Below are 118,752 nucleotides of genomic sequence, written 5' to 3'. Positions count from 1 at the left end.
CTGCCGTCCCCTTCTCCTGCCTTCAACCTTTCCTGGCATCAGAGTCTTTTCCAATTAAATATGTGGAAATGTTGAAACTATAGTACACTGATCAGTTGTAAATTCACCACTGCACTTGATGTGACAACTGTTATCATTTATACGTACATGCGTGTGCATGCTCATTCGCTTTAGTCGTGTCCGACCCTTTGCAGCCCTATGGACTGTAGCCTGCCAGGCTCTTCTGTCCAAGGGATTCTCCAGGAAAGAATACTGGAGTGGGTTACCAGGCCCTCCTCCAGGGGATCTTCCCAACCCAGGGACTGAATCCGAGTCTCCGGTGTCTCCTGCAATGCAGGCAGATTCTTTACCGAATATTCTTTACAGAACATACTCAGTATACTTTAGTACATTCTTTATAGAATATACTAAAAAAAAAAAACCAACCCAAATTTCTTTTATATATGTCTTTTTCAAATCAAGATCCGATCAAGGTACACATGCTGTAAATGTGAGAGTGAGGCTGAATGATGTACCAGGAACAGTCAGAGGAGGAGGAGATGAGGCGGAGGAGGGTTTGGCTTTGGGGGTTTTATTTTGGGAGGGAGAGGGTGAGGATTCAGGAGGGGGAGTGGGGTTAACCAGGAAGATGAGGGATGGTCACAGGGAGAACTGGCTTTGAGGAGGAGGCCAATGCCTCTGCTCCAGGGGTTCTCAAAGTGGGGTCCCCAGCCAGTAGCGTCGAGCATCACGTGGAAACTAGTCACAAATGAAAATTCTAGCCCCACCCACCCAGCACTGAATAGGAAACGTGGGTTTTTTCCTTTCTTTTTTCTTTTCTAAATTATGAAAGTATGATAACACATTTACAGGAGACCTGGAAAATACAGAACAAAGTCACATATGGTTCCAATATATATTGCCATTATTTTTTAGGTAGATAAATTAAGAATTTTTAGTTGGCATTTCAATATTAAACTCTCAAAAATTAATAGAATGAATAGACAGAGAAGCAGAAGGACACAGTAGACCTGAAAAGCACTAAGAACCAATTCAACATACTGAAGATGTATACGATTTTCACACAACAGCAGGATACATATTCTATTCAAGTTTCCATAGGCTGTAAAACAGGAGACACTGGAATATGTCCAGGGACATAAAGCAAGGTGCAAAATTTCGTGGTCCAAAGATATTGAAATCATACAGAGTCTGTTCTCTTAACACTGTGGAATTATGTTAGAAATCAATATCAAAAGATATTTGAAAGTAACCCACATATTTTCAAGTGCAATCCAAGAGAGATCTTTGACATAGCCATCAAAAGACTAAATAAAGTTAAAAGACAGAAAAACACAAAAGGTGACTACAGAGAAGAAATCATTTAAGTGAAAAATTAATATCAAAATGAGAAATTAATATCAAAGATACTTTAAAAATCCTGTATGTTTGGAAATTAAATGTTTACTTTTAAATAATGGGTGTATCTAAGAAGCCATAACAGGGAAAATTAGAAAATATTCATAACAGAATAAAAATGAGAACACAATTTCACAGAATTTGCTTCATGGAGTTGAAGCTGCTCAATGCAATTAATACAATGTGGAATCTTGACTAGGGCCTGAAAACAAATTGTGGAAACCAGTGTAAAATTTTGTGAAATTTGAACAAAATCTGTACTGTACTTAATAATACATGTTCATTTACTGGTTTTTTTTAAAATTGTAAACAACATCATTGTTGTTGTTCAGTTGCTCAGTCGTATCTGACTCTGTGACCCCATGGACTGCAGCATGCCAGGTTTCTCTGTCCTTCACTATCTCCTGGAGTTTACTCAGATTCACGTCCATTGAATCAGTGATGCTATCTAACCATCACATCCTCTGCCACCCTCCTCCTCTTGCCTTAAATCTTCCCCAGCATCAGGCTCTTTTCCAATGAGTTGGCTCTTTGCATCAGGTGGCCAAAGTATTGGAGCTTCCCAATTAGTCCTTCCAATGAAAATTCAGGGTTGATTTCCTTTAGGATTGACTGGTTTGATCTCCTTGCAGTCCGAGGGACTCTCGGGAGTCTTCCCCAGCACTACAATTCAAAAGCATCAATTCTTCAGTGCTCAGCCTTCGTTATGGTCCAGCTCTCACATCTGTGTGTGACCACTGGAAAAACCACAGCTTTGACTATACAGACTTTTGTTGGTAAAGAGATGTCTCTGCTTTTTAATATGCTGTCCAGGTTTGTCATAGCTTTTTTCCCAAGGAGCAAGAATCCTTTAATTACATGGTGGCATTCCCATCCACAGTGATTTTGGAGCCCGAGAAAATAAAATCTGTAACTGCTTCCACTTTTTCCCCTTCTATTTGCCATGAAGTGACGGGACCGGATACCATGATCTCAGTTGTTCCCACACTGAGTTTTAAGTCAGCTCTTTCACTCTCCTTTTTCACCGTCATCTCTTGACTTTTTAGTTCCTCTTCACTTTCTGCCATTACAGTGGTATCATGAGGTTGTTGATATTTCTCTCCCAGCAATCTTGATTCTGGTTTGTGTCTTATCCAGCTGGGCATTTCACATGATATACTCTGGATATAAGTCAAATAAACAGAGTGACAATATACAGCTTTGTCTTTTTCCTTTCCCAATTTTGAATCAGTCAGTTGTTCCATTTAAGGTTCTAATTATTGTTTCTTGAACTGTATACGGGTTTTTCAGGAGACATGTAAGGTGATCTGGTATTCCCATCTCTTTAAGAATTTTCCATAGTTTGTTGTGATCCACACAGTCAAAGGCTTTCGTGTAGTCAATAAAACAGAAGTAGATGTCTTTCTAAAATTCCCTTGCTTCCTCTCTGATCCAGCAAATGTTGACAATTTGATCTCTGGTTCCTCTGCCTTTTCTCAACCCTGCTTATATATCTGGAAGTTCTCTGTTCACGTACTGCTGAAGCCTAGCTTGAAGAATTTTGAGCATAAACTTACTAGCACACAAAATGAGTGCAACTGTATGGTAGCTTGAACATTCTTTGGTATGGCCCTTCTTTGGGATTTGAATGAAAAGTGACCTTCTCCAGTCCTGTGGCCACTGCTGAGTTTTCCAAATTTGCTGACGTATTTAGTTCAGCACTTTAACAGCATCATCCTTTAGGATTTTAAAAAGCTCAACTGGAATTCTCTCACCTTCACTAGCTTTGTCTGTAGTAATGCTTCCTAAGGCCCACTTGACTTCACACTTCAGGGTGACTGGCTGTAGGTGAGTGATCACAAACATCACAGTTATCTGGGTCATTAAGATCTTTTCTATACAGTTCTTCTGTGTTTTCTTGTCACCTTTTCTTAATCTCTTCTGCTTCTGTTAGGTCCTTACTATTTCTGTCCTTTATTGTGCCCACGCTTGCTTGAAATGTTCCCTTGATATCTCCAAGTTTCTTGAAGAGATCTCTCATCTTTCCCATTCTATTATTTTCCTCTACTTATTTGCATTGTTCATGTAAGAAAGACTTCTTATCTCTTCTTGCTATTCTCTGAAACTCTGCATCCAGTTGGGTATATCTTTCCCTTTCTCCTTTGCTTTTCACTTCTCCTCTTTCCTCAGCTATTTGTAAAGCCTCCTCAGATAACCACTTGCCTTCTAGCATTTCTTTTTAGCAGTAATACTAGATGCCAGAATAAATGGAACTATATCAAAATTTGAGTGAATATAAATTAGAAATCTAGCATTCTATTCATACTTAGTCAAACAAGTGGAACCAAAATGTCATTGATTTTTTAGCTAAGAAAAAATTGTGTTTTCTAAAATACATAAATTATATTCTATACTATTTATCAATATATATGCATACAAAAGCTTTTCTACTACACTTCATAAAGGTTTAAGAACAAAAAAAAAGAGAGATGAAAAAACTGGAAAACATAAACTAAGAGAAATGGAAACACTGAATATGAAATAGAAAAAGGGAATCAAACTAGATAAAAGTAAAAGATCGTCATATAGTATGGTTGTTTTTAAACATGGCTGCTCATTAGACTCACATCTGGAGCTCTGGAGAAAAAAACAATATCTGGACATTAGTATTTTTCAAAAAATTCCAAAATACTTAATATGCATCTGGATTTTAAAAAGTGATTTCAGGTTTTTATATTAAAGGGTAGTTTTAGTGATACAGAATTCTATTATTTTCTGAGCAATCATGATATGATGGTATGAAAATGAATAATAGTTACATAGTTCAGTCACTTAGTCATGTCTGAGTCTTTCTGACCCCATGGACTGCAGCATGCCAGGCCTTCCTGTCCATCACCAACTGCTGGAGTTTACCCAAACTCATGTCCATTGAGTCAGTGATGCCATCTAACCATTTCATCCTCTGTTGTCCCATTCTCCTCCTGCCTTCAATCTTTCCCAGCATCAGGGTCTTTTCAAATGAGTCAGCTCTTCACATCAGGTGGTCAAAGTATTGGAGTTTCAGCTTCAACATCAGTCCCTCCAATGAACACTCAGGACTGATCTCCTTTAGGATGGACTGATTGGATTCCCTTGCAGTCCAAGGGACTCTCAAGAGTCTTCTCCAACACCACACTTCAAAAGCATCAATTCTTCAGCAGGCAGCTTTCTTTATAGTCCAACTCTCACATCCATACACGACTATTGGAAAAACCATACCCTTGAATAGATGGACCTTTGTTGACTAATAGCTCTGCTTTTTAATATGCTATCTAGGTTGGTCATAACTTTCCTTCCAAGAAGTAAGCATCTTTTAATTTCATGGCTGCAATCACCATCTGCAGTGATTTGGGAGCCCCCCAAAATAAAGTCTGACACTGTTTCCACTGTTTCCCCATCTATTTGCCATGAAATGATGGGACCAAATGCCATGATCTTAGTTTTCTGAATGTTGAGCTTTAAGCCAACTTTTCACTCTCCTCTTTCACTTTCATCAAGAGGCTTTTGAGTTCCTCTTCACTTTCTGCCATAAGGGTGGTGTCATCTGCATATCTGAGGTTATTGATATTTCTCCCAGCAATCTTGATTCCAGCTTGTGCTTCCTCCAGACCAGCGTTTCTCATGATGTACTCTGCATGTAAGTTAATTTAAGCAGGGTGACGATATACAGCCTTGACGTACTCCTTTTCCTATTTGGAACCAGTCTGTTGTTCCATGTCCAATTCTAACCGTTGCTTCCTGACCTGCACACAGGTTTCTCAAGAGGCAGGTCAGGTGGTCTGGTATTCCCATCTCTTTCAGAATTTTCCACAGTTTATTGTGATCCACACAGTCAAAGGCTTTGGCATAGTCAATAACGCAGAAATAGATGTTTTTCTAGAACTCTCTTGCTTTTTCGATGATCCAGCAGATGTTGGCAATTTGATCTGTGGTTCCTCTGCCTTTTCTAAAGCCAGCTTGAACATCAGGAAGTTCATGGTTCACATATTGCTGAAGCCTGGCTTGGAGAATTTTGAGCATTACTTTACTAGCATGTGAGACGAGTGCAATTGTGTGGTAGTTTGAACATTCTTTGGCATTGCCTTTCTTTGGGATTGGAATGAAAACTGACCTTCTCCAGTCCTGTGGCCACTGCTGAGTTTTCCAAATTTGCTGACATATTGAATGCAGCACTTTCACAGCATCATCTTTTAGGATTTGAAATAGCTCTACTGGAATTCCATCACCTCCACTAGCTTTGTTCATAGCGATGCTTCCTAAGGCCCACTTGACTTTGACATTCCAGGATGTCCGACTCTAGGTGAGTGATCACACCATTGTGATTATCTGGGTCGTGAAGACCTTTTTTGTACAGTTCTTCTGTGTATTCTTGCCACCTCTTCTTAATATCTTCTGCTTCTGTTAGGTCCATACCATTTCTGTCCTTTATCCAGCCCATCTTTGCATGAAATGTTCCCTTGATATCTCTAATTTTCTTGAAGACATCTCTAGTCTTTCCCATTTTACTGTTTTCCTCTATTTATTTGCATTGATCACTCAGGAAGGCTTTCTTATCTCTCCTTGCTATTCTTTGGAACTCTGCATTCAAATGGGTATATCTTTTCCTTTCTCCTTTGCTTTCACTTCTTTTCACAGCCATTTGTAAGTACTCTGCAGACAGCCATTTTGCTTTTGTGCATTTCTTTTTCTTGGAGGTGGTCTTGATCCCTGTCTCCTGTACAATGTCACAAACCTCATTCCATAGTTCATCAGGCACTCTGTCTATCAGATCTAGGCCCTTAAATTTATTTCTCACTTCTACTGTATACTCATAAGGGATTTGATTTAGGTCATACCTGAATGGTCTAGTGGTTTTCCCCACTTTCTTCAGTTTAGGTCTGAATTTGACAATAAGGAGTTCATGATTTGAGCCACAGTCAGCTCCCAGTCTTGGTTTTGCTGACTGTATGGTGCTTCTCCATCTTTGGCTGCAAAGAATATAATCAATCTGATTTCGGTGTTGGCCATCTGGTGATGTCCATGTGTAGAGTCTTCTCTTGTGTTTTTGGAAGAGGGTGTTTGCTATGACCAGTGTATTCTCTTGGCCTTTGCCCTGCTTCATTCCATACTCTAAGGCCAAATTTGCCTGTTACTCCAGGTATTTCTTGACTTCCTACTTTTGCATTTCAGTCCCCTATAATGAAAAGGACATCTTTTTTGGGTGTTAGTTATAAAAGGTTTTGTAGGTCTTCATAGAACTGTTCAACTTCAGCTTCTTCAGTGTTACTGGTTGGGGCATAGGCTTGGATTACTGTGATATTGAATGGTTTGCCTTGGAAATGAACAGAGATCATACTGTCATTTTTGAGATTCCATCCAAGTACTGCATTTCAGACTCTTTTGTTAACTATGATGGCTACTCCATTTCTTCTAAGGGGTTCCTGCCCACAGTAGCAGGTATAATGGTCATCTGAGTAAAAGTCACCCATTTCAGTCCATTTTAGTTTGCTGATTTCTAGAATGTCGATGTTCACTCTTGCCGTCTCGTTTGACCACTTCCAATTTGCCTTGATTCATGGACCTGACATTCCAGGTTCCTATGCAATATTGCTCTTTACAGCATAGGACCTTGCTTCTATCACCAGTCACATCCACAGCTGGGTATTGTTTTTGCTTTGGCTCTATCCCTTCATTCTTTCTGGAGTTATTTCTCTGCTGATCTCCAGTAGCATATTGGACACCTACCGACCTGGGGAGTTCCTCTTTCAGTATCCTATCGTTTTGCCTTTTCATACTGTTCATGGGGTTCTCAGGCAAGAATACTGAAGTGGTTTGCCATTCCCTTCTCCAGTGGACCACATTCTGTCAGACCTCTCCACCAAGACCCGTCTGTCTTGGGTGGCCCCACAGGGCATAGCTTAGTTTCACTGAGTTAGACAAGGCTGTGGTCCATGTGGTCCATATTATTACAATGATAAAAGATGCTTATCAATTTTCACAATCAATAGCCAGACAAAAAAATGATAGTTACGACTATCAGGTTGTAACTTGTAACTATCAAGTTGATAGTTGTAACTAGTTTATATTTATAGCTATCAAGTTAATGGGAAGATGATTAACCTAACAATGTAAAATAATTATGTACAGTTTGGGAGATTAAGTAATTTGTTAAGTAGAAGTGCATACATGCACATGTTTTCATCCACTTAGCCAGTCTAGGTCTTTTGGTTGGTGCATTTAATCCATTTACATTTAAGGTAGTTGTTGATATGTATGATTCTATTACCATTTTCCTAATTCTTTTGGGTTTATTTTTTGTTGGTCTTTTTCATCTCTTGTTCATGCAAAGATGGGCTCGATAAAGGACAGAAATGGTATGGACCTAACAGAAGCAGAAGATATTAAGAAGAGGTGGCAAGAATACACAGAATAACTGTACAAAAAAGATCTTCATGACCCGGATAATCCCGATGGTGTGATCACTCATCTAGAACCAGACATCCTGAAATGTGAAGTCAAGTGGGCCTTAGAAAGCATCACTAGGAATGAAGCTAGTGGAGGTGATGGAATTCCAGTAGAGCTATTTCAAATCCTAAAAGATGATGCTGTGAAAGTGCTGCATTCAATATGCCAACAAATCTGGAAAACTCAGCAGTGGCCACAGGACTGGAGAAGGTCAGTTTTCATTCCAATCCCAAAGAAAGGCAATGCCAAAGAATGCTCAAACTACCGCACAATTGCACTCATCTCACATGCTAGTAAAGTAATGCTCAAAATTCTCCAAGCCAGGCTTCAGCAATATGTGAACCATGAACTTCCTGATGTTCAAGCTGGCTTTAGAAAAGGCAGAGGAACCACAGATCAAATTGCCAACATCTGCTGGATCATCGAAAAAGCAAGAGAGTTCTAGAAAAACATCTATTTCTGCGTTATTGACTATGCCAAAGCCTTTGACTGTGTGGATCACAATAAACTGTGGAAAATTCTGAAAGAGATGGGAATACCAGACCACCTGACCTGCCTCTTGAGAAACCTGTGTGCAGGTCAGGAAGCAACAGTTAGAATTGGACATGGAACAACAGACTGGTTCCAAATAGGAAAAGGAGTACGTCAAGGCTGTATATCGTCACCCTGCTTAAATTAACTTACATGCAGAGTACATCATGAGAAACGCTGGTCTGGAGGAAGCACAAGCTGGAATCAAGATTGCTGGGAGAAATATCAATAACCTCAGATATGCAGATGACACCACCCTTATGGCAGAAAGTGAAGAGGAACTCAAAAGCCTCTTGATGAAAGTGAAAGAGGAGAGTGAAAAAGTTGGCTTAAAGCTCAACATTCAGAAAACGAAGATCATGGGATCCAGTCCCATCACTTCATAGGAAATAGATGGGGAAACAGTGGAAACAGTGTCAGCCTTTATTTTGGGGGGCTCCCAAATCACTACAGATGGTGATTGCAGCCATGAAATTAAAAGACGCTTATTCCTTGGAAGAAAAGTTATGAGCAACCTAGATAGCATATTCAAAAGCAGAGACATTTCTTTGCTGACTAAGGTCCATCTAGTCAAGGCTATAGTTTTTCCAGTAGTCATGTATGGATGTGAGAGTTGGACTGTGAAGAAGGCTGAGTGCCGAAGAATTAATGCTTTTGAAGTGTGGTGTTGGAGAAGACTCTTGAGAGTTCCTTGCACTGCAAGGAGATCCAACCAGTCCATTCTGAAGGAGATCAACCCTGGGATTTCTTTGGAAGGGATGATGCTAAAGCTGAAACTCCAATACTTTGGCCACCTCGTGCGAAGAGTTGACTCATTGGAAAAGACTTTGATGCTGGGAGGGATTGGAGGCAGGAGGAGAAGGGGACGACAGAGGATGAGATGGCTGAATGGCATCACCGACTCGATGGACGCGAGTCTGAGTGAACTCCGGGAGTTGGTGATGGACAGGGAGGCCTGGCGTGCTGCGATTCATGGGGTCTCAAAGAGTTGGACACGACTGAACGACTGAACTGAACTGAACTGAACTGAACTTCCTGCCTAGAGAAATTCCTTTAGCATTTGTTGGAAAGCTGGTTCGGTGATGCTGAATTCTCTTAACTTTTTCTTGTCTGTGTAGCTTTTGATTTCTCTGCCAAATTCAACAAGAGTCTTGCTGGGTAAAGTATTCTTGGTTGTAGATTTTTCTTTTTCGTCACTTTAAATATGTCATGTCATTCACTTCTGGCTGGTAGAGTATCTGTTGAGAAATCAGCTGACAACCTTAAAGGAGTTCCCGTGTATGTTATTTGTCATTTTCCCTTGTTGTTTTTAATATTTTGCCTGTGTCTTTAATTTTTGTCGGTTTGATTCCTGTCTGTCCCAGTGTGTTCCTCCTCAGGTTTATCCTGCCTGGGACTCTGTGCTTTCTGGACTTGGCTGACTATTTCCTTTCCCATGTTAGGGAAGTTTTCAGCTCTTATCTCTTTAAATATTTTCTCAGGTCCTTTCTCTCTTCTCCTTCTGGGATGCCTATAAGTGAATGTTGGTGCATTTAATGTTGTCTCAGTGGTCTCTTAAGCTGTTTTCATTTTTTTTTCATTCTTTTTTCTATATTCTGTTTTGCAGCAGTGATTTCTCCCATTCTGTCTTGCAGGTAACTTATCCATTCTTCTGCTTTAGTTATTCTGTGATTGATTCCTTCTAGCGTATTGTCCATCTCTGTTTCTTTGCTCTTTAGTTCTTCTGGGTCTTTGAAAAGTGAAAAAGTTGTTCAGTAAGTATCTGACTCTTTGCGACCCCATGGACTGTGAAGTCCCTGGAATTCTCCAGGCCAGAATACTGGAGTGAGTAGCCTTTCCCTTTTCCAGGGGATCTTCCCAACCCAGGGATCGAATCCAGGTCTCCCTCAATGCAGGCAGATTCTTTACCAGCTGAGCCACAAGGGAAGCCCAAGAATACTGGAATGGGTAGCCCATCCCTTCTCCAGCAGATCTTCCCCACCCAGGAATCGAACGAGGGTCTCCTGCATTGCAGGCGGATTATTTACCAACTGAGCCATCAGGGAAGCCCATTTCTGGGTCTTCGGTCAACGTTTATTGCATCTTCTCCATTCTTTTTCCAAGATCCTGGATCACCTTCACTGTCATTATTCTGAATTCTTTTTCGGGAAGGTTGCTTATCTCCACCTCATTTCGTTATTTTTCTTGGATTTTATCTTACCCCTTCATAATCCTCTACCCTTTCATTTTGATTAACTTTCTATGGTGGTGGTTTTCTTTTTGGCTGCTGCAGGATTGTAGCTCTTGCTTCTTCTGTCTGCCCTCTGGTGGAGGAGGCTAAGAGGCTTGTGTAAGCTTCCTGAGGGGAGAGACTGCAGCGGGAAAAACTGGGTCTTGTTCTGGCAGGCAGGGCTGTGCTCAGTAAAACTTAAAAATTTTACTCAGTAAAACAATAAAATCTGATTTTCTGCGAATGGGTGGGGCTGCATTCGCTCCCTCGTCAGTTGTTGGGCCTGAGGTAACCCAGCCCTGGAGGCTACAGGCTCTACAGCAGGGCTAATGGTGGCCTCCAAGAGGGCTCATGCCAAAGGACGCCCCCTGGGACTCCCGCTGCCAGTGCCCGCATCCCTGCAGCAGGCCCCTGCAGGCCCGCACTGCCGCAGGAGCCCCTCAGCACAGGCGGGGGGCCAGCTTCAGTCCCCTGTGGGGTCGCTGCTCTTCTCCCCTGGGTCCTGGAGCACATGACATTGTGTTTGTGCCTTCCAAGAGCAGAGCCTCTGTTTCCTCCAGTCCTGTGGAAGTCCTGCAGTTAACCCCCTCTGGCCTTCAGTCAGATTCCCTGGGGATCCCTAATCCCTTTGCTGGATCCCTCGGCTGGGAAGCTTGACATGGGGTTCAGAACCTCTACAACAGTGGGAGAACTTCTTCGGTATTACTGTTCTCCAGTTTGTGGGTCACCGACCCAGCAGGCATGGGATTTGATTTCATCTTGATTGTGCCCCGCCTCCCATCTCCTCATGGCTTCGCCTTTGCCTTTGGATGTGGGGGCATCTTTTTAGGGGGGTTCCAGGCTCCTCCTGGTGATAGTTGTCCAACAGCTAGTTGCAACTGTGGTGCTCTCACAAGAGGTAATGAGCACATGTCCTTCCTCGCCACCGTCTCGACCCAGTCTCAAAACATGCTTTTTGTACTTATTGACTTTTTAAATATCTATATGAATGCACCTTATGTAGCATTGTAGGTGTGTGTGTATGTATATATGTATACTTGTTAGAGGGACCAGAGTGTAGTTTTAGGATAATAACAGAAGCAATGCCAACTTTAAGAGAAAATCATTTAAATCTGCAAACACTCCATATCTACTAAAAATTCTCTGACTTTTAAAGGTCAGAAGCCCAGAATCCGCATTTAATGATATTTTCTAAAGGGATTGTTATCATTTTCTGTTGCTATAATTTTATCGGTATTTCTGCTTGCTAATCATTTTGTTCTGCTCATAGGACCATGAATTCCATGTGTTCTCTCATTTTTTCCAGCATTTGAAGTGGTGTCTCTCGAACCACGTCCTTGATTGGATGGCCATGTTCCTCCTCAGGGATCCTGAAATTCCCTCCTGTAATGGTTAGCACTCTGGATTCCGAATCCAGGAAACATGTTTTAACATGCCCTCCAGGCAATTCTGATGCACCAGGTTGGAGAACCCTCACTCTTTTCTGAAGGAAGAGGGAAAGATGAGCACAGGTCATTGTGAATTTGGTGACAGGTGGTCGAAGAAGTCCACCTCTAATGGCTCCAGCTTTCTCTGTGATGTAAAAGCAAGATCAGCACATGAATATGAGGTGAGAGACAGACAGGCACCTCCTAGGCTCCAGGTTCAGGGAGTTTAAAGAGGTCAGTGACCAGCCTGGTGCGGCTGGGTCACTAGGCAATGCCTCGTAGGGACCACGAATGAGGAGTGGTGACCGTTTCCTGGCTGGAGACTTCCTCCGTTTCTTGACTTGCAGAGTAAAATCTTGGAGAAAGGAGATCATTAGGCTCTCCCAGGGTTGAGATTTTTGCCTGAGAAGTATGAAAGATGAAAATACAGTAGCGCGAGGGAGTTCAGGATCCTGGCAAGGGAGCTGATGAAATGAAGACCCACAGAGGCAAAGCTGCATGAGGCAGGGCTGATGGAAGAAGGCACGCTCCGTTGACCTGGAGGTCCTAGGAGACTGGAAAATGGTCATGAGAGGAGCAGAGACGGATGGGAGGAAGGATGGATGGGAGCTGAGTGATTCTGGAAGAGCTGCTTCAGATCACAAGGGCCAGGGTGTGACAGTGTGAAGCGGTGGCTGAGCTGAAGTGGAGACGGTCCAGGTCACGAAGTCACCAACGTGCTGAGGAGCTAGGTGGGGAATGGGTCCTCTCCTCGGATGATGAGACAGAAAGAGGCAGTCTGCCGAGTGCCAATGGCCCACTGAGTGAGGCAGTGAGGCAGACGGTAGTCAAAAGGAAGGAAAATGGCAATTTAGCCCAACAGTTGGGCCTCAGAGGCAGTGAGTTATTTTATACTAGAAACTGGGGGTGGAAGATGAGGGTCCGGAGGCAGCCATCTGGGGGAAAGAAAGGACCCTCACGTATGAGAAAACAAACATCTCTCATTTTAGAAGCCTGCAGAGGGGGTGGTACCCTTCAGGGAGAGTTCAATTTCAGTGGAAGTCAGGAAGTAAAGGAGCACTCCAAGAAGTGAGGGGTAGGAGAAGGCTCCCAGATAATTAGAGCGCGTGTCAGGGGGGCAGGGGGTGGATCGGAGCCAAAAAGCACAGAGTCTTGTGGAAACAGTAACGCTGTAGAGTAGGTGGGTCAGGGAACGCACAGGCAGGCTGGGTATCATCTCATCAGTCTCCGGGAAACTGTGAGAAGTGGTGATTCAGGATGCGGAGCAGACCTCCTAATTCAAATCCCAGCCTTGCCATGCAAGACTTTGGTCAAGGTCTCTGGACCCTCATTTTCGCATCTGTAAAATGGGGATAACAATAGTTCCAATCTCACAGGGTTGCTGTGAGCCAACCTGTGATTCAGTGACTTAGTGCGTTAAACACTGAGAACAGTGTCTGAACAGTTGCCTCAGATAACTTGGTTGTGGCTCCCAAGCCTGGTGGAGCAGGCTCTTAGCTGTCCTGGCCCCTGCCCTGTGCTAGGTAGGATAGCGACCCTTGGATGGAAACAAGGAGTTTGATGAGCAGCTGCAAATGCAAAAATGACTTAAAGATCAAAGACACCCAAGAAAATTCCAGTAGAAAAAATGGTCTCTTTGGGGCCAGCAGCCTGGGGACACTGCCCACACAGGGTCTGGATGGAAGACTTGGTTCCTCACGACCACAGAAGGTTTCACTGCTGCGTATCAGGCCAGTTATGGCTTCTCTAAAGATACTGTGTCTAGCTGTACCGCAAATGGCACCCCACTCCAGTACTCTTGCCTGGAAAATCCCCTGGATGGAGGAGCCTGGTGGGCTGCAGTCCATGGGGTCGCTGAGGGTCAGACACGACTGAGCGACTTCACTTTCACTTTTCACTTTCATGCATTGGAGAAGGACATGGCAACCCTCTCCAGTGTTCTTGCCTGGAGAATCCCAGGGACGGGGGAGCCTGGTGGGCTGCCGTCTATGGGGTCACACAGAGTTAGAAGTGACTGAAGCGACTTAGCAGCAGCAGCAGCAGCTACCGCAAAAATACAAGACGTCAATGCTGGAGATGTAGAGGAACTTCTGCCAAAAAAAAAAAAAAAAACCTCAAACCCACTGATCCTCAAAAGAGGGGAGATAAAAGAAAGAATCGAGATGGTTTCATGTTGATAAAGATAGCAATACAAATGCATGATATATCTGACTTGCCTCCAGACGTTATAGTGTGTGCATTTACACAGCTGACATCCAAATTTTGCATTATTTTGAAAGATCCTCAGAAAAATTTAAGGTCAAGTTTGTTTTTTTTTTTTTTTTTACAAAGATAACCAAAGAAATCTTAAAGGAGACGGGCTATGCTGTTATGTGAAGAAGGAAATCTTTGGATCTTGCATTAAAGCTCTTTGATGAAGATAAAATTAGAAGCTACAGGGAGGGACGGACTGGGAGCTTGGGGTTAGCAGATGCAACCTGGTATATGTAGAATGTATAAACAAGGTCCCACTGTATAGCACAGGGGACTACACTCCATATCCTGTGATAAACCATGACGGAAAAGGATATGAGAAAGAATGTATATGTATGCGTGTAACTGAATCACCTTGCTGCAAGCAACATGGTAAACCAACTATGCTGCTGCTAAGTCACTTCAGTCGTGTCCGACTCTGTGCGACCCCATCGACGGCAGCCCACCAGGCTCCCCCGTCCCTGGGATTCTCCAGGCAAGAACACCGGAGTGGGTTGCCGTTTCCTTCTCCAATGTATGAAAGTGAAAAGTGAAAGTGAAGTCACTTAGTCGTGTCCGACTCTTTGCGACCCCAGGGACTGCAGCCCACCAGACTCCTCCATCCATGGGATTTTCTAGGCGAGAGTACTGGAGTGGGGTACCATTGACTATCTCGATAAAAATCACAAAGTGGCAAAGTTTCAGCTGAAACTATAAGTTACAAAGTGGCAAAGTTCCAGCCGAAGGAGTGATAGGGTGCTTCAAAAAAGAAGTACAAAATCTACCAGTAGAAACTGTCTGCGACAGAAGCAATTAGACTGGAGACCTGAGAGGTGATGGGCCATCCTGCGACAGAAGCAATTAGACTGGAGACCTGAGAGGTGATGGGCCATCCGGAATGTACCAGGAGTGAGTTGTCAGCATCAAAAATATATATCATCCAATGGATCTGGAGGGTGTTCCACTGGTGCTGAAGGAGATCAGGGAACACCTTTGAATAGAGTGTTCAAAGGTCGGACAAGGTAGGAAGCTCCTTTTCTTTACTAGGCACGCAGCTGGCATGGACTTCCTGTCCTTGAGGAATGCAGAGGAAGCCGGCTGTTGTATTCAAACCCCTGATGGAAGGGGGTTGGATGGCCATCAGAGCACTGCAGCAGGCGGGATTACAGACCATGAGGTTGGGGAGACCTCAGGAGAGAGGGGGAGTTGAGGGTAAAGGCAACTCTCCACAGACTGTGTGTGTTTATGTGACTGCAGGTGGTTCATTCCCCTGTGTGTGGCGATATACCAAGCCAGGTGGAGTGGGAGGGGGCTGCACCATGGGGAGGAATGTTTTGTTACTATCGTTGCATTATTGCTGGTGTGTGGTAACCATAAAAGTCTATTTTAGTATTATTTTAAAATTTTCTACAGACAGCTGCCTTGGAAGAAATAGTGAATTTCGCTGCGAGGTTGGTGGAAATAAAATATACTCTTCCCCATCCTCATTCACAGATTCTTTGGGATGCTGGCTAAGAGCCTTGTCTTAGAGCCAGGAATGTCTTGGAGTGGAAAGGAAGTCAGGTCAGGAGAGCATATTACTTCCTGCCCACCAGCCTTCTTCCCCTAGGTCCCTAAATCCTGGAACTGTCATGGCTTCAGTCCTTCCCAAATCCTGCCTGTTCAGCTTTCCTCTGGAAGGTCCTTCAATAATTTCTTCTTACTTCTTAGAGTTAGGGCTTCCCTGATAGCTCAGTTAGTAAAGAATCTGCCTGCAATGCAGGAGACCTGGGTTTCATCCCTGTGTTGGGAAGATTCTCTGGAGAAGGGAACGGCTACCCATTCCAGTATTCTGGCCTGGAGAATTCCATGGACTGTATAGCCCATGGGGATGCAAAGAGTCAGACACGACTGAACGACTTTCAGTCACGCTTAGAGTTAATGCGATATTTCTCTCCTGACAGCTGCTTCTTCAGCTCCAGGACTCCCAGCCTGGAGTCATGACACAAGAGGGAATCTGGGGTACAGAAGGTTCAAACCACTGAGAGGCTGTGTGTGTTGGGTTCATTACTTAGTCCAGCACAGAACACAGGAAGAACACTTTCGGGGGCAGGGGTGAGAATTCAGTGAGACGGCACGTCTGCTCTGTGATTTCAGGGAACTTGACTTATTGTCGGCTGAATCCATGGTAGCTGGCAGAGAACACAGGAAGCAAGATGAATGGATAAAGAAGATACGGTACCTATCCTCAGCCATTAAAAGCAACAAAATTGGGTAATTCCTAAAGATGTGGATGGACCTAGAGACTGTCATACAGAATGAAGTAAGTCAGAAAGAGAAAAATAAACAGTGTGTATTAATGCAAAACGAAGATCACGGCATCTGGTCCCATCACTTCATGGGAAATAGATGGGGAAACAGTGGAAACAGTGTCAGACTTTATTTTGGGGGGCTCCAAAATCACTGCAGATGGTGACTGTAGCCGTGAAATTAAAAGACACTTACTCCTTGGAAGGAAAGTTATGACCAACCTAAACAGCATAATCGAAAGCAGAGACATTACTTTGCCAACAAAGGTCCGTCTAGTCAAGGCTATGGTTTTTTCCAGTGGTCATGTATGGATGTGAGAGTTGGACTGTGAAGAAAGCTGAGCGCCAAAGAATTGATGCTTTTGAACTGTGCTGTTGGAGAAAACTCTTGAGAGTCCCTTGGACTGCAAGGAGGTCCAACCAGTCCATCCTAAAGGAGATCAGTCCTGGGTGTTCATTGGAAGGACTGATGCTAAAGCTGAAACTCCAGTACTTTGGCCACCTCATGCGAAGAGTTGACTCATTGGAAAAGACTCTGATGCTGGGAGGGATTGGAGGCAGGAGGAGAAGGGGACGACAGAGGATGAGATGGCTGGATGGCATCACTGACTCGATGGATGTGAGTCTGAGTGAACTCCGGGAGATGGTGATGGACAGGGAGGCCTGGCATGCTACGATCCATGGGGTCGCAAAGAGTCGGACACGACTGAGCAACTGAACTGAACTGAACTGAATGCATATATGTGGAATCTAGAAAAAATGGTACAGATGAACCTATTTGCAGGGCAGGAATAGAAACACAGACACAGAGAGTGGGCATGTGGACACGGGGGCAAAGGGGAGGGTGGGACAAATTGGGAGACTGGGATTGACGTATGTTCACTGCCATGTGTAGCTAGCTAGTGGAGACCTGCCATGTAGCGCAGGGAGCTCAGCTCGGTGCCCTGAGATGACCTGGCGGGGTGGGATAGTGGGCAGGGAGGTCCAAGAGGGAGGGGATATATGTACACATATGGCTGATTCACTTCGTCGTATAGCAAAAACCAACACATTATTGTAAAGCAACTATTCCCCAGTTTTAAAAATACATATGCCTTGGTTTCATGAACACTGTTTCCAAAACTCCCTGCCAACTGAAATGCAACATGAATGGCAGTATCCATTTTCTCCAGGGTGGAGAGAACTGATTTCAAAGTTGTCTCAATCTTGCTTTCTCCTTCTTTCCTTGGATCTTTACCCTAAATCTGTGTTGGAATCCAGCGAATTTGCCTGCTTCCCCTCATGCCTGATTTCTGAAAGTCAGAGAAGCCACCTTTCTTAAATGCAAGGTGGGTGGGTCCATATTAATAGGTTGGGAAGAGAGGAGGAACTTCATTCCTTTTGTCCTCAGGGTACATGTCCACATTCAATAGCTCTGGAATTGATGCTGAGATGTGGCCCTTCTGTTTTGTGCACAGACAGAGCTGTTGAACACAGAATAAATGTTTCCCAGAGAGTCCAGTTGAAAAAAACTCAGGGACTTCCCCAGTGGTTCAGTGGTTAAGAATCCACCTCCCAATGCCAGGGACATAGGTTCAGTCTCTGGTCTGGGAGGATTCCACCTGCCTGCTGCTGCTGCTGCTAAGTCAATTCAGTCGTGTCCGACTCTGTGCGACCCCGTAGACAGCAGCCCACCAGGCTCCCCTGTCCCTGGGATTCTCCAGGCAAGAACACTGGAGTGGCATTATTAGAGAAATGCAAATCAAAACCACAATGAGGTACCACTTCACACCAGTCAGAATGGCTGCGATCCAAAAATCTGCAAGCAATAAATGCTGGAGAGGGTGTGGAGAAAAGGGAACCCTCCTACACTGTTGGTGGGAATGCAAACTAGTACAGCCACTATGGAGAACAGTGTGGAGATTCCTTAAAAAATTGCATATAGAACTACCTTATGACCCAGCAATCCCACTTCTGGGCATACACACCGAGGAAACCAGAATTGAAAGAGACACATGTACCCCAATGTTCATCGCAGCACTGTCTATAATAGCCAGGACATGGAAACAACCTAGATGTCCGTCAGCAGATGAATGGATAAGAAAGCTGTGGTACATATACACAATGGAGTATTACTCAGCCGTTAAAAAGAATTCATTTGAATCAGTTCTGATGAGATGGATGAAACTGGAGCCGATTATACAGAGTGAAGTAAGCCAGAAAGAAAAACACCAATACAGTATACTAACACATAAATATGGAATTTAGAAAGATGGCAATGACCACCCTGTATGCAAGACAGCAAAAAAGACATAGATGTGTATAATGGACTTTTGGACTCAGAGGGAGAGGGAGAGGGTGAGATGATTTGGGAGAATGGCATTCTAACATGTATACTATCATGTAAGAATTGAATCGCCAGTCTATGTCTGACGCAGGATACAGCATGCTTGGGGCTGATGCATGGGGATAACCCAGAGAGATGTTATGGGGAGGGAGGTGGGAGGGGGGTTCATGTTTGGGAACGCATGTAAGAATTAAAGATTTTAAAATTTAAAAAATAAAAAACTAAAAAAAAAAAAAAAAAGAACACTGGAGTGGGGTGCCATTGCCTTCTCTGTCCACATGCCGAGGGGCAACTAAGTCCATGAGCCACAACCACTGACCCCCAGCCCTCCAGCCTTCACTCAGGAACAAGGGAAGTCACTGCATCGAGAAGCTCCCTCAGAGACCCAGTGCAGCCAAAAGTAAATCAGTAAACAACTCAGGACAAGCTGAGGACACAGAGGTGTTAAAACAGAAGGAAATGATATTTCTTTAAAGGACAGAGATCCCTTAATAGCACTGGGGGGCTGTTACAAGCCATAGGGACGTCTCCGATTCCTTCCTATAGACACTAGGTAAGGACAGGGACCAGCGCGCCAGATGCAGATGTGAGTCTCACAGATGAGCAAAGGGAAGGAGGATATTCACACAGTGCTGTCCGAGGTGGCGATCCCTGATGCTTCTGGGTCTGTGAGTCCAGTGGGTCCGTTATTAGCAAAAGAGAAAAAGGGAGGGAGTTTAAGGAGCGGTGGCGCTAGCCAGAAGTTATGCGTTTCAGCCGGGGATCACAAGGACCCACCTAAGCCACAGGGACTGCGTGTCTTTGGACTGAAAGAAAAGCCCCTCAGCTGCTTCAGCGTGGACGGCGGATGGCGAGCGGGGGAGGCCTGACTGCCTTCCAGAGCAGACGCGGCCGCCGACCGCCGACGGCGAGCTCCAGCCCCCGGTCGATGCTGCCCCCTGGAGGTCACCGTGGGGACCGCGGCTCCCTTTCCCGCTCTTGGTCTTCATGCCGTCCTGAGACCGCGGGTTGGCTCAGAGGGCGGCTATAGATGCCAGGGTCGGTTCGACGTCCCCGGAAACTGTATGCTCCAATATAACCGCAATGCTTCCCGGCCCCAGTATGTAAGCCCCCTCAGATTCCAGCAGTGCCCCTCGGGGAGGCCTGCAGAAAAGCATGCTTCTCCGTCCAGCGTGTGGGTTTGGGTTTGAGGAGGGACAGCACAAGGGAAATTCAGAACTCTGAAAACCGAGGTACCAGCCTGCACGGCCCTTCTCCCGCGGGCGCCTTAGCTGGCCTTCGACGAAGGCACCTGTGTCGGCACTCTCCCTCGCGGGCTATCCAGAGACGCCCCCGCACCCGACCCCCTTCTTTGGGAAACTGCTCTGTCAAAGCAACCTGTCTCCCTAGTCCCAAAGCCTGGGCCCTTCTCGTCCTCCTCGAGCTGGGGCAGGAATCAGGTCAGCGTGAGGACACCTGGGTCCCCGTGGAGTGGTGGGGGGCGAGGAACAGGAAAGGAAGGTGGGGGTCGGAAGGTTCCCGGGCCGCAGCTCGCGGTACGCGCGTCGGAGCGCGGCGGGCCTCAGGGAAGGTCTGCGGGGGAGTCAGGGCGGGCAAAGCCGGGAGAATGCCAGAGGAGGCGAGGGTGGCGGGGACGCGGCGTGCGGTCATTAAGGCCTCTCCCCTGCACCCCCGCCATCCCCCCGGGCTCCTCAGACCATCCGAGGCCGAAGCTCCGAGGTGCGGGTCCCGAGGCTGGTCCTCGCGCCGCTCTCAGAGCCGGGGCTGCACCCCGAAAAGGCGCGAGCGGGAGAGGCGGCTGGCGCGGCCGCTCTCCGGCCCTAACCCCGCGAAGCGCGGGCCTCGCCCCCAGCCCTGGCGCGGAGCAGACGGGGCACCGCTTTGCATCCTGATTCTCCCCGCCTCCGCGTGCGGGCTGGGCCAGCATCCAGAGGGCCCAAGCAGCCACTCGGGGGAACGAGAAGGTCGTGGGGTGGGGGGACGTCCCCGAGTTACCATGTCCCCCTGACGGCACTGGCCCTCCCTCCCCCGCATTTCCAGGCACCCCCATGTCTCCTCGGTCTAGAGTCTGAGTTCAAACGGGACCGTAAGGCGGCAGCAGCAGGAAGGGGCCGAGACACAGGAAGGGATGAGATGGCCACACTGCAGACCTGGCCTGCTCACGGCCCAGCGCAATGGGAACTGCAGCCCCCTAGCAAGGGCTGTGACGGTCGCACCGGAGGAGCTAGGGAGCTGACCCTCAAAGAGAGAAGGCAATCCCAGCGTCAACCTGGGGAGGCCAGAGGCAAGGAGAGCCGGTATCTGCCTTAGGGGAGCCGAGGCGGCCGGCATCTGCCCTTTTCACCAGGGTCACTTCCTCTGCCAGGTTGGTTACTCCTGGAACAGTTCCCGCCCTAAAACCAAAGCAGCCACTTTGGCCTGAAGGAGCTGCAGGTTAGAGGTAACCACGTGCCCCGAGTTTCTGGACACCCACCAGAAAGGGATGCAGGCCCAGGAGGCAGAGAGCAAAGGTGATCCTGGGGCAGAGACAGAGCTACTTGAAGGCCCCAGGAGGAGGAGAAAAGAAATGGGAAAAGAGTGTTGTATCATAATAAGTATTTATTGTTTTCTGCAGACTGACCCTGATGTAACTCTGAAGCCAGGAGGTGACTGATTAGTGTTCAAGCTGCTGAGATCTTAGGTCAAAAAGCTACAGAAAATAAATCACTGAGCGGAAGGGAAAAAAAAGCCAACCATTATGAGACAGTCTTCCCTTGCCACACCAATTCCAAGAGTCGAGGCTTCACAGCTCATGCCACGCTGACAAGAGCTGAGTGAACCAGAAGGTTTTACTGGGAGAAGAAAAAGGCCTTGGGGGTGGGGCAGTGGGAGGGAAGAGGAATGACAACACTGGAACGATAACCCAGGTTAGTTTGGAAGCCCAGGAGCGAGTGGGCCTGGGAAACTTGAAGACACGAGAGATGCCCAAAGCCAAGGGGATCCGGCTTATCCTGACGAAGCACGGTCCCAGGAATGAAGGCAGAGTGAGGCCTGTGAGAGCCTAGGAGGCAAGGGGGCACTGGCAGGGAGCCCCGGGTGAAAAGGGGGATAGGATGGGGCTCAGAAGTCCATGGAGAGGGCTGGTGGCCCCCAGGGCCCGGCGCATCAGAAGTTGGGCTTGTGCTTCTTGAGTTCCACCATGAGGTGATGGATGTTGATGAGCTCAGCCCGGGCAGGGAGGGCTCGCAGCTGTGGCTGAGACAGCACCCGGTGGAAGCGATGATAGAGCTGGATCAGCTGGGTCAGAGCTCCCTGCTCAGAGAAAGTCACGGAGGGATGAGATGCAGGGTGATGCTAAGGATGATGACAGCCGTCAGCTTAGCGCTCGGCCAGAACTTTGGGCACAGCTGGTAGTTGAAGATCAAGGGTCACCTGTATGATTCCGAGCCCCGAGAAAAGAGGAGGGCAAACCAGTGATGGGGCGGGGTGGGAGTGGGGACCAGGAGTCGCAGGTTACCTGGATGATGCTGGTTCCATTTCTGAAGTTGGTGAAGCTCCGCATCACATCCTGACTCAGAGACTCCACCGATGATTTCCAGGAACTGCCGAAGCCACGGATCAGCTGAGTAACCCGGGCTGAGAGGAGGAGGAAAAAGATCACGGCTAAGTGATGTCTGATCCCGCTAGGTCCTCCCCAAGGTACAGCCGTCCTCACCCTGCAACCCCCTTTCTGGTGTTCGCCCTCCCCATGTAATCTGCATCCCTGCAGTTTTCTTTTCCCTTCCCCTTTCCCCTCACCCCACCACATCCACCCCATCCTCAGACCTTCTTCCCCTCGGAGTCGTTCCGCTTGTCCACGCTCAATCAAAGCTTCGGCTTCCTTTACGAATGCCACCAGGCCCCCAAAGGGGGGAGACAACAACTCTTCAATGAATTCCTGTAGGAACACACACACACACACACAGTTGAGTTTCCTGGGGGGGCAGATTTTTCCCAATTCTGGCACCATGACCAACTCGGTCCTTAGAACACTCCCATAACAAGAGCGAACCTCTAGAAAAGTCATATACTTTAAGACACTGTTGGTCTCACAAGACGTAGGGGGAATCTCCTCCCTTCTCAAAATAAATAAATAAGCCACAAAACCTTTGTTTAAATTTTAAAAAATTGAGCTGGGAGCAGAGGGCCAGAACCAGAGAAGTGGGCCCTGAGCGCCTGGGAGAGGCAGGGCTACAGAAAAGTAAGTGTTCACGGCAGCTCTGCTATCAGGAAGCTGAGCTGATGCAGGCCTTGAGCGGAGATGCTGAGCTTGGTCTCATGAGAGCCTCTCAGAGGTGCCAATGTAGACCTAGGTGGATGGCAACTTTCAGCTATTACAAAAGCAGAGGCAAGTCTTCTCTGAAACCTCCCTGATCCCCACTTAGGCCCCGATGACTGCCCCTGATTGAGACCAAGAAAAGAGCCCGAAGATACCCAGTCACAGAAGCAAGCAAGCTACGAGTCAGAACAGACAGTAAGCAGTGGACTCAGACCTCCGAAGACTGCCAGTGTTAAAACTGTCACATACGGGGCAGTTGCACATTCTGTATGAAGCGTTCAAAGAAGTTAAAGACACAGACACAAACGTGACCTATTACCAAGATCAGAAACAGACTTGAAACAAAATGGGATTTTAAAGAAATGATTTAGAAAAAAACATTAAAAAATTTTTTAATGTCAGCTGGCTAAACAGCAGACTGGATGTACCTGGAAAGATGACTGAGCGAACTGGAATTTATAATTGAAGAAATGACCCAAAATGCAGCACAGATAAGGAGATGGAAATTCTTGAGACATTGAGAGATTTAGAAATCTAACGGTCTGGGTGGTGATCACTGATGGCCACTGGCAAAAAGAAAGCCAAGAAGACATTGAGTGCCCTGAGAGAAGTACACACCACTACCTCTCAAACAGCCTTGTAAAGAAAATCTACCTGGAATCTCATCAAGCGTTTCCACTGAATCACACATTTATGGGAAAAGAGGAACAGCTTAGGCATGCTATGCAGGGCAGCCAGCAAAATCCAGACTGTACGGCATTCTACATGACAAATGACTCAATTTCTTCCACAAATAAATTGCATGGAGGACATAGGGAGAAGATAGAAGGGAAATCTATAGATTAAAAAGAGACATACGGGGACTTCCCTGGTGGTCCACTGGTTAAGACTCCACAGTCCTAATGCAGGGGGCCCAGGTTTGATCCCTGGTCAGGGAACTAGATCCCACACGCCGCAACTAAGACCCGGCACAGCCAAATAAACAGAAAAAAGAGAGAGAGGCATGTATGGACTGTATATGGATCCTGACTTGAACCACTGTTTATAAGTGGGGATACCTGAATACTAGCTACTTTCTTTTTTTTTTCCAGGCCACCTCAAGTAAAAGCCCCAAGTCCTATCTTTTTTTAAAAGTTGATAAAGTATTGTGGTTTAAAAAACATATCCTGACACAGATGAAGTGATAGTGGTGTACAGAATTTAATTCAAAATCACTGAGGGTTGGGGGACGGATGGGAGGATGAACAACGGGTTTTGATACAGATCAAACAATTGTCCTGTCATTGCCTGAAGATGTGTGATGGCGCCTGGGGGCTCACCATGCTATCCTCTACATAGCACGTACATTTGAGATTTCCCAAAACACAAAATGAAAAGGCAAACAAACAAATAAAACACAGCGCAAGGAAGGGACCTCCCTGGTGGTCCCGGGGCTAGGAATCCACCTTGCAATGCAGGGGACACAGGTTCGAGCCCTGGTCGGGGAACTAAGATCCACATGCTGCGGAGGAAGCAGCAACTGAGCCCTCTCACTCCAAAGCCCATGCGCCACAACAAGAGTCTGTGCGCAGCAACAGGAGAGCCTGGGCGAAGCAACTAAGACCTGACGCGGCCAAATAAAGACCTTTTCTTTTTTAATGGAAGGGTGGAATTAAAGTAGAAAAAAAAAGAAGAGGAAAGAAAAGAAAAACCCAACCCAAACAGCAAGATCTGGTAAGGTGAAAGCAGAACTTTTATTTCACTTAAAAATAAACTACTTATATTTAAAAATAAAATCTTTTGTGGAATCTAAAACATGGCACTAATGAATCTATCTACAAACCAGGAACAGACTCACAGACATAGAGTACACACTTGTGGTTGCCGAGGGGGAGGGAGCTGGAGGAGGGATGGGTTAGGAGTCTGGGGTTAGGAGACGCAAACTATTATATAGGCTGGAAGGTCCTACCGCAGAGCACGGGGGTTCCAGCCAGTACCCGGGGACAAACCATAATGGAGAGGGATATTAAAAAGAATGTTACACGTGTGTATAACTGAGTCACTTTGCTGTACAGCAGAAATTAACACAACACTGGAAATCAACTATGTATCAATAACGTGCTCATTGCTTAGTCGTGGCCGACTCTTTGAGACTCTGTGGACTGCAACCTGCCGTGGAATTTTCCAGGCAAGAATACTGGAGTGGGTTGCCATTTCCTTCTCCAGATAAATCAAGAATAAATAAAAATAAAATCTTTTCCATTCTTCCCACAAAACATCCACTTATATCCACTGGAGGCTGTGAGATAACTAACCCAAGATGAGGAAGACATTCCCAAGAACACACCTTTCCGTAATTACAGAATCTTTATTTGTGATGTGATTTGGGACAGAGATCAAGTAACAAATTCAACCTATTACTGCTGCCTAAACGCAATAAACCCACAACACTCTTAACAGTGGGGGGCAAAGGGGGTGGATGCAGAGCTAAGTTCAACTAACAGAGATGACCTGTCCTAACACAGTCTCCATGAATCACATGTAACAACTGATCACTTGAAACAAGGCTAGTTGCAACTGAAATGTGCTGTGAAGATACACACTAGGCTAAGAGACTTCACACAGGAAAACTTCTCAGATGAATCATTACTCATTTATTTGTGGATAAATAATGTTGAAATGGTAGTATCTTGGACACAGTGTTTTCAGTAAAACGTTAAATGTGTTTCACCTGTTTCTTTTTTGTCTATAAAATTTATACACTAGAAAATTTGAGGCATGTACTTTATTTCTATGGGACAGCAGTGGTCTAGACTTGGATGGACTTTCTTTAAGCTATCCAGCCAAAGAGAGTGGGTTTTTGTTTGTTTGTTTGTTTTGACCTTGCAGCCCAGCTTGTGCGATCTGTTTTCCCACCAGGGATCGAACCTGCGGCCTCTGCAGTGGAAGCAGAGAGTCCTAACTTCTGGACCGCCAGGAGAGAGTGTTCTGACCGCAGAGGAGGGACCAGAGGAAGAGCACGCTGGGCTTCGGCTCATAATCTCTCCCACACAGTACTGAGCAGCAGCCCACCTGAAGGCACAGGGACCGTCCCCACCCTGGCAGATCCCACAGGGCCTCAGGGCTCTCAGCAGAGTCCTCACTGAGCACATCTCTGGGGTCAGAGGGTCGAGAGAATCGCGATTCTGGAGGCGGAGCTGACATTCCCTCTGGTCACCTAACTGTGCAGCTGAGGACGACATGTTCCTTTCTCATCGAACTAAACATTTATTTTATGAAACAGAGAAAACAGAACAGGACATTTTAACCCATAACTGACCAGATCCCAGGAAAGAAAGATAGGAGGGAAGCAATGTTTAAAAAAATACTGGCTGTGGGAGAAGGGGCAAGACAGGGATAGGGGACGAAGAGGTACAAACTATTATGTACAAAATAAATAAGCTACAAGGAGATACGATACAGCACAGGGAATACAGACAATATTTCACATTTAAAAGGAATACAGGGACTTCCCTGGCTATCCAGTGGTTAGGACTCTGTGCTTTCACTGCAGAGGATGTGCGTTCAATCCCTGGTGGGGAAACTAAGATCCCACAAGCCGCGTGGTTCAGCCAAGAGAAAAGTAAAGTAAATAACATAAAGGCATTTAAAACACAAAAGTAGGACAGAAAAAAACACTAGTCAATAATTAGCAGGGAAAACAGAACGGGAGGGATGATTGAAGCATTAAAACATTTAAAATGTTTAAAAGTCCATGTATTACTTGAGACAGGAGTTAAATATTAAGTTTAGATGTTAAGCTAAATATATGAGGTAAAATTTAAAGGACAAATTTCAAAAGAACGGAGTACAAAATCCAAACAATTAGAGATGGGAAAAAAACAAAGGCAAGAAGGAAAAAAGACACAAGACAAAGAGAAAACTAAAGATGGATGAAAAAAGTAGAAATGTCACATTAATCACAATAAACATAAGTGAACACAAAGACAAATTAAAGGGCAGAGATAATTCAATTAGATTTTTAAAATTCCAGCTACTTTTATTTTTAAAAGACTTAAAATGTGAAAATATGAAAAGGAAAGTAAAAAGAAAGTAAAGTAAAAAAGTGGAAAATTTTTAAAAAGTGGAAATAAATTAAGAAGCAAACATTAACTAAAATAAGGCTGGAAGAGCTATGCTAATATAAAATATAATAGGCTTTAAGAGAAAACTTTAGGGCTAAAATGGGTCATGATATAGCGACAAATGCGTCAAGTCACAAGTGAGACCATATGATTCCAAACTTTCGAGAATTTAGATGAAATAAGCTGAAACTATATGAAATAAGATCGGACAAAACTGCAGTGAAAAAGTGATAAACATGAGTTTCAGAACCTCTCTCTCAACTACTGACCAGAAAAATCAGTAAAGATACAGGTGATGTAAATAGCATCTAAAAAGCTTGATTTCCACACCTGACAATCAAAGAACACACAATCTTCTCAAATACATACGGATCATTTTCAAAAGTTGATCATGTTCCTGCTGCTGCTAAGTCGAGTCAGTGTGACCCCATAGACAGCAGCCCACCAGGCTCCCCCGTTCCTGGGATTCTCCAGGCAAGAACACTGGAGTGGGTTGCCATTTCCTTCTCCAATGCATGAGAGTGAAAAGTCAAAGTGAAGTCGCTCAGTCGTGTCCGACTCCTAGAGACCCCATGGACTGCAGCCCACCAGGCTCCTCCGTCCATGGGGTTCTCCAGGTTAGAGTACTGGAGTGGGGTGCCACTGCCTTCTCCGTGATCATGTCCTAGGCCAAAGCAAATCTAAAAACATTTCACATTTCAGATTTTCAATACCAAAAGGCCACATTTTCCATTCACAATGCAACTGTTAAACATTAACAACAAAAAGACTTTTGGAAATTTTAAATCACTTCTAAAAAATCTCACAGATTAAAGAACAATTGAAATATCAAAGTTCTTTGAACTGAATAAGAAAAATGCTACATTTTCAAATCCACAGAACTCAATAAAAGCAGTAGTTAGAGGGAATTTCATAGTTTTAAATCTTCCTAGATGTTTGTGCTGGCAAGTTCTAAGATACTTCAAAGGAAGAGATCATTTCAATCTCAAAATCTTTAAGGATAAAAGGAATGAGGAAATCCTTCCTTCCCACCTTCCTCTACAAATCCAGTATGACTTTGTCACCAAAACCACATGAGGGCAGGACAAGAAAAGAATGGCATGGGCCTATCTCACTTCTGCACAGAGAAGCAAAAACTCTACATGAATCAGACCAAATCCAGAATGGTTTAGCATTCTAAAATCTACAAATGTAATAGACCACGATCGATTTTTTTAAAAAACTGAAGTATAGTTGATTTACAATGTTGTGAGTACACATATGTTGAATGAATGTACATGTATACATATATATGTATTCTTCTACAGATTCTTATCCTTTATAGGTTATTATGAGGTATTGAATCTATTTCTCTGCACTGTACAGTAGATCCTTGTTGTTTATCTATTTTATATATAGCTCCGTGTATCCGTTAATCCCAAAGTCCTAATTTTTTAAAGTTAAACATATGATTACCTCAACAACTGCAGAGAAAGCACACATCCCTGATTAAAAATTCAATACCCACTCATGATTTAAAAACAGTAGTAACTCCTGGAATGCTAGGGATTGAAAGAGATTTTCTTTACCTGATAAAGGGTATCTATTAAAAAAAAAACAAACACCTACAATAACAGTACTCTTAAAGGGGAAATGATGAAAGCATTTGTTTTAAAGTTAGGAAGGGGCTTCCGTGGTGGTCCAGTGGCTAAGGCAGGGGGCCTGGGATTCATCCCTGGTCAAAGAAATAGACCCCACATGCCACAACTAAGACACGGCACAGCCAAGTAAATAAATAAATATATTTTAAAAATTAAGAAAAGGTAAGGGTTCTCACTATCACTCTTCTGTTCAACCATTCAACTTTAAACAAGGTACTAGCCCGTGTAGTAAGAGAATGAAGACATAGGAATAAAATAGGAAGAACTGAAACTGTCACAATTCAGAGATGACGAACGCCTACATAGGAACACACATCTCCAGAAGTACTCTTAGAAATAATTTAGGAAGTGGCTGGCTATATAATGCATATACAAAAATCAATAGCACTTCATATACCAGTTCAAACAAGTAAATTTGCCTTTAAAAGATAGTATTTAACAATTTAAAGGACAAATTCTAAAAGAATAAAGTTCAAACAATTAGGAAAAAAAAATGAGGTCATTATTTCTAGTAATTTCAAGTATTCTTCTTAGTAACTACTCCTAAATAAACGGTAGATCCCTGGTTCCGGAAGATCCCACGTATCGCGGGGCAACTAAGCCGGAGAGCTGTAACTACTGAGCACACTCACCCTGGAGCCCGTGCTCCGCAACCAGAGAGAAGCCCCATTTGCCACAACTAGAAAAAGCCCGCGCACAGCAACGAAGACCAACACAGCCAAAAATTAATGTAAGTAACTAAACTAACTGACTTTAAAAAGAATGAGCTACAGCCTCATGTCGTAACAGGACAATACTAGAAAAATTATGCATGAAATAATCCTGAGACCCTGTCACTACGGCACCCAAAACCAAAACAGACAGTGTGTGTTTTGGCATACAATTTTTTTTTCTTTCCTTTTTGGTGTGTGCTGCACAGCATGCAGGATCTTAGTTCCCCATATCCCCTGCAGTAGAAGCCAAGAATCCCAACTAAGGGACTGCCAGGGAATTCCCTATAGCTCTATTATTCCCTATAGCCAGGGCATTATAAACACAACATTTAGGTCAATAAGCGCCTCTATGTGAGGGACAGAGAGAGGGGCTGAGGAAGAATTCACACTTTGATGTTAGTTATTGCCAAGGTGTGTGGTAGCTTTGTGGATGTCTCTATCATTTAAAAAAATAAATAAATAAAACAGACCAATAATGACAGCATGTTGTGAATCAAGAGTTGTATCACAATTCCAATTCTGTGTACCTGGAGTCCATTGCCTCTGCAAGCAGGCGTGCACACACGCGCGCGTGCACACACACACACACACACACACACACACTGAACTAAACAGCATACACTGACTTTCCTGGTGGTCTAGTGGTTAAGAATCCGCCTTCCAATGCAGGGGATGTGGGTTCAACCCCTGGCTGGAGAACTAAGGCTCTACATGCGATGGGGCAACTAAGCCCTCGAGCCGCAAGTACTGAGCCCCGTGCTCTAGGGCCCGTGTGCGGCAGCAAGAGAAGCCGGAGCGCCGCGACAGAGAGCCAGTGCCGCCAACGTCACCAGCAAAACAGCACAGGACTGTGCTGCCCTCGCCCCACACCCCTACCTGTGTCCGCGCGTTGAGCAGCTGCTGGAAACTTTCAACCTCTTTGCTGTCGTCCGCCGCCCGCTCCTGAGGAAGACAGAGGGGAATCTCAAGTCTGGGGAGAAGCCGCCCTTCACGTCGGCATATCCCCGTCCTTCCACATTCACCGTACGGAGCCGGACACGTCAGACCCCAAGAAGAAAACGCTTGACAAGGCCAACATGATCTCTGCACTCGTGGAGGAAAGGGGGCAGAGCGGGCACCCGGGGTCTTGGGGGAAGGCGCCGGGGGAAGGGGCCTCTGGTACCATCAGCACACCCAGCATCATGTCGTAGTTGTTGATCAGAAACACAAGCTGCTCCTTCCTCGAGGAGAACTCAGCTGCCACCCGGAGGACAAAATTCTCCACCTCCACCTGAAAAAAAGAGCGAAAGGAGGGGGTGACAGGGGCAGGCAAGGCTTCCCCGACTTCAGCCCCCGGGGCAGGGCACCCCTCCCGCGCCCCGCACCTGGAGCTGGCCCAGCAGCTGCATGGTCCGTTCGTTGGGAATCGTCTGATTGATGCTGACAAGAGCCGAGGAGAATTCTGCGTATCGGCGTGTGATCTGGGAGTAAGAAGGTGGGATGAAAACTCACGGCAACACCTGGCTCAACCCACAAAACCCCCGACTTCCTCGAAGCTGGCCAACCAGCCTCTGGGCGATCCCCACCTCCAGGCCCTCCCGCCACAGTGCCCAGCCCACACTCCCAGGGCGCCCCCACACAGCACGGCTACATGTCCAGCCAGGCCCAGAGATACAGCTCCAAGGCCGAGTGACCGCACAGTGGGGCTTCCAGCCCTGCCTTTCAGCAGCCCCCGCCACCCCTGCCCGAGCTCACATAGTGAGGCCGCGTGTCAAGCCCTCCGAGGCGCTGAGGGTCAGTGCTGCGGACACTCTGGACGTTCATCTCCAGGATCAGTTCAAACCGTGGCCACAGCAAGGCAAGCACCTGTTCCCAGTACCTGTGGGCTTGATCAGAATCAAAGATCTGGCAAGGAATGTCATGGGTGGGGTGGGGGAGGCTGAAACCTAATCGAGGGGTGACCACCAGTGGAGGCAGGAGTGGGTGTGAGAGGTGAGTCTGGAAGCAGCAATACTGCCTCCAAGCAGACAAATGGGACCAGGGTCAACAGTTCACATCGGGGGAGCCCACAGGTCCGGGCAGGCTTGTGCAAGACCAAGACTTCAAGAACAGTGGGGCATCAAGGACCACAACCCAGCGACCTGTCCAGGGCAGGAACGTCCCTCTTGGCTGTGATGTTGCGGAACCGGAGGACGATGTGGATGCAGAGGAAAACAGCAATGGCATCGTAACAGTCAACGAGGTATGACTCCAGGTGTTTCTGTGGTTGAGGATTTAGAACCAGGCAGAGGGTTGGAAGTGTCTCTTCCTTTGTCACTCCCAGTGACCATGGACAGGTGCAGTGCTCTTTGGGGATGTGACACTTGGGGGTACAGGGAGAGATCTAAATGGAAAATGCTCCTCCTTTCCTGTCCACCAGCCACCCACGTGGTCCCGCGGCCTTGCTCACCTAATCTATCATCACAAGCCCATCACAGCAGAATTCAGGGCCGGGAACCAAGGTCTAGGAGCCTCTAAGTGTTCGGGTGCTATTGCCTGGGTGTGAATCAGGAGGGGGTCCTCAGGGACCCCCAAGCTTTGATGGTCTTGTGGGGAGGCACACAGTGAGAATAAGGCTCATGTGTTCTAAAACGAGGGGGTCCTGCCTTCAGTGCCCCAGGGCTGTGACCTCACTGCAGTGCTGATGAGGAGCCCGGGAGCCAGGGAGCTCACCTGGGTCATGCTGAGAGTGCGGCCCATGACAGCGTGGAACAGGTCGTGGGCAGCCTGGCCGGACACCACGAAGAACTCACAGATGAAGAGGTATTCACGGCAGGAATTGTCCAGGAGGGCATAGTGCTGGCTGCGGAAGAGGGCCTCGAAAGGATACTAGGATGGGAGAGGCAGGAAGAGACACAGACGGGTGGACCCCAGTCCTGGCTCTCTGTGGACATGGCTGGAACATCAGCTCAACTGGGTACCAGTAGCTCAGAAGACCCTCCCCATCTAACCCTCATTCAGGCTGCGAAAGGGCTTCCTGAACAGGTACTGAAGGGCAGGGGCGGGGTGGGGAGGAGGGATACACGAAGAGCCCACCCCCACCTGCTGTTGCTGCTCCCGCATTTACCGCCACACCCGCCTAATGACCTATCACCCTCTGTAACACCCCGAGTCAATGGTCCAACCCTCCTCTCATTGAAGAGTGCAGGGGCAACTGGAGATGGGGACTCCCCCGGGGCCTGCAGCCGGGAAGCTCTGCCCCGAGCTCTGTGCTCAGAGCCCCACCCCGAGGCTGAGGCTGGCTCTCCCTCCTACCCTCTGTTCCCCTCGCTGGGCAGTGTGGGGCACGAGGATGGGGGCTTCCAGCTCAGCAGGAGAGATGACAGAGCCCCGGGTCCCCAGGGTGAAGATGGTGTTCCTGCTGCGGAGGGATGGCTTTGAGAAGAATCGTGAAGGGCCAGAGTCAAGGGAAACAGATCACAACTGTGATGGAAGATCAAAGACCCAGGACCTCCAGGGGCCCCAGCAGCCAGACATGGCCTTGGGGTCCCTCCTCCCCAGTCTTGGGGCCCTACTTCACCTGACATCTGTGAATGGACTCCAGGGAGCCTCTACACTCCCTGACATCATACGCAAAACTCAGTGTAAGGATGATCTGTGCATTTTTCTGGGGAGGGAGGCTCCTGCCTTGATCTCATTTGCAAAGTGTTGGTCCCACAAGAAAAGTTAAGCAGCAGGGCCTTGGAGGCTGGGGCCAGAAGCCCTTCCCTCTCCAGGCCCAGCATGAGCACCCCTCAGCTCCAGGATATCTTTCTTGGCTGTGTCTTCCACGCCCATTAGGTCATCCTTCTCAGCAACTTCCTCATACTGGAGAAGAGAGGATAGAGAACTGGAACATTGCTTCCCAATGTACAACAAAAAAAGACATCTATTTATACAGTCCCTCCTCCCAGCTCAGGCGCCCAGAGCACCTCTCCTTCCACGGGCTTACCTGCACCTTCATGAGCCGCCCCAGGTAGGAGCGGTAGTAAGACAGGTATATCTTGCTCAGCGTCTCCACATACTCGTCCCTGATTTCCTTCGCAGTGGCACGTTCATTGCCCAGCAGGAACTGATAGAAGAACCTGGAGGAGCCAGGAACCAGTCAATCTCCCAGCCAGCCCCCCAGGGACACCCACCCTTTCTCTGGGTGGTGACCTGTATTTCAGCAGGGCTGTCTGTGGGATCTGATAGTTGGTCATCGGCTTTCTGAAGGAATAAATCTTCTGAAGGATGAACTCTCGGATCTTTGTCACGGCCTAGATGTGGGGGACCAAACACAGGGCATGAAGCTGTAGCCTTCTCACTGCCTGGGAAGCACTGAGGGGAGGAACGAAAGTTGATATTGGACGAGCAAGAGCAGAGAACTCCTCTTTGATATCTGTTAAGACTTTCAGAGAAACCCAGAGATGTGAGGATGAGCCCTGCCACATAAAGGCAAGGAGAAGTTCTTGGGGGTGGGCTACAGTGAGCTTTGTCAGGGCAATCCAGGGTAGAGGTCTAAGGGAGGCTGGCTCGAGTGGTTTCTAGGGTGTCCACCCCCACTTCCCACCTTGACTCGGAGGCGGTCGAGCACGCCCCGGACATCTGCACAGGCCGCTGTGCCTCTAGCCTCCTGTTCTCGGACTGCAGCTGCCTTAGCATCCAGCTCCTGTAGCTGCTCCAAGAACCGGGGCTCTGTGACTGGTGCCTCCAAAATTGCCCTGGGGAGCAGGGAGGGGTGGGACGGGTGAGGAGGGAGACCCAGACACCTCGAGACTCTAACCCGTAACCCTGGCATCCAGCTTCTGTCTCCTCTCCCTTTGTCCACTGCATCACAGGGTCAGAACACGTGCACAAAGTCTTCTGTTCTGGACACACACACCTCCATCACCCACATCAACCTTAAACCCCTTCTCGATGCCCAACCCCAGACGATTCCTATTCCTTAAAGCCTGACTCAGGGTAAAAAAGAGCTGTCAACTACTCATCGTTTTCTGGAAAGTGTGTGATAACCTGAAGCCAGGAGACCCAAGTGGTTAGGTAGGGTAGGTCACACCAGCCCATCTACTTTCTATGATGTTGCCCTTTGTTATTCAATCACTCAGTCGTGTCCAACTCTTTGCAGCCCCGTGGACTGCACCACGCCAGGCCTCCCGGTCGCTCACTATCTCCTGGAGTTTGCCCAAGTTCATATCCATTGAATCTGTGATACCATCCAACCATCTCATCCTCTGTCTTCCGCCTTCAATCTTTCCCAGCAGCAGGATCTTTTCCAATGAGTTAGCTGTGACATTAGGACCCTTCAAACTAGCGACTCACGTGACCAGCGCAGAGGGCACCACGAGACCATCAACAAGCTCCCCGAGTTTCCCCCGGACAGCCTGGCGGTTCCGCAGTCGGATGTTCATGGCTCCAGACTGTTCCTGCAGTGTCCGGATCTCAGAGCTGATGGAGCTGAGATCACTCTGAAAAGCTCCCAACATCTGCTCCATGCGCTGGGAGAAGGCAGAAGTGCTGCTGAATAGCCACAGGATTGGCAGGGGACAAGTTTCTAGGTAAAGTCTCTAGTATCTACCCAACTATGAGAGTAGCGGGTGATAAGGAAAGAGGTGCAACAAAGGCAAATAACAACGTCAGTCATGGCAGCAACAACTAAAATGGCTGCTGAGAGCATCCTGAAAGTGACTCTAACTGTCCCTGCCTGAGGAAGATGGCCTAAGAATCATCCTAAAGACCATGATCTGCACTCAGGGATATGAGGGGTCCCAGGGCATGGTTACTAACCTCAAGGACAGCATCGCAGGCTGTGATCTGATTGTGCAGAGATGCTATGTTTTCACTCTCTTGGATATCTGACTCACAACAAGTCAAGGGGCCTCACTGTGGACATGGAGATTCTCAGACCTCCGCAAGACCTCTCCAATTTCCCCCTGAGGTGACAGAAACCTCAGAGAGAAGACGGCGGCCCCAGCTGGCTGTCAGCACCATACCCCCACAAAATGCCCGTTTTAATAACAGCACCCCTCTCCTCTGCTGGAGGATACAATCCCGAATGGATTTCTGCTCAATCTGCTGTAGCTCCAGCTCAACCTGCTTTGAATAGTGACGAAGATCCACACCCTGGGAGAACAGAAACGTGAGAGGGTCAGGAGGAAGTCAGTGAAGGGACACTGGAACAGAGTCAGTGAAGGACTAGAGAAAAAGACCAGGGTGATAGTAGGAGCACAAAATACTTTTTTCTTTCCTTTAAGGGGAGGGTTCAGGGAGGGGCAGATCAGTATAGCGGAAAGCCTCACCGTTTTAAGAGCTTCCTTTACTAACTCATCCTCCAGATTCGCCTGAATGTGAACTGCAAATAGAAGTTCATCATAAGGATTCAGCTAGTTCTACAGATCTGTCTCTACACTGAACATCCGCACACCAGTCCCTGCCTTAGTACTTGCAGAGCCCAGCCTCTCAGGTTACAGGACCGCATACCCCTCAGCCCTTGCCATCACTTACCATCCACTTCATCCAGGATGAATTCATCAGAGGTGATGTCCAACTCTCCCATCTGCAGTGGTTCCTGAAGACCTGGACCACTCCCCTGGAGAGGAACAGGTTAATGGGAAAGACAGAAGCAGAACGAAATAGAATGGAACAGTCACCAATCCTTCAAGCGGAGAAGAGGGACTTTCACTGGGGAATCACAGGTACATTCTGAGTTCACAAAATGTCAAAAGTTCCATATTGTCTCAGTCAACTAATTGGGGCTGATGGATAGGAACTAGACAAGGAGACAGGCAAACTACGAAGGGTGAAGGTAACCAAATGAGAAAAATTAGGAGATGCAGAGGGCAGAGCAGAACTTGCAGGTGAATTTAGGATCTCTAGACTGCTGCTACCTTAAATGTTCTATCACCATCTCTCTGGGGCGCCCCAACCTCTTTAAAACTACCAGCTAATACATAGTGTTTACCTACCTGCCAGGTGCCATCTTACATATATTCATTCACCCAGTCCTAACCCACAACATATATAGCAGGTCTTACTTTTCTCACCTTATAGGTGTGGAAATAAGGGCATGGAGGGGCAGGTTAGACTTGCCCGAACACACAGAGTATACGCGGCAGAGCTTGAGTTAAAACCCAAGCAGAAGCCATGTTCCCAGACTTTTATACTGCTTCTCTATTCTGCCCAAACATTTGGAAGTTAACTGCAACTGTGGCCCCAGAACCAGAGTCTCGGCCATACTCAGGTTCAGGTCGGATCCCACGGAGGCGTCTGGAGAGCCAAGCTGGGTAGCATCACTGGCAGCTGCGAGTACCCACCCTTGTGCCTACACCCAGCCCAGGCCTTCCTGACGTGAGGCGACTGGACAAGACTCTGAAGGAGAAACAGCCCTGCTTCTCACCAGCGGGCCCTCCTCCTCCTCCATATCTGAGGCCCCGGCCCGCAACACCAGCTCGCGAGCAGCTGCCGCCATGGTCGCAGCGGCGGCCATTCCGCGCAGCCTCACTTCCGGCAGCTGTCAGCCAGGCGAATCTGTTCCCCGGAAGGGAACTACAGGTCCTAGCGTGTCTTGCACGGCGCAAAATCGCTCCCAGATATTTGTTTGCCTCCAGTCTTCCTCTTTCGGCTGTAACCGCTTCACCCAAGTGAAAATAAGTGGAATTCTTAAGCACAATCTCAATCCGGAACCTTTGTTGTTCGCACACACAAAACCTTTACGAACAGTAAAGAAACCCCGGACCGGAAGTCGTGCCGCCCGATTCAGAGTCTTGCATAGTTTCCGGAAGCTCCTTGCTCAGATAGCTCCGCCCGTTCCGCCTGGTAGCAATATAAGGTTGCTACGTCACTTCCGTTTTCTCTTCCACTGGAGGCCTACACGCCGCCGCTGGGGCCGCCGCCATGGTAAGAGTACAATCCTTGCGGGGATCTAGCAACATCGGGACCGGGGCAGGGAAGGTCTTGCTGTCAGAGGGTTGAAAATGTCTTGTCTTGGGGGCCCGCAACTTTCTGGGTGGAGCCTCGGATACCGCTTCTGGAAAAGGACAACTAAAGGCATCCAGTTCTGGGGACTAGGGCCAGAGGACGTCCCTCTCCGGGCACTAGAACGGTTTGGGCGTGTGTGGGGACCTGTGTCTCCGGCACTCAGAGTGTACTTGGGGCAAGGGTAGGAGACACGCTTCTTCCCCGAGGTTGCGTTTTCCCAGGGCTGAACACTTCATGTTCCTGCTGTCTGCAGGACTCAGGAGTTTGTTGTGTCGTGAAGACCTGACGGGGGTTTCTTGCTCCCTGTGTGACAAGCTTAGCGTTCGTGTTTGAGGTTACGGTTTGATAGTAGTTCACTGTGTCTGATTTCTCCCTCAATCTCTTATCAGTCTCTAGTAATTCCTGAGAAGTTCCAGCACATCTTGCGAGTACTCAACACCAACATCGATGGGCGGCGGAAAATTGCCTTTGCCATCACTGCAATTAAGGTAAAGTAGGGTAAGGACTGATGGCTTCCTTGGTGGCTCAGACGGTAAACGAATCTGTCTGCAATACGGGAGACCAGGGTTTGATCCTTGGGGTTGGGAAGATCCCCTGGAGAATCTCCTCCAGAATTCTTGCCTAGAGAATTCCAATGGACAGAGGAGCCTGGTGGGGCAACAGTCCATGGGGTCGTACAGAATCAGACACCACTGAGCGACTAAGACACGCAGGGTAAGGACTAGAGACTATAGGTGAAACTTGAGTTGTCAACACCTGAGCTGAAAGTGAGGCAGGTTGAGGGAGTTCCAACCAGATGACCTTGTCTGCTAGGTTAAAAAAAAAAAAGAATGATTAAGAGAGCAGTTAGTCCACTTAACCGCTTGCCCCATTTGTCCCAAAAGGTAAGTGAGAAAAGCCAAAGAGTCCTCTCAGGTCAAACCAAGAGATTTCACCTAGGGAATGGGGAAGTTACATAATTGTACCATTTGAAGGATAAGTGGAAATGCCAAGAGATCACAAGTATGAAGAAGCCTATAGTTGTCAGTGAATGCAAGCTTGGCTATCTCCCTTAACCTAATGAACTCCCAGCCTTCCAGATAGTGATGTTATCCTTTAAAAAGATAAAATTGTGGAAATGACCAAATGTTTTTTGCCAGTATGTTTACACTTCTTGGAGCCAAGGATAGGCTTTTCTTAGAACCCCAGAAGACACTATGATAAGTATTTTATAGATTGTTTAAAACAGCAAATCAATATCAGCTTTTCTTGGTGAGATTTGTCACAGTTACTTTTTCATTCTGTAATTCAAGGAGCACAGCTTTCATTCTTAAATAGTACGTTTCGTCTTTTCATCTTTTTCTGTGAGACTAGTAAGGCAGTGAAAAATACAGTTCGGGCTCACATTTTATGGGACTTTGCAGATACTGTGTTTTTGTGGCAGCTCTTAAGACAGTTCTCCCACATTTGCTCACATGGTGTGTCTGTCACATTTTGATGAAATACTTTAAAAGTTTTTACTGGTGTATTTGTTACACTTATCTGTGATCAGTGACCTTTGTTACTATTGCAAAAAAGATTTAGACTTGCTTAAAGTTCAGATGATGGTTAGTACTTCATAGTAATAAAGTGTCTTGATTAAGGTGTGTATAGATTTTAAGAGGCTGTTGCGCACTGAATAGATTATGTAACTACACGTGCTGGGAAACCAAAATACCATGTGCTGCTAAGTCACTTCAGTCGTGTCCGACTCTGTGCCCGACTCTGTGCGACCCCATAGACGGCAGCCCACCAGGCTCCCCTGTCCCTGGGATTCTCCAGGCAAGAACACTGGAGTGGGTTGCCATTCCCTTCTCCAATGCATGAAAGTGAAAAGTGAAAGTCAAGTCCCTCAGTTGTCTCCGACCCTCAGTGACTCCATGGACTGCAGCCTTCCAGGCTCCTCCATCCGTGGGATTTTCCAGGCAAGAGTACTCTTTATTTCAGTGTTGTTGGGTGTGGTCTGGAACTGAACCTGCTGTATCTCTGAGGTTGCTTCTGTTTTTAAAGATTGCTAGAATGCTTAGGTCAGATAGTAAAAAAAGTAAAAAAAAAAAAGATGTGTGGTTGATAGGATGCTTCTATTAAACCCTTTCTCTCTGCTTCTTTGAAATTAACTAGTTTCCCATTTGTTACCTTAAGTATATATCTTAAACTTAAAACAGATTTTGAAAGCAGTTTCCAGTACTTAATGAGTATTTTGATAAGAATCTATTAGGGAACCTCATGCCCTGCTTATCACTGGGAAAGATTATTCTAGAGATACAGTTACTTGGGGTTTTGCTGTGTTTCAGCTTTTGCTGGCTCTTCTCTGGTGAGACAGCCAAAGCTTAGAGGTACCTGGTCTTTTGTTAATGATTTGGAATGTGGGGTTAAGTAATACTTAGAAGTTGGAAGGGAGTGCTGGGGGTGGTGGCTGAGTAGGAGCAAAGTTAATTGGGGAATTAACTTTGACGTATCAAAGGTGACATAAGCAGAAAACGGTATTTACTAAGGTAACACATCTGCAAGATTTTTTTATGCCATGATCCCTTCTTTTTGTTTGTACACTTCTGCTATGAATACTCCTTAAGGTTGCTACTCAGCCACCACCCCCAGGTTGGACTGCCCTTCCTCTAAAGCAGGATGTTAACTGGTCATCTGCATTGTTTGGAAACATGGTTGGAGCTAGTCACAATGACTGGACAGGGCTTTCAAAAAGCTTGACAGCAACTTTTTAAAAAAGCTGTTTAGCGAAAGTTCTAAACACTAAAAAATAGGAGGGAGAAAATATTGATGCATCCAAGGGACTCCTGAAAATCCCTTGGACAGCAGGGAGATCAAACCAGTCAGGAGGTCAACCCTGAATATTCACTGGAAGGACTAATGTTGAAGCTCCAGTATTTTGGTAATCTGATGCTGGGAAAGATTGAGGACAGAAGAGGGCATCAGACGTGAGATGGCTGGACAGCATCACCGATGCAGTGAACATGAAGTTGGGCAAATTCTGGGAGGTGGTGCGGGGCAGGGAGGCCTGGTGTGCTACCGCCCACAGGGTTGCAAAGAGTTGGACGCTGCTGGGCCAGAGAGACACTTAGATCTTACTTTCTTCTCAATCAACTTGGTAATTTGACCTCCAGGTCACTTTCTTACAGAGAGGAAATCCAATTTCCTGGGACCTTTGTGACACAGATTTGTTGACTTAAAACAAGAGAATCTCTTGGTTTACTCTCAGTTCTGTATGCCAAACATCCTTGGTTTCCTTGTCTTGGCAGCTGCATCATTCTAGTGTTTCACCTTACCACATGGCCTTCTTGCCTGTCTGTGTCTTCTCCTTTTATAAGAATACCAGTCATTGGATTTAACTATTTCTAACCAAAGCCATATTTTGACGTTCCAAATAAACAGAAATTTGGTGGAACACTATTCAGCCCAGCACAGTCTTTCCAAATCTGTTTGGCTCGTGAGTTCAGGTCACAGGGAGCACCTTGCTGGTATTGGTAGTGTTAGAATGCCACTGGTTTCAGTGTTTATTTTGATCATAGGGATGCAGTGACCTGCCCAAAGGATCGTGGCTTGTTGCCCTTTGACATCACGAGCAACTAACAATGTTATCTATCCCTTAACCGTTAATTCAGAGAACCTTGATCTTGTTGCCTTGATGCTCCATTGACTGCGAGGCATCAATTTCCTCTCCACAGTGTAGAAATGAGAAGGTGCCACTGTTGGGTGCTGCAGCTTTCAGGGGGTATCAAAACTTTATTTTCCCTTTAATGATTAGGCTTTGTATCTGGAAGAGTATAAGTTATTTTGGACCCTACTTTTGTGTGCTTTTTGAATCATGGGTCTATAGAGGAAACCCAAAAGGTCAGATTCACACAACTCTAAAACCTCTCCTCAGGGTGTGGGACGAAGATACGCTCATGTGGTGTTGAGGAAAGCGGACATCGACCTCACCAAGAGGGCAGGAGAGCTCACTGAGGACGAGGTGAGGACAGGGAGGGGGCTGGAGGTGGGCCTGCCTGGAGATGGGGCTGTCTGAACCTGACCCTCGTCCCGCCTGCCAGGTGGAACGTGTGATCACCATTATGCAGAATCCACGCCAATACAAGATCCCAGACTGGTTCTTAAACAGACAGAAGGACGTGAAGGACGGAAAATACAGCCAGGTGTGTGTGTGGAGAGGGGAGAGCTGAGAGAAAAGCAGGTTCTCTGGTTGGAACTAGCCCTAGAGACCAGGGTGGAGAACAGCCATCCCTCACTGTCTCCGGTCTGTGCAGGTCCTGGCCAACGGTCTAGACAATAAACTCCGCGAAGACCTGGAGCGCCTGAAGAAGATTCGGGCCCACAGGGGGCTGCGCCACTTCTGGGGGTGAGTGGGGGCCCGTTTGTCTGTCCTTAGACTCCCAAGGGACTCTCATGCCGTCTTTTCCCAGATCTTTGCTTGGAGTGGTGAGTAACCTTTGTCTTTTCTCCCTGCAGACTCCGTGTTCGAGGCCAGCACACCAAGACCACAGGCCGCCGTGGTCGCACTGTGGGTGTGTCCAAGAAGAAATAATGTGTGGGTGCTGTGTGAATAAATAGTTTATACAGTTACGGCTTCCTTCTCTTGTGGTTCTTTGCGTTTTTCTGGAAACTCTAATAGGGAATATGCTTTCACACTGGGCCCTGTTGGTCATTTTTCACAGTTGCTTGATGTCCCCCCTCAGCTGCCCAGAGCTTGTCTTGGTCTCTCTGTTCCGTTTGCTGCGCTCGGCCTCTCTCTAGTTGTGAGCGTGGCTGCTCCTTGCAGAGCACACGCTCCGCGGCACGGTAGTGTGTAGGCGCCATAGTGGTGGCCCCTGGGCTCAGCTGCCCTAGGGCATGCGGCATTCCGGGACCTGGGGTGGGATCTGTGTCCCCTGCGTTGACAGGTATATTCGAGGGAACTCCCAACACTCTTGGTCGTGATTAAAGCTGTGCTGTTGCCACGCCCCATTACCGGAAGCAACCTTTTACCTGTTGGTGCCCCTCTCCAGGTGGCTAGAGGGAGGAGCCGCATATTCACCCTCGAGGGGGCGCCCTCAGACTTCCCGAGGCCCGGCTCCCCCTTGCTGGCTGGCGGGGTGTTGGGGCTTGCGCAGGTAGCTGAGCCGAGCCAGCGGCCGGTTAGGTGAGTATCCGAAGGCTGGAGACGCTGGTGGTGGTGACCCGGAAACGTTGAGCCCCGGCGCGCGGGGGTGGGTGGGGGGAGGCGCCGGCCGCACAGCGTCCAGCCGCTGTGGCCGAGGCCCGCCGATCCAACCCTGCTTCCCGTTTGGGGCAAAGACTCCCTGGCGCCTCCCCCGCTCTCCGGTGTGTGTGCCGCCGAGCGCGCAGCCGCGGAGCTTCCGGCGGGGGCCGCGCACGCCACGCCTTCCGGCAGGGAGGGGCGGCCAGCGGAGACGGCCGGCCATGGAGCCGGGCCTCGGCGGCCGCGCCGACCAGGTAACGTCCCCGCGGGCCCCGCCGCGAGGGCAGCTTGGGGCGCCGGCACCGGCCGCCGCCCCTTCCCGGGCGTGGCCTAATGCAGGCCGTTGACTGAGCCGCGCTCCGCGTCCTCTAACCGCGCCGGGTCTCTCCCCCCAGGTGCCCTCTGGCCGCGCCGCACCATGCGCCCCGGCCTCTCCCGGCGCCTGCTCCTGGCCGCCCTGCTGCTCCTGCTCGTCTGGACCCTCTTTGGGCCCTCCGGCCTTGGGGAGGAGCTGCTGAGCCTCTCCCTGGCCTCCTTGCTCCCCGGCCCGGCCTCGCCCGGGCCGCCCCTGGCCCTGCCCCGCCTCCTGATCCCCAACGAGGCGGCGTGCAGTGCGCCCGGCCCCCCTCCCTTCCTGCTGATCCTGGTGTGCACCGCCCCGGACAACCTGAACCAAAGAAATGCCATCCGGGCCTCCTGGGGCCGCCTGCGCGAGGCCCGCGGGCTCAGGGTGCAGACTGTTTTCCTGCTGGGAGAGCCCGGCTGGGGGTCGCGCGGGAGCGACCTGGTGTGGGAGTCGGCGGCCCACGGGGACATCATGCAGGCGGCCTTCCAGGACTCCTACCGCAACCTCACCCTCAAGACCCTCAGCGGGCTGAGCTGGGCCGACAGACACTGCCCCACGGCCCGGTACATCCTCAAGACCGACGATGATGTGTTCGTCAACGTCCCCGAACTGGTGTCGGAGCTGGTCAGGCGGGGAGGCCGCTGGGAGCAATGGGAGACGGGCGTGGGGCCCCCGAGAAAGGCAGAGGCTGGAGATGCGAAGTGGGACGGAAGCCCCACTTTGGGGAGCCAGCCAGTGCCTCTCTTGTACTTGGGTCGCGTGCATTGGCGGGTGCACCCCTCTCGGTCACCGGGAGGTAAGCACCAGGTATCGGAGGAGCAGTGGCCTCCCTCCTGGGGTCCCTTCCCCCCCTATGCCTCAGGCACGGGCTATGTGCTATCAGCTTCTGCTGTGCAGCTCATCCTGAAGGTGGCCAGCCGGGCACCCCCTCTACCCCTGGAGGACGTCTTTGTGGGGTTAAGTGCCCGCCGAGGAGGCCTTGCCCCAACCCACTCTGTCAAGCTGGCTGGTGCCACCCACTACCCCCTGGATCGGTGCTGCTATGGGAAATTCCTGCTGACATCCCATAAGTTGGACCCCTGGGAGATGCAGGAAGCCTGGAAGCTAGTAGGTGGCTCTGATGGGGAAAGAACTGTACCCTTCTGCTCCTGGCTCCAGGGGGTCCTGGGCATCCTCCGATGCCGGTTAATAGCCTGGCTTCACAGCTGAGAGGGCCTGGGGGCCCAGGAGAGGGGTGTGCAATGGAGGGTCCAGCCAGCACCCCGCCACCTTCTTTCTCCCAGGCTCAAAGCAGGAGCGGTTGGCTGCAGCTGAGCAAGCTGCTCCACACAGGTGCTCGGGCTGTCACTGAAGACTGAGGGACACAGGAGGGACCTAGGGGGCTGCCTGGCCTGCCAGCCCCTGAGATGGTCGTCAGGAAGAACCGCACTCACTGGCTTGTTCTCTCCAGCCACGTCAGGGGAGGGGCACAGGCCCCTCAATAAACTTGTCTCTTTTGCTCTTTGAGTACAGTGTGGTCCAGGACTCTCCTGGGAAACCCAGAGGCTACCAGAGCCTGCTGGTGGGGAAGGCCATCTCCAGGGACTTGGAGCACACCTCTCCCTGGAGGAAGGCCTTAGGGAGCCGGTCAAGACGGATGCGGCCAGAGGGGAGACATAGCCCCTCACATCCGAGAGCAGCCCCAGGGTGCACGCGGGCAGGGGACAGGTTCACGGGATGATCAAGACATGGTATCCAAAAGTCCACGTTCCTTTTTAATACCGACCACCCCCCACCCCAACTCCAGTATTCTTGCCTGGAGAATCCCACGGCTGGAGGAGCCTGGTAGGCTACAGTCCACAGGGTTGCAAAGAGTCGCACACGACTGAGCGACTTCACCTTCACTCCCCACCCCAGGAACCAGCTGTCCAACCCAGGAGGAAGGGGGCTCCCTGCTCCCTCCTCATTCCAAGGACGGGTCATTCCCCACAGGTGGGCGTGGGGAGAGAATGTTTCTTCTGGGCCCAGGAGCCTGACTCAGCGCACAAATCTGTCCAGGGCCGACGGCCGGGCCCCTGTGGGCTTGGCCTCTTGCTTCTGCGGCTGCTGCTCCAGGCTCTGGCGGACCTTGTCCTGGGTGGGGAGAGACAGGTGAGAAGCAGCAGGCGGGTGAGGCCAGCGGGGCCAGCAGGAGGGCGCTGCCCGTGGGACGCCCGGCCCGCCCCCGGTGCCCGCTCACCCTGTGCTCCTGATCCATGACCTTCCTCTTCCTCTTCACCAGACTCGCGGTTGAGCTGCGGCCCTTCTGCTTCGGCTTTGGCTGGAAGGGAGCCCTGGCGTCGGGATCGTAGCCCTGAGGGAGGGGAGGGGAGTGAAAGCTGCAGCAGCCTCCGAGGCAGGGAGCTGTGCTGCTGAGGACGCGGCGGGGACGGGACGCGCAGGTGAGGGGCACCCAGGCCCTCGGGACCCCGCTCTGTACCAGCCTCTCTGCCCGTTCCTTCTTTGCCTGCTCCAAAGAGATGACATCGACCTCTGCCAGGGCTCGTGGATCTAGACAGATGAGCTCGGCGGGCACCTGGATGCAACACAAAAGAACAGGGACGGGTAAGGAGCCACAGGAAGGTGACACCAGAGGGACGGAAAGCAGAGGCGCTGCTGAAACTCTCTCTTCCTAAGACCCCCGCCCCAGCCCACGGGGGCGCAGGCGCGTCCTCACCTTCTCTAGCAGCGCCTTCACCTCCCACTCCTGCCGCTGCTTCCGGCTCCTGTATGGGTTACTCTCCAGGCCATCGAAGTTGGGTTCGGCAGCCCCTGGAGGGAGAGGGGGCACATGGAACTATAACAGGAACCTGCTCCAGCCTGACGGGGCCCTGTGCCCCCAACTGTCTCAGGGTCCGGCCCACAAGAGCCTCCATCGCGAGGTCACCACTTGGAGGCCCAGCCCTGCCTGCTCACCAGGGACCAGCATGCTGGTGATGCCCCCGCTGTGCCCCACCCCCAGCACATCCTCATAGGGGCAGAACTGAAGGCCGTGCACGTGGCCCGAGAGCCGGTGCGTAAGGTAGGGCTGCTCCAGGGAAGGAGGGCTGGCTTTGCGCTGTCCTGCCCATATGTTGACCACGTCGCCCATTCCCGCCGCCAGCAGTCCCCGCTGGGAGAAGGCCAGGTGCCCCGCTCCCTGGGGCAGGGTCCGAGTGCTCAGAGGCTGGAACGTCCCTCGCAGGTCAAAGAGCTTCAGCTGGTGGTCCAGGCCAGAGGTGGCCATGTGCCTGGGGGTGAGAGGGGGAAGTTAATCACAGCATGAAGCATCAGGTCTGCTGGGGGAGAAGACTGATAAAGACGGGACCACTTACCACTACGCGCCTCTTTTCATTTCCCTTTTACAGAGAGGAAACTGAAGCTCAAAGAAAGGATTGGGGTGAGTGGTGGAGCTAGAATTCAAGTTAGAGCTGTGTCTTTACTGTCTTTCCCACCACATGTGCATGAAAGGGAGGATGCATGTGACAGTCTACACTCAGGTGTAAGGTCGCACCACACAGACAGGCAGCCCAGCGGTCAGCAGAGGGAGAGGGGGACGGCAGTGGCCAGGGAGGGCTCTGTGGGACTTGAGCCATTCTAGGTAATACTCAAGAAAGCACAAGAGGATTGCTTCTCGGCCTTTTGGCTAAGATCAAGTGAGGAAAGCACACGAGGGCTTCCCTGGTGGCTCAATGCTGGAGAATCTCCCTGCCGATGCAGGAGACAAGGGTTCAACCCTGATCTGGGAAGATCCCACATGCCGCGGAGCAGCTGGGCCTGTGCGCCACAACTCCTGAGCCTGTGCTCTGGAACCTGGGAGTTGAGCCCACATGCCCCAGTTACTGAGACCCTCGTGCCCTGAAGCCCATGGTCCGCAAGAGAAACCGCCGAATGAGAAGCCTGCTCACCGCAACTAGAGAAGAGCCCACGCAGCAGTGAAGACCCAGCATGGGCAAGGATAAATAAAAATAGAAAGCACAGGAGCAATTTGAAGGTTGTAGCTGAAAACTGAGAAAGGTTTAAATGAAAGTGAAGTCGCTCAGTCCTACAGGCCACCAGGCACCTCCATCCATGGGATTTCCCAGGCAAGAATACTGGAGTGGGTTGCCATTTCCTTCTCCAGGGGAGCCGAAAACAAAAGGTTTAAATGAAATTCACTTTAAAAAAGCACAAGAAACAGAGATGTACAGCAGGTTTAAATAAATGGACAACAGACACTAGAGACAGGAAGATGGAAATGAGTTTGTTTTCCTGGCTGGTGGACTATGGCCAGGAGGGGACAAACTGCAGAGGCTCCTGAAGGTCAGATGGGAGACCAACAGTCCCCAAAGTGGCTCTCTGGCAGTGACAGGCTACAAGGTGGAGACTGCGTGGACCTGAGAAAACCTTAGAAAGCAAGGAAGTTATGCGCTAGAGGGCCCCTTTTGCTAGAAGGAGGAAGGGCAAGGCTGGTGACCAGATCCTCTCAAGAAAGGGACTTGCCTGGTGGCCCAGTGGTTAAGAATCTGCCTTGTAATGCAGAGGACACATTCGATCCTTGGTCTGGGAACTAAGATCCCACATACCATGGAGCAATCAAGCCTGCTCGGTACAACTAGAAAGGTCCTATGTGATGCAGCTAAGACCCGATACAGCCAAATTAAAAAAAAAAAAAATTGTCAAAAATCCGCTTAAGGATGTGTGTACCGCTTAAGACATTTACTTTCAGAGGCTGGAGTTTCTATGGATGTTCACGTTGCTCAGAGATGCTGAAGGGCGGCCACCAGGTCAGGGCATGTCTGTTTGCCAGAACCTGAAGACTCATATTTTAACCTTGACTGTGAGCCCAGGAAGAAAACACTAAGGCGCTCCTCTGAGCAGAGACTTGGCCTGCGATGGGACTGATGCAAGGCCCAGCTGGATACCTGTCCTGACAAGACAGATAGGGCCCAGCTCCACCCGAGGGAGAGGTCATGAGCACAAACCAGGACTTGCTGAGGGCTCCTGGGACACAGGTCACAGCCTTCACTGGGCCAACAACTCAAGGGCACCTGCTGGCTCCTGCCCCCCACATCCACCTCTGGGAGCCTCTGCGCAGACACCCACCTGGTAGCCAGATGGGCATCCAGGCCATGCCACCATCCTACTGAACTTGCAAGAAACAGATCAACTCTTGAGGGTCCAGTCCAATCCTAATGCAAGCTTCCAGGAAGCCTGCTGAGGATGACAGCCCGTGGCATCTCTGGAGCCCGTGGCTGGTCCGAGGCAGCCCTGAGGAGGACCAGAGCTACACGGGTGGGCCCAAAGTCAAGGACCAGAGCTGTTTGGCATTGGGCTGTTGGCCAAACCTCTGTGAACAACTGACGGAGCCTTGAGCAGAAGCAGCTGACCCAGACAGCCCAGGGAAGGCCAAGTCCAGCTCAGGGCCAGGGGCCCGCAGAAGGCAGAAGGCCCTGGAAGAGGCCCCCCACTCTCCTAGAGCCAGACTGGCACAGACCTGGAGTAAAAGGGCAGAACCAAACCACTGATCCACAAAAGACACAACCAGGGGGTCCTGGGGGCCTGAGCAGTCAGCGGGCTTTCCTTAGCTGACAGCTACTGGGCTTCTGCGTCCTGATTTCCTGAACGGTGGTATACGAGGAAGCAAGCCATATGGGAAAATGTATTCTGACAGGACACACTAAAAGAAGGAAGAACCAGAGGCTGGAACTGTGAGATGGCAAGCAGCAGACCCTGGAGGGGAAAAGCAGCCAGGACTTCACAGGTCGTGAGCAGTCATGGGGCAATGCAGCCAAAGCCACCAGCAGGGCCTGGGCTCCCGAGGAGCACTCAGCCAACAGTGATTCTGCGTCTGCCATGACTGATGGCTGAAGAACATGAAGCTATAGGGACAGCTAGCGTCCAAGAAGTCATCTTCTGGGTGAGGGCAATATGGCAGAAAGGGAGCAGGCAGGGAGGAGCTGTGGGTGGGGGTGAAGCATCCAGCGACGGACACGGTAAAGGTGGGGTGATGGGAGACGACTGAGTAGAACCTGAGTGTTTCGCCCGGCCCGCCAACTCCTCAGCTGTGTTTGTAAATACAGATTCATCCTTATACCCCCAGAACCTTCCCCACAACCCAGCCTACAGCTGGCACCCAATGAATGCCTGATGGATGAAAGAATTGGAGAAAAACACGTGGGAACTTGTGGGAAAGTCTGCCAGATCCAGACATACATGCAATACAAACCAGACAAAACAGCTGTGGAAATGCACACAGTCTCTCCGGAAGGGTGGAAATTTAAAGCGGACCGGCCACCCCAAAGCCCCCACAGCACCAGCCGGACCTAAAGAGAACAATTGTCTTTGACGACGATGATGAAACAGCACTCCCCACCTACCGGGTGTCATGTGCGCCTCTGAAGACCTTGACTGGTGTTCACATCTACAACAGTTTCCTAATTGAAGGCCAAGCTTGGCAAACTACAGCCCATGAGTCAACAAAACCAGCCCACCACTTTCTGTAGAGCCTACAAGAATGGTTTTCACATTTTTAAGTGGTTGGGAAAAAAATCAGAAGAAATATATTTCAAGACGTGAAAATTATTTGAAAACTCCAGTGTCAGTTTTCATAAATAAAGTCATACTGGGACACAACAATAGAGAGTTCCAGAAAAACATCTCCTTCTGCTTTATTGACTATGCCAAAGCCTTTGACTGTGTGAACCACAACAAACTGTGGAAAATTCTTAAAGAGATGGGAATACCAGACCACCTGACCTGCCTCTTGAGAAATCTGTATGCAGGTCAGGAAGCAACAGTTAGAACTGGACATGGAACAACAGACTGGTTCCAAATAGGAAAAGGAGTACGTCAAGGCTGTATATTGTCGCCCTGTTTATTTAACTTCTATGCAGAGTACATCATGAGAAATGCTGGGCTGGATGAAGCACAAGCTGGAATCAAGATTGCAGGAGAAATATCAATAAGCTCAGATATGTAGCTATCACCACCCTTATGGCAGAAAGCAAAGAAGAACTAAAGAGCCTCTTGATGAGAGTGAAAAAGTTGGCTTAAACTTCAACATTCAGAAAACTAAGATCATGTTACATCTGGTCCCATCACTTCATGGGAAATAGATAGGGAAACAGTGGAAACAGTGAGAGACTATTTTTCTGGGCTCCAAAATCACTGCAGATGGTGACTGCAGCCATGAAATTAAAAGACACTTGCTCCTTGGAAGAAAAGTTATGACCAACCTAGACAGCACATTAAAAAGCAGAGACATTACTTTGCCAACAAAGGTCAGTCTAGTCAAGGCTATGGTTTTTCTAGTGGTCATGTATGGATGTGAGAGTTGGACTATAAAGAAAGCTGACTGCTGAAGAATTGATGCTTTTGAACTCTGGTGTTGGAGAAGACCCTTGAGAGTCCCTTGGACTGCAAAGAAATCAAACCAGTCCATCCTAAAGGAAATCAGTCCTGAGTATTCATTGGAAGGACTGATGCTGCAGCTGAAATGCCAATACTTTGGCCACCTGCTGCAAAGTGACTCATTGGAAAAGACCCTGATGCTGAGAAAGATTGAAGGCAGGAGGAGAAGGGGACGACAGAGGATGAGATGGTTGGATGACATCACCGACTCAATGGACATGAGTTTTGAGTAAACTCCAAGAGCTGGTGATGGACAGGGAGGCCTGGCGTGCTGCAGTCCATGGGGTCGCAAAGAGTCGGACACGACTGAGCGACTCAACTGAACTGGGACACAGCTACACTCATTTGGTTACTTATTCTGTGGCTGCTTTTTATGCTAAGGTAGCACAGTATTGTGGTCAAGCAGACACTACATCTTATCTCTTCACACTGCTGCCAAGCACACTACAATCTCAGTGACAGACATCACTTCAGAGCATTTCAAGCACCATCCGTCTTATCATCTATCTGTGTGAACAGATGTTTCCAAAGATAAAATACTCAAAAGTGAAAGTGTTAGTCACTCAGTCGTGTCTGATTCTCTGTGACCTCATGGACTGCAGCACATTGGGCTCCTCTGTCCATGGAATCGGCCAGGCGAGAATACTAGAGTGGGTAACCATTCTGTTCTCCAAGCGATCTCCCTGACCAAGGGATCAAACCCAGGTCTCCTGCATTGCAGGCAGATTCTTTACCATCAGAGCCACCAGGGAAGCCCAAAATACCCAAAACCTCTTCACAAATTCGCAGCTGTAGATAAACATTTGCAGTTGAGTTGGATGATTTGGAACACTAACTTTGAACCTCAACTAAGCTAAAAGTGCTATACGCTCAAAAGCAGGAATTCATGGATTTCCCTGGCAGTAGAGGGGTGAGGACTCTACAATTCCAATGCAAGGGGGGGCGGGTTCCATCCCTGGTTGGAAAACTGAAGATCCTGCATGCCACATGGCATGGCAGAAAAACAAATAGAAACAGGAATCCAGTTCTTTCCAAGAGTAGACCTGTCACACAAATACTGAAATTTCTCATTTCATTAGTGACTTGCCATCCATTGTTTCTCCTCTTGTTATTTAAGAACCTACATAAAACACTCAGTTGTGGCCGTTACCAACAAAGCCTAAAATATTTACTATCAGGCTTCTTAAAATCTTCTGGCCCTTGAGCAAGATACTCATATCCCCAGTCTCAGGGTGAAGACCATGTACATGGAGGCCACCTAACATGCCTGCCAACATGGTTGGTCAGAGGGTAACACCAGGATTTAAGCCCAAGCAGCTTGGGTGCAGAGTCTGTGCTCCCAAAGGCACACTGCCTTCGAGGACTTTCTCTCAGACTGAGACACCGGCCACCCCCCACGCCCCACCCCCTAGCACCTCAGGCCCAAACAACTGACTTACATGCCTGTAGAATCTACTGCCACAGCCCGGACTCCACCTCGGTGACAGAGAATCTTTACCAGTGGCTCCTTCATGGCTGGGCTCCATAAAGACACAGTCCCTGTGCATCAGAGGAGAAGAGCAGAAGTTACTAATAGGGCGCTGAGGCGATTAAACCTGCGAAAGAGGGGGACTCAGGGCCAAGAGGTAACCAAAGAGGGGAGCAGAGGGGCAACCGGAAGGGACTCGTTAAAGCATAGATGAAAAGCTGGGGCATTCCCTGCTGGTCCAGGGGGTGGGACTCAGCTTTCACTGCTATGGGCCAAAGTTCAATCCCCGGTCAGGGAACCAAGATTGTACAAGCCACGTGGCATGGCCAAAAAAAAAAAAAAAAGCAAGACAGGATGGTGAGGGTTAAAGTTCTGCCAGGCACCAACCGTTACTGTGTCCGAGATGGATGACGGCGTTGTAAGGGTTCTGAGTCATGACGCTGAGCCGTCCAGCCCGCGCATTCAGAGCTGCCACGATCTTTCCCACTGACACGTCCAGGTAAGTCAAAAACCCTGTCTCTGACTGTGAGAGAGAGAGGGAAGGAGCCCGGATTGCCCTCTGTCCTCCGCCTTCTGGGGCCCCAGGGGAGGGTCAGTCTTCTCAGGGCTGCCATCCAGGCCCTGCACTCTGCAGTCACTCACAGCTGTGGCCAGGAGGAAGTGGAAAGGCAGGAACTCAAGTCGGGTGACCCGGTCACAGCGGCGGACGCAATGGAGCTCGATGCCCTGGTTGTCGTAAATGTGAAGCCAGCGGTTCTGGGCGACGGCGAGCAGTGCCTCAGAGTGCAGAAACCTGAGAGGGGCGGGGCAGCGGAGCAACGTGAAAGGGAGCCACCGGCTGTCGGTCGATCAGTGACGGGCTGTCTCATCCCCCCCGGCCGCTGACCAAGGCCACTGACCGGATGTCCCGCACTGCCTCCATGACGTTGATCTCACACATGAGCTTCTTTGTTACCCAGTCGAGGGCGGCCACGTGACCCCGGCGTCCTCCAAAAGCCAGGTGTCTGTTGAAGGTGGAGGACAGGCAGGGTGTCAGTACAAAGTGTGTGTGTAGGGCGGGTGCCCGGACTCAAGGGTCCGTCCCACACCAGCTCCTCCTCTCCAGGTGAGAGGAGAGATGTTACCATACATGCTTAGCACACATGCAAGCAAATAGCAAGACCCTCCCCACGCCAACAACCCACAGGTGCACTGCCACGGCTGAGATGGGCTAGGCTAAAGTCACCGGAATTCAACCTTACCTCCCAGTTCTAGAGTAATTTAGCCTGTAGGGTCCAAACTGCCTCAAGTTCAAGTCAAAATGCTGGAAAAAGGGATAGTGAAAAGAAAGAAAAGGAAAAGGAGAGTTGGTTCCTTTCAGGACTTTTCTCTCCTAGTCCCCACTCCCGTCTTACTCTGCACCGTCAGCCAACCCATTGGCCCCTTGTCCATTCTCAGACTCACTTTGGCTGCACTTGCAATGTCCACAGCCTCCACGATGTCAGCCTGGCGAATCTTTGCCGTGTCCTCCCCATCCTCTCCTTCCAGAAACCTGCAAGTGAGTGTGATAGTTGCATTAAAGCTTCCTAATAAGAAGTGGGTATCCCAGCATCACAATCAGAAATTAGAGCCCCATAAATCAGGGATTGGGGAGGCCCACATCAGGGTCCACTCACCCGGGTTCTTCAGCAAGCAGAAGCTCAGATCGAGCAGCTCTGACACTTGTTTCCTCTTCTTGTGCTTCAGCCACCGCAAGTCGGCTTCGTGTCTTGGTCTTCGCATGTGGTAGCTAAAACATCGGTGAGAGATGGAGTGAGAGAAGGACCAAGGGATGTGGGGGTCACCGGAGAGCCCTGCCTCCATTCAACTCACCCAGACACTCCCTCCTGCAACCGCTCCCCACTCTCCGACTAGCCCTCACCTCCTTGGATTTGTCAATGCGACAGTACTTCCGAACCACCTCCACATTGACAGGGGCGGGGCCTGCAAATGGGTCCTGGGCCTGCGGCAGGGAGGACGCAATTAAGAAACAGGCTCGAACTGACCCCAACCCCCCGACCCTGAAAGCACAAGGCGACTTGCCTCGGCACCCCGGGAGGTCCCAGGCTCACCCCAGAAAAGGTCCGCTGAGGCCCCGGGCTCTTCAGTTCTCGGGGCTTCTTGGAGATCCGAAACTTCTTTGAGGTGTCATTTCTCTTTGGCTTCTGGGGGCGGAGCTCTCGACTCCTCTTCCGTTTATGAGGGGGACCTGGAGAAGCTCCGGCCGCTGTCCCAGTGGTCTCTTGCTCCCAGTATCGCCGCGGTTTCTACCAGCAGAGCAGGATCCCTCGTATTCCGCTGCCCTTCGCCCCCCCCCCTCGAACCCCGCAAATAAAAACTTCCCTTCCACCCCAAGGAGATCCCTACCTTCTTCTTGGCTTGCAGTCTGTCCTTCTTGGGTGGAACATTACTGCCCGGCTTGGGGACTGTCTCCATCTAGCCCACTCGAACCACGATCCACGTGCAAACTCCTCTCTACAGTCCCACGGTCTGATGGAAAACTCCCGGAAGTCCTCCAAGACTCATCCAATCAGCGCCGTTCCAGGTCTGAAGCCTCCTAGGCGCCATCTTTAATGAGGGCGCGCTCCCCACTGAGGCCCCCAGTGCGGCAACTTATGCCCAAGTGATGAAAGACGGGCAGTCCGAGGCCAAGACCCAGGCAACCCTGCAGTTTCTTTTCCCATCTCGGTTTCTCCATCTTGCCTTAAATCCTTCCGCGTCTGGTCTTTTTAGCAGAACGCCACACATTGACCATATTAGAACTACATTTCCCGGCGTGCTCCGGTTCACAGCTTCCGGTGCCGTCTTTCCCCAGCATTCTCTATTTACTTCCGGGTTCACCAATACTGAAGTGAGAACGTGAGTCGGGGAGCGGTTCGGCTGAGGAGTTCGGGATTCTGCCACTCCCTGAGGCTGGGGGTGAGTCGATATCCCGGACCAGGAGAGACTGCAGTGGGTGCCCCGAGGGGCTGCCTCTCAAGAGGGCTGTCACCTCCGCAGGCCAGAAAGGGGAGCCCGGGTACCTTCCAGAGCGTGAGACCCAGCGCCCCTCTCCCGCTGCCCGCAGGCTTTCGTCCCCGCCATGGCTGAGCTAATCCAGAAGAAGCTGCAGGGGGAAGTGGAGAAATATCAACAGCTGCAGAAAGGTAAGGGAGCAGGGTAGGTGTGACCTCGCGGCAATTCGCTTACAACCCGTCTATACCGGAATGATGCATTCTGCCCCACCCCTGGCCCCAGCCTGCGGCTCCTTCCCCTTCTCTGTAGTCTTCCCATTCCCTGTCCCGCCTGCCCATCCTTGCCTGCTTCCTCAGCTCCGCCTTCTTACCAGGACTGTGGTGGTCGGGTGGCACATGAGACGTCTCTAAACAAACCTTTTCATCCGGCAGACTTGAGTAAATCCATGTCAGGGAGGCAGAAACTAGAGGCACAACTAACAGAAAATAATATCGTGAAGGAGGTGAGAGACTGAGATTTGTGGGGCGAGGGGGGACCTGTCCTGGAAGTGATTCTGATGTTTTTCCCACTCCTCCACCAGGAACTGGCCCTGCTGGATGGGTCCAACGTGGTGTTTAAACTTCTGGGGCCCGTGTTGGTCAAACAGGAGCTGGGGGAAGCTCGGGCCACAGTGGGGAAAAGGCTGGACTACATCACAGCTGAGATGTGAGTCTTCCTTCCACCCCACTGTGATGTACCTGATCTGTTGGGAATAAAGGTGCTGAGAAACCTTTCTAGAGTCATTCTCCAGAGCAGCCCCCATTTGAGCAGGTTCTTCAACTCCTTCCCTTTTCTTCATACTCCCCTTAGAGCTCAAGTTTCTGACCAGTCTTGTCTTCAGCACCCTCAAGAGTAAGTCTCGCTAATTTCTCATTTGCTTTTTTGCCCTTCCTCAGTAAGCGGTATGAATCCCAGCTCCGAGACCTAGAGCAGCAGTCAGAACAACAGAGGGAGACCCTGGCTCAGCTGCAGCAGGAGTTTCAGCGGGCGCAGGCGGCAACGGCAGGGGCTCCTGGGAAAGCCTGACCCTGTCCTGGGGGGTGGGGGAGGGGAGGAATGCGGCAGCTCTAGGGTCTATACTGTAGCTAATAAAATGTGAAAATACCTGGCGTGTTCTGACCAGCCGCTTCTGCTGTAATTGTCTCCATCCTTTCCTATGGTCCCTTCCCCCTCACCCCTATATCACCTGCGTTACTCTCTCAGATCCAGATTTGTGCACTGGAATTTGTGTGTGGCAGAGTAACCCTTCTTTCTTGAGACTTAACTCTGAAATGTCTGAAACCTAATCCTTGCCTGTATATGCAAGCCTTAACTCTCTCTTCTCTTGATTGGAAGCAACCAAGAAAAGGGCATTGACAGTGAAACAATTTGGGGGAAAAGTTAAGTTTCATTGAAAAACTCACAATTCTCTAACCTGCAGTCCCAGAATGGAACATGGTAATCCTCTTTTGCTATGATTTCTTGTCATCCTCAAAATAGCCCTGGCATCTTAGTTCTTTTTAGTCTCTTTTCTTCCTAGACTTTGTTTAAATGTAGCTTAAATTGATTTCATATCCCAGCACATAATGCATCGTGATATTCTAAGACCTCCAAGTTTGTACATTGTCCACGAAGTGGTTCTTCCATTTCTTTGTCCTAACATTGTCTTAGGAATTCAGAGCCAAGGGTGTTTTTCATACTGATCGCTTTAATTGGGTACTTGACGTGGGTGTGTAACAACTGAGGAGAAAAACGTAAGAGCCAATAAAGGGACCAGGGGTGGGGAGGTTGCTGGGGAGGCATAAACCACTCTGAGGAAACTGTTCCCACCAAGCCCTTGCATCCAGCTTTCACGGATAGATGCGGTTGGCCCCCCTTTTCCCACGGGGTCTGCCTTCAGCCAGCTCCCCGCCCCCAGCAGCTAGTCCGCAGCCTGAAGGCAGGAGTAGAGCTCAGGTAGTGTCTGGTTCATTAGTGTTGTCACAGTGACAGGAACCTCTGGAGTAGGAAGAGGAGGCTCCTGCGAGAAACTGTTTCTTGCCATTCCCTTCCCCTGGGACTCAGAGCCTCTAGGCTTTTCCTCTCCCCCTCCTCCAGGCCTTTCCTCGGCCCTTGGCATGCTAGGACGTGGCCAGGAATCAAACCAGATCTCTTCCCCAGCACTGGCTGTGTGCTGCTTCCATGGCAGGTATCCAGCTTAGGCACCAAGACTGCCAGTGTCACAGGGCTGAGGCTTGCTATCTGGTAAGCCAGTGGTGCTTCCCTGCCCCAGGGTGGTTGGCCATCCTTCTGGATATCTTCCCCATGCGGCAACGGCCACCATTCAGGATGGCTCCCCACATTAGGAATGGCCACCATGAGTTCTATGAGCCAACAAGGCTTCCTCCTCAGAACAGTGCCCGGGCAATCTTCCTCCCTGTGGCCTTTATCCTGGGAAAGGAACCCCCTCCTCCCTCGCTTGGGGGAGTTCCCGAGGCAGAAGGGCCACTGGCGAGGCCCACTGTAGTGCTGGAGGGCCGCCGCCGCCGCCGCAGGAGGAAATCATGTGAGGCTCCATCCATAGCGTAGAAGACGTTGGCCGAGGCGGGGATGGTCAGCTCTGAAGGTTCAGAGAAAGGTGTCAAGCACAGTCATTCCCGCACAACCCCCCGGTGTGGCAGCATTCCCACCGGCGGGCACCACTCAGGCACCACTCATCCCGAGTCCGCCTTCCCTCCCGGCCCCTGACCTCGCTCCCCTGGGAGCAGCTGCACAAGCTCGTACTCCGAAGCTACCGCAGAATCACGATTGTTTTTCTTAAGGACACGACTGATGACACTTGGAGCCTTGTCCTGACTTGTCACCTGGCAGGACAGCAGACCAAAAGAGCAATTAACGTAATGGTGACCTTGGCCTGGCATCCTTCCAACACTAGCCACTGATCCCACCCAGAGAAGGCTGCTGCTGCTGCTTAGTTGCCAAGCCGTGTCTGACTCTGTCCATGGGATTCTCCAGGCAAGAATACTGGAGTGGGTTGCCATGTCCTTCTCCACAGGGAAGGCTGCCCTTGTCCAAACTTTTGAGTTATCAGGGAAACCCAACATGGTGGCTCCCTGTACCCCATGGGGCAGCCCACATGGTTGCCGGGCTGTTCCCTCTGGGGAAACCAATGTTGGTTCTAAAAATCTCAGAGGACACCCAAAGTTCAAAGCGCAGCAGCTAATACAAAGTAACTTTGAAAATAAAACATGGCTGCTAAAACCAAAGGTCAATTAAAACTAAAATCCTCCTCCCATTTGGCTGTTGACACCTAAGACATCATCCCCACCCCCACCTCCCAACCCACAGCTCTCACCAAGATGCTCTTATAGACACTGCCATCTTCCCCCAGCTCCATCTGGACTCGGATGATTCGGCAATCAGAGGCCCCTGGCCCAGGCGCCCCTCCCCCACATCCAGGGCCCCTGGAGGCCCCTTCTGCACCCCCACTGAGTGGGGACCCACAGGAGGCTGAGCGGCGGTGACCTCGAGAAGGCCGCGGGGAGGAAGCTGGGGGAGAGAGGTGGATGGGGTCAGCTGGACTCTGCAGGGCTGGGGTGCTTTCCAGGGCGGAGTCCAGAGATGAGACAGACGGCCACTTCACGTGCTGGGGACCAACAACACGGAACTGGCATGAAGGCAGGAAAGTCAAGGGATAAAGACTCACAAAGTCGGGGTCTGGGTAGAGATCCGAGGCCAGGATCCGGGGCTCACCTGGGCCAGCCGGGTCAGCAGGGGGGCAGGGGTTCCAGGCACCTCCTCTGCCCCCACACTGGGCCGGTCCCAGGAGACGAGGGGGGTGGGACCCCCAACAGAACCCAGCACCCTGGAGTGGCAGGAGATTGGCAGGGTCAGAAGAAGGAGGACAAGTCCCCAAGAGACTGCCCTCCAACCACTGACTCCCTCACTCTGTCCACTGCGAGATGACCAGTGTTGGCCGAAGCACCCGCGGGGCAGGTGGGTCACTGCTCCCAGGCGTCTCCACCTCACAGGACACGCGATGGCTGGGGAGGGGGCAATGGGCAGAAGTCAGGACGTGACACACTGACCCCCACATTCAGCCTGTGCCCTGGAGTCCCAACCGCACCCAGCCAGTCACCTCTGCGCCTCTGTCAGTGGCCGGAGCCCCTGTAGCCACCGCTGGATATCGGGGTCAGGTCGGAGGTCATAGCCACGACATTCGTTCTGGAGACGCCGCAGCTCAGAAAGGACAGCAAACTCCTAGGAAGGAGCCCACAGACTGCAGGAGGCCCAATCCAGGGAGCCCTGACTTTGCCCCCCTCTCCCCTCTCTGGGACGGGGCTACAGATGGCTGGCATCCTGCCAAGCGCTCTCCTCACCTTCCTCCGCTTGTCAAAATTGATGTATCCATTCTGCAACGGGAAGAGGGTGGGGTGAGGGTCCTGACCCTGCCACAGAGAGCATATCCCCTCTCCCCACACATAGGCATCACTGGCCTCTGTAACTCCTCTGGCCCTCTGCTCCTCCCCCTCTTATCCATCACGCCCTCAGCCCGCTACCTTACCCTTTATATTGAACATCACAGGTAGAAATTGTGGCCAATTTACAGAGAAGAAAACTAGAGATCAGAAAAGGAACTCGCCCAAGATCCCAGCTTTGGTTTATTTATCAAACTTTGTGTACATATGCTTACACCTCAGGTATGCTTTGAGCACTCGCCAAACAGTAATTCATTTAACCCTCATAATAAAGGGTTGATGTAGATACTGTCACTAGTTTCCCACTTACAGATTACTGAGGCACAAGGTTAAGCAGATCTGCCAAAATAATAGAGTCCTGGCCCTTACTGCTTCTGCCTTGCAGCCCCCTCTGGAAAGAGGTGGCCTGTCTGACCCTGAGGTCTCTTCATTCCATCACCATAATGCGCGCGCGCGCGCGCACACACACACACACACACACACACACACACACACACTACTGACCTCCAGCTCATCCTTAGAGGCTGCGTCCAGCATTACGAGGTCTTTTAAGAAGGTGCCAAGGTATGGGACCACACCCTGAGGTGTGTGAGAATCAGAGAGTCAATCACCCCTGCCACTGACCCCAGGGCTCCCCTCCCTCTGCACTTTCCTAACCCATTGCCCCAGAACAAGTTTAATTCTCCTCCCCCTGCTGCTCCCCCCTTCCCAACCCTAGCGTTTCCACCCCCAGTGGTCACTCACCCCGCCCCGGGAGGCAGACCTCGGGGACTTCTTGGAATTTGGCTCCAGAGAGGGCTGCAGCTTCACCTCCTGACAGTGACAGAAGAAGGTGAAATGGGGGGTGGGAGGGGGGCGGAGATGGCGGGAATGCCAGGGAATGGGGCCTCACCTGCAGGAGGAGTTCCCGGCTCTGGGAATAGTTATCCTCCTCAGAGAAAATCTGGCAGAGGCTGGAGAAGACTCTGAGACTGTCCCTGGGGGGTGGGGGGCAGCGGCCTTGAGGAGGGGCCTAGCTCAGGTCTCCCCTCCCAGCCCTGACTCCCCTCCAGGGCCCCGTCCTCCCCACCTGGTTGCTTCCCCCCAGGCTGCCCGAAGCCTGTGGATGGGGCTGGATTGAAGGGCTGATACCACAGCATACACTGAAGAGAAATTTCGGAGCAGACGGCACTCCTGTGGGGTCACAGACAGAGATCACAGCTTTAGGACCTCTTTCCACACCTTGATCCCCAATAGGGCCAAGCCTCTCTCTTACCTCTGCCACGCGGATCCACTTCTCCAAGAGCCGGGCCCTCTGGGGAGGACGAAGCGGCCGTACGGTCACCTCTCCAAGCCCTTCTCCGGTTGAGGTGGCCCCCAGGACAGAGCTGACCACTGCCCCTGCCACCTTGTTGAACTGCGTGACGGTCGCCCGGACAGATGGGCAGAGGTGAGAGTGTCCTGGCCGGTCTCTGTGACCCCACAGGCCCCCCAGGCACTGAGAGGGGACCAGATTGAGAAACAGCTCCTGCAGGGCAGAGGTAAGAGGTTAAAGTTCACAGTCAAGTGAGGTCAGCCTTCCAGTGTCAGGGGTGTGAGGATCTCAGGTGGCCAAAGAACCAGAGGGGCATGGGGTTTGAAGGGCAACAATCAAGGGGAAACGGGGAAAGGTCAAAACTGGGTGGACAGAGGAGGCTGGGAGCTGGACCAGGAAGGACTGGAAGCCAGGTAAGGATGTGGAGTTAGGGACAGGTTAGTACGGGGGCAGGGGTCATAGGGTCAGAGGTCAGGGTCTCACCGCATCTAGCAGGGTCAGCTGTTCGGCCAAGTGGTCAGCGAGGTACACCAGGACATCCGTGGGGTCAGCAGGGGGATCGCCGGGGAGGGCCAGGGGCTTAGGAAGTTCGGGGGTCTGGGGGTCCACCCGGGACCGGAGGTTGCGGATGAGGTCAGCGCTGCCCCCCCTAATACCCTCCCCTGCTGCATACCCTGTCCGAAGAAAGCAGCTCTCAAGCCGGTCAAGCTGACCCTTGACCTCAGAGCCAAAATCCTCAGGGTGAGAGGCCAGCCAGGTTGACAGTACAGAGATGGCTACCCTGAGAGAAGGGGAATTCACCGGGGATTAGATGTCAGGCTGCTGCTTGGCCGGAGAAAACTGTGAAGTCAAGAATCAGGGGTCACTTACCCTTTTGTCCTCTCTAGCTCATCAGCAGGATGAGATTCAAGAGCTTCCAGCCTGGGGAAGGGAAGAGATTCTATGTGTCCATGTTTTCCAAAACCCTAGTGGTTTTGACTATTTGGGTGGGATGTTCTGGCTTTAGAAAGTCAAGACATGTCAATGGCCCTTGGTCCCTTATTAGCCTGACCTGTCAACCATGAGCCCTAGCAGGGCAGGCGTGGAGGTGAAGGCCCGGTGAGTGGCCAGGAAGGCTGCTGTGAAGGTCACGTCAGCCCCTGATGTACGGGTGTCCAGCAGGTGTCTGACCAGGGCCTCCAGGGTGCCAGCTCGGAGTTTCCGGGAGGAACGCGGAGGAGGCCTTGGGGCCTGGGGGAGACAGAGCGCCAGCCACTGACCCTTTTTTCAACTCTCCCCCGCTAGATCTCTGGGAGAAATCCAAGACCTAGGAGATGATTCAGCCTCATTGTATTAGGATTCAGAGAGGGCAAATGACTCGAACTAAGTCACACAGCTGAGTCCAGTCTCCAAACTTCCAACCTAGTATTCTGGCCAGAAAGTCAGCAGGAGGCAGGGGAACTGGGAGGTGGTAGGTCAGAGGTGAGACGTCAAAGTTATAATCTCACCAAGGGATCAAGAGGCTGATACTGGCGACTTGTGACTGTAAAGGTAGCACCATCCTCCTCCTCCTCCCAGACAGACACAGGGGCCTGGAGGAGCAAGGAAGGGGAGGTCAGATGGTTCCACACCCCACCCCACTGCCCAAGCCTCACCCCTAGGCCCTGCTCCTCCCTCTGTGCCCCTCACCTGTTGCGGAGGGGGACAGTACCAACGAGTACGAGGGGTGGGGGGGGCTGGTGACCCCAGGTCTTCCCCGCTGGGGCCCAGACAGCCCCCCCCAAGCCGCCTCAGGGCCCGGTGGAGTCTAAGGGGTTGCAGTGGGGAGTTGGATGGAATGCAGGAACCCTGAGCCTGGGGACCGCTGCAGCCCCTCCCCCCCAGAGCTGAACCCTTGAACAGCCAAGAATCAAGGTGCAAAGGTAGGAGGAGGAGGAAGAAAGAGAGGCAGAAAGCCTGAGGCAGAGACCTTGAGAAGCTGAAACCTCAGTCACGGGCACAACCTCATGCTCCGCCCTCCCCCGCAGGAATTAGCCAAGCCCAAAGAGTAAGTCGCCTTAGCCCCCTTTCCCCGGGTCCCTCCTCAGCTCTGGAGACCCCCATCAGGGCGGTGGCGCCGATCCCAATACAGGAAGGAGAAGGGGAAGTGGGGATGGTGTGTGTGTTGGAGCAGGGGGTGGTTTAGACTCACAGAGTCATGTGACCCCGGCCGCTCCCCCAACCGATCCCGAAAAACCAGCCCTGCTAGTCACCCAGTCAATCCTCACTCAGACTCTGGACAAGAGCGTCCAAAATCTCGGGGCCCCAAATCCAACTTTCGGCCCCTCTTGAGGCCCGAATCCTACTCCTGCCACCGCCATTAGCCCCGAAGAGAAGCAGGTGACCACCAGCCACTCGGCCTGGGACGGCCCTCGACGGTCCGAGAGGCTCGGCTCCCCACCTCCGCCCAGCCCCAGGCGGCGGAGCGGGGAGGGGTCACGGAATAGAAGGGTTCCCTCCCCAATCCCGGAGTCTGAGGAGCGGGTTACTGTGGAAACAAACCCCTCCCTGCCAGACAGACACCCGGAGGGAGACAGGGACCTAGACTCCACGCCCGGAGGGACGGGCCACTCGGGCACGGGCGGAGAGGGCTAGGGACCCGCAGGCCAGCCAGCACACGCGCCGGGCGGGAACGGGCCAGGCTCCTGAGTGTCTGTGCCGCACAGAACCTCGGAAACGCCGGGGCTCCCCGCTGGGGGACACGGGCCGACTCCGGCGAGGGGCGCGGCAGGGGCTGAGGCAGGAAGACACGCAGGGACACAGACTCGCAGCGGGGAGAGTCTCCGGGACACACGCCGCCCGCGCCTCACCTCGTCGTCGTCGTCGTCCTCCTCCTCCTCCTGCCCCCCGCCCCCGCCCCGGCCACCGGGGCCCCCACCCTCTTCGGGGTCTCGACTCCGGAAGCTGCTCAGCACGACTCCCCCGGGGGGGCTCGTGTCCCACAGCAGCCGCAGGGGCCGCGGGAGCATGGCCGGCTGAAGGAGTCAGCGGGGTCGGGCCATGGGGGCGCCTGAGGAGAGACAGGAGCGGGGAGGGGGGTCAGGGGGGCGCGGGGCCCCAGAAGGCGGGCTCCAGGTAGTCTCCGGGGAGCCCCGCGGGGAGGCAGGGTGGGGGGCAACGCTGCAGGGGCACACGGGGCCTGGCGTCGTGTGGACGGGGGTCAGGAGCACGGGCTCGGGCGGGGTTCCAGGGGGCTCTGGCTCTGACCTGCTCAGGACGGGTGGGGGCAGCGCGGCTCCCGAGCTGCCGTTCCCGTCGGTCTCCGGCCCCCGATCACGTCCCCGGACCGAGCCCGTCCCCGGCTTTTCCGCACCCCCTTGTACGCCCCCCCCCCGCCCCGCCAGACTCCCGGGCCCTCCCGCCCTTTCCGCTCCCCCCGACGTCCGCCCGCCCCGAGAGCAGGAGCCAAAAAGGGAAGGAAGTGAGGACAGGAGCCAGGGCCGCGGACTTAGAGGAGCGCCGGACGCTTGGGGGCCGGGACCCAGGAGCCCGGGTCTCCAGCCCGACTGTGCTCGGGGATCCTGGAGCCCACGTTGCCCTGCGCTGAGTGGGGACAGGGATTCCCGTTTCCAGCCCCCGGGGAAGGGCGAGAGCCGAATCTGACATTCCGCTCCTCGCACACCGCGAGGCTAAAACTCCCGCAGGGAGCGTGTCACGGGGGACGGACCCAGTTTCTCCGGGCCGCGGGGGCTCCACTCCGCCCCCACCCACGCGTGTAGCGGACCAAAATCCGTTCCGGGTTTTCCGGGGAGCCCGGGGCTCCCACCGGCTAAGGAGTGGGCGGGGCAGGAAGCCGCCACTTCCGGCCCCAGAGCGCGCGCCGGGGGCTGTTTCCGGCGCCGAGGCCGGCCTCTCCGCTGCCTTGGTCATACGCGAGTGCCCGCGGCCTGAGTGCACGCTGTCGGCCGTGGGTGGCGCCCGGCTTCAGTCCCTTCCAAAGGGGCATCGGGTGCCGCCAAGGCGTTAGAGGCAGGGCCGTGAGAAGGAACCACGCGTGAGTGGAAGTGTCACAGCCCCTGGAAAGAGGGTCCCTGAGGTAGAACTGAGACGTCCCTTCGAAAACACTGGAACGAGTTTATTCCCACACGATTAGACCCGCACCCTGCGTCCGAACGACCTGGCCCTCGAAGGTCCCCCTCAGCCGAGCCGCTGCTTCCTTCTTCCAGTAGTTTATTTGATTCAACACATTTTTTAATCTTTCGGACGAAAAAAGGCTAACTTCTTAAATTGAGCGCCCTCCAGCGGGCCCTGTGCAGGCGCGGGAGACACCGCAGGGAAAGGACAGGGTCGTCCCAGCCTTCGAGGAGCCAACAGTCCGGGCAGGGAGGCAGGCTTTTAACAACGACTCGCACAATCACTTAAATACAACCGTGGTGAACCGCAGTAGAGGGACACGCGGCGGTCTGAGGGGGCGAGGCCGACCTGGTCTGTAGCCCAGGCAGAGAGAACAACGCTGTGGGACCCAGAGGGAGTGGGAGGCCATTGGAGAAAAGGGTCAGCTTTAGGTGTAATGAGCATCGGGAGGAGGGCGGGAGAGCGCTAAGCGGGCTTGAAAAGGTGAGCAGTGGCTGGAGCGCAGGGATGCACTGAGTCAGGGCAGGAAAGAACGGATTTGGCCTTTAGAGCACCGGTTCCTGTCCCAGAGGTCCCTGAGACTATTTGAAGGGCTGCTTGAGGTTTCGCCTATGTTCATAACAATCCTAAACTGGTACTTGCCTTTTCACTCTCGGTTCACTAAAGAACCTACACTGGCGTTTTCCTGAAGCTATATGACGTGTACTGACATCGTCCCCACAGCTAATGGAAAGTGTGCTTGTGTCTTCCTGTGTATTAAATTGTTCTGTTTTGAGAACAGTACAGTAAGTATTTGTGGCTTATAATCTACATAAGTGAAAGCTTTATAGAGTCCTTAATAATTTTTAAGAGATCCTGAGACCAAAAGTTTTGAGAACCGCTGCTCTAGAGTCCTAAGGAGGTAAATGCCTGGTGTCTTTTCAGGAGGCATTCCAGTGGCTCAGTGGAGAGAGACTGGAGGGAGCAGGAACAGAGGGCATACAGTTTGGGGAGTTATTACAGTAGCTTAGACCGGAGAGGATGGTGGCTTCCCCAGGATGGTGCTGAGCTGGCCTCACTCTAGTTTCTGGAAGAGAAATAAAAGGAGGTGAGGGATTCAGGGTATTCAGGAAAGCAGGGCGAAGTGCTCATGGTCAGTCCAGAGACAAGTAGACGTCGTGGGCACAGAGGTGGCAGCAGAAGGAGGGTAACATTTTCTGTGTATTTTAAGCCTGGCAGATGCTGCACCAAGTGCTTTTGCTCCTGCATCTTTCAAAGGAGATGCCCTATCTCCTTAAATCCTTCCAACAGCCCTCTGAGGCTCTGCTGACCAGTACGGTAGCCACCACTCACTTGTGTCTGTTGAGCATTTGAAATGTGGCTAGTCCAAACTGAGGTTTAAAATAAACCACTGTTTTTGAAGACTCAGGATGGAGGAAACACTATAATTTCTTATACTGATGACATGTTGCCGTGCCAACATTTTGGATATATTAGATATCTTTTACCTTTTTAATGCAGTCCCTAGACTATGTATTTAACTTTACATATGTGCCTTGTGATATATTTCTATAGGATATCACTGCCTAAGTCATTTTCCCCCCCTTACATCCAAGGAAACAGGTGTAGCCTGTTTGAGGTGGCAGGATTTAATGCAGGTCTGTGTGAATTCCAAGGCTGGATTCTGCCCACCAGGCCAGCAGCCGCCCTCTTGGGTGAGGAGTTGGGGAAAGGGGATAAAATGAGAAAGGAAAATTAAAGGAAAGTGGAGTGTTGTTACCTTTTCCGTTGGATTCTGTGTGGCCAGGTAGGCAGCTGTGGAGAGAGATTGAGAAGAGATGGGATGGGGGAGCAGTAGGGCAGAGGGATGAGTGTCAGACTTCTTTGGGAGGAGGCAGATGATGTCTTGCTTCTCAGGGGTCCCAGTTTGGGTGGGGCTCACACTCACCGGCCCAGCTCAGTGCCTTGAGGAGCCCAAGGAGGAGAAAGGCAGACAGGAACAGGCCGATGCCGTCCTCCAGAGAGGGCCCAGAGAGACCTGGCAGGCAGAAGGGGCGAGAGAGTGAGTCTGAAATTCCCAGGCACCCCCCCAGCACCACCCCATTTCTCCGTCCACCAGGCTCTTACCAGCCACCTGCAGAGTGACCTCAGCACTGCGCCCCAGGGCGGGCAGGCTGGGGTGGTGGACCCGGCAGGCATAGCGGGCCCCATGCTGCTCACTGGTGACCGGGGGCGGCTGCAGGTGTGCAGAGAGGCTTACAGAGCCATCTGAGTGATGTCTCAGGGCCGAGAGCCACCTCTGGCCCTCAGCCTTCTGAAAGCGACCCTCTGGGCCACCCCGAAGCTCCCACTCCACCTCCAGGCCCTGGGAGGGGTAGAAGTGGGACACAAGGCAGAGCAGCTCTGGGGGCGCCTCCCCAGGAGCAGCCCATACAAGAGGTGCTGGTGTCAGGGCCACCTTTGGGGGTTCTGGGGAGAGAGGAAGAAAGGAACATGAGGAATTGATCTACAAAGTGCTCCCTCAGAGGCCCTCTGTGTGCCCTCTGGCTCCCCAGTACTGAGAGGGGTTTAGGGGTTTCCTCCCAGGTTGGGGAGCCCACCATCTCCCCATTGGTGTTTCGCAGGAATCTCCATGCCATGTCCCCAGCTTCAGGGACCCCTTCTTCAGATTTGGGAACCTCCATCCCAAAGCCCCTTAGATCCCTAGGATCCCTTTACCCATTGCCCCTCTGACTCCCAGGGATCCCAGTCTATCTCCCCATATTCACCACCACCCTTTTCTCCACTATCCTCCCATCATGGAGACCCTACAATCCTAGAGACCATCGTCTACCCATGAGAATCCCATATCCTCACTCACTCTGTACAGCAAGCTCCAGGGTGATCTGCCCTTGCAGGTATGGCAGGTGAACAGTAGCCAGATAGGTACCCTCCTGGGAGGGCTTAACTGCAGGCAGCCAGAAGGTCCCATTTCCAGTCCATGGCCCCCAGGGCTCATCGTCATCCCAAGCAGCAAATGCCACTGCCCCCTCTCGGGCAGCTGGCACCTGCCCATTCAGTCCAGGAGTCACAGCAAGCAGCAGGTGCCCCTTTCCCAGGTGCTGGCGTCGCCACTCCAGCCCAAAGGGAGGGGGACCTGGGGCCAGAGAAGTAGCAGCCTTGGGGGTGAGGGGCACGTAGGCAAAGCTCAAGTCCAGCAAGGCATCTTGTCCTATTCGGATGCGAGGGGTGGGGGTGTGAGTGAAGACAGTTAGGACAGCTGGGGATGGTGGGGAAAGAAGGGTCGGGAAGGGAAGAGAAAGAAAGAGAAAAAATAGAGAAATTGGGTTACGGGAAGGAGTTACCTCTTAAGGACACTTCCTTGGACACTCACCATCTCCCAGCCCTCCCTGCAAATCCCCTTTGCCTTGGGACTGTGTGGGACCCACTGTAACTCAGAGTGAGCAGAGAGGTCTCAAGGTGAAAAAGGGCAGCCTCTAAAGGCTGCTCGGAACACACAGCCCATACTGCACCAGCCCAGGGGATGAGGGATCTGAGGGTACTTGTGACACAACCTGAACCAGCCCACCAGTCTCCACATCCACCCTTGAGGAGCCAGGCCTTCCTTGGTTTGCTGGTGAAGACAGTGATGACTCATGACTGTCAGTCCTGTGGTGCTACACAGAGTACTGACTGACTCTGGAAGGTTCTGGCTCTAGACTAAAGCTGAACACAGACCTCTGGGCTCTGCTGAGGCAAGTATGGGCTGGTTAAGTGCCTGGAGCCTGATTGCCCTGATCAGTCCCAACTCAGCAGCTGTTATATGGCCTTGGGCCAGTTAGCTTACTCTTCAGTCTCCCGTTCTTCTAAATAAGGATAATGATGATGCTAGCACTCATCCCAAGGAGTTGGAGCAGTGAAGGGTAAGTCAATTCATATCTGCTACTGATCTGGATAACAAAGACACCTATATATAAAAGCTGCTTAGCATAGTGTCTGGAACACAGTACATCTACAAAAGTGTTTGCTGTGATTACAGCCAGTCATCTGCCAGACAAACGAAACATGTCCCAGCTGAACAGCATCTCTAGAACATCTGGCCAGCTCCAGTGCTGGTCTTCCCTGCCTTAAATGATCACCACCAGCCCCCAGGCACTAAAGGCAAAACATCTGCAATCCCTAAGATTCCTTCTAATTCATTCATTCGACTAATATTGATTGAGCACCTAGGATGTTCAAAGTTGATGAGAGTGGTGAACAAGACAGGCAGCCCCCTACCCTCAAACTGTACAGTCTGATAAGAAAGACAGATCGCCAAACACAACACGCTATGTGCCATCCCCACCAGGCCCTAACTGTCTCCCAGATAGATGTTACATTTGTTTCCGACTCAAGTGCTCATCGATATACATTTGGGCAGTTACAGCAGCCTCCTCTCAGATCTCGCTCTCCCTCATTTCATCCTCCACACTATAACCAAATAACATGGCTACAAGTCTGACCTGGGCACTTGCCTGTTTAAAAATCCCAGTTACCTAGGAACCTAGCAACTAAAAGCAGAGGCTGGGGCTAGAGGGCCCAGGTTCAATCCCTAGCCTTGCTTCTTACAAATTGTGTGTCCCTGGACAAGTTACCTAACTGCTCTGTCTCATATTTCTTCATCTATGACATGGGGATAACATCAGTACCTAGTCCTTATGGTTATTCAGAGGAATAAATAAGATTATGCCTATAAAGTGCTTTAGAACAGGAGCTGGTGTATAGGAAATGCTTAGCTGTTACTACTTTCACTACTGTCATCATCATGGTGAAGGATTTGCAGGGTATCTTGGAAAAATGACTTAATCTATTTTTCCCAGTAGTCCAATGACTGATCCTTGCCTACCTTTTGTAGGAGTCATGTAAAACAACAGGCTTTTGGAAAAATGGCACACACATACATACACATACACACGAAACTTCTGATGATTCACTATCACTTATAAACCCCAGCTTTCAAGGAACTTGGTAATCTCGCCCCCAACCTACCTTTCCGGACTTCTCTTGCACCCTAAGAACCAGCCACGGAGAAGCCCTTTCTAAGACCAGTAGAAAATCTGTTGTCACTGGGCTTTGCTTTGCTTTGTTCAACTGCCAGAAATGTCTGGGTTTTCCAAGTGGAAGTAATTTTTTTTTTCCTCTTGTGATTATTTTTGTTTTTTGGCTGTGCCACTTGGCTTGCAGAATCTTAGCTCTACAACCAGAGACTGAACTGGAGCCCTTGGCAGTAAAAGCACAGCAGAGTTCTAACCACTAGACCACCAGGGAATTCCCTACTTTCATGTAGCTTTTAATCCCAGCTTCTAAGGCCTACAAAGTTAAACTTCTCTGAACCTCATAGGACTATTTTTGTTCAAGAGAGTAAAAAGAGTAAGCAATTTCATTTAGTTTATTTAAATCCAGAAACACACTTTTGAATTGTATGAATCAATCTGTAGAATTTATAAACAAATCTTAAGCTAACAGTGCTCTTTAATATGGGTAATTGAAGCAATTTTAGACCTGCCTTCCACAACCTGGACTCTGTAAAAATATAAATGTAAACATAACAGGGCCAGAACCTGTTGGTAAGGAAATTAGTACTGTTTCACAGTTTGTATTATATAGGTCTATGCTTTTTTGTTAAAAGTGAATGATAACAATTATAGGGTATTACTGAAAAAAATGAAACCCAACTCTAATCAAGCCTCTAGCTCTATCAGTGTATAGGAAATGTATAGGAAGCGTGGAGGGAAAAGGAACACAGGGAACGGCAGGATGAGGAGACGGCTGGTCACATATAGAATATGGGGCATCTACAGAACAGATGGCAAGCCAACAGCATTTAAAGGGATGGGGCAACTACAATAAGAGAGACTCAAGAGACAAAACTGCTGTGGACTGGCTGTTTGCAGCTCTGCCTTCCCCAACCCCCAATTCACATGCTGAAGCCCTAACCTGCACGGTGACTGGAGACAGGGAGGTGGACGAGGTGACACAAGTCAGTGAGGTCACAGGTGAGCCCTAATCTGATAGAGCTGGTGCCCTTATAAGAAGAGGAAGAAACAGCAAAGCTCTCTCTCTCTTCCCTCCCTGTGAGGACACAGCCAGAAGGCAGCCGTCTGTGACCACGAGTGGAGAGTTCTCAGCAGACAGTAGCCATGCTAGCACACTGATCTTGGACTTCTAGCCTCCAGAACTGTGAGGAAATAAATTCCTGTTGTTTAAGCCCCACTCTACGATATTTTGTGATGGCAGCCCAAGCAGATTCAACAACCAAAGGGAAAATACAGACATCTTTTTGATCCTGATTCAAACAAATCAGTTGTAAAATAGCATCACTGAGACAATTGGGAAAAATTCAGTATAGGCTGGAAATTAAATCATATTAAGGAATTATTATTTGTTTTGTTAGGTATAATGCTACTGTGTGCAGGGGGGATGTTAAAGTCCTTATGTAATAGAGATGTTTACTGAAGTACTTATGAGTAAAATAATATGATGGGATATACTTAAAAACACTTCCAAAAAAGAACAGAAGATTGGAGGAAGATAAGTATAACAATTTGGTAGGGCTTCCCTGGTGATCCAGTGGTTAAGAATCCCCTTTACAATGCAGGGAGCACAGGTTCAATCCCTGGTCCAGGAAGATCCCACATGCCTTGGAGTAACAAGCCATGTGCCGTAACTGCTGCTGAGTCTGCACTGTAGAGCCTGCGCTCTGCAACAAGAGAAACGGCCACAATGGGAAGCCCTCACACTGCCACTGAAGAAAGCCCATGCCCAGCAACGAAGACCCAGCACAGCCAGAAATAACAAATGTTATTCCCATTAAAATATTTGGTAAATGTAATAACTATACAAGTAGGTATACGGTGTATGGTGGGTTCATTCTCCTCTCCTCCTTTAGTGTATCACTGAAACTTTCTATAATAATTTTTAAAGAATGATGAGAAATACTATACACACAAAGTATTTAAGAAAGTATATTTGTCAACAAACATTTTAGAGTATTTAATACTTTATTCGTTAAGAAATAAAGTAGAAATAAATCCATACTAGCAAAATTATTGATCTGTGACCCTGGAAAGAGTCTATTGTTAATTTTACATTAAAAAGAAACCTTTCATTTTCTTAAATCCCTAATCAAGCAAGAATGTTTGAAAAGGAAGACTGAGCACAGCAACTAGTTTTCACCCCCGGTGGTGAGTGAGCTGCAGTAAGGTTCTCACCTGGCCACGGCCCTTGGTTCCCTATCCGCACTTCTTTTAGGGCTCAAGTCACTTTCTACTCTACAATTATCCCATGACAAATCTGATGAGAGCGTTTCTGAGAGTAGACTCTACATCTGGTCACCTCTGTGACCCTTAAAAGTGTTCAAGGCCACCCCAGAGATTCTGATTTAATTCACCTGGAGTGAAATTTTTAAGGATTCTTATTTGCAGACGGAACTGAGAACTACAGGGCCCCAATTTATTCTTGGTGATAATAAACATTTATTAAACCAGTGAATAAATTAACAAAGTGTCTCCCTTGTCACAACAATGGGAAGGCAGATGGGAAATACCATCCACATTTTACAGTTGGAAAAGCAGATTCAGAGAAAAAGGGACATTCTTACCCTACCCCGTGAAACCAACAGCCTTGGAAATATTCCTGCCCACTAGAGACAACTGCCATCCCCACAAGGAGCAGTTTGCCTCTGTTCCTGCCCTGGGCAAGGTCTGGGGACAAAGAATGGAGATGGAAGCAGAGGTGAGGATTGCGTAGTGGGTGCTGAGTCCCATGGGTGATTCTCTCAGTGAGGAGAATGTCAGGGAGAAGGTACTGGGGAAGGCAGGTTGTAGGGCTCAGTAGGGGTTGACTGGCAGGTCAGGCTGTGTCCTTTCCATAAAATCACACAATGTTTAAGAATTGCCAAGGACTCTGTTCCCATCACCCTCCAGAGAAGAGCTCCAAGAAAGCCAAATCCAGGTCGCATCTTCCCCACTTTTGCTTTATCCGCCCACTCCCTGCGCCCAAGACCCGAAAAGTGCCCAAGCCCTGGGCCTCGAACCGGGTTACACAATGCGGCAAGTGGTCCGTCCTTGCAGCCGGAACCACCAGATCCCCCGCCGCTTCCCTTCCATGCACTCAAGCCCACCATTCAATGACCACAGAGTCAACGAATCATCACGAGCCCTAAGAGGAGGCTGTCAGGTGAGGTTAACGCGCTTGAGCACAAGAGCCTGCGCTTTGCTGATTGTTGCAGCGCTGGACGTGGGAGTGGGTGGGGCGTGAAGGCAGTTTTGTTTTTTTTTTTTTTTTAAACATGGTGAACAGCAAAGGTGGGGGCGCCTAGCAAGATCTCGGAGGAAAGGAGCAAAAGTTCCTGCTTCTGAGACCCTCCCAAGCCCCTCGCCTAGCGAGTTGCTTAAGGTCTGCTGCTGCTGCTAAATCGCTTCAGTCGTGTCCGACTCTGTGCGACCCCATAGACGGCAGCCCACCAGGCTCCTCTGTCCAAGGGATTCTCTAGGCAAGAATACTGGAGTGGGTTGCCATTTATTTCTCCAGTCTTAAGGTCAGGTGTCCGGAACCCCCGCCTCTCTCCAAAACCCCGCCCCAAACCGCATTTTATTTTAGATTAGGTTGGGACTAGATAAAGCGGTAAAGACATTTTAACTGAACTGCCTTGATTTACAAATAAAGAAACGGAGACTCGACTGGGGAAGTGACTCGCTCAAGTCCGCAGAGCGAGTTAACGGCTGATCTGGACCCTTACAATCTACCCAATAATCTCCCATTCCCCTCTATAGCTACCTGTTGCCATGGTGATGAGAGCAGGCTCTGGCTGAGGCTCCGACTGTGGTCGAAGGAGGCTGGAGAGGCTGAGGAACGGGCTAGACATGCTGACCATGAGCCAAGTCCCGTCCAGGGCCCGCGGGCAGCTCTGCTCCGGGGTCAAGTCGCTGAGCCATTTGGCCGAGGCTGGGAGCGGGACGTAGAGGCTCATTTCGCAGCGTGGAGCGGGGGCGTCCCGGGGATACTGTCTGAAGGCGGCCTGAAGGGTGCCCGCGGGGTCTGTGAACGCAGAGAGAGGAGCTGCAGGCGTAGAATCTCCGCCAGGAAAGAAGAGGGGAGGGCAGCGTCCAGGGACTTTCAAAGGTGCAGACTAGCCGGTCGTGAGAGACTGAGAGGGCGGATGGTTTCACTTTACAGCTGGGGGAAACTGAGGCCCGAGGTCACTGAGACCCGAAGGGCTGGGGGGGTTTCGGGGGAGGCAACAGAGTTGGGAGCGAGTCAGGGATGACTCACCGTGAACTTTGAGGTAGCGCTCCGGGGCGAGGTCCGGTCGAGGAGGTGGGCTCTCCGCGCCCTGGCGCAGCAGCAGGGCAGCGGGTTTCTTGGCCAGCTTGCCCCCGCCCGCATCCTCCACGAACCAGCACTCAATCACCGCGGGTCTGGCCGAGACGGCGGTCGCCAAGCCTGGGGAGAGGGACGCGAGTGAAGGCACGGCCCCAACATCAGGTGACCCGACCTCCCCCATCCCCGGACGTGGCGGGGCTCACCTCCCACCGTTCCCTGTGCAAGGAGTCACGGGGGTCGCTCACCCAAAGCCACAGCGAGGAGCAGGGACACGCGCTTCATGGCGCTCGGATTTCTCAGCTCTGAAGCCGCCTCTTCCTCCTTTCGCTTTCACTTTCCTCCAAAGGCCAGCAGGTGGGGCGGAGGAAATCCCCTCTCAGGCTGGGGGAAAGCTCGTGGGAGGCAGGTTCTCTCCCCGCCTTCCCCCCCCCCCGGCGCCGGGCAGGGTTCCCGAAACATCCTCTCCAGTTGAGGAGTTCCGGTCTGGGGACCTCAGTCCCGCCCAGCCCTCCTGGACTACCCAGCGCCGCAGAGTCCGGGAGCCTTCCCACACCCGAGGCGCCCCCGCCTGTCCCCCACAACCCCGAATCCACTTCCCTGAGAACCATTACTCCACCTTCCCCCACCTGTGCCGGGTCCCAAGCAGACACATCGGGGTTGTCGGGAAGCCAAATGAAATGACCAATAAATATTTTAATCACTGTTTAGAAAAAATAAGATTTAAAATAAAAACCTGTACTCCTACAACTTAGTCCCTCCTTGTCTCCATCCCCCTCTCTCCCCAGTGAGAATTGAGTTTGGGGACCCCCAAAGTGGGGGAGGAGAGATTAGGGTAGAAATAAAGGGCACATCCTTTTGCGGGGCAGGCTATATTCTAGGAAAAGGGTGGGGCTCTAAGGCCTGGTCCCCACAACTACACAAACACAGACTTCAGGTACAGACTACAACCACCTGACCCTTGACCCAGTGACTCCTGGATGCTCAACAAGCCCCCTCACCCCCACCCCCACCCCCACCCCACATGGGCCCTACTCGGGAGCTGGGGCTTCTGTGCACCCATCTGCAGGGAAGGAAGGGCTGAGTTACAGGGATACTTTGGGGAGGAGGGGCTGAGGAGTGGAATGGGGTAGCCCATGGGGCGACGCGGTTCCCCCTCCAGGATATATATACACAAGTCCACAGAGACAGGAAGACAGTGAGTTGGGAGATCACCTAGGGTCCACAGTGCCCCAGACTCGTGATCCCTAATCTCTCTTCCCGGAAAGCTACCCCGGTGGGCCGCCCCTTCAGTTTGCTCCGCCGCCCCCACTGAAGCCCATTTCCACCTTGTGGACACTGAGCGGGGACCAGACGCATCGGCTGGACGGGGGCGTGGCCCCACTCGTCTCGTCGCCGCTGCCCCCGCCGCCGCCGGGGGACTCTCTCTTGGGCTGCACGGCCGCTCCGCTGGGCCCGCCCCCGGGGCCCGGTCCAGCCCCGCCCCCGCCGCCTAAGTGGTGCCGGCGCTCACAGTGTCCCCGGTGGCGCATGAAGCTGTCTCGCCACATGAACTTCTTGGCGCAGACACTGCACTCGTAGGGCTTGAGACCCGTGTGCGTCTTCATGTGCTCCGTCAGGTGATGCTTCATCTTGAACTTCTTGTTGCACACGGGGCAGTCAAAGGGCCGCAGGTTGAGGTGCATGTTCACATGGCGATCTCGCATGCTCTTGTGGGAGAAGGCTTTCCCGCAGTGGCACAAAAAGATCTTATTTCCATCCCCACTGCCCGTCCCTCCAGGGGTCCCGCCGGTACCACCTGGCCCGCCCAAGGCCCCAGCTGGTGTGCCCCCCAGGGTCACCGCCCCGTGTTCAGCTTGGCTCCCTGGCGGCTGTGAGGAGGAGGAGGATGAAGAGGATGGGAAGACTAGGATCTGGTTGCCCTGCATGTCCAGTGGGAGCAGGGGCCTCGGAGGGTGTGCTGGAGCATAGGATGAAGGGGTTGGTCCCCCTGAATCATCAAGCCCTGCCCCAGGACCCCCACCTTCATAGGGACCAAAGTCATTGGAGGACTCACAGAAATTGACCTGCTCCTCTCCCTTGTCCGGAGGCTCAGACAGGGTCCGGACATCACTTATGCTAAGGGTAGCCTCAGGTCCTCCCCCTGCTGAAACCCTGGAGCCACCCCCCAGCTCTTCATCTTCGTCATCCTCACAGGTCAACACCAAGTCTTCCTCCTCCTCATCCTCTTCCAGGTCTGGGTCTTGTGGAGCCAGGGGTGCCGATGCTGGGCAGTTTCCACCCCGCTTCACATATACCCAGTGTTTCTGTGGCACAATGCTGGGGGGTGCATAGGTGGGCCGGCGGAGCCCAGCCCCAGGGACCACTGCACCCCTCCCATCCCCACCGTCATCACACAGCTCATCTGCCTCCAGCAGCAGCTTGCCAGAGGTAGCACCCCCACTGCCAACCACAGGGGCAGGGAAGACAGGGCCGCCTGTGCGGCGCTCCCCACTGCCCACTGCAGAAGCTGCAAAGGCCTCCTGGGAGGAAGATGAGAAATCAGTGGACTCCCGGGGGCTGAAGTAGTTGCTGCTGCTGGGGGATTGATTCTCACTGGCCCGGCTGGAGGCATGGGAGCGCACGGAGCTCACAGTGGCAGGGGCTACTGTGCCCCCACTCCCGGAAGGCACCCCAGCACCGGGGACAGTGACCGACGTGGCTGCAGCAGTTGTGATGGTGGTGGTGGTGGCTGAGGCCCGGCCCTCTCGGAGGAGTTCAGTGCACTTATCCACGATGTGCCACATTTGGAGCACGGACCCCACTGTGAGGAAGTTAACAATGTCAGCAGCGGCCATGCTGAGGCGGCCAGTGTAAGCTGAAGCCAAGACAGTCTCAAAGGCTCCTGGGTCCATGACGCTGGGCAGCGAGATGGAAGTCATGCCCTTGAGTAGGACCTGGTCGTGGAAGTAAGGGGAAGAGGCAGCCAGGACAGCACGATGAGCCCGGAACTCCCGTCCCTGCACCCGGATGGACACATCACAGAGCTGGCCCTGCAGCCGCTGCTGATTGAGAGACTCCAGGAGGGCACTGGTCACCTCTGGGAAGGACACATGTACCACCGCCGCTGCAGGCAGGGGCAGTGGTGGCGGGGCCAGTGATAGAGGCAGGGGGAGTGCTGCCCCGCTGGGAGACAGAGGAGATGGCTCCATGGTGTGGAGGGAAGGGGTACCCCCCCAGCCACAGGAACAAGGGAAGGAGGAGGGCGGCCGGGGGGGTCTCTGGAAAGAAAAAGAGAGACGAATGATAACATCTCATAATAATACAGCCCTTTACAGTTTAAAAACACATTCACATTTATTATCTGGGTAACCCCCTTCAAGGACACTATAAGGTAGGCACTCCTCTCAACCCCATTTGACAGATGACAAAACTGAGGCTCAGAAAGATTAAGAGATTATCCAAGGTCACACCACTAAGTGGCAGCACCCACAAACGCAGGAGTCCTAACTCCAAATCCAGTGCTCTTTGGAGGTTAGAGAAATAAGGTACTCCTGGGGAATGGGGTGCCTCCCCTCAGAAATTCCCATTTGCCTGAGACCCCAACTTAATAAAATTTACCTTACTGGGGTTTTGTACACTTTTCTTGGGTTGGGGGGACAGGTCGGTTCTGGCATCGAAAACCACTTCCCTTTAGGCCATGCCCCTGGCTAGCCACGCCCCTTGCCCCCAGTTATCCCTAATCGCCCATCTCAAGACCCGCCCCATGGCCTTTTGGCTCCGCCCCTGAGTACCCCCGCCCACATAGGACCCCGCCCCCCTCTGCTCCGCCCCAAGCGGTACTTCGACCTCCTCTCCCACCCGGAAGGCGCCCCCCAACCCCGCGCGTCCCCGCTTACCGGGCCGCGCGCCCCCGGGCCCCCCCCGCCCCTCACTCGGCGGCCAGAGCCGCAGCCTGGGCCCCTCCCGCCGCCATCTTGCGCCGACTCCCTCCGCCCTCCGCCTCCGCTCCGCCTCCCGCCCCTCAGGCTTTAAAGGCACAGGCTGGCACCCCGCCCGAGCCGCTGGGCAATACTCGGCCGACTCGGCCACTTCTCCTTTAAAAAACAGCTGTTTCATTCCACCTTAAAGGTACCACGTTTCGTACGCCGCTAAGGACTCAGGACTCGGGTCTGCCGAAGCTCTCATTCCCCTTTAATTTGGTAAGCCTGCCTCTTCCTATTGGCGATGGGTCTAGGCCTTCTCTGCTTGGGCTCCGCCCCTGAGCTGTGGCCATTAGCGCGTTTACGATGTCTAACCGCCCCGGTCGCCCAGCTTCTGACAGTCCTCCTGAAGCCCCGCCCCCCACCTCTGCTCCTGGATTGGCTAGATAACCTTGAGTCGGCCCCTGATTGGCTTTTTTACTGCTACCGCTCGAAGTGGGAAAGAAAAGCGCATTCAGGAGGCTGAAGCACATTTTAGTACCTTGCAGAGGGCAAGGAGGCCTGAGGATGAGAAAAACTCCAACAGAGGCCTGAAGGCAGCTGGACAGGGCATATCCAGGGCTGTCCCGGGAGAACGGCTAACCCTGAGCCAGAGAACAGCTGGTGCCAATCACCAGCTGGTGAGGGCGGGACAAGGAAAAGACAGGGATACAATAAGAAAAGAACTTTATTGTTCATTAATGTTTCTGTGTAAAACTTAAGCTTTGTTGTTGTTGTTGTTTTTAAAAAGAAACCACCAAAAGGCGATTAGCTCAGTCCATCCCTTCCTCAGTCATGTGCTTCCTACCATCCTCCAAATACCATCCCAAACATTTTGGGGGCAGGGAGGAGGGGGAGGCAGTTAATCAGAGTCTGAGAGCACGATGATCTCCTCCGGATCACACTGTGTGGCCACACTCATCTGCAGGGGAGTGAGAGACAAAGAGTCAGAAAGGTCTGGAACATAGTGGAGGAGAAGCCAGGGAAGGACTTTATCAGAGATCAAAACTTAGGGTGGGGAAAAAAGAGAGAGGGAGGAGGTAATGGGTGTAACATTCAGACAGAGAACCCCAAATGGATAATGAAAGGGAATGAAGTTAGGAAACACAGCCACCCCCTCTTACCTTATAAGTACCAGGCCTGGAGGGTTGTGACTGGGGAGTGTGGGACAACCGGGTTGGAAGTGGGCTACAGAGGGAGCTGGTCACCAAGCCATGGCTAGGAGAGTCCACCCTTGTGGAGGAATCAGCAACTGGAGCCATAGAAGCCAAAGGGGAAGGCGGGCTGGCCAGGGTACGTGTCTTCTGCCCGTTCTTCTGCACTGCCCTTTGCATTTCCACATGGCTAGAGACAGAAACACACATGGGAGGAGAGGTATGTGGAGCCTGAGGCTGGAGGGGGAATGTGCAGTTTCTCCCCAGACTCCTTTCTACAATATTTCTCTCAGAAAGCCCCTTCAGCCCCTCCATGGCTTCCCTCTTTCTCCTTGTTGCTGTTACCTCATTCCTAATGGCCCAGCTTCTGTTTGCTTCTCCTTCCGAGATTTCTTGCGGGGGGGACTGGAATCCCCCCAGGTGTGAGGAGAGACACCCCCATTGAAGGAAGTGGAGGTGACCATGGCGGCCCCATTCTCCAGCACAGTGGTAAGGAGGTCCTCTGACTTCTTGGAAGAGGAAACGTCCCGCTCCTCAGGGGAAGGGGTCGTATCCAGGGGCAAGGCTTCAATCTCTAGCTCGAAGAGCTGAGACATAGGGCTCTCTTCCTCCAGGGGCAACTCCTCGAGGTGCTCTTGCCTTTCAGCAACTACACTGGAGGGGGCCGGGGGCTCTTCTGCCGGTGAAGATGGTGACTCTGTGAGTCTTTTGTTTTGCTGCTCCTCTGAAGACCCACTGTTCCCTTTATGAGGTTCCAGGTTCTCTTCAGTGGAGACCGGTAGTGGGGACATGGGGCTCTTATCTCCATCCTTCTCTGGAAAAACAGAAAAGAGCAGATTGGTAGCAAAAGCACTGGGGGAAAGAAAACTGCTGAGAGGACACAGAGTGAGAGGAAGAAGGAAAGGATCTCAAAGAGGGGGCTCGTGCCCAACAGAGTAGAGAGAACTGACACACGAGAAGATGGTTTCCTTGACATACCTGCTTCCTCCTCCTCCTCCTCCTCTTCATCGTCCCCCTGACCTTCCTTCATCTGTTCCAGATCCTCCTCTTCTTCGGAATCTGTGGCCTCATCTTCTTCCTCCTCGTCTTCCTCATCTTCCTCCTCGTCTTCCTCGTCTTCCTCTTCCTCCTCCTCCTCTTCACTTTCCTCATCTTCTTCATCGTCGATCTCAGCCTTGGAAGTGGTAGGACACTCCTGGGATGCCACTCCACTAGGGCCCTGCAGAGGACAAACGAGTTTCCTGAAGGGATCTGTTGCCCCGTTCTCCAAGGAATGCTTCTTGCATTCCTTCTGCACACGCCATGATCAGTCACCCCAGACTCCCTGCTGGCCAGTGCAGGGGAGGGACGAGGTCTCTCCGTTCATACCTCACCAGAATCCAGCGAGGATTTAGGGGTATCTTCAGAGTGCGAAGAGGTGGCTTGGGGGAGCCGGGCTCTTCTCTTCTGTCTCTCGCTCTCCTCATTCCTGTCTTGCATCATCGCGTACTTGGAGATGACCTCATCCAGCCGGCTCATAGCCAAGCTTCGGTTCTCCCGCAGGCGCCGGGCCAGGACAGGATCTGAGAGTGCGGGATCAATGCCTGTGTGGGAAGATATAAAGTCAGGGTAGTCACGCAGAACTCTAGAAGGGACTAAAGAGATGCCCCCTCCACCACACACACCTGACGAACGAGGGTTACCAAGGAGTATCTCACTAATGCCTACCTGGCCTATAGTCATCTGTGAGGTGACAGCCGAAGTTGTAGATGAGATCCAGGTGGCGACGCTCCTGTAACCTGATGCCCACATCGCGGAAGGCATCCTGAGCCATGAGCTGGAGCTGCTGTCGGGGGAGGCCAAGGCTGTGCCGAGCAGCTGCTTTCTCTACGGCCCGCAGTACATCTCCATAGTCAGGGAAGGTATCAGGCCCTGGCTTGTTGATGAGCCGCTCAATGCGCCTGTTGACCTCTGGGTAACGGGTACCACGGTAGGGGATGCGCTGCTCTATGACCCGGCCTGTCAGTGAAGAGCAGTCTTTCAGCTCACACAGCCGCCCAAAGAGACGGATCAGCTTACGCTTCAGCCTTGCTTCCTGCAGGTAAGTGGAGTCTGGGTCATCCAGTTCTGAGAGATCCAACTCCTTTTCTTGCAGCCGCCGGATCTCTGCCACATACAGTGCCAGCAGCTGCTCCAAGCGCTGGATCTGCCGCCGGGAACCACGGGTCCTTGGGGCCTCAGAGCCAGTGGTCTCAGCATTTGGGTCCGAGGAGGGGTCTGGGGGAGGGTTATTCCCAGAGGGTTCACTAGAGGTGGTGGCAGCAGGGGCCAGGTTCAGCTTCTTCTTGGCTGAGTGGGCCTTGAGAACCGTGCAGAGCTCATTAATGTAGACATAGAGCTTAGCTGGCCGGTTCTGGGCCCGAGAGAGGACCCGAGACAGGATGTTGCAGAACTCCGCCGAGGCCAAAAACAGAGGGTGGGCCCGCTGCTGCCGGTTATAGAGGAACGGGACCACCTCGGGGTGGTCCGCCGTCTGCGTCTTACACAGCGCAAGGAACTGGAAGGTTCAGGGGGAAAAGGGAGGGGAAAAAGACAAAGGATAGGGTTGGGAGAAAGGGTTAGTGGGGGAGAAAGGACAGAGCCAAGCAGCCATCCCCCTCCCTGGGGCACGACAGTCTTCTCCCCTAAAGCTCACCTCTTCAAACAGCTTCTCATTCTCCAACTTGTAGCATTTCTTGCCGCCCGAACTACTGCTTCCTCCAGCCCCATGGGGCTGAGAGGAGCCAGGGGCTTCTGCCCTGGGTGAGGCCGGATTAGGGGGTGGGTGGGAGGGCCCTGGCTGAGCAGCTGCTTCATCTTCATCATCATCATCCAGCACGATGATGCTGTTAGCGGTAGCCATAGGGGATCAAATCCCCCGGAGGGAGGAAGTGTTGGGGATTTCGTAATTCCTGCTGGAAGGGGATGGGGCCTCAGACAGAGCCCCTCCAGCATCGCCCCATCCCTTCATCTCACACGTTTTCTAGTCTTCTTGGGTTTCAAAAGCACCCAGCCATGCCCAACAGTGTACTCATTTCCTGGCTTCAGCAAGCATTAGTACTGTACGTTTTTCTGGCCCTTTACTGGGGGAGTTCCAAACCTTCTGAAAACCTGAAGTCCCACCTCCAGCTCCACCCCCCACGCCTGTATCCGGTCTTTCAGTCTCGTTTTCCCCACTATTTCTCAGAGTTGCCAAGTTGGGTCTTCCTCTCAACCCCTGGACGACCTCTCTCGCTGCACTACAGATTTCCTTGACATTCTCTCGAACAGACACCACAGCCCCGCTGGCACCACCGTTTTCCCTGTTCGCTCTCTCTCACACATATCAAATCTATACTCTCACCCCATTCTGAAAGATAACCCCAACTCGGAGACCCTCTGAGAAGGAGGTTCCCTCCCAACAATCCATTCCCTTTTCTCCTACTTAAATTATCTCTATATTCCACCCTCTGATGGGTCTCCTCAAACCGAAGCGCTAGGTTAAAGATATTTCACCCCAAGTCCCCTCCTTCTCACCCCACCCTAACTTCCCCCATTCTCTCTCAGTGACCTGTAACCAATCGTGAGCTCCACGCTGGGCTCTCCCGATTCCTCTCAGATCCCAGCCCCGAGTCCAGTCCTTCCCCTAAATGAGCTTCCCGCCAAGTCCCCCTCCCCCAGTTCAGCCCCTGGCCGCCCCACTCCCCTTCAGGGATAGGAAGGAGGATCCCACAGCCTGCCCCTCAGACTCCGCGCCGGGGACTCCCCAGTACCTCTCCCTCGACAGTCCTGCCCCCGCCTTCGCTCCCCACACCGTCCGGCCCCCACCTCAGAAACGGTCTCTCGAGGCGACCCTCTCCGCGGATCTCAGAACCTCGCATGGTTCCCTCCGTCTTCCTTCCCCCTCCCACCGCAGGCCCCACTCCGTACCGGAAGCCGCGGAGCTTCCGCCCACACGCTCTGGGCGCGGCCATATTGTCGCACGGAATCCTGTGCCGCCGTCAGGCAGGAAGGGAGGGAGGGCCGCCCCTCCTAGAGCCTCCCCTGCCGCCCACCTAGTCTGCGGCTCCTTTCACCCTGACCTGCAGGGGGAGGATTTGTCGCCTCCGGGCGTCCGAAGTACCTGGGGGCCGCCATTTTGCCGTACGGCTCTGGCTGCGCCGGGAGCGGGGCACGCCGTCAGTGGAGCTCTTTTCACCCGGTGCTTCCGCGACTCCGCCAATCAGAAACTTCCCGCATCCCGGCCCAACCACCGCTAGTCGCGTGCGGGGAGGGCTGATCCACCTTTCTACGTGAGGGGGGCGGGGGGAGGAAATAACGGAACAGCGCGGGGTGAGGAATTGGGCCCTCCAAGGCTGAACAGGGAGGCACGGAAAGGCAGGAGTGTCTTAAAAGGGAAATGAAACCTTTCCTAGCCGCTGGGCTTTTGACAAGCCTTGTGGCGCTACTTTCCTACCTGCCAGGTCCCGGTTTCCGCGGCTCAGTCGACTGTACCTGTCATTTCTTTCTGTGGTCTGCGCGCTCCCTTGCAGCTGCCCAGAAGCTACTTCTACATCCAGGTGCCTGCATCTCCCAATCATGAAGTCATAACACACGCATACAAACGAGCACAACACGCTATACAAATGTGTTGTTATTATTATTGCGATTGTTGGCGTGCTTTCCAAGCTCCACCACAGAAGTAATGACCAACCAAGTAGGTGGAACCTAGTTGGTTCTCCGCCGTTTTCTGGAGGGTGGTCCCGAGGCGCAGGCGCTGATGACGAGGAGGCTGTGCTTTGTCCAGGACCTCTAGGGCCTGAGGACAGGCAATGTGGGGAGGGGGCTCTGAGCAGAATCTGTAAGAGCTGTGAGAAGAAACGAGGCTCGAGGCTCGTAAAATACCTTGAGTCTCGTCTCCTCCTCTTCCTCTGGGAGAGCTGACGAAGGAAGAGAGAAGAAACCAACATTGGCGCCCGCCTCGCCCACAGCCTCACCCTAAACCAACTTTAGGGAAACTGGAGGGGCTCGAAGAGGCAAAGCTGGGCCCAAAGGTGAACTTCTGAGGAAACCGGAAAGGTTAACATGGTTCCAATCTCTCAGTTTCCCGCATCCTTGAGAATTCCACAGAGGGTGAGCATCTTGCCACTTTCTAGGACCACAGTCTCTTACATCCCCAAGCCCTCAAGAGTTCCAAACCCTCAAACCCTCACTCCCATTAAAGAATCCTACACCACTTTTCTCCAGTCGTCTAAGCCTGTAGTCTTAAACTGGGGAACATGGAGACTCGCCTAAGGACACTTGGATTTGGGACATACAAAGGATTAATTTCCAGATTCTCAGTTTTCCCAAAATTTGTTTTCCTGAATAAATGCTTGCACTAGAGCTTCTCCTTCCTTTTCTCTTTTACAATAGACTTTCTCCCTCTCTTATTTAAAAAGGAAAAAAAGAAAAAAAGGTATAGTTCTTAACCATGAAATCTAGGGATAACTTTACCTTGTTTTACCTTGGTTGTTTTTTGTTTGTTTGTTTTGGGCCACGCCCTGAATCTTGCAGGGATCTTAGTTTCCCAACCAGGGATGGAACTGGCCCCCAGCGCCAGCAATGAAAGCACCAAGTCCTAACTGATGGACCATCAGGGATTTCCCTTACCTTGTCTTAAATAGAAATGTAACAATATTGTAATGTAATTATCCTCTAATTAAAAAAGACATGTAGCCTATTTCTTTTAAGGCACCATAAACACCATCTCGTCTATCTCATTTCAAATGTACTTTTAAGTTATGAAAATGTGTACAATCTTTATGCTATTTTATCACTTCTGCTCTCATAATAATTGTAATGATAACCCAGAAGAAATATTTCTAAAAACCTAGAGTTTTATGGTCACAAGAAAGAATAATATTTTTCATCTCAATTAAGATATATATGTGTAAGAAAGTGTGATAGGGGACTTCCCTGGTCATCCAGTGGTTAAGACTCTGTGCTTCCGTTGCAAGGGACTGGCCTTAGATCCCTGATAGAGGAACTCACATTCCCCCATGGGTGCAACCAAAGAAAAAAAATATTTTAAAGTGTGATAAACTGGTCAATGAAAGACTTTTAAGTATAAAAGCATAAAATTGTGGGGAAATCAAATGGTAATAGGAGTTCTAGGAGAATAGAGAATGATGGATTAAGAAAAGGAAAGAGTCCCAATTATATTTTTTAATGAGGGCTAGTGGATATTGTCACTCTGATATTTCAATTCCCCTGGACACACAAAAGATTATTTTAAAAAGTGAATATTTTGTATATCCCAGGAATTACATCGTTCAAACAATGTTAACTTATGATGATAAAGTTTAGATGCTTACTTAGAAGTGCTTGAGAACAAACTTTCAAAATTATTTCCTGAAGTATAGGTGCAGAAATTTTAAGACAGTTGCTCTCAACTATCCAAGTGTCCCTCCAAAGCCCCCAGCAGTGCCATTCCCCTCCACCTTTTCTCCCCTCACCTCTGTGGCAGGGCAAGAGTACGGTTATAGGAAAGGTGGTCACAATTCCAGCTCCTCCTCCTTCTCAGGCGTTCTCAGGAGCCAGTCCTCAAACTTCGCCCAAGGAAGCAGCCATAGCAGCTTACAAACAGCCTCCAGCATCAGTAGTGTCACGATGAGGACCAGGAAGATAAAGAAGGCTTTGTCCATGGCCCGCCGCAGGGGACCCCTGGGAGGAGTGGGATGTCGGGCAAATGCCAGGAACACATCCTCCGCGTCCACATCGCCCTCCTCCTCGGCCATTCTAACCCACAGTCTGACCGATGGCTAGAGCGAGGAGGCTGGGATGGAAGCCCTTAGTCAGCCTTGCCAGGATTAAGGGGAGTGATGTCGGCAAGTCCTGCACCTGCCCAGCTTGACCCTAATTCCCCCAACCAAGAGGAAAAAAGGAGAGGAGGGCCTCTGAGTCTTTGAACGATCAATACAATGTGAATGATCTGGAATAAATAATTCCTAAACTCTGTCCAGCTTTTGGGCTTCCCAGATGGTTTAGTGATAAAAGAATCCGCCTGCCAATGCAGGAGACACCGGTTGGATCCCTGGGTCCGATCCCCTGGAGGAGGAAATGGCAACCCACTCCAGTATTCTTGCCTGGAGCCGGAACAGAGGAGGCTGCCTATAATCCATAGAGTTGCAAAGAGTCAGACACCACTGAGCCACTGAGGACGCACACACCCACGTCCAGCTTTTTAACTTGTGTTTCAGAAACTGAAGTCCCAACAGAGACATGCCAGCTGCAGCTGCCCAAGTCATTCTAGGTCTCTAAGATTAAGGTGCAAGGCATTGGGCCCCTACAGCCCAGGACCTAGTACCTACTGTGAGCCGGGGTCACTCAAGCACTTCAACACTGCGGGGGGTTGGAGGGGTGCGGACGAACGATCTAACCTAGGCGCGGTTGGGCGGCAGTGCCGGGCGCCGGGGGCGGGGGTAGGGGGCGCGTGTGTGCGGGCGGCAGGGGCCGGACAGGGGGCCGCAGCAGCTGAGGAGGCTCCAGTCTGCGCAGGCGTAGTTTTTCTCCAGGTCCGGGGGCGCTGAGCTTGCTGCGCCGAAACGCGGCATGCTCTCTTTGTGACTTCCAGTACGATTATAACTAGACCGCCGGTGCGCAAGCGGAGGTTTATAAAAAGAGAAAGACCGTGGTTGGCCAGCGGAGCGAAGGTTAACGATAGGGACTTAACTACTGAGGCAATAATAAGGAAGGGTGAGCTGCGCTTGAGGGGCCCTGGTCTGAGAATTGCTGGTGGGAAATGTCAATGAGGACATTGGGACAAGGATTGAAGGCCTTTTCTTGGCTCTGTTCCCCAGGCACTGGCCTGAAGCTTCGTGAGGGAAATCAAAGTCCATATGGAGACCTGCCCAACCCCGCCCCCCATAAATTGTGGTAGGTGGGTGGATTGCGAGGGAACAGCCCAATAGGTAATTAGACCTCATATCTGGAGTCTCTAAGGCCTCTTAGCTAAACTCCACTTTGACCTCGATAAAAAGACATTCTTTTATTAGGAAGACCTTGTTTACCCCAAAATAGTACAACGGATGTCACAGTTTCGCTTAGAATCAACTCACATTATCTTTTGCTGCCGACACAGGAAACCACATTACCAGTCAAAAGAAAGAAAGAAAGAAACTAGATTGAAGTCTGAACTAATTATTTGTTTTTAAATCAGTCACAGCTTTATTTTTAAAATAATTTTATTTATGGCTCTTCTGGCTCTTTGTGCGCATTTTTTCCTAGTTGGGGCAAGCGGGGGCAGCTCTCTAGTCGCCTATGCATGGACTTCTCATTGCAGTGGCTTCTCTTCTTGCCGAGCGAGTTCCGTAGGTGCGCACAGGCTTCAGCAGTTGTAGCACTTGAGCCCAGTAGTTGCTGCTCCCTCAGCTCTAGAGCACAGGCTCAGTAGTTGTGGCACGTGGCCTTAATTGCTCCCCAACATGTGGGATGTTTTCCCCATTGGGGATTGAACCCAGAACCTGTCCCCTGCATTGGTGGTCGGATTCTTTACCACTGAGCCACCAGGGAAATCCCATACTAATCGTTTATGAGTTGTGTTAATTAAACAAGGAGAACTTGAGACTGAGGTGACTCTGACGCCCTGGCGGTCTACTTAAGCCAAAATCTAAACCTATAAATGACTCAAGATCAGATAGTCAAGAAGCTAGAGGAGGGACTTCCCCAGAGTGGTTAAGAATCTGCACTTTCCACTGCAGGTCCCACCGAGGTGGGTGAGCTAAGGTCCCAAATGCTGCATGGGCAGGCCCAAACCTGCTCCCCCAACTCGCCAAAAAAAAGAAACACTGGTAGACAGTCACACAGCCGACTGGGCTAAGCTATAGCCAGTCAAATAATTTCCTTTCTTTACTTCCACATTTTCTCCATTAAAGCCTTTCCTCTGGGTCAGGTCTGAGGATGTTCAAACTACCCATGCAGTTGTGCTCCTTTCACATGCTAGCAAGGTAATACTCAAAATCCTTCAAGCCAGGCTGAACCTACCTCAAGCCGGTACATGAACCATGTACTTCCAGATATGCACGCTGGATTTAGAAAAGGTGAAGGAACCAGACATCAAATTGCCAACATCCTTTGGATCATAGAAAAAGCAAGAGGATTCCAGAAAAACATCTACTTCTGCTTCATTGATTACACTAAAGCTTTTGGCTGTGGGTCACAACAAACTGTGGAAAAGACTTCAAGAGATGGGAATACCAGAACACCTTACCTGCTTCCTGAGAAACCTGTATGCAGGGCAAGAAGCAATAGATAGAACCAGACATGGAAAAACAATTCAGTTCAGTTGCTCAGTCGTGTCTGACTCTGCGACCCCGTGGACAGCAGCATGCCACGCTTCCCTGTCCATCACCAACTCCTGGAGCTTGCTCAAATTCATGTCCATCCAGCCATCAGTATTGGAGTCAGTGATGCCATCCAGCCATCTCATCCCCTATCATCCCTTTCTCCTCCTGCCTTCAATCTTTCCCAGCATCAGGGTCTTTTCCAATAAGTCAGTTCTTCGAATCAGATGGCCAAAGTATTGGAGCTTCAGCTTCAGCATCAGTCCTTCCAATGAATATTCAGGACTGTTTTCTTTTAGGATTGACTGGTTGGATTTGTTGCAGTCCAAGGAACTCTCAAGAGTCTTCTCCAACACCACAGTTTGAAAGCATGAGTTCTTCTGTGCTCAGCTTTCTTTATGGTCCAACTCTCACATCCATACATGACCACTGGAAAAACCATATCTTTGACTAGACAGACCTTTGTTGGCAAAGAAATGTCTCTCTTTTTAATATGCTGTCTAGGTTTGTCATGGGCTTCCCTGATAGCTCAGTTGGTAAAAAAAATCTGCCTGCAATGCAGGAGACCTGGCTTCAATTCCTGGGTTAGGAAGATCTGCTGGAGAAGGGATAGGCTACACACTCAAGTATCCTTGGGGTTCCCTTGTGGCTCAGCTGGTAAAGAATCCGCCTGCAGTGTGGGAGACCTGTGTTCGATCCCTGGGTTGGGACGATCCCCTGGAGAAGGGAAAGGCTACCCACTCCAGTATTCTGGCCTGGAGAATTCCATGGAATGTATAGTCCATGGGGTCGCAAAGAGTCGGATACAACTGAGCAATTTTCACTTCATTTCACGAGGCTTTTCCTAGCTTTTCTTCCAAGGAGCAAGCAAGCGTCTTTTACTTTCATGGCTGCAGTCACCATCTGCAATGATTTTGGAGTCCCCCCAAATAAAGTTCTTCACTGTTTCCATTGTTTCCCCATCTATTTGCCATCAAGTGACGGGACCAGATGCCATGATCTTTGTTTTCTGAATGTTGAGTTTTAAGCCAGCTTTTTCACTCTCCTCTTTCACTTTCATCAAGAGGCTCTTTAATTCCTCTTCGATTTCTGCCATAAGGGTGGTGTCATCTGCATATTTGAGGTTATTGATATTTCTCCTTGCAATCTTGATTCCAACTTATGTTTCATATAGCTCGGCATTTGCATGATGTACTCTGAATATAAGTTAAATAAACAGGGTGACGATATACAGCCTTGTCTGACTCCTTCCAATTTGGAACCAGTTTGTTGTTCCATGTTCGGTTCTAACTATTGCTTCTTGACCTGCATACAGATGTCTCAGGAGGCAGGTAAGGTGGTCTGGTATTCCCATCTCTTGAGGAACTTTCCACAGTTTGTTGTGAGCCACACAGTCAAAAGCTTTAATGTATTCAATGAAGCAGAAGTAGATATTTTTCTGGAATCCTCTTGCTTTTCCTGTGATCCAATGGATGTTGGCAATTTGATCTCTGGTTCCCCTGCCTTTTCTAAATCCAGCTTGATCATCTGGAATTTCTTGGTTCACGTACTCTTGAAGCCTTGCTTGGACAATTTTGAGCATTGCTTTGCTAGCATGTGAGATGAGTGCAATTGTGTGGTAGTTTGGACATTCTTTGACATTGCCTTTCTTTGGGATTGGGATGAAAACAGACCTTTTCCAGTCCAGGAGCCACTGCTGAGTTTTCCAAATTTATCGGCATATGGAGTGTAGCATTTTCACAGCATCATCTTTCAGGATTTGAAATAGCTCAACTGGAATTCCATCATCTCCACTAGCTTTGTTCCTAGTGATGCTTCCTAAGCCCCGCTTGACTTCGCATTCCAGGATGTCTGGCTCTAAGTGAGTGATCACAATATTGTGGTTATCTGGGTCATTGAGACCTTTTTTGTATAGTTCTTCTGTGTATTCTTGTCACCTTTTCTTAATATCTTCTGCTTCTGTTAGGTCCATACCGTTTCTGTCCTTTGTTGTGCCCATCTTTGCATAAATGTTCCCTTGGTGTCTTTAATTTTGTTGAAGAGATCTCTAGCGTTTCCCATTCTATTGTTTTCCTCTGTTTCTTTGCATTGATCATTTAGGAAGGCTTTCTTATCTCTCCTTGCTATTCTTTGGAACTCTGCATTCAGATGGATATATCTTTCCTTTTCTCCATTGCCTTTTGCTTCTCTTCTCTTTTCAGCTATTTGTAAGCCTTTTTTGGACTTTTTGCATTTTGCTTTTTTGCATTTATTTTTCTTGGGGATAGTCTTGGTCACCGCCTCCTGTACAGTGTTACAAACCTTCGTCCATAGTTCTTCAGGCATTTTATCAGATGTAATCCCTTGAATCTATTTGTCACATTCACTGTGCAATCATAAGGGATTTGATTTATGTCATACTTGAATGGTCTAGTGCTTTTCCCTGCTGCTGCTGCTGCTGCTGCTGCGTCACTTCAGTCGTGTCCGACTCTGTGTGACCCCATGGACGGCAGCCCACCAGGCTCCCCTGTCCCTGGGATTCTCCAGGCAAGAACACTGAAGTGGGTTGCCATTTCCTTCTCCAATGCATGAAAGTGAAAAGTGAAAGTGAAGTCGCTCAGTCCTTTCCAACTCCTCCCAACCCCATGGACTGCAGCCTACCAGGCTCCTCCATCCATGGGATTTTCCAGGCAAGAGTACTGGAGTGGGTTGCCATTGCCTTCTCCTAGTGGTTTTCCAACTTCCTTCAATTTAAGTCTGAATTTTGCAATCAGGAGTTCGTGATCTGAGCCACAGTCAGCTCCCAGTCTTGTTTTTGCTGACTGTATAGAGCTTCTCCATCTTCGGCTGCAGAGAACATAATCAATCTGATTTCATTATTGATCATCTAGTGACCTCCATGTGTAGAGTCTTCTCTTGTGTTGTTGGAAGAGGGTGTTTGCTATGATCAGTGTGTTCTCTTGGCAAAGCTCTGTTATCCTTTGCCCTGCTTCATTTTGTACTCCAAGGCCAAATTTGCCTGTTACTCCAGGTATCTCTTGACTTCCTACTTTTGCATCCCAGTCCCCTGTAATGAAAAGGACATCTCTTTTGGGCGTTAGTTCTAGACGGTCTGGTGGGTCATCATAGAACCATTCAACTTTAGCTTCTTTGGCATTACTGGTCAGAGAATAGATTTGGATTACTGTGATATTGAATGGTTTGCTTTGGTAATGAACAGAGATCATTCTGTCATTTTTGAGATTGTACCCAAGTACTGCATTTCAGACTCTTTTGTTGACTATGAGGGCTACTCCATATTTTCGAAGGGATTCTTGCCCGCAGTAGTAAATATAATGGTCACCTGAATTAAATTCACCCATTCCGGTCCATTTTAGTTCACTGATTCCTAAAATGTAAATGTTCACTCTTGCCATCTCCTGTTTGACCACTTCCCATTTACCTTGCTTCATGGACCTAACACTCCAGGTTGTTCTTTACAGCATCGGACTTTACTTCCATCACCAGTCACATCCACAACTGGGCGTTATTTCCCTTTGGCTCTGTCTCTTCATTCTTTCTGGAGTTATTTCTCCACTCTTCTCCAGTAGCATATTGGGCACCTACCGACCTGGGAAGTTCATATTTCAGTGTTATATCTTTTTGCCTTTTCATAGTGTTCACGGACTGATTCAAAATTGGGAAACGAGTAAGACAAGGCTATATATTGTCATGCTGCTTATTTAACTTCTGTGCAGAGTACATCATGTGTAATGTGGGCTGAATCACAAGCTAGAATCCGGATTGCCAGGATAAATATCAACAGACTCAGATATGCAGATGATACCACCCTGATGGCAGAAAGCAAAGAGGAACTAAAGAGCCTCTTGATCAAGGTGAAAGAGGAGAGTGAAAAAGCTAGTTTAAAACTCAAAATGAAAAAAACTAAGATCATGGCATCTGGTCCCATCACTTGATGGCAAATAGATGGGGAAAAAATGGAAACAGTGGCAGATTTTATTTTCTTAGGCTCCAAAATCACTGCAGACAGTGACTGCAGTCATGAAATTAAAAGACACTTGCTCCTTGGAAAAGGAGCTATGACAAACGTAGATAGCATTTTAAAAAGCAGAGACAACACTTTGCTGAAAAAGGTTCGTCTAGTCAAAGCTATGTTTTTTTCAATAGTTGTGTATGGATGTGAGAGTTAGACCATAAAGAAAACTGAGCGCTGAAGAATAGATGCTTTCGAACTGTAGTGCTGGAGAAGACTTTTGAGAGTCCCTTGAACAGCAAGGAGACCTAACAATTCCCTGAATATTCATTGAAAGAACTGATGCTGAAGCTGAAGCTCCAGTATTTTGGCCACCCGATGCGAAGAGCCGACTCATTGGGAAAGACCCTGACGCTGGGAAAGATTGAGGGCAGGAGAAGGGGGCAACAGAAGATGAAATGATTGGATGGTATCACCAACTCAATGGACACGAGTTTGAGCAAACTCTGGGAGATAGTGAAGGACAGAGGAAGCCTGGTGTGCTGCAGTCCATGAGGTTGAAAAGAGTTGGACACAACTTAGTGACTTAACAACAATAGCAACAGGTCTGAAGAGTGTTCATAACCACTTCTGGTTTGATGCAGTACCATTCCATGCATTTTTGCTCAAATAAACTTAAAAATGTTAACATGCTTCAGTTTAACAGTAACAGTTGTGTGAGCAGAACCTTGGACAAGTCACCTGATGTCATGAAGGACAAATGAAATGAGATTTTCTTTTGGGTAAATCATGAAATGCTGTGTAAATATAATGTATCAACTTCTGATACCCTCACTGTGTCTCAGATAAGTTTGCAATAATGCCACCCAAACACCTTCATCATCTCCTTATAGTTCCTTCCTCATGGTAAGTTCAAAACCAGGATCTTCCCCTTTAGGCCATCACGCTGAAGTAGCGCCCGGCCTGGAATTGGGCCGCCGCCTTCGCCGCGCCTGCCGCCTCCCGCCACCACTAGACTATGGACCCCCGCAAAGTGAGTGAGCTTGGAGCCTTCGTGAAAATGTGTAAGCAGGACCCCAGCGTTCTGCACACAGAAGAAATGTGCTTCCTGAGGGAGTGGGTGGAGAGCATGGGGGGTAAAATACCACCTGCCGCTCATAAAACTAAATTGGAAGAAAATACCAAGGAAGAAAAAACAGATAGTAAGAAGGCGGAGGAAAACATAAAGACAGACGAACCATCAAGTGAGGAAAGTGATCTAGAAATTGACAGTGAAGGTGTGATTGAACCAGACACTGATGCACCTCAAGAAATGCGAGATGAAAATGTAGAGATAACTGAGGAGATGATGGATCAGGCAAATGATAAAAAAGTGGCTGCCATTGCTGCCCTAAATGATGGTGAACTCCAGAAAGCCATTGACTTGTTCACAGATGCCATCAAGCTAAAGCCTCGTTTGGCTATTCTGTATGCCAAGAGAGCCAGTGTCTTCATCAGATTACAGAAGCCAAATGCTGCCATCCGAGACTGTGACAGATCTATTGAAATAAATCCTGATTCGGCTCAGCCACACAAGCGGTAAGGGAAAGCACACAGACTTCTGGGCCATTGGGAAGCAGCTGCCCATGATCTTGCCCTTGCCTGGAAGCTGGATTATGATGAAGATGCTAGTGCAATGCTGAAGGAAGTTCAACCAAGGGCCCAGAAAATTGCTGAACATCGGAGGAAGTATGAGCGAAAACGTGAAGAGCGTGAGATCAAAGAAAGAATAGAAAGGGTTAAGAAGGCTCGGGAAGAACATGAGAGAGCCCAGAGGGAGGAAGAAGCCAGAAGACAATCAGGATCTCAGTATGGCTCTTTTCCAGGAGGCTTTCCTGGGGGAATGCCTGGTAATTTTCCTGGAGGTAATTTTCCTGGAGGAATGGGAGGGGGAATGCCTGGAATGCCGGGAATGCCTGGCCTCGGTGAAATTCTTAGTGATCCAGAGGTCCTTGCAGCCATGCAGGATCCAGAAGTTATGGTGGCCTTCCAGGATGTGGCCCAGAACCCGGCAAATATGTCAAAATATCAGAGACCCAAAGGTTATGAATCTCATCAGTAAATTGTCAGCCAAATTTGGAGGTCAAGCATAATGCCCTTCTGACATAAAGCCCTGCTGGAGGAAAAGCAACTTAGATCACCTAATGGATGTTGCAATAATACAAACCAGTGTACCTCCGACCTTCTCATGAAGAAAGCTGGGGTACTTTGAAGATAATCCCTACCCCTTTGCCCCAAATGCAGCTGAAAACATTTTACAGCGGTTTGCCATTAGGGTATTCATTCAGATAATGTTTTCTTACTAGAAATTTAAAACTTTAAGCAATTTTTAAACCTTAGAAATATTTTAAAAGGTGTATTAACCCCTACATTTTTCTTTACTAATGATTTTGGGTTTTTCCTTTGAATTAATTAGGCAAGTAAGATACATCAGTGTGGCAGATTTATTGTTCCAAGTTTGAGTGAAATAAAGATTTGTTAGTGGGAGACAAATACAACATTTAAATAGATAAAGTTTGAATTGGACATACGGTTTAAAAAAAACTAGGATCTTGTGTAATACATAAACCTAGCACTTGGTTGAATTTAAAATCTTTTGGAAGCAATTTAAAACTTACAGAAAACATTTAAGAACAGTACTGGGGACTCTGGTGTCCTTTCCCCCCAGTTCCCCATTTGTCAACATTTGGACATGGACCAGGTCCGTGGATAGTACTGGGGACTCTGGTGTCCTTTCCCCCCAGTTCCCCATTTGTCAACATTTGGACATGGACCAGGCTCTGTTTGCTTATTTCTCTCAACACCAATGTAACTGTCTGTTATGAGCTGACTTGTGTTTCTCCAAAATTCAAATATTGAAACCGTAACTCCCAGTACCTCCAAATATGATCTTATTTGGACATAGGGTTGTTGCAGATGTAATTGGTTAAGTTAAATTGAAATCATACTACAGTAAGTGGACCCTTAATTCAATATGACTGATGTTCTTATAAAGGGAAATTTAGTCACAGACCTGCATATCATGAGAATATCATATGAACATGAAGGCAGAGATAGGGTTTCTGTTTGCACGAGTCAAGGAATGCCAAAGAGTGCCAACAAACCATGAGAAGTCACCGGAGAGGCGTGGTATAGACTCTTCTGTCATAGCCCTCAGAGAGAACCAACCCTACTGACACTTAGTTTTCTGACTTCTAGCCTTCAGAATTGCAAGATGATCAATTTCTGCTGTTTAAGCCACCCTGTTTGCAGTACTTTGTTGTGGCAGCCCTAGGAAAGTAACGAGTTTCCAGTTCATAGGTACAATTCAGATTTTATCAGCTGTCCCATTAATGTCTCTGTCTTTTCTGTTCTAGGATCACATATCGCATGTGGTTGTCACATACCTGCAGTCTCCTTCAATGTGAGCAGTTCAGTTCAGTCAGTTCAATCACTCAGTCGTGTCCGACTCTTTGCGATCCCATGAACCACAGCACACCAGGCCTCCCTGTCCTTCACCAACTCCCGGAGTCCACCCAAACCCATGTCCATTGAGTCGGTGATGTCATCCAACCATCTCATCCTCTGTCGTCCCCTTCTCCTCCCGCCCTCAGTCGTCCCCAGCATCAGGGTCTTCTCAAATGAGTCAGCTCTTCACATCAGGTGGCCAAAGTATTGGAGTTTCACCTTCAACATCAGTCTTTCCAATGAACACCCAGGACTGATCTCCTTTAGGATGGACTGGTTGGATCTCCTTGCAGTCCAAGGGACTCTCAAGTCTTCTCCAACACCACAGTTCAAAAGCATCAATTCTTCGGCACTCAGCTTTCTTTATAGTCCAACTCTCACATCCATACATGACTACTGGAAAAACCATACCCTTGACTAGATGGACCTTTGTTGGCAAAGTAATGTCTCTGCATTTGAATATGCTATCTAGGTTGGTCACAACTTTCCTTCCAAGGAGTAAGTGTCTTTTAATTTCACAGGTGCAGTCACCATCTGCAGTGATTTTGGAACCCCCCAAAATAAAGGCAGCCACTGTTTCCATTGTTTCCCCATCTACTTGCCATGAGGTGATGGGACCAGATGCCATGATCTTCGTTTTCTGAATGTTGAGCTTTAAGCCAACTTTTTCACTCTCCTCTTTCACTTTCATCAAGAGGCTCTTTAGTTCTTCTTCACCTTCTGCCATAAGGGTGTGGGTATCTGCACATCTGAGCTTATTGATATTTCTCCCAGCAATCTTGATTCCGGCTTGAGCTTCCTCCAGCCCAGAGTTTCTCATGATGTACTCTGCATAGAAGTTAAATAAGCAGGGTGACAATATACAGCCTTGACGTACTCCTTTTCCTATTTGGAATCAGTCTGTTGTTCCATGTCCAGTTCCAACTGTTGCTTCCTGACCTGCATACAGATTTCTCAAGAGGCGGGTCAGGTGGTCTGGTATTCCCATCTCTTTCAGAATTTTCCACAGTACTTGTGAGCAGTACTTCTGTATTTCTCCATCTTCCATGAATCACTTTTAAAGAGTACAAGATTTTCATTTCTGTAAGATGTCTCTTATAGAGACAAACCTCAGTGCATGTAAGGGAAAGAGTAATAATGTGCCCCTCTCCTTGCCTCATATCAGAAGTTACAGGAAATGAAACCATCTCACTCTTGATGCTGCCAAACCAGTCTGGCAGTTTTCTCCACCATAAAGCCACGACTGTCCCTTTGTAATTCCTAAGTATCTGGCACTTCATCAGATCTCCCCCTTTCTGCTGTGTCATCATTCACTGATGGCTCTCATCAGAATAAGCATGACGATGTTTGTTAACTGGTGATTTTTTTTATTCCATCATTTTTTCTTCAGTTTTCAGTCAACAGTCTACTATAAAGAGGAATTTCTTTCTTCTTGCTTTATTTATTTCATACTGTCACGCGAGTGTATGTTCCTCGATTCTTTGTCTCGTCACAACAAAGATTTGGAGTGACGGACATTAAAGCCCCCTCGGCGAGTCACAGCTCTCAGGTCTTGGATAGACCGTGTTATAGCTCTCAGGTCTCTAATGGACCGTGTTATAGCTCTTAGGCAAATCAGTGTTACGGCTCAGTGTTGCAGCTCTATTTTATTTAGAAGATAGCAGGAAAATCCATCTTTGAGGCATGAGGGCACGTCGATCTAAAGACACGAGGAGAAGAGCGCCCCAGGGCGTGGGAGAGAGAGAGAGAGCTGGCTCTGGCTCCTCTATATGTTTATCTCTCCCTGGGCCTGTCCTATGTAAACTGGGCCAGCCAGGAGTGTTGTTTGTTTTATCTGAGGTCCTCACTCCGGTCCTCGGACCTTCTTTTGTTTCATTTTCGCGGGCTTTTCCCTTCCTTGTCTGTGGCCACCGCCATTTTGGACTCCTTGTCCCTGTTTTACCTACCTAACAATATGAACTCATGGATTCCTATTTTATTCAATGAATTGTAATCCATTATTACCATATGTATTTATATTGTCTGGGCCCATGCATTTCTATTTTGTTTCATTAACTGTAATCAGTTACTATTATCATTAATTTCATGCACAAGTTATCCCAAATTTGGGCATCTCCAGGTTCCAAGATTCATGCCCATCAGCCCCTACCACTCCCACAGGAGAGAATGGGAAGCCCATGGGCCTGCTGGTGCCAGTGAAGTTCACAGGCATCTGAGCTGCTACAGTAGCAGTGCCCCATGGGTTCCTAGCTGGTGCAGGGAGAGAGAAGCGGGAAGCAATTCCCTGACAGTGGTTTGGACCCCTCTACTTGTCATCAGGCACCACTGAGGAGCTCCTGTGCAAGCTGGGCAAGCAGTGAGACATCCTGGTGCTGATGAGGGTGAAGATGAAGAATGTGAAGGGCAGCATCCTCACCTGTATCTCAAGAGCTCGATGGGAAGGATCACCTGCTGACTGTTGGCTGTGTGTGTGTGCTCAGTCACGTCCGACTCTTTGTGACCCTTTGGACTGTAACCTGCCAGGCTCCTCTGTCTATGGGATTTTTCAGGCAAGAGTATTGGAGCAGGTTGCCTTTTCCTACTCCAGGGGTCTTCCTGACCCCGGGATTGAACCCACGTCTCCTGTGTCTCTCCCATTGCAGGTAGATTCTTTTTTTTTTTTTTTTGCAAATATGCAAAATACAATTGTTTGCATATAAAATATGCAGATACAATTGTTTCTTTTTTTTTTTTAATTTTAAAATCTTTAATTCTTACATGCATTCCCAAACATGAACCCCCCTCCCACCTCCCAGTAGATTCTTTACTACTGAGCCATCGTGGAAGTCTTGCTGCCCTTGGCTATCATCTGCAAAAAGTGACAGAATGTGAACAAGTTCCCTTTTGGCCTTCGGGACTCCCAGACCCCTGCCGGCTTAGAAGAGACCTTGGACCACTGCTGTTGAACTCCCTGTATCTCTGGGGCACTGTTTGACAGCGCTGAGGCTTAGGGCAGTTGGACTCTTTTGCTGGTGACTTGGCACCCTCTCTTGTTGCCTTCTGAAGCAAGGTCCTGAAGTCTGGGACCTCAGACTCTGCACTGGTGACACCAGCAATTGTGACTTTATCTACCTTTCCCCACTTTCATCCCCACCCCACCCCTCAAGTTTATACTGCATGTTCTGGAAAAGCAGAAGCTTCAGAACTGCTTAACTTGAAACTAATCCCCTGCAGATACAGACAGGATGCCCGCGACTAGAGATTTGGGCAGACAACACTTTGAGTTCGGCCAGCAATCAGAGACAACTCTTTTGTGTGTAGTGATCAGAGATCCAAGTAACATAAGTTCTACTTTTTGTGCCTCCTCCGCCATCCCGCCCCCACCCGAAGCAGTTTCTTGGGCAACTGGCAGATCTCTGCTTCTTCCTCCTAAGACCTCCCTCTCAGACGGCCATTTTTAGGGGGATCTTGGTGATTTGTTGACGAGGATCCAGCTTGCCAGAGACTTAGGTATATGCTGTTATGTTTGCTACAGATTCTAATTTCTGTACAGTTAGTCAGATTAAAGTTCTCAGTGTGTGCGTTTGGCAAAATGAATTAAACAGAAAGTAAGTTTTAAAGAAATTATCCCAATTTGGCAAATGGGAAAGTCCTTCTGTGTCCTGCAATATCCTCAATATTATTTGATCATTTCCTTACTTTCTTTTTTCTTAAATTTTAATTATGTTTTTAAACCCCAAAACATTTGTATTGAGTTATAGCCAATTAACAATGTTGTGATAGTTTCAGGTGAACAGCAAAGGGACTCAGCAATACACATACATATATCCATTCTCCCCCAAACCCCTCTCCCATCCAGGCTGGCACATAACATTGAGCAGAGTTCCATGTGCTATACAATAGGTCTTGGTTGGTTATCCATTTTAAATGTAGCAGTGTATACCTGACTTTCCCAAAGTCCCAACTATCCCTTTCCCCCTGGAAACCATAAGTTTGTTTTCTAAGTCTGTGATTCTCTTTCTGCTTTGTAAATAAGTTCATTTATGTTACTTCTTTTTAGATTCCACATGTAACGGATGTCATGTATTTCTCCTTCTCTGTCTGATTTACTGTGCTCAGTATGACGCTCTCTGGGTCCGTCCGTGTTGCTGTGAATGGCCTTATCTCATTCTTTTTAATAGCCGCATAATATTCCATTGTATATGGGTACTACATCTTCTTTGTCCATTCCTCTGTCGATGGACATTGAGGGTGCTTCCATGTCTTGGCTATTGTAAACAGTGCTGCGATGAACGTTAAGGTGCATGGATCTTTGGGGGCCATGTTTTTCTCTGGATATATGCCCAGGAGTGAAGTTGTAGGTAGCTCTATTTTTAGTGTTTTAAGGAAACTCCATACTCCATTTTTAGTTTTTTAAGTTCTCCAGAGTGGTTATACCAATTTACATTCCCATCAGCAGTGCAGGAGAGTTCCCTTCTCTCCACACCTTCTCTAGCATTTGTTGCTTTTGGATTTTTAAATGATAGCCGTTCTGACCAGGGTATAGTGATACCGCACTGTAGTTGAGACTTGCATTTCTCTCATAACTAGTGATGTTCAACATCTTTTCATGTACCTAATTACCATCTGTATATCCTCTTCGGAGATATATCTATTCAGGCCTTCTGCCCATATTTTTAGTGGGTTGTTTGTTTTGATGCTAGTTAAGTGTTATAAGTTGTTTGTAAATTTTGGAGACTAATTCCTTATTGATCACATTTACAAATATTTTCTCCCAATCTATGGACTGTCTTTTTGTTTTGTTTATTGTTTCCTTTGCACGACAAAAGCTTTTGCGTTTCAGTAGGCCCCATTTGTTTAGTTTTGCTTTTAGTTCCATTATTCTGAGAGATGGATCAAAAATGATGTTGCTGTAATTTATGTCAGAGAGTGTTCTGCCCATGTTTTCCTCTAGGAGTTTTATAGTGTCTGGTCTCACATTTAGGGCTTTAATCCATTTTGAGGTTATCTTTGCATATAGAGTTAAGGGATTATCTAATTTCATTTGTTTTAATTTATTTCTCTATTTGACTGCACCAGATTTTAGTAGTGGCATATGATTTCTTAGTTGGGGCACGTGGAACCTAGTTCTCTGACCAGGGATTGGGCCCAGGCCCCCTGCAGTGGGAGTGAGGAGTCTTCACCACTGGACCACCAGGAAGTCCATTCATTTTTTCACATGTGGTTGTCCAGTTTTCCCAGCACCGTTTGTTGAAGAGGCTGTCTTTCCAACATTGTGTTGTCTTGCCTCCTTTGTCACAGATTAATTGACTATAAGGGCATGGACTTATTTCTCAGTTTTCTATCCTGTTCCATTGGTCTATATTTCTATTTTTGTGCCAATATCATACTGTTTTGATGACTTTAGCTTTGTAGTATAGTCTGAAATCAGGGTGCCTGATTGCTCCAGTTCTGTTTTTCATTTTCAAGATTGCTTTGCTATTCAGGGTCTTTTGTTTCTCTATTAAAATTTTGAGATTTTTTTTTTTTGTTCTAGTTCTGTGAAAAATGCCATTGGTAATTTGCTAGGGGTTGTATTGAATCTGTAGGTTGCCTTGGGTAGTATAGTTATTTTGACAAAATTGATTCTTTCACTCCATGAACATGGTATATTTTTCCATCTGTTTATGTCTTCTTGGATTTCTTTCATCAGCATCTTATGGTTTTGTAGTACAGGTCTTTTGTCTCCTTAGGTAGGTTTACACCTAGGTATTTTACTCTTTAGATGCAATAGTAAAAGAATTGCTTCTTGGATTTCTCTTTTTTGATCTTTCATTGTTAGTGTATAGAAATGCAACAGACTTCTGTGTATTAATTTTGTAACCTGCAACCTTACCAAATTCATTGATGAGTTCTGGTGGTTTTCTGGTAGCATCTTTAGGATCTTTTATGTACAGTATCATGTCATCTGCAAGCAGTGACAGTTTAACTTCTTTTCCAATTTGGACTTTTTTTTTGCTTCTTTTTCTTCTCTGATTGCTGCATTTAGGACTTTCAAAACTATGTTGACTAAAAGTGGTGAGAGTGGACATCCTCGTCTCGTTCCTGGTGTTAGGGTTCCCAGAATGCTTTCAGCTTTTCACCATTGAGTATGATGCTAGCTGTAGGTTTGTCATGTATGGCCTTTATTATGTTGAGGTATGTAGCCTCTATGCTCACTTTCTGGAGAGTTTTTATCATAAATGGGTGCTGAATTTTGTCAAAAGATTTTCTGCATCTGTTGAGATGATCATATGGTTTTTATTCTTCAGTTTGTTGATATGGTGTATCACGTTGATCGACTTGCAGATGTTAAAAAATCCTTACATTCCTTGGACGAATCCCACTTGATCATGGCGTATGCTCTTTTTAGTGTATTGCTGGATATGGATTGCTAGTATTTTATCAAGGATTTTTGTATCTATGTTCATCAGTGATATTGGCCTATAAGTTTCTTTTTTTGTGTGGGGTCTTTGTCTGATTTTGGTATTAGGGTGATGATAGCCTTGTAAAATGAGTTGGGAAGTTTTCCTTCCTCTGTGACTTTTTGGAATAGATTCAGAAGGATAGGTGTTAACTCTTTTCTAAATACTTGACAAAATTCACCTGTGAAGCCGTTGGGTCCCGGACTTTTGTTTGTTGGGAGGTTTTTAATCACTGTTTCAATTTCAGTGCTTGTGATTGGTCTGTTCATATTTGCCATTTCTTCTTGGTTCAGTGTAGGGAGACTGTACCTTTCTAAGAATTCGTCCATTTCTTCTAGGTTGTCCATTTTATTGGCATACAGCTGCTCACAGCAGTCTGTTATGATCCTTGGTATTTCTTTGGAGTCGGTTGTAGCTTCTCCTTTTTCATTTCTAATTTTACTGATTTGAGTCCTCTCTTTTTTTCTTGATGAGTCTGGCTAAAGGTTTATCAATTTTGCTTATCATCTCAAAGAACCAGCTTTTAGTTTCATTGATCTTTGTGACTGTTTTCTTTGTCTCTATTTCATTTATTTCTGCTCTGATCTTTTATGATTTTCTTCCTCATACTAACTTTAGGTTGGGCTTCTTCTTCTTTTTCTAGTTGTTTTAGGCATAAGGTTAGGTTGTTTATTTGAAATTTTTCTAGTTTCTAGAGGTAAGATTATACTGCTATAAAATTCCGTCTTAGAGCAGTTTCTGCTGCTTGCCTAAGTTTTGGACCATTACGCTTTCAGTTTCTTGGGTCTCTAGGTATTTTTTAAATTTATTCTTTGATTTCTTCAGTGATCCAGTGGTTGTTTAATAGCATATTGTTTAGCCATCACGTGTTTGTGTTTCTTACAGTTTTTTCTCATAGCTTATTTCTAATCTCACGTGTTGTGATCAGAAAAGATGCTTGGTATGATTTCAGTTTTCTTAAATTTTCCAAGGCTCACCTTGTGGCCAAGTATGTGGTCAGTCCTGGAGAATGTTCTGTGTGCACTTGAGAAAAAGATGTACTCTGCTGCTTTTGGATCGAATGCTCTATAAATGTCAATTAAGTCCAAGTCGTCCAAAGTGTCATTTAAGGCCTGTGTTTTCTTATTGATTTTCTGTCTGGATGATCTCTCCATTGATGAATGTGGGGTATTAAAGTACTAAAAATTTAAAGTATTTTTAAAGTAGTTAAATACTTTAAAATAGTTCAAAGTATTTCAAGTGCTAAAGTCCCCCACTTTGTGTTACTTTGTGTTACTGTCAACTTTCCCCTTTATGTTTGTTGATATTTGCCTTACATATTGAGGTGCTCCTATGTTGGATGCATATATATTATAGTTGTTATCACTTCTTGGATTGAACACTTGATCATTACATAGTCTACTTCTTTGTCTCTTATAGCAGTCTTTGTTTTAAAGTCTATTTTTCTGATATGAGTATTGCTACCCCAGCTTTCTTATGATTTCAGTTTGCATGAAATACCATCTCCCATCCCCTCACTTTCAGTCTGTAAGTGTCTGAGGTGGGTCTCTTGTAGACAACATATATATGGGACTTGTTTTTGTATCCACCCAGCCAGGCTATGTCTTTTGGTTGGTGCATTTAATCCATTTATACTTAATTATCAATATGTATGATCCTATTCCCATTTTGTTCATCGTTTTTTTTTTTTTTTTGTAGATCTTTTCCTTCTCTTATGTTTCTTGCCTAGAGAAGTTCCTTTAGCATTTATTATAAAATTGGTTTGCTGCTGCTGCTGCTGCTGAGTCACTTCAGTCGTGTCCGACTCTGTGCGACCCCATAGACGGCAGCCCACCAGGCTCCCCCGTCCCTGGGATTTTCCAGGCAAGAACACTGGAGTGGGTTGCCATTTCCTTCTCCAACGCATGAAAGTGAAACGTGAAAGTGAAGTGGCCCAGTCGTGTCTGACTCTTAGCAACCCCATGGACTGCAGCCCACGCAGCTCCTCCATCCATGGGATTTTCCAGGCAAGAGTACTGGAGTGGGGTGCCATTGCCTTAGTGGTGCTGAATTCTCTTAACCATTTGTGAGGAAAGCTTTTGCTTTCTCCATAAAGTCTGAATGAGAGTCTTGCTGGGTATTCTTGGTTGTCGGTTCTTCCCTTTCATCACTTGGAATATATTGTGCCATTCTCTTCTGGCTTGTAGAGTTTCTGCTGAGAAATTGGCTGATAACCTTATAGGATTTCCCTTATATGTTATTTGTTTTTTCCCCCTTGTTTCTTTTAATAATGTATCTTTGTCTTTAATTTTTGTCAGTTTGATTTTTGTGTGTCTCGGTATGTTCCTTCTTGGGTTTATCCTGCCTGGGGCTCACTGTGCTTCCTGGACTTCGTTGACTGTTTTCTTTCAGGGGAAGTTTTCAGCTAATTATCTCTTCAAATGTTTTCTCAGGTCCTTTCTCTCTTCTCCTTCTGGGACCCCCTATAATGTGAATATTAGGGAATTTAATGTTGTCCCAGAGGTCTCTTAGGCTGTCTTATCTTCTTTTCATTCTTTTTTCTATATTTTGTTTTGCAGCAATGATTTCCACCATTCTTTCTTCCAGGTCACTAATCAGTTCTTCTGCCTCAGTTATTCTGCTATTGATTCCTTCTGAATTATTGTTCTGGAGAAGGCAATGGCACCCCACTCCAGTGCTCTTGCCTGGAAAATCCCATGGATGGAGGAGCCTGGTAGGCTGCAGTCCATGGGGTCACCAAGGGTCGGACACGACTGAGCGACTTCACTTTCACTTTTCACTTTCATGCATTGGAGAAGGAAATGGCAACCCATTCCAGTATTCTTGCCTGGAGAATCCCAGGGATGGGGGAGAGTTTATGGGGTCGCACAGAGTCGGACACAACTGAAGCGACTTAGCAGCAGCAATGTGTTGTTCATCTCTTTTTGTTTGTTCTTTAGTTCTTCTGGGTCTTTGGTAAACATTTCTTGCATCTTCTCCATTCTTTCCCCAAGATCTGGGTTATCTTCATTATCATTCTTCTGAATTCTTCTCTAGGAGGTTGCCTATCTCCACTACATTTAGTTGTTTTTCTGGGGATTTATCTTGTTCTTTCATCTGGAACATATTCCTATTTCTTTTCATTTTGGTTCATTTTCTGTGATTGTGGTCTTAGTTCTGGAGGCTGCTGGGACTGTAGTTCTTATTTTTTCTGTCTGCCCTCTGGTGGGTAAGGATAAGAGGTTTGCATCAAGCTTCTTGATGGGAAGGACTGGTTGTGGGAAAAAAAATGGATCTTGCCCTGGTGGACAGGGCCTTGCTCAGTAAAACTTTAATCCAATTGTCTGCTGATGGCTGGGGCTGCACACCCTCCCTGTCGGTTGTTTGGCCTGAGGTGGCCCGGTCCTGGAGTCTGCAAGCTCTATCGTAGGGCTATTGGAAAAGACCTCCAAGGGGACTTACACTGAGATGCATCTCCCAGTGATGCCAAGCAGAGCCCTGTGGGACTCCAGGGCATAGAAGCCTTTTTGTTCCCCATTCCTTGGAGGCAGGACTCTGGCCTGCCTGAACTGGAACTCTGGCCAGAACTCTGGCCTGGAACTCATGACCTCTGAGTTCCGAAGGGCAGAACAGTTGCTAATCAAAGGAGAAGAAGCAACAAGACCACCTGAGGCAGAGGTTCAGCAGGATTAAGAGATGGACCACCTAGGACCCTGCATACACCCTAATCTTGTTGGCAACCCCATCTTTGGAAACTGCGGAAGAAAGAAGAATACTAGACTGTTACTGCCTTGATCCTTATCAGATACTCCTGCCTGACTACATAACCTTTCCCTACTCACTAGGGAAGGGAAACACAGTTCTTGAGACACTAGCCTACTGTCTTCACCCTTTGCCTGGCAAAGTAATAGAGCCGCTCTTTCTTTTTCCTCTATAACTCTGTCTGCATTTGTTTGGCCTTGGTCCACGAAGAACCAAGATTTTGGCAACACCAAGACTGCTGCTGCCAGTGCCCCGTCCCTATGGCAGGCCGCTGCTGACCCACGCCTCTGCAGGAGAGCCTCAAACACTCACAGGTGAGTCTGGCTCGGTCTCCTGCGGGAGTCACTGTTCTTTCCCCTTGGTCCTGGTGCACACAAGGTTTTGTTTGTGCTCTCCAAGAGTGGAGTCTGTTTTCCCTAGTCTCGTGGAGCTCCTGTAATCAAGTCCCACTGGCCTTCAAAGTCAGATTCCCTTGGGATTCCCAATACCTTGGCTGGATCCCCCTTCTGGGGAGCCTGATGTGGGGTCTAGAACCTTCACAACAGTGTAAGAATTTCTTTGGTATTAATGTTTTCTGGTTTTGGGGTCACCCACTCAGTGGGTATAGTGTTATAGCCACGCGTTCCGGGAAACAAACTCACTCAGAAGGACAATGCAGATAGTGGAGTGCAGTTTATTACACTGCGCACCCAAGGCAGAGTCTCCTCTTAGCCAAGGACCCCGACCAGCATTTGTGGAAATCTTTTATACCCCATGTGTACGTGTCCGAACCCACCACCCCAAATTCCTTGAGACTTACATAAACAAAGGAAGGGTAAATACAATCACAATAACCCCATCATTCATGTGTTATGTGTTCAAACAGTTAATAATCTATAAGCCTGTGGTTACATTCCGATAAATACAGAAAAAATGTATGACCTGTCCGGAGGCAGGGGTGATTAGAGTACGTTTTCTCTTAGGCGATGAGTAACCTGGATGTGATCGTCAAGATTCCCCTGTCCAGAGGGGGGCTTTTCCTTCTGCTGTGGTTTCCATAGGCACTAAGCACAGAGTTCAGAGTCCGTTGGAGAGCTGGCCGAGCATGATCAGCATGAACAGGCCTCATGTGGGGTCCAGGCCCTGTGAATTCCTTCTTCAATAGGATTTTATTTTGTTGTGATTGTGCCATTCCTACCATTCCGTTGTGGCTTCTTCTTTGTCCTTGGATACGGGGTATCTTTTTTGGTAGGTTCCGGTGTCTTCCTGCTGATGGTTGTTCAAAAGCTGGTTGTGATTTTGGTGCTCTGGCAGAAAAAGACGAGCGCACAGCCTTCCGCTCTGTCGTCTTGGACCAGTCTCTTTCCTTATTTTCTGGTACAAAAGGCAGTCTAGGCTCAATGTGTTCTTTTCTTGACTTAGCCCAAGAATCAACCATTTCTCCAAGGGTCTCTGGCTTCTTTTAACAAAAGATAGTATTTGAAAGGGACTTCCCAGGTAGCTCAACTGGTAAAGAATCCATCTGCAATGCAGGAGACCCCGGTTTGATTCCTAGGTTGGAAAGATTCCCTGGAGAAGGGATAGGCTACCCACTCCAGTATTCTTGGGCTTCCCTGGTGGCTCAGCCAGTAAAAAATCTGCCTGCAACACGAGAGACCTGGGTTTGATTCTTGGGTTGGGAAGATCCCCTGGAGGAGGGCATGGTGACCCACTCCAGTATGCCTGCCTGGAGAATTCCCATGGACAGAGGAGCCTGGTGGCCTATAGTTGATGAGGTCACAAAGAGTCGGACATGACTGAGTGACTAAGCACAGCACAGCGCAGTATTTGGAAACCAGGATCTAGGTGCCAGATGTTCTCATTGCTACTATAATGCCATTGTTTCTAGGCCTTCTCAGCAGATAAAACTAAGAAATATATGAATTTACTATGTATGTACACACACACACGCACATATGCACATCTACACTACTCCAGTCACTTTTGCCACCTAACATACCACCACCAAAGCTGGTATAGAATACTGTATCAGGAAGGACATGGTGAGACGGGTGACTTAACTGATAAGAGCTGGGGTCATCTGGAATCACTTTCTTTTACACTTCTGGCAGTTGATGCTGGCTGTCAGCTGGTTCTCTGCTACAGCTGTTGGCTAGAACACCTACACGTGTCCTCTCCAAGCAGCCTGTGTTTCTTCATGGCATGGAAACCTTGAGATAAAAATTCTTACATGGCACTCACGGCTCCAAAGGCATGTTGCAGTGAATAAGGCAGAAGTTATATCATCTTTTATGAGCTAGCCTCAGAAATCACGCAGCATGACTTCTGTTTCCTTCTGTTGGTTATAAGACACTTACAAACCTGCTTAGATTCATGGAGGGGAGGTATGGACCTCACACACCCACCTCTTTTTTAATGAATTAATTAGGCTGCATGGGGTCTTACTCGCAGCATGCAGGATCATTAGTCTCAGCACGTAAGGTCTAGTCCCCTGACCAGAGATCCAACCCAGGCCCCCTACGTTAGGAGTGTGAAGTCAGCTGCTGGACCACCAGGGGAATTCCCAATCCACCTCTTTTTTAGAAAAATTTATTGAAGTATATCTGATTTACCACATTGCGTTAATTTCTGCTGTAGAGCAGAGTGATCCAGTTATATATATATTCTCTTTCATATTCTTTCCCATTATAGTCTGTCACAGAATATTAATATAGCTCCCAGTGCTATACAGTAAGATCGTGTTGTTTATCCATCTTATGTATAATAGTTGGCACGTGCTAATTCCAAACTCCCGTTCTTCCCTCCCCGAGTCCCCCCATCTTTAGCAACCACAAGTCTGTTCTGTGTGTCTGTGAGTCTATAAACCCATCTCTTAATGAAAGAAATGGAGAGAATTCAAGACAAAATAGTAGATGAGGAAGAGAACAAGAGTACAACCAATCCTTTCAGATAATTTTACCATTAAGGGAAGGAGGGAAATGTTGCATAGTGTAGACAGAGATGCAGGCTCAAGGGGAAGGACTTTTAAAATAAGAAAATCTCGGTGTTTTCACACACTGATAGGAGCGACAACGTTCAGAGGGGCAGGGACCAGAGAGCGCAATTGCAGGAGTGATGCCCTTGGCTGAGAAGGACTGAGATTCAGTGCTCAAGTGGAGAGAGTGGCCTTAGATAGACACTTGAACTTGTGGTGCCTGGAAGGAGACAGAGTCTAAGGCCAGAAATGCAGGAGAAGGTGGGAAGTGGAGAAAGAAGTTCTTTTCTCTTGCCCCTTTCTCCCATGAACTAGGAGGTAATGTCATCAGTTGGGCACAAGTGAGTCGGTGTGAAGAGAGAAAGAAGGTGCCCCAGAGTTAGAGTACAATGGAGGCTTATATATAATAGGTCTACATTTTTAAAGTTAATCAGCAAACTAATAAACTGTTAGGTATGTTCTTTACTCTTACCTTTGATAAGTCTACCTTCATAACAAACTAAGACAACACAACTGAGACAATATCAAAATGACCTCATTTAATTATTATCACATGTACCTAGGTATTCTTTTGGTGGACCAGATAAGGTTGGACAAGAAACCAAATAAAGATGTGCATTATTAGAGAAAGGATAGTCTCATCAATCAATGGTGTTGGGAAAACTGGACAACCACATGCAAGAAAAATAAAAAGAGAGAGAGAGAGAGACTAGACTACTACCTCACACCATTCACAAAGACTCAACTCAAAATGTCAAAATGGATTAAAGACTTGAATGTAAGACCTGAAATCACAAGACTCTTAGACAAAAACTATACGGTATTCTCCTTCACGTTGACTGGAGCATTATCTTTCTGGATATGTCACCGCAGGCAAGGGAAACAAGAGCAAAAATAAATGAAACTAAAAAACTTTTGCATAGCAAAGGAAACCATCAACAGAAATGAAAAGACAACCTACAAAATGGGAGAAGATATTTAAAAATTGTATATCTGATCAGGGCTTGGTATTCAAAGTATATAAAGAACTCATACAACTCAACAATGAAAAAACACAACTCAATTTTTTTTTTAAATGGGCATAAGTGCTGAATAGACGTTTTTCCAAAGAAGACACTCAGATGGCCAACAGGCACATGAAAAAGATGTTCAACATCACTAATTATTAGGAAAATACAAATCAGAATCACAAGATATCACCATGCCTGTCAGAATGGCTATTATCAGCAAGGCAAGAAATAACAAATGTTGATGAGGATGGGGAGAAAAGGGAATCTGTGTATACTTTGGGGGGAATGTGAACTGGTACAGCCATTATTGAGAACAGTATGGAGATTCCTCAAAAAATTAAGACTAGAATTACCATATAATCCAGCTATTCTGCTTTTGGGTATTTATCCCCCAAATATAAAAACACCAACTTAAAAGATATATGCATATCACATGTTTATCACAGTATCATTTACAATAGCCAAGCTGTGGGAGTAGCCTCAGTGCCCATGGGTGGATGAGAGGGTAACTAAGATGTGGCCACGTGCATGTTCAGTGGAATACCGCCAGCCGTACAAGCATGAAGCCTTGCAACCTGAGACAGTACGGATCTTAAGGATTTCACACTAAGCGAAATAAGTCAGATGGAGAAGGACAAATACTGTATGGTTTTTGCTCGTATGGGGAATATAAAGAACAAACAAAAACCAAAATAAACGAACAAGCCAGACCAAATAAAAAGAATCACATAAATGCAGGGAACAAAGCAGTGGCAGAGAGGAATGGATGGGAGGAAGGTGAGGTGGGGGAAGGGTGGCAACTCCAAGGTGATAGATGGAAACGAGAAACTTCTGGTGATGAGCGCACTGTAGCGTATACAGAAGTAGGAATGTAATGTTGTACGCATGAAACGTAACCAATATTGCTTCAATTTAAAAAAGACATGTATTATTTACAAACTAATAAATACATATTTCAAACTGTTTATATTTTCTTCATTTTTGCAAAGTCATTATTTATAGTGTTCGTTGAGATTTTCACATAACGTATGTTCTAGTAATGGTAATGGGCTAAAGAATTTAAAAGTTAAATGCAACTGATTTCAAACTTTATGAAATACATTGAATATATTTTCATAAACACATAAAATGAAGTTAATGTAAAATTTAAATTTTTTTTCATGCTTTCAAATGTTATTTTTCTAATATTTGAATTGTCTACTAAAATTAAAGTGTAGGGACTTCCCTGCTAGTCCTGTGGTTAAGAATCCACTGGCCAATGGTGGGGACACTGGTTTGATCCGTGATCTGGGAAGATCCCACATGCTGTGGAGCAATTAACCCAGCGCAACTACTGAGGCCTCACACCACAACTACTGAAGCTCACATGCCTACAACCTGTGCTCCGCAACGAGAGAAGCCGTTGTGATGAGAAGCCGGAGCTCCGCAGTGAAGAGTAGCCCTTGTTCGCCACAGCTAGAGAAAGCCTACTCACAGCAACGAAGACCCAGCCCTGCCAAAAACAAATAAAGAAATAAGACATCTGTGATGATTAATTAAAAAATTAAAGTGTTAATTGCAAATCATACTGAATAAACAAAAACTGTTTACAGAAAGCTGACATGAAAATTTAACTTTCTGAAATTTAATTAAATGTTATGAAATACTTTTTATAAAATTAAAACTATTTGTAATTCAAGTGTTATATGTCTGTTTAGTCGCCAGTGTAGCTTCATGTGCCAAGTTTGTTATGTATACATACACACACACATAAATATATACATATATATACACATATACACATAATATACATAATATACATAAATGTATACATATATATATATACACACAAACTGAAGACTAATATTAATTGTTCAGTACAAGGGAAATATCCCTCAGCCACCATGTACAACTGTAGCCGTACTGAGAAAGGATACATCATTATGTAAGAAAGGATTGCATTCCTACTGACTGAGAGAGAAGGTTTAACAAGTTAATTAATTTGTCTTTTACTTAATCACTATCATTGCTAAATTTTCCTTGCATCCCAGACAAGTATCCATCTGCAGGGTCACAATCCATGAATCTTCACAGCATTTGGTCACTATCGCCGTTTGCTTCAGTGACAGGGGACAAGAGGTCTGGAAACACATTTCCTTGCGACTTGAATAGTATTAATGATAAAAGCAGATGTTTAGACTTATGGTCATGCTGTGTGTAGTAGGCAACCTTCTTAAATGGCCCCCAGTGGTCTCTACCTTCTGACAGCCATGCCCATATGGAACCCCTTTCCCTTGAGTGTGGGCTGAATCTAGTGACTTGCTTGTAATGAATAGAATATGGCAGAGTGATGGAGTGTCAATTTTGAGATTAAAAGTCAAGATTTTTGTCTTGTAGGCACTCTTTGCACAGCTGGTTTTGATGATGCAAATTGTGATTTTGGAGAGGCCCACATGGCAAGACGCTGAGGGTGGCCTCTGGGCAGTAGTCAACAAGAAACGGATAACTTCAGTCCAGCAACCTTTTTTTTTTTTTTTTTAAATTTTTTATTTTTTTTTAAATTTTAAAATCTTTAATTCTTACATGCGTTCCCAAACATGAACCCCCCTCCCACCTCCCTCCCCACAACATCTCTCTGGGTCATCCCCATGCACCTGCCCCAAGCAAGCTGCACCCTACGTCAGACATGGACTGGCGATTCAATTCTTACATGACAGTATACAAGTTAGAATTCCCATTCTCCCAAATCATCCCACCCTCTCCCTCTCCCTCTGAGTCCAAAAGTCCGTTATACACATCTGTGTCTTTTTTCCTGTCTTGCATACAGGGTCGTCATTGCCATCTTCCTAAATTCCATATATATGTGTTAGTATACTGTATTGGTGTTTTTCTTTCTGGCTTACTTCACTCTGTATAATTGGCTCCAGTTTCATCCATCTCATCAGAACTGATTCAAATGAATTCTTTTTAACGGCTGAGTAATACTCCATTGTGTATATGTACCACAGCTTTCTTGTACCAGCAACCTTTAAGGAACTGAATCCTGCCAACAACTTGGGGAAAAGGCTTAGAACCAGGTCTCCCTCCAACTGAGCCTTCCGATGAGATCACTGGCAACACTTTGATTGCAACTTTGTGAAAGACCCTGAAGCAGAGGATCCAGCCAAGCTTCTCCCAGGTTTCTGACCCACAGAAATCATGAAATAATGTGTGCTGTTTTGAGCCGCTAGTTTTGGGGCAGTTTTTTATATAGCTGATACACTGTACCGGAACTGTGTCAGTCCTTAGTAACACAGATACCTTATGTCCCTTCAAACTTTTTTTGTGTGTTGACATGTAGTGTCCTCTTACATATAGGGCTCGGTCTTCAATTTTTTTGCTTCAGTTCAGTTCAGTTCAGTTCAGTTCAGTTCATTTCAGTCACTCAGTCACGTCCAACTCTTTGCGACCCCATGAATCGCACCACACCAGGCCTCCCTGTCCATCACCAGCTCCTGGAGTTCACTCAGACTCACGTCCATCGAGTCCGTGATGCCATCCAGCCATCTCATCCTCGGTCATCCCCTTCTCCTCCTGCCCCCCATCCCTCCCAGCATCAGAGTCTTTTCCAGTGAGTCAACTCTTCGCATGAGGTGGCCAAAGTACTGCAGTTTCAGCTTCAGCATCATACCTTCCGAAGAAATCCCAGGGCTGATCTCCTTCAGAATGGACTGGTTGGATCTCCTTGCAGTCCAAGGGACTCTCAAGAGTCTTCTCCAACACCACTGTTCAAAAGCATCAATTCTTTGGTGCTCAGCTTTCTTCACAGTCCAACTCTCACATCCATACATGAAGCCTTTTGGAAAACTGTGTGACTTGTTGCACACTTTTTACTTCATATCTAATTTCTTTCCTCGTAAATTTAAATAACTACAAACAATGTAAAAATTTTAATATCACAAATATTGACACTTAAAAATAAAACTTTATAACACTCTTTTAAATGTGACCAATAGAACTTTAAATGCCGTAACTTTTTTTTTGGCTGTGCGGTGCTCCATGCTGGATCTTAGTTTTTCGGCCAGAAACCAAACCTGTGTGCCCTGCAGGGGAAGCTCTGAGTCTTAACCACGGGACTGCCAAGGGCGTCCCAATGCCATAGCTTTTTGATATTCAACATCATCCGTTTAAAAATCATGAATAGACTCTTCTTCAACAATTGGACATTGTACATTATTTAACTTCTTCCTTGAATTCATATTTCATTCATTTCTACTACATAACTTTATCTTAATGTATGTTATATCTGAAAGCCTTGTATCAATCTTTCTGTATTTCTCTGTAACCAAATATATGTTCAAAAAGTTAGTTCTTTTTCATTTCTTTCAATCATAATACTCTAAATGTTTAAATTTTTGGATTGAACTATTAGCAACACAGCAAATTGATCGAAATCACATACTGTACAGCTTGATAGATTTATTAAACATAAATATAAAATGTTGTGCACAATGCACCTTTTAAAGGGTTTTTAGCCAGCTCTGTGATCGGGAAGAACAAAGCTGACTCCATACTAGATCGGTTCCTTTTACTTTAACTTTAGTGCTCGTTGCCTAGGCTCACTCATGCTGGCTCTGCACCTTTTTGCAAAAGAATGTTGCCTATAGCTTCCAGGATACAGGATAGCCTGACCTTGACCTGACCAGAGAATAGTATCAGTTTTGTTCGAGGTTTGAAGGAACATCATGACCTGACTGTGACCTGATCTACGTGGACAGCGGTAAGAACAAGGCATTCCACACCAAGAAGTTTGCAACAACTAACCACATCCCTTCCTCATCTTCCCTTTCAAAGGGCTTTGCTGGGCCTTCCCTGGCAGTCCAGTGATTGAAATTCTCCACTGCATGGGGCACATATTGGATCCCTAGCCGGTGAACTAAGATCCTACACGCCAAGTTCAGTTCAGTTCAATTCAGTCGCTCAGTCGTGTCCGACTCTTTGAGACCCCATGAACCGTAGCACACCAGGCTTCGCTGTCTATCACCAACTCCCGGGGTCTACCCAAACTCATGTCCATTGAGTCGGTAATGCCATCCAACCATCTCATCCTCTGTCGTCCCCTTCTCTTCCTGCCCTTAATCTTTCCCAGCATCAGGGTCTTTTCAAAAGAGTCAGCTCTTTGCATCAGGTGGCCAAAGTATTGGAGTTTCAGCTTCAACATCAGTCCTTCCAATGAACACCCAGGACTGATCTTTAGGATGGACTGGTTGGATCTCCTTGCAGTCCAAGGGACTCTCAAGAGTCTTCCCTAACAGCACAATTCAAAAGCATCAATTCTGCACTCAGCTTTCTTTATAGTCCAGCTCTCACATCCATACATGACTGCTAGGAAAACCATAGCCTTGCCAAGAGGGGCAGCCAAAAAAAAAAAAAAACTCTGCTTGAAAGCCTGGGGAGTTCTGGTTTGCCAGGTCCTGCAATAAACCTAGGGTTTCCCAGGTGGTACAGTGGTAAAGAATCTGCCTACTAATGCAGGAGACACAGGAGACCCAGATATGATATTTGGGTTGGGAAGATCACCTGAAGTAGGAAATGGCAACCCAGTCCAGTATTCTTGCCTGGAAAATTCCATGGACAGAGGAGCCCGCCTGGCTACAGTCCATGAGGTTGCAGAGATGGGACACTACTGACCACGGACATACAGACGGTAAACTTTTCTCTGCTCCAAACTCCACAATTTTTCAGTATTGTTTGACCTCACTGTGCCTCAGGCACATAGAGTTGCTTTAGGTAACAGTTCATGTATCCCTGAATCATAAATCAAATTGCTGGAATGAGTCAGCTTTCAGTAACATTCTCTTTCTATTTTTTTTCCCATAAAAATAAAGGCTGGAAGTTCTTGTTCACATAAATAAGAAAATGGGAATGGCAATGTAAATTTATCATAGCAATGACACTCACTCCTCATTTATTTATTTGGCTGTGCCAGCTCTTATTTGCAGCATGTGGGATCTTCAATCATTGTTGCGACATGCAGGATCTTTAGTTGCAACTTGGGCATTCGAACTCTTATTTGTGGCATGTGGGATCTAGATTCTTGACCAGGGGTCAAACTTGGGCACTCTGCATTGAGAACTTGGAGTCTTAGCCACTGGACCACCAGGGAAGACCCAACACTCACTTCTTTCAACTCATTCTGAACTATATGTGAAAAATCACATCATGAGCTCTCATAAATGTATTTTAAAATACATTAAAATTTAATGTATCAAACTAAAAACTCAATTAGATTCTCTTTTACTTTTGTTGAAAACAAAGAATTGAAAACAACCTCACTTGCTAACGGATTCATTACTCAATCATTAGAGTTGTTTACTTTCCAAAACAATATTTCAAATTGTACTTTTGTTTAGCAAGCCAGATGTTTTTACATTTCCCCACCTTGGGAGAATGGCAAATGGGCGATGGTAAAAGAGGAGGAGAGAAAATATGCGCAGAAGTTCTGAGGTAAATTAGTTTTAGGAGACGGATATACAGAAATAGAGAACATGAACATGAATACCTTCGTAACCAGCCGTGTCCTCATGTCCCTTGCAAGGACTTTGGGTATTCCTTGGAGTCTGCACATTTCAAGGTGAAGACCACTGGATCAGGGACATGTAGCATGGTTGTCCGCCAGTATGAAGTCTACTTGAGACTTAACGTAAATTCAAAGTGAGAAATTCACAGCCAGCATGGTTGTGTAGTTTTCTTTCCCTTGAGATATGCTCAGCCACGTGAAAGCAATAGCAGAGAGGCAGAGTTAGGACTTTTTGCTGGTAAAGGATGAAGGGATAAAGGAGTCAAGGTTGTATGCAAAAATAACTTCAGGATTATTGTTGCAATCCAGACAGAAAGGCGAATGCTAAAATTTCCAGTTCTTAAGGAGTAGCTCTCCAAAGGCAGCAAAGTGAGAAGAGAAGAGGGCTCAAGACCAAGCTTTGGACAGCTCCAACATTTAATGTCAGGATGAGAAAGGCAGTGGAGATCGAGTGATTACAGAGGTGGGTATCAGTAAGTGTTTGGTCTTGGGGGCCAAGGAAAGTGTCCCAAGAAAGTGGAAGTGTACCTGTCACCTTCTGCTGGGGAAATCAGTAACAGAAGGTCTGGAAAGTCCACTGTATTTCAGTTCAGTTCAGTTCAATCGCTCAGTCGTGTCCAACTCTTTGCGATCCCACGAATCGCAGCATGCCAGGCCTCCCTGTCCCTCACCAGCTCCCAGAGTTCACCCAAACTCATGTCCGTCGAGTCAGTGATGCCATCCAGCCATCTCATCCTCTGTCATCCCCTTCTCCTCCTGCCCTCAATCCCTCCCAGCATCAGAGCCTTTTCCAATGAGTCAACTCTTCGCATGAGGTGGCCAAAGTACTGCAGTTTCAGCTTTAGCATCAGTTCTTTCAATGAACACCCAGGACTGATCTCCTTTAGGATGGACTGGTTGGATCTCCTTGCAGTCCAAGGGACTCTCAAGAGTCTTCTCCAACACCACAGTTCAAAAGCATCAATTCTTCAGTGTTCACAGGCCAACTTTCTTCACAGTCCAACTCTCACATCCATACATGACCACTGGAAAAACCATAGCCTTGACTAGACGGACCTTTGTTGGCAAAGTCAAGTCTCTGCTTTTGAATATGCTATGTGCTGCTAAGTCGCTTCAGTCGTGTCCAACTCTGTGTGACCCCATAGACGGCAGCCCACCAGGCTCCCCCATCCCTGGGATTCTCCAGGCAAGAATACTGGAGTGGGTTGCCATTTCCTTCTCCAATGCATGAAAGTGAAAGGTGAAAGTGAAGTCACTCAGTCGTGTCCAACTCTTAGCAACCCCATGGACTGCAGCCTACCAGGTTCCTCCGTCCATGGGATTTTCCAGGCAAGAGTGGGGGTGCCATTGCCTTCTCCTTGAATATGCTATCTAGGTTGGTCATAACTTTCCTTCCAAAGAGTAACTGTCTTTTAATTTCATGGCTGCAATCACCATCTGTGGTGATTTGGGAGCCCCCAAAATAAAGTCTGACACTGTTTCCACTGTTATCCCATCTATTTCCCATGAAGTGATGGGACCAGATGCCATGATCTTCGTTTTCTGAATGTTGAGCTTTAAGTCCTCTTTCACTTTCATCAAGAGGCTTTTTAGTTCCTGTTCACTTTCTGCCATAAGGGTGGTGTCACCTGCACATCTGAGGTTATTGATATTTCTCCAGGCAATCTTGATTCCAGCTTGTGCTTCTTCCAGCCAAACATTTCTCATGATGTACTCTGCATATAAATTAAATAAGCAGGGTGACAGTATACAGGCTTGACGTACTCCTTTTCCTATTTGGAACCAGTCTGTTGTTCCATGTCCAGTTCTAACTGTTGCTTCCTGAGTTGCATATAGGTTTCTCAAGAGGCAGGTCAGGGCTTAGCAACATTCAAAGTTTTGCATGGCAAAACCAGCATCATTAACTTGAAACCAAGCTTGCAACTTGGTCACAGATTTACGATGATATCAGTTTGCATCCATCCTGGGATTGTAAGTGGGAACCCTGAATGGCAATCTTTGAAGGCTCATCCATGGAGCGGGACACGCTGCCTGGGACCCTTTCCCAACTGGGACTTCAGATGTACTGTGACATGGGACTGTTTAAATCTGGATGTTGGTCAAAACTCAATTT

The 118,752-nt window shown here is 48.8% G+C and overlaps 9 protein-coding genes and 1 pseudogene across 23 annotated transcripts; 4 read left to right on the top strand and 6 right to left on the bottom strand.

The window, feature by feature from the left end:
- VPS52 (VPS52, GARP complex subunit) lies at positions 21,452–37,354 on the bottom strand. Of its 4 annotated transcripts, none has more exons than XM_005696219.3 (20): positions 36,999–37,354; positions 36,107–36,191; positions 35,902–35,954; positions 35,650–35,725; positions 35,390–35,457; positions 34,925–35,100; positions 34,176–34,326; positions 33,782–33,882; positions 33,576–33,708; positions 33,394–33,451; positions 32,900–33,033; positions 32,318–32,473; positions 31,747–31,865; positions 31,361–31,484; positions 30,991–31,086; positions 30,789–30,896; positions 30,503–30,568; positions 22,678–22,789; positions 22,370–22,488; positions 21,452–22,164 (listed from the first exon to the last, which is right to left on the bottom strand). In XM_005696219.3, exons 1-20 carry the CDS (start codon positions 37,086–37,088, stop codon positions 22,018–22,020), a joined length of 2,172 nt encoding a protein of 723 aa, XP_005696276.1. In that variant the 5' UTR covers positions 37,089–37,354; the 3' UTR covers positions 21,452–22,017. The 4 variants fall into 4 exon arrangements, 3 of the variants coding, with proteins under 3 accessions (XP_005696276.1, XP_013829280.1, XP_013829279.1); XM_013973826.2 differs by having other exon boundaries at positions 21,454–22,164; positions 35,390–35,461; positions 36,999–37,308; XM_013973825.2 differs by lacking the exon at positions 36,999–37,354 and adding an exon at positions 36,916–36,983 and having other exon boundaries at positions 21,454–22,164.
- RPS18 (ribosomal protein S18) lies at positions 37,472–42,172 on the top strand. Its single transcript, NM_001285639.1, has 6 exons — positions 37,472–37,498; positions 37,969–38,067; positions 41,478–41,564; positions 41,644–41,745; positions 41,857–41,948; positions 42,059–42,172. Exons 1-6 carry the CDS (start codon positions 37,496–37,498, stop codon positions 42,132–42,134), a joined length of 459 nt encoding a protein of 152 aa, NP_001272568.1. The 5' UTR covers positions 37,472–37,495; the 3' UTR covers positions 42,135–42,172.
- B3GALT4 (beta-1,3-galactosyltransferase 4) lies at positions 42,515–44,640 on the top strand. Of its 2 annotated transcripts, none has more exons than XM_018038589.1 (2): positions 42,515–42,728; positions 43,184–44,640. In XM_018038589.1, the coding sequence occupies exon 2, from the start codon at positions 43,207–43,209 to the stop codon at positions 44,341–44,343; it is 1,137 nt and encodes a 378-aa protein (XP_017894078.1). In that variant the 5' UTR covers positions 42,515–42,728; positions 43,184–43,206; the 3' UTR covers positions 44,344–44,640. The 2 variants fall into 2 exon arrangements, with proteins under 2 accessions (XP_017894078.1, XP_017894077.1); XM_018038588.1 differs by lacking the exon at positions 42,515–42,728 and adding an exon at positions 42,769–43,042.
- Positions 44,868–54,534, bottom strand: WDR46 (WD repeat domain 46). Its single transcript, XM_018038583.1, has 15 exons — positions 54,377–54,534; positions 54,082–54,276; positions 53,892–53,972; positions 53,647–53,759; positions 53,435–53,522; positions 53,233–53,294; positions 52,891–52,995; positions 52,634–52,784; positions 52,379–52,514; positions 51,963–52,062; positions 46,069–46,382; positions 45,830–45,924; positions 45,593–45,688; positions 45,353–45,466; positions 44,868–45,246 (listed from the first exon to the last, which is right to left on the bottom strand). Exons 1-15 carry the CDS (start codon positions 54,443–54,445, stop codon positions 45,151–45,153), a joined length of 1,815 nt encoding a protein of 604 aa, XP_017894072.1. The 5' UTR covers positions 54,446–54,534; the 3' UTR covers positions 44,868–45,150.
- Positions 54,818–56,125, top strand: PFDN6 (prefoldin subunit 6). Of its 2 annotated transcripts, none has more exons than XM_005696221.3 (5): positions 54,818–54,928; positions 55,077–55,155; positions 55,396–55,466; positions 55,545–55,669; positions 55,900–56,125. In XM_005696221.3, the coding sequence occupies exons 2-5, from the start codon at positions 55,092–55,094 to the stop codon at positions 56,027–56,029; spliced, it is 390 nt and encodes a 129-aa protein (XP_005696278.1). In that variant the 5' UTR covers positions 54,818–54,928; positions 55,077–55,091; the 3' UTR covers positions 56,030–56,125. The 2 variants fall into 2 exon arrangements, with proteins under 2 accessions (XP_005696278.1, XP_005696279.1); XM_005696222.3 differs by having other exon boundaries at positions 54,819–54,928; positions 55,010–55,155.
- On the bottom strand, positions 56,671–64,535 carry RGL2 (ral guanine nucleotide dissociation stimulator like 2). 6 transcript variants are annotated; one of them, XM_018038571.1, is made up of 18 exons: positions 63,959–64,535; positions 63,562–63,761; positions 62,221–62,304; positions 61,785–61,963; positions 61,604–61,654; positions 61,217–61,514; positions 60,695–60,946; positions 60,509–60,612; positions 60,332–60,416; positions 60,184–60,252; positions 59,944–60,018; positions 59,341–59,373; positions 59,100–59,221; positions 58,909–59,004; positions 58,715–58,826; positions 58,317–58,628; positions 57,711–57,825; positions 56,671–57,581 (listed from the first exon to the last, which is right to left on the bottom strand). In XM_018038571.1, exons 2-18 carry the CDS (start codon positions 63,718–63,720, stop codon positions 57,370–57,372), a joined length of 2,358 nt encoding a protein of 785 aa, XP_017894060.1. In that variant the 5' UTR covers positions 63,721–63,761; positions 63,959–64,535; the 3' UTR covers positions 56,671–57,369. The 6 variants fall into 6 exon arrangements, with proteins under 6 accessions (XP_017894060.1, XP_017894061.1, XP_017894062.1 ...); XM_018038572.1 differs by having other exon boundaries at positions 58,317–58,607; XM_018038573.1 differs by having other exon boundaries at positions 63,293–63,761; positions 63,959–64,079.
- Positions 64,806–74,573, bottom strand: TAPBP (TAP binding protein). The gene is made up of 8 exons (XM_018038586.1): positions 74,392–74,573; positions 74,096–74,266; positions 73,601–73,861; positions 67,665–68,063; positions 66,932–67,273; positions 66,753–66,842; positions 66,585–66,619; positions 64,806–65,891 (listed from the first exon to the last, which is right to left on the bottom strand). Exons 1-8 carry the CDS (start codon positions 74,426–74,428, stop codon positions 65,880–65,882), a joined length of 1,347 nt encoding a protein of 448 aa, XP_017894075.1. The 5' UTR covers positions 74,429–74,573; the 3' UTR covers positions 64,806–65,879.
- ZBTB22 (zinc finger and BTB domain containing 22) lies at positions 74,511–78,109 on the bottom strand. 3 transcript variants are annotated; one of them, XR_001917059.1, is made up of 4 exons: positions 78,022–78,109; positions 75,472–77,403; positions 74,773–74,846; positions 74,511–74,527 (listed from the first exon to the last, which is right to left on the bottom strand). XR_001917059.1 is itself a non-coding variant. In XM_018038582.1 (3 exons), exons 2-3 carry the CDS (start codon positions 77,332–77,334, stop codon positions 74,844–74,846), a joined length of 1,866 nt encoding a protein of 621 aa, XP_017894071.1. In that variant the 5' UTR covers positions 77,335–77,403; positions 78,022–78,109; the 3' UTR covers positions 74,756–74,843. The 3 variants fall into 3 exon arrangements, 2 of the variants coding, with proteins under 2 accessions (XP_017894071.1, XP_017894070.1); XM_018038582.1 differs by lacking the exon at positions 74,511–74,527 and having other exon boundaries at positions 74,756–74,846; XM_018038581.1 differs by lacking the exons at positions 74,511–74,527; positions 74,773–74,846 and having other exon boundaries at positions 75,327–77,403.
- DAXX (death domain associated protein) lies at positions 78,755–83,166 on the bottom strand. 2 transcript variants are annotated; one of them, XM_018038577.1, is made up of 8 exons: positions 83,064–83,166; positions 81,913–82,171; positions 80,946–81,774; positions 80,607–80,821; positions 80,217–80,457; positions 79,584–80,052; positions 79,209–79,428; positions 78,755–79,006 (listed from the first exon to the last, which is right to left on the bottom strand). In XM_018038577.1, exons 2-8 carry the CDS (start codon positions 82,117–82,119, stop codon positions 78,947–78,949), a joined length of 2,241 nt encoding a protein of 746 aa, XP_017894066.1. In that variant the 5' UTR covers positions 82,120–82,171; positions 83,064–83,166; the 3' UTR covers positions 78,755–78,946. The 2 variants fall into 2 exon arrangements, with proteins under 2 accessions (XP_017894066.1, XP_017894067.1); XM_018038578.1 differs by having other exon boundaries at positions 81,913–82,168; positions 83,064–83,162.
- Positions 93,439–95,054, top strand: LOC102168498 (annotated as a pseudogene). The gene has a single exon (XR_001917061.1). The product of XR_001917061.1 is annotated as a hsc70-interacting protein pseudogene (transcript).

Source organism: Capra hircus, chromosome 23 (genome assembly GCF_001704415.2).
Source record: "Capra hircus breed San Clemente chromosome 23, ASM170441v1, whole genome shotgun sequence".
In the NCBI taxonomy this organism is placed as follows: Eukaryota; Metazoa; Chordata; class Mammalia; order Artiodactyla; family Bovidae; genus Capra; species Capra hircus.
Note: the sequence above shows the minus strand (reverse complement) of the source record. Positions and strands in the feature narration are given on the sequence as shown.

Bases quoted from the DNA above. Each gene is read 5' to 3' on its own strand.
- VPS52 (XM_005696219.3), bottom strand. From the start codon at position 37,088: ATGGCCGCCGCTGCGACCATGGCGGCAGCTGCTCGCGAGCTGGTGTTG. The intron at 31,866-32,317 runs GTGAGCTCCCTG...CCTCAACCACAG, and splicing joins GCACTCTCAGCATGACCCAG to AAACACCTGGAGTCATACCT. The intron at 30,897-30,990 runs GTGCGGGGCGCG...TCTTTTTTTCAG, and splicing joins AGCTGCTGGGCCAGCTCCAG to GTGGAGGTGGAGAATTTTGT.
- RPS18 (NM_001285639.1), top strand. The intron at 41,746-41,856 runs GTGTGTGTGTGG...CGGTCTGTGCAG, and splicing joins AGGACGGAAAATACAGCCAG to GTCCTGGCCAACGGTCTAGA. The intron at 41,949-42,058 runs GTGAGTGGGGGC...TTCTCCCTGCAG, and splicing joins GGGCTGCGCCACTTCTGGGG to ACTCCGTGTTCGAGGCCAGC.
- B3GALT4 (XM_018038589.1), top strand. From the start codon at position 43,207: ATGCGCCCCGGCCTCTCCCGGCGCCTGCTCCTGGCCGCCCTGCTGCTC.
- WDR46 (XM_018038583.1), bottom strand. From the start codon at position 54,445: ATGGAGACAGTCCCCAAGCCGGGCAGTAATGTTCCACCCAAGAAGGAC. The intron at 53,760-53,891 runs GTGAGGGCTAGT...CCGATGTTTTAG, and splicing joins GCATTGACAAATCCAAGGAG to CTACCACATGCGAAGACCAA. The intron at 52,996-53,232 runs GTAAGGTTGAAT...CACCTTCAACAG, and splicing joins AATTACTCTAGAACTGGGAG to ACACCTGGCTTTTGGAGGAC.
- PFDN6 (XM_005696221.3), top strand. From the start codon at position 55,092: ATGGCTGAGCTAATCCAGAAGAAGCTGCAGGGGGAAGTGGAGAAATAT. The intron at 55,467-55,544 runs GTGAGAGACTGA...CTCCTCCACCAG, and splicing joins AAAATAATATCGTGAAGGAG to GAACTGGCCCTGCTGGATGG. The intron at 55,670-55,899 runs GTGAGTCTTCCT...GCCCTTCCTCAG, and splicing joins GACTACATCACAGCTGAGAT to TAAGCGGTATGAATCCCAGC.
- RGL2 (XM_018038571.1), bottom strand. From the start codon at position 63,720: ATGCTCCCGCGGCCCCTGCGGCTGCTGTGGGACACGAGCCCCCCCGGG. The intron at 61,964-62,220 runs GTGAGATTATAA...TGTCTCCCCCAG, and splicing joins ATCAGCCTCTTGATCCCTTG to GCCCCAAGGCCTCCTCCGCG. The intron at 58,629-58,714 runs GTGAGCCCCGGA...CCTTCATGCCAG, and splicing joins TGCTGACCCGGCTGGCCCAG to TTCCGTGTTGTTGGTCCCCA.
- TAPBP (XM_018038586.1), bottom strand. From the start codon at position 74,428: ATGAAGCGCGTGTCCCTGCTCCTCGCTGTGGCTTTGG. The intron at 67,274-67,664 runs GTGAGTGAGGAT...CTCTCTCCCCAG, and splicing joins CCTGGAGCTTGCTGTACAGA to AACCCCCAAAGGTGGCCCTG. The intron at 66,620-66,752 runs GTGAGTGTGAGC...CTCTCTCCACAG, and splicing joins CAAGGCACTGAGCTGGGCCG to CTGCCTACCTGGCCACACAG.
- ZBTB22 (XM_018038581.1), bottom strand. From the start codon at position 77,334: ATGGAGCCATCTCCTCTGTCTCCCAGCGGGGCAGCACTCCCCCTGCCT.
- DAXX (XM_018038577.1), bottom strand. From the start codon at position 82,119: ATGGCTACCGCTAACAGCATCATCGTGCTGGATGATGATGATGAAGAT. The intron at 80,822-80,945 runs GTAGGCATTAGT...CTTCCCACACAG, and splicing joins CACAGATGACTATAGGCCAG to GCATTGATCCCGCACTCTCA. The intron at 80,458-80,606 runs GTATGAACGGAG...TGTCCTCTGCAG, and splicing joins CCTCGCTGGATTCTGGTGAG to GGCCCTAGTGGAGTGGCATC.